Source organism: Brassica napus, chromosome C8, assembly GCF_020379485.1.
Source record: "Brassica napus cultivar Da-Ae chromosome C8, Da-Ae, whole genome shotgun sequence".
Classification (NCBI taxonomy): Eukaryota; Viridiplantae; Streptophyta; class Magnoliopsida; order Brassicales; family Brassicaceae; genus Brassica; species Brassica napus.
Genome location: NC_063451.1, coordinates 11,498,806 through 11,642,984, shown reverse-complemented (window position 1 = coordinate 11,642,984; position 144,179 = coordinate 11,498,806). Strand labels below are relative to the sequence as shown.

Sequence of the window (144,179 nt, the reverse complement as noted above, 5' to 3'; positions counted from 1 at the left end):
TAAAGACAAGTGTATCATGGCTCAAACACACGGTTAGGGGAATGAGGAAGCTGAGACTTAACCGGAACAAGGCGGAGGCAAGCTCAAAGGAGCTGGATGAGTGTTATGGTAGCTGGGCGAGGCGATGGTCGAGCTCAATCAGCTCGGGGAAGCTCGATGGTTGCTCAGTCAGTGCACATCAGCTGAATCAGCTGAAAGGACTAGCTCACTCAGATGGGGACAGCTAGCAACCAACTCAACTCAGCTGGGCTGAGTGTTCATGTGCCGAGGCGGTTAGGCGGTCTGAGCGGTTACCGGGGCGGTTATGGCGGCTTGGCTAGATGGTGAGGTCATAGTGTTGGACGATCAGCCTAAAGGCTTTGGCCTTGGAGCCAAGCTTGAAACCGACAGGAAAAGGAGCAGCTGGAGGCGGTTTTGGGGAGTTATAAGGGAAAGGGTGCAAGAGGAGGAATTTGCACCCATTCGGCCACAACTCACACCCTTTTGCCCCAAGGGCAGTTCCGATCCCTCTCTCTATATAAACAAGGCATTGGGGTCGATTTTGGACATACAATCCCTTAGGGAAACCTCTGGCAAAATCGTGAGAGACATCCCAAAGAAAGAGAGATAGACCGGCGGTTGAGGAAGAAACCGTGTGAGTGTGGAGGCTTGTTCTGTTCCGGCGAGGGCTGACCGTGAGAGACAAGGCTTGTAGAGATGGATACCAGACAGAAGGAGAATTAGAAGGACTTGGCGCAAGGAGACCGCACGCCTAAAGTCAGTGGTGTGAACCGCGGACCATCGGCCCTAGCCGATGGATGATCCGATCATGCCTTGGGGCCGAACGTGTACCGGTTGCGTCCTTTCTATCTCTTCCTCTCTATCTCTTCCTCTTCAAATCGCCTTCTCTCTTTATATTATGTTGGTTTATGTTTGATCTGATATGGAGAGACTGAACCAAGGCCTTTATGTTTGATCTGATATGGATAGACTGAACCAAGGCCTTGGCTGGTTCAGAATCGATGTCCTTGGCCTTTGGCCGGACTTAGGCAAGATCGGATACACCAAGGGATGATCGGATGATCTAGACCACCTTGTGTGTAATCCGCTTGTGGCCTTGCTTAGGCGCGTTTGATTCTCTTAAGAATCTAAGTGTGGCCGATTGTTGTATGTACTGATTGGATAGGTTTTGAGTAGAGAACTCTAGGAACCAAACCATGCATGAATAGATCTTTGTGTTAGGTTATCAGATTGTTATTGATTTGATGTGTATGGATTGGTTTCAGGATCTGATTTGGATCGTGGTAAAGCTAAGGAACCGCGAAGACTCAAGCCATGGAAAGATGTGTGATGTTTGGGTAGACTCTGTTAGGAATGAACTTATGATAGCCTATTGTGCAAACTAAAGGATATGAACCTATGTTTGAATCTCATTTGATATTAATACAATCGATTTGCCCCTTATGTCCATTATGTTGTGTTAACTTGTTTATGAACCTCATTTTTTATGAAATTGACTTAGTAAAGATCATACTTAAAACCGGAATCAAACAATATAAATGGTTAAGGCCGCGGATCTAGTTGGGCTTAGTAGCCGGGATCGGGTCTTACAGTTAGTCTAAAAAATGCTTTATTTTTAATAATATAGATTAACAATTATATACTCCTACGAAGAAACTGGTATTACAAATAAGTGTAGGATTTAATAATTAATGCATTTAACATATTATTAAAGTTTTAACTAAAGTGATTCATAACCAAATGGTAGATTATTTAGGTTACAGAATAAAATTTATTGTTTAGCACGAATATAGGAATTAAATATAACTCTAATTCTAAATAATATTATGTTTATATATATTTCTCATATTGTTCGAAATAGGGAAGTTATATATTTTTCGGTTAAATAGAAGGATAAAAATATATGCTACTCCTAAGTGAATGGTAGATGATTTAGGTTAATAGATGATAATATGCGCGCATGCGTGGGGTGATTTTTTTATACTAATGTTTGTTCATTAAATGGTTTTAACATTTTACAACACTACAATATTTATCAATTGTAAAAAGACGAATACAAATGTTGGTCTCTTAAATGTATCATCGTTGTTGAAGAGTTAACGTATTACAGCTCATTTTTTAAAGACTTCATAACAAAAAGAATTTAAGTTTTGCGGCTGACACAAATCACAAAAACCAGATAGGCAACATCGATTGTAAAACGATGAAAAGGGTTTAGGTTTTCGGCTCTCGATTTGTTTACTATTTACTCTTCATAAGTGATTTCATTTTCTACCTCTATAAAATTGTGTTTTCATTCTCGTTTATGTTTCCCTGGTATGAGTTTTGTTTCTTTTTTTAATTTCTTCTATGAATTCGGTGAAATACATAAGTGTCAATTTAAAAATATGGACATTTTTAAAAAATTAGTTCCACTCTAAGAATCAAATTTAGAAGAAAATCACCGGCAAAATCAATTCACAAGTTAGTGTTTAAATCTAATCTATTAAGTTGTTATAGAATAAGTGCAGACTCGAAATATAAATGTATGTCTAGCATATATTCTCCACTTTGGTCTAAAAATCATCTAATTCTAGAACAACAAAACAAATTACTTATTTTATTAAACTACACTTTTGAATTTTAGTTAATTAAGAGTATGCCGATAAAAATATATATAATACTTTGTCATTCAAGTATATGTAAATTATATATAAATTAAGAACTGTTTGATTTATTAAATGATAAACCAGAAAACCTATAATAAATCATTCTAATTTCTCATTCTTACAATTATAATAGCTATAGGGTATTAGGAAGAAACAAATATTAGACGAATGATCAAATATCTCATTCTTCGAACAAACTTAAAAGGAGGTGACTAGAATCTTTTCATGATATTTCATTAATAGATTTTTAGGAATAAAACTCAAAGCTAAAATATTTAATCTGAATAAAATAATATATATAAGGTGCTTCCAATATTAAAAATCACTTCGATTTGAAGAAGTGTATTTTTTGGGATTGTCAGGATTAAATAACAAATTAGAAACCACATATTTAAAAAAAAAAATTTGTATAAAGTATATACATTAGAGTAAGCACATAAATCAAAACAAATACATTTTTTATTTACAATCATGTTTTTGGTAAATAAATCAAAACAATCATTTTATTTAACTTATATGGTATATAATTAAACTTTAGTGATATTGACATATATATATATATATATAGTATATTTTAATATAAATATTTATTATTGACACTTCTTACTCACATGCTTTTACTAACATTTGTATATTTGATGTAACCAAAATTTAAACCCTTAATCCCCAAACTTTTAGTGTGAGACTTATCAATACAAATTTCAAAATTAAAATATTAAAATCTCAATAGTTTTTCAATGAAAATTTTGAAACTGAGATGCGAAGTCACAAGAAGATGGGCTATATGTGAAGTTAACATATTTATATATTTTATATAGTATATAATTTAATTTAAATGATATATATATATATATATAATATGAATATCTATTAATGAGACTTCAAATTCATACGATTTATGATCATTTGAATCTTGGTTGAACAAAAAAAAAGTTAAACCATTTATAACAAAGTGAGACTTTTACCATTTTTAGTAATTTATAGTCATTTTAAAAAATTCAAAGTATAACATATAAAAATCTAATTTTTTTAATTATATGCTTAATGTGATTGTTTAATTTATAATAAAAAATCAAACAAAAATAAGAGATGATACAAAAATTGTTATCAAATATGTATCATTCATAATAATTAATTGTCATATATATGTTAATCATATTAGGTAATTCCATAGCCTTTTATTTAAAGAAAGAATTGAGAATATTATTTTGTACACTACTAATCAATTTGATATTTAGTTTAATAAAAAGTATAATATATATTTATATGGACTAACTTATTTTTCTAATGATTCTAAGAATCATCCTAGTGATAACACGTGGCTACAAAAACATGTTGTAATACTCCAGAATTAATATATAGAGTATTGCTTAGCACGAATATAGGAAATAGTTTGAACTAATGGGAAGAGCACAATATTTAAAAAAGAAACTTTAGTTTTGATTACTATGTAAAATTCTCTGTTATTTTGTGTGTAAAAATATGATATTTTATTGTTTCTGATTTGAATTATCGTGTGGAGGGATGAAACAAATAATAGTTATGTTCGTACATGTTAAAACAGTTAGTGAAGAAGAAATAAATTAAGTTGTTGTGGTGTTGATTAAAGTTTATTATTTAGCAGGTTACGGAACCAGAAAAATGGCCAGCCTTAGCAAGTTACTTGGAAGGCATAAAGATCTAGAAGAGAAGTTTCAACAGCTCACAGCTCATTCATATACTACGGACACAGAATTCAAAAACGGATAGTCTCGCACGCAGTGCAAAGAAGCAACTGTCGTTTGTTGTCAATATGGATGCGAAGCTACCAGTTTGGTTTGCAGAGTCTATATGAGTATGTTTAAGGTGCTGGCAAAACCAAAACAGGTTAAAAAAATGTATATTATCGATGTGCATGAAGGTTGGGAGCAATCCAAAGTGACGGATGACTATTTAGCGTGAGATCATTGCAAACTGTTTTTATGTCATCAGTTTTGTGTATAATATTTATTGACTTTAATGTTTAATGTATTGATTTGAAAAAGCTTTTGATTTAGGACTGATTAAGGGAATAGTTTATTAAATTAGGAAATGATAATGAATATTTAAAATTAGGCTTATTTATTACTTCAGTAGCATTATTTTGTAAATAAGTTGTAAGTCTTAGAGTTAGTTCATATTTGTACTTCTGGTTTAATAGTATAGATGAGATGGTATTTCGGAAAAAAATAATGATTTTATCTTCTTGTTTAAACATTTTGTAACATTTCGGTTTATAATATATAATGAAATTTTTTATAGAATTGATTTGACTATATATATCATCAAAATGTCATTATCTTTTTGGTCACTTATCGAGAAAGAATTCTAAAGTTAAACGTGTTTAAAATGGAGTAGTGGAAGGATGAGTGACCTATCGGGAAGTAATTCGCAATACAGTGTGACTCAGGCTGATGCAACCCTAGGAAAGCTACTCTGTTTTTGGTTGGATCAATTTTGAAAAGGGCTCAGATTGGATAGATATTGATGATGATATGGATGTGGATAGAAGTCTAAGATGGATGATGAACTTCTGTGTGAGATTTGTGGACTGATCAAACACTTGCTTGATGCCTTAGTCCGTGCGGGCAACTCCACTAGTGAACAAGACATGTGCTTACGGAGAAATCACTATCCTAGGGAATACGATGATTAGAAACTGAACAAAGGATTCACAGTTTTAAGAAACAGTTTTTGAGAAAAAGGTGAATGAATTTATTCATGGAAACTTAGTTCTTTTTATAGTCATAGAAGTTGTAGAAACCGAAAATACTAAGCTAAAAACAACACATAGAAATCTGCAAGCAAAGACTTGACTGAATTAATTTTTTGACTGAAACTTGCACTTCCCCTTGGCCTCCCATAACCTTGAGTTATTCTGGAGCTCTCTTGGTCTTCTCTTGATGAAAAATAGACAAAGAAACCTTAAGTTTATGGCCTGACTAAATGTAGAAATCAGTGAAGAAAGAATGGGCTTCAATGGATACTTCTCACAGCCCAACTCCAAATTATCGAAGGCCCAATGTCGAAGGATGTGGCCTATGGATTAATTTCTTCAGTACTTTGGTCCATAGACATAACTTACTACTGATAAGAGATGGTTTTGGTTCATCAGAAATAAGATTGGTCGAATGAAGCTTTTCGGGTGGGCGAACCAGGTTATTCAGCTCGTCATGCTTCAAGTTATCTTCATAGTCACTTGATTTTTATATCCACAGGTTCTGCATCCACAGAGCTGCATCCACGGGTTCCATCCACAGGGTTGGATCGATGGGTCCATTCATACTGTTGCACCCATGGGGTTGCATCCAGTCACTAAGTTCTTCCTCTTCCAAGTTAGCTTCTGGTTCGATCATGCTTGCATCAGCCCCTCAAATCCAAGTCCTGTAGAATGAGTTAAGGGATCAAAAGTAAAGAACAATAAATTAAGACACAAGAGTTGTTTGGTAGTTAAGAATACTTATGTTTTGGTTTTTCATTGATTTAAATAGAAAAGAGATTGGAGTCTTGACTCCTACAAAACAGGAACGATGGAAAACATGGAGTTACAACTCCTAACAAACGGGAACGTGAAAACAAAATGGTGAACTGATTCTTAAATAATAGTTCCATTATTTGAATAAGTAAAGATAGAAATAAAAAAGCCATGTGACCTCTTTAATTTGAATACTTCTTGTTTGGCAACCTTTGGCGGCTTGACCTTCTTCCCGCAACTTCTCTGTCGTGTGTCTGCTTCGCCTTAGTGTTGTTATGGCTTTCTGATATCATATCAGTACTCCCGCGGTCCAAAAGAACCTTGTCCTCAAGGTTGCATCAAAGCGAGGAAAGCTTAGTGTAAGTTGCTGGTGGTATTTCCATTTTCCTTCGTCGATAGGTAGGTGGTTCCAACTAACCAAGAATTTTGTTACTGGTTCCTCATCGGTTTGTACATAGCGCATGGATAGTATTTCCTTAGGTTCCAATGATAACGTACCGTTTTTGCGTAACAGTGGTAACTCAACTGAGACGGGGTCTTCCAGGCCATTCTTGGCATTCCTAGTGCTCTTTTTTGCGGCCGTGTGGCTTATGCCGCTCATCTCTAAGCCGCCAGAGATGACATTGATTACCATATTTTGTCGAGGTGGCGAAGCAGCAACAGCTCTAGTGGGCTGATCAGTTGTCTCTTTATGAGGAGATATTTGGCTTTGTCAGAGAGGAACTCTGGGAGGTGTCCTTTCTTTAGCAGTTCGTTAACCTCCATTTTTAGTGTGATGTAGTATTTCGTTTTGTGACCGTGGTTATTATGGAAGTCGCACCACCGGTTCGGATTCTGGAAGGAATCTGTTGCTTTAATCTTCATAGGCTACTTGACATGGGGGACCATCTACCTCAAAACATTGACCAATTATGGTTTTGAAATGGAGGTGTGAGTATCTGGCCACATGGACACTGTCATCGCTTTGGCTTTCTCCAGGGGCCAGTTCTGATACCTGCCATGACTTCTGCTTCTTGCCTCCTTTTCGGGCTTCTGGTAGGATTTTTCATCTCGGTCGCTTATGTCGTATCTAGTCCCCTTCTGATCTTGCTTTTGTTGGACTTTGGATCAACTTGCAATGTCTTCTTCCCATTTTACCTGCACTCAGGCCCAGGAGAGTACATCTTCCATGGTTTTGCACTGGTAGTTGGTGAATTTTTTCTATATGTCACCATTAGGAAATATGCCTCTTTTGAAGGCGGAGATTGCGGTGGAGGCGTTACATCTGGGGATGGCTACTTTCTCTTGGCTAAAGCATGCTATATATCTACACAGGGGCTCAGCTCGATGCTGGAGGATCTCATAGAGGTTGTCGGCCGTCTTCTCAAGGCTTCTGCTGCTGGTGAATTTCTCTACGAATTTGTCGGTCAAGATCGCAAAGGAGCGTATTGAACCATTGGGTAGGTTGATGTACCATTGTAGGGCAGGTCTTGTCAAGGTTGATCTGAAGCCCTTACACATGGTAGCTGCCCTTACAGTAAGCATATGTTGCTTGTATTGAGAAACATGGTCACTGGGATCGTTGGTGCCATCGTACATCCTCATGTTGGGGAAGGAGAACTTTCTCGGCATCTCTATCAGTGCTATTTCATCCGCAAAGAGAGTGTCAGTGTAAGATTTGGGGTCGCTTCTTCGAATAGGAAGAGCTACCCCCGGGAGTCTTTACCATGACTGGATGGCAACAAATTTCTTAGAGAACACCTGCTCGAGATATGCAGTCACGGAAGACTTCTTTGTCGTTGCTCCTTCTTGTGTCTCTTAACTAGTTTCCATCCTGGAGCCGCTCTCTTCTGTGAGGTCGACTCGAGTTTCCTTCACAATGTCGGCTCTCATAGCGGCATCTCCATTAATTGGTAGAGGCTGCCAGGTATCATTGCCTTCAGTAGTTGGAGTCTCCAGAGTTTGCATCGGTCGAACCTGGGTTTGAAATCGGCTCTCTTGTTGCTCGTTGTGTTGAGAGCTTGATTTTCTTCTCGGAGAACTAAGGTCTCAGCCTCGAGAAGAGAGAGCTTCTCAGCGCTTTGCTCCAGCAGGTTGGAGTGCTCGCCTAACGTATTCGTCAAGACTTCAACTTCTGAGAGAAGATCGGGTTTTCTGCTGTTACGTTTTGAGCTTTATGCAGCTCGGTGACTTGACTTTGTAGACCATCGATTTGAGTCTGCAACTTGATTTCCCTCAGAGTAGCCGGAAATAGTTCGTCACCCCCCCCCCCCCCCCCCCCCCCCCTCTCCTTCTAGCGCCAAACTGTTAGGATATTTTTAGGTAGGATTTTTGAAGGTACTACGAAGCAGTAAACAAACAAGAAGATATATACTGAAAGAGAGATTTTATTAATCGTATGAGCATGAACTACAGTGTTTGGTGTATAAACCCCAGTTATAGCCGCCTAGCTCTAGTCTCTTAGTCTTTAAATGTCGATCCCTTGTTCTAGGGTTTGGGTTCCCCTTTTATAGCGTAGTCGTAGTCGGTCATTAGGTTAAACTCTTCGATATTCAGAAATATGGAAGAATCTCCTTTAAGAGAAATTTTCAATTTTACCCGGAGGTTGGGTTGGAAGCAGGGATTTGAGCCGGGATTTCTCCAGGCAGGAACCTGAAGGCCGGCGTCCTGCTCGGAAACTGGAGTAATCTCTTCTGGGGTTATTTTTTCTCAACAGTTCTGAGATTAGATCATAAAAGGATCTGTGGATTCCGAAAATTTCTTCGAGGCCAGCACGAGTTATTGCCCCGGTGGTCCACCCAAAGATGTCGATAACTAATTTTATTCAAGGTGTGCATAAAGTATGGAATGTTGAAATACTTGAAAGGCTTATCGTACCAGAGAACATACCTTTTATTCAATCTCCACATCGAGATACTTTTGTTGGAGTTATACAAAGAGTGGTTTGTGAACTGTTAAATTGGAAAATTGGGTAGATAGGAATATCCTAAACTAAGAGGTTGATGTTGTATACTCAGAGCCCAGTATCACTAAGTATCAAGCTTTTACTTGAAAAGTTAATGATCCACAGATGATGTAACCTCTTATATAGCAGATTGTAACAAGACACTAAATGAATGAAAGAATTGCATGCTACATGCAGTATAAATGCAGTTCAAAAATGTGCATATTGGCCTATATTTTTTATATTCATCTTATTTAATGTAGAACTAAAAAAATATAAAAAAAATCTGCATGCAGATTAATTCTAGTACACATATTTTGATATGCAGAAAAATAGGAAAGATGATAAAATCATGATGAGGGCCGATCTTTTTTTTTTTTTTTTTGACAGCAAACAATGCACAGATTCATATTGATTCTGTAAACCAACTTGGAAACTCTGCATCCATGTGTACGACGAAAGACGGTTGATGCCGGGCACCACGTGCTAAGCTGTCCGCCTTTTGGTTCGCCGTCCTTGGTACATGAACGATGTCTGAGTTGTGGAAGCTTCTTCTCAAAAGCTTGATGTCTTCTAAATAGGCTCCAAATGCAGGCCATTCCTCAGGTTCCGAAACCATCTTCACAAACTGAGAACAATCTGTTGCAAACGTAACCTGAAATTGTCTTAAATTTCTCATGCATTCCATTGCCCAAATCAATGCCTCCACCTCCGAGTGAAGAGGTGATAGACATGCACAAACATTTCGTGCCCCTAACAAACCATCAAAGCTTGGTAAAGTACTAAACCATCCTTGCCCTGAGAACACATCCTTATCTTTCCAAGAACCATCTATAAAACACCATCGTCCTGTATTCGTTTGGATGGAACTATTTTGTGTAACTGGTGCCACTCTCTGATTCCTTAAAACCTGAGCCTCAGCCCAAAGTTTTGATTCCAGTACAGCCAGGTTAAGTGTATCTCTCGGATTAACATCAATATTACTAAACACCTTCTTATTCCGACTTTTCCAAATATACCATAAGATCCATGCAAACTGATGGTCATCCATCTTTGGATTAACTCTCCAGAAAAGATGATCCATATTCGCAAAGAAAGAATCTAGAGGGAAATTATTCGGATTCGAGGGTATCTTAGATAAGGCCCACACCTGTCGTGCTGGAGGACAATAAAAAAACACATGGTTTATCGATTCCTCCTGATCACCACAACGTGAGCAAAATATATCTCCATGTATTCCTCTTGCATTTAGGTTCTTCATAACCGCTATACATCCTGAAAGTAGTTGCCATAAGAAATGCCTTATCTTCGGAGGACACTTCAATTTCCAGCAATAGGCTTTAAGAACATCAACTGTGGGTCCATAAAAATCTGGTGGTTTTTCCTTATTTGGATAGACTCTTTCCACTTGATACCCAGATTGGACCGTATATTTTCCATTGTTAGTAAAATGCCATCCAAGCCTATCATCCATCTGATTTTTACTCAAGGGTATACTTGTAATGATCTTAATATCCTCCGGGGAAACCAAAGTGCTTATAGCCTGTAAATTCCATGTACGAGATGCCGAATGTATTAAGGAATCCACGGTGAGATCCGGGTAACAGTGATTAGGGTTTTTATTTGCTGGTCTCGGGCGAGTGAATGGGAGCCAGGGGTCATTCCATACAGATATAGATGACCCTGTCCCCACCCGTTTAATTAGTCCTTTACAAACCAGAGATCTGGCAGAAGTAATACTCCTCCAGCCATATGACGGGGAGTACGAGCGGATCGGTTCCAGGGGTGAAGCATTCCTATAGTACCGTCCTTTAAAAACTCGAGAAAATAGAGTATTCGGTTTCTCAATCAAACTCCACAATTGCTTACCAAGCATCGCCGTATTAAAATCAGCGAGATCCTTAAAACCAAGGCCACCATTATCTTTAGGAACACATAATTTATCCCATGATTTCCAATGCATACCTTTCGTGCCTCCACCTGGGCTCCACCAGAACTGAGCTACGGCACTTGTGAGCTTCTTCACAGTGGCCTTTGGTAATCTATATACAGACATCACATGATTTGGTAGAGCCGTAACCACTGATTTTACAATCACCTCTTTTCCTCCTTTCGTGAAAAAATGAAAAGTCCATCCATTCACTCTATTGTTCAATCTCTCTTGTACAAACCCAAACACCTGTACCTTAGATCCTCCAAGACTCTCCGGTAACCCTAAATAAGATCTCATTCCACTTATATTCTGAATCCCCAAGATATCTCTCAATTCTTGTCGACAAGATTCTTCAGTCTTATGTCCGAATTGAATTGAAGATTTCTGGAAATTGATTTGTTGCCCTGAGACCGTCTCATATTCCTTAAGAATCCTAAGAAAAGTCTGACACTCTTTCTTTTTTGCCTTACAAAAGAAAAGACTATCATCTGCAAACAATAAATGAGAAACTGCTGGGCAAGCTCTCGCTACCTTTAGTCCCGTTAACTGTTTCAGACGTTCCGCCTTTTTTATGTTTGCAATTAGTGCCTCCGAGCACATAATAAAAAAGGTAAGGAGATAAAGGATCCCCTTGACGTAATCCCCGCTGGGGAATTATCAGTCCTCGTGGCTGTCCATAAATAAGAACCATGTATTGAACCGAAGATATACATTCTCTCATTAATTTAATCCAATGCGGATCAAAACCCATTTTGTAAAGAAGAGCCTCAATAAAATCCCATTCTATCCGATCATAAGCCTTGCTCATATCCGTTTTTATCGCCATAAACTTGTTCTGACAAGATTTATTTGTCCTTAGTCCATGAAACATTTCCTGGGCGATAAGAATATTATCTGAAATTAATCTTCCTGCCACAAAAGCCGATTGAGTTTCCGATATTAGCCGTGGGAGGCAAATTTTCAGCCGTTGACACAAAACTTTCGATATGATCTTGTAACCAACATTACATAAACTTATCGGTCTCAATTCCGTCTTTCTTGTAAGTCTTTCCGTCTTTGGAATCATACAAATATTGGTGATGTTCAAACGTGAATCCAGCTCGCCCGTAACCAGAAAATTATTAACCAACTCTACAACATCCTTCTTAATAATATGCCAGGAATGCTGGAAAAAAAGAGCAGTCATCCCATCCGGCCCTGGCGCTTTTTCAGGATGCATCATGAATAAAGCCTGTCGAACCTCTTCTTCCGTTGCTGTACGCATTAATATTTGATTCATTTGTGGAGAAATGGAGGGTACAATCTCATCCAAAAAACTATCAAATTCCATTGGATTAGTCGTAGCAAACAAATCCTCAAAATAATCAACCGCTACCTTTTCAACTCCACTTTCACCCGTAATCCAATTACCCAATTCATCATGTAAACCCACGATTTTATTACGGATCCGGCGTTGTTTTGTCAACGCCTGATAAAATTTAGTATTAAGGTCTCCTGATGAATACCACATATTCCTACTTTTCTGGTGCCAATATTCCTCTTCATCCCTATAAGCCTCTTGTAATTTCCGAGAAACCTCAAGAATCTCCTCTTGTGTTCTATCATTATCTGTCTGTACTTCTTCTAACACCTGCTGAAGATCTTTAATTTTATCCTTTCCATATGGTTGATTGTCCTTACGCCAGGAAGATATTTCATGGCGACAGTTACTAATTTTTGTAACAAAATCCTCAACCCGTCCTTCCTGATTCTCCAACCAACCTGACATTATTGATTCCATCAGATCCTCTTGACCAATCCACCTCTTATCGAACCTAAATTGTCCCCTTTTTCGTCTATTAATTTTATCATCCAAAAAGGCCACCACTGGGCGATGGTCTGACCCCACCAATCTCAAATATTCCGTATGAGACCATGGGAAGAGTGTGTGCCATTCCTCATTCGCTAAAGCACGATCCAGTCTACATCTAACTGTCATTGCCCCTTTTCCTTTACCTCTTCTCCCTGGCCAGGACATAGTATTACCACGAGCCGGAAATTCTAATAATCCACTGTTCCTTATCATATTATTAAAAGATATAAAAGATGTCAGACATCTCACAGCTCTGCCATCCTTCTCATGATTCCCGGTGATTTCATTTAAATCTCCTATAATAAACCAGGGTTCCGATCGTGATATTCCATATCGAGTCAACCTCTCCCAAACCTGATCCCGCAATTTTGGGACCGGATCACCGTAATCAAAAGTAAGAAAAACTTGTTTCCCCTTCACTACCGCCTCGATATCTATCATCCTATTACTAGAATATAGAATGTTGACCTGATGCTCAATATTATAAAAAAGAGCTAAAACTCCACTTCTCCCAGATGGATCCACAGTAACCAGACTATCATAGCCAAAATGAGATTGAACACCTTGTACAAATGCAGCATCCTGTTTTGTTTCAGATAAGAACAGAAATTCTGGTTTATGTTTATGCCATATTTCTCGAAGGTAACTGATGGTCCAATGACTTCCAAGTCCTCTACAGTTCCAGCTTAATATATTCATATATTAATAAAATTGGATTGCTCCTTGGAGCCTGAATAATTCGGCTTAAAGATGCCAACGAAATACCTACTATCAACATCCATCTTCCATTTTGTTAATCCAAAATTCAAAAAATTAACCAGCTGAATACACCAGAGTATTGAAATCTCCAAATAAAATAATACTCCCGATTCAATCACATCAGAGCAAATAACTTTGTTTCCCAATTCCTTATACCCTCTGTTTGGAATTTGAGCTAAAAAGGCTAATATATGTAGTAAACATATCCATATTTTCACTACCATCCACTTTATAATGTAGCCCAACCGTCGAAAGGTGTGAAACCTCTCGTAATCCAGAAACACCTGAAACTTCATTAACATTAAACAATTTTCGATACTACTCCCCACATTGTACCAGCCATTATGTTCCACAAGGCGCCATATCATGCCACACTCATCCCATCGCCATAATCGTAAAAGTCACCACCACAACTGTCCAATTCTCTCGTGATCCTTATAACACGATCGAACCATCCAAATACCCACTTTACTAACCAGAGTCCCGACCTCTCAAATACAATCCCATGTGAACCGTGGAGCGTGCCTGCAGTAAGGCCAAATACAAATATATATAATCATGATACAAAATGATGGTTCCCAGTCAAGCCATCTCACTCCAACACAAGGTGACCGTAAAATAAGATTTCTAACACCACACTGAAACCCAAATCTTCCACCATAAGATCCATATATTCCAAAAGAGACAAAGCTGATGATTAAAGATACATTGACACACACTGATACGTAGTACCACATATCCCACAACCAAATTAAAATCCATTGCTTAACCATAAACGGAAGCGTAACCAATAAACATAAAAAAGAAAAAACCATTGCAATCTCATAAGCCTTAACTAGAACGAATAAAAGAGAAATGCTCATAGAGCTTATTTTAAAAATCCAAATGCCAACACCAAGAGCCAAGCCCCGCTTGCTCGAATCCAACCAGACGTTGTGTATCATAAAATTATGGTTTAGGGAGTCCCGGCTTCGGGTTTGACGTGCCCTTAGCATCCATTTGCTTACTGTTTTCCCCCTGGCGCATTCCTGATTTGACTCCAGTACGTTTACGTGGGGAAGCCCGTACGCTAGCCATCCTCATCTTTGTACTAACCGCAGTCCCAGCCGCTGGCTTAAAAAGCCGTTTGCGTGTTCCATGTTGCTTTGCCATTTCTACATCAGTCATGCCTTTGCCATCCACCGCAGTAACCAGTGCCTCATCCTCGTGAATATCTTCATTACCAGCCCTGTCCAGCTCTCTCATTGCTTCCTCCACCTCTCCTTCTGAGCACTCCTGTAGCTCATCTACAGCATCCATATCAATCCCATTTGCAAGAAAAACTTCTCTTATCTCATCCATATCCATAACCTTATCTTCATTGAGCGTGGATGAATCTCCTACCAGACTTTGAATCACCTGTAACCCACTTTCTGCATCCATGGGATCTGAAATGACCTCTGTTCCAATCGCTTGAGTCTTGGCGAGCTCCTCCTGAAAAGTTTGTGAAGGTAATTGTTGGTTGGAAGCCTCAACAACCTTGATTTCACCCTCCTCTGGAGCCTCGACAGCCTTGTTCTCCGTAGCCTTTACATTTGAACCTCGCTGTAACTGTTGATCTCCTATCGGTCCTGAGACACCCCTAGAACTTCTCTCCTGGACAGCCATTCTTGAATCCTCTCGTCGTGGCATGCGCTGTCTAGAAGCCTCTCCATCCCCTCTGTAGCTTCCACGATTGTTGGCCGATCCCTTGTTCCCTTTCTCAGCCGCCCGCACCCACTTAAAGTCAGTCTCCTCACCCATTTTTCCTTTGCCCTTCCCATAATAGTCTCTACCATCTCTCTCCTTCTGCTGATAGCCCGTATTCCCATTAATGACAACCCCTTTGTAACTCCGAGCCCTATCTGCATGCTTCCCTCCTTCTTGCCACCCCCCATTACCATCTCTATTTTCCTTCTTCTTGTCTGGACTTGTCTTCATCGCCGGCTTGGCAAGAGGACATTTATCTTCTGTGTGACACAAACTGGCACAGATTGGACAATATCCAAATAGTTTCTCATATCTTAGTGAGATCGCCGCTTCCACTGCCTCATAATACTCTCCCCCTTTAAAGTCCACCGTAGTCTCAAAACAGAGCTGTTGGAAAGCATCTATCACCACATGGACACGTAAATGCTCAAGATCCACAGAAACCGTCCTGCCCAGAGCATCACCTATGCTTTCCAAAGTAGTCCGTGTCCTGAATTCCATTGGAACACCTAGAACTCGCACCCAGAACGGAATCTCCGCGGGAACAGCTGTGACTTCCTCGATTGCCATCTTGCAAGAGCCACCATCCAGTAATCGAAATGATAAGGCTGCAGCTTCAGGACCGCTTCAATCTCCTCCTCCGTCTGGAAATCAAACTGAAATTTGCCATGCCCCAAATCTGTCCCCACCACCCGATCCTCCAGTTTCCAAATTTTTGGAATGTTCTGTAACAACGCCTTCATTTCTTGCGCCGGTGGATTCATACATCTTCCGATTATGGTTTTTGAATAGGTCTTGACGAGAGCGTAGTTATCAAAGTGTGGCACCGAGATCTTCAATCTTTTTCTGGCACCCTCACCCTCCTTAATGTCCCCACCTGCTCCCAGAAGCTGACTCTGTGTCATGATCAAACAAACAACAGCAAGACGATGATTTTTACTAGAGAGAACTATCAGATAGCTTGAATATGTGATACAGCAAGTAAAGCACCATCCACGCTTTTTATACTTGTTACAGTTTCCAAATTCTCCCGACCCAGATTTTCCCCCATTAATGCCAAATATATTACAATTGAAACCATGATTGTGTCCTCCTTTCCAAGTTTTCTGTAGTATCTGTTCATCACAGACCCACGAGATCCACAAGCTCCATATCCCTATTGTATCCAATCCGAAATTGATTCTTCGAATCCCATGTTGAAAGAATAAATTCTTTCGTAATGAGTAGACTGAATTAATACCTGTAAAGTCAGACGATCTCATCTTAAAGAGGATCGAAATCGAAATCCATTTCTCCCCATCGAGATCCTTTGCTGCAAAATCTGTAGATCGTATCCCCACCAAGTAGATACGATCACAATCCCTTTTAATCACCCTGTATCCGGAGAATCATGTCTTTCCCTTTCTGATCAAATCCTTGTCAAGCCATGACTTCTCAGTTCTCCAGATCTTTGCTATCACACCAACCCGTTCGTTATCCTCTTCTTTCCATCGATTTCCCGGATCCCAATTTTGAAAAACCATCAAAACCCTAGAGATAGATCGCCGTCGCCGTCGCCGTCGCCATTCCTTTTTTGTTAGGATTTTTTACATCTTAGTTAGTTTTTGATTAGTCTTCGTGTTTTTTTCTTTCTCCGATGAGGGCCGATCATAATGCATGTAGATCAATTTTTTTATCTCAATTAATTTCTTATATGTATTTTTACTATGAGAATCAAATTCTTATAAAAATATTGTTTAATAATTTATTTCATTTTTGTTTATTTACGTGTTTTATAATATGATATAGAAATATTTATTATTTTACATATATTATATCTTTTATAAATACATTTTTAAGAAAATTATATTTTTTTTTTTTACATATTTAAAATTTTATAGAGCTTTTTGCAACAGTTGTTATGCATATTAATTTTTATATCATTATAAATATATTACTTCACTACATAACTATATATAATATTTACATAGACAGAGAACATAAATATTTTAATTCTTTTATTTTATTTTTGATAGGAATTAGCATAAATAAATAATTAATACTTATTTACAAAAATTAATTGTTATCTTATTGCACACATAATTTTTTATTTGTTCTTATAATATGTATTATCACATGTATGTATTTAATCTTTTGTTTAATGAACTAACTTTTTTATATTTTTTAGGTTATCTTATATATCTGCATTCATTCAAAAAAAATAGTTACAGTAAAGTATGTTTTGAATTAGTTATGTTTTAATGAATTATGAAAAATTTAAAGTTGAAGTTTATGATTAATAGTTAATATTCAATCAAAGTTTTTATTTGTTCCTAACACAAATATTATAACATATGTATATATTTCTATTTTCTTTTTGGGCAAATCTCCGAAATAGCACATTTCTAAGTTTATGTCACAAAATAGCCCTCAAAAACTAAAATGACCAAAATAGCATTTTATCTTTTAAAAAAATTTAAATTTTTTTTATTTTTCAAAATCTGAAATCTTATCCCAAAATCCCACTCCCCAACTCTAAACCCTAAAATCTAAACTCTAAACCTTAAACCCTAAATCCTAAACTCTAAACCCCACCCCTTAACTCTAAACCCCACCCCTTAACTCTAAACCCTAAACCCCACCCCTTAACTCTAAACCCTAAACCCCACCCATAAACCCTAAATCCTAAACCCTAAACCCTAAATCCTAAACCCCACCCCTTAACTCTAAACCCTAATGTCTAAATTAATTTACCATTGGGGTATAAGTATATATTTATCTCTTTTGATAAAACATTAAGTGCTATTTTGGTCATTTTTATTCTTAGAAGCTATATTTGTGACAAAAACTTTTTTAGTGTCATCCTAGTCATTTTCTCTTTCTTTTTAAAAGTATACTAATTTTTTATATATATTTAACATACTTAATTTTAAAAAATTTGATAGATCAAATAGGATGATTTTAAAATCACACTACAAGAAAACATATTTTTTTACTAGGGCAGTATTCGTTGTAAATTCGTCGTAAACGGGGTGTTACGACGAATTAACGTCGAAAGACGTTTCGTTGTTAAATGTCCGTCGTAACGGAAGTTTCGTCGTAAATGACTCGTTACGTTTACGACGAAATATATTCCTCGTAAAGCGCAGGGAAAGGATTCGTCGTAAACGCCACGTAAGACTTCGTCGTAAATCCCACGTAATTATTTCGATGTAAAGCACACGTAAATACTTTCGTTGTAAATCACTCGTAAACATTTCGATGTAAAATCCTCGTAAATATTTCGATGTTAATCACTCGTAAACATTCGATGTAAACTCCATGTAATGTTTACGAGGAGTTTACATCGTTTCTTATTATATTATTATTAATTAGTATATAATAGATTTTAATTTATTTTTAATATTCAGAATTTAAAATAATTTAAATTTTAAAACAAAATATGAAATTGGAAAACATATTTTAAAAAAGTCATACAATAATATTTAAATTCATAATACAAACAGAAAAAAAAACTACATATTGTCGAAGTAGTTGGTGGGGTTGCTCGGCTGTTGACGGGTTGGATCGGACTCTTGGGGATCTCGTGGTGGCATTCCAAGAGCGGCTCGTCTCTCACTCAACATTCTCTGCATAACCGGGTTTCCCACGGCCATCACGTCTAGCAAATCCTCAAGAGAGTCTAAACGAACCTGCTGGCTATCCATTTGAGCCTTCTGGCTATCCATTTGAGCCTTCATCTGAGCAGTCTCTTCATCCCGTCTCGAAGTGTATGACGAAGTTGCCCTTGCAACTTCGTTAACAGAGCCTATACCGACTATCCGTCCCTTCTTTTTAGGAGCCACCTATAAAATCAAAACATATATTAATATAGTTAATTATGTTAAAATATTTAAAATAATGTAAACTAAAATTTTAAGTTACCTCTTCGAAGATTCTGTCGACCTCTTGGGTGGACAATGTGACTGGTAATCCATCGGGAGACTCCTGGGTTAGTTGCGTCTCCCGTTCTTCAATCCGACCAGCCACTGTTCGGAAGAGTTTCTCAGATGCAGGATCCACAAAAACTCCGTCGGATGTGGCGTGAGTCATCTTGAATAGGTCAGACAGAGAAGGTAAGACTCCCGTCTTCTCGAACTACAAAAAAAAATTAAATTAAATATTATATTAATTGAATATTTTAAAATATATATTTAAAACAAAACTTACAGCTTCTAGACGGACTCCTGCATGAGGTTTTTGTCCGGTTCTGTGAAGCATGGGCAAATGACCATCTTTATCCTTCGTCCTTCGAGAAGCCGAGCACGAATTGGCCTTTCTGATCGAAGAGGGGTGCTCCCAATAGGCGATGAGGCCATCCCACACATCCGTCGTGAGCTCAGTGGGCTTTCCCTCATACCCGTAGATCTCCCACTTGTCCTTCCAATCAGAGACTGTGTTGCAGAGGCGTATCTTTGCCTTTGCAACGAATTCCGCCTTCACCCTCTCGGTGATTCCCAAAGACCAATGCCACTTTTGCTGAAACATAAAAATTTTGAAAAAATTACAATTAATAATAAATATTAAAAATATATATATATATATATATATATAAGTGAAAATTTAATTAAATTTAAAAATCTTACCGCAAAACATTTAAACCACGTGATCTTAACGTGATTTGGTGTCTTGCTCCAGTTCGGGTATGCCCCGTCGTAGTAACCCTTAATCGTCGCCGAAACGCTCCGGCTAACACGGTTGTTAGCCCCAAACCTGAAAAAAAAAACAATTTAACCGTTACAAAATAAAAATTAATTAAATTTTAAAGTAATAAAAATTAATAACTTACCAATAAGTTCCTCGGGGTCTATCGGGGTCTAGAACATCCAAACCCTCCCGTCCAGGCTGGGCAAGCAAATCCTCCACCGTATATCTCGCGAAGGGAGCATATGAAGGCACACGCAAATCCGGATGAACTGCACCTTCTGGGACAGGCTCAGGTGCAGCCGCTGGAGGAGGAGGTGGAGGCATCTGCGGTGGAAGAGGAGGACTCGAAAAAACTCTCTGAGAAGTCTGAGAGTCTGGAACTGCATCGGAAGACGATGGACCGGAAGAAGATGTACCGGAACCATCGCCAAACAACTGGGCATAAGTAGGTGCTGCTGGTTTCCTTCTAGGAGCCATCTAAAAAAAATTAAATAAATTTAATCAATTATGACGACATAATTAAAAAATTATTCCGTTACCTAACTAATCACCTAAACTATAGGATTCCGTCATCTAACTAATCACCTAAACTAATTATCTAAATAATCACCTAAACTAATTACCTAACTAATTAATAACCTAAACTAACTTTAAAAAAAAAAAAAAAAAGAGGGAAGAGAATGTACCTTAGGGAGAGGAGAGGAGTTTAGGAGGAATGGACGAGGCAGCCTCGTCTCGGCGTCCCAATATATAAAAAGTTTCGTCGTAAACGCGACGTAACATTACGACGAAGTTACCAGGCCCGCGTTTTTTCATTTACGACGAAGTTACCAGGCCCGCGTTTTTCGATTTACGACGAAATTACGTCGAAACGTCGGTTTACGACGAATTTACAAGGCCCACGTTTACGACGAAGTTACCAGGCCCGCGTTTTTCCATTTACGACGAAATTACGTGGAAACATCGGTTTACGACGATTTTACAACGCTTAACCCTAAACACCGAGAATGAAATCCCTAAACCCCAAAGTCACATATCATCTAACATCATATCTCTTCTTCTCTACTACTTTGTGCTCTTTCTCCAACTTAAACTCTAAAACCCTAAAACTCCAAATAATTTTTTTAAAATTAACACAAATACATATTATATAAAACAACATTTGTTACACATACATTAGGATGGTAAAAAAACAATATTTCTTTAAACATACGTTACAATAGAGAAATACAACATCAGAGACATATATTACATCACTCTAAATCGTTTTCGTTCTCATCAATATTACATCACTCTAAATCGTTTTCGTTCTCATCACTATCATTACAATCATCATCGTCGCTTCTCTCGAACTCGTCTTCACGTGCTTCATCTGTCGCATCTTCGGGAATATCTTCATATTGAAAGTTTTGCGGGTCGATCAAAAGGATTTCATCAGTTGGTTGTTCTGGTACCTCAACTTCATTGATAGCGTCTTCTTCTTGCAAGGGCGGTTCTTCTCCAGCGACAATGCGTCCACGAGGTGTAATTTTGATAGCAGCTAACCAGTTTATCCCGGAAGTTCGAAGCCGAGGATAAGGAAGGAAGCTTACTTGCTCGGCTTGTGAAGCTAAAATGAAAGGCTCAAATTTGTTGTATCTTCTCCCAAAATTGACATCCACAACACCAAATTTGTTATACCGAATCCCTCGGTTCACAACAGGATCGAACCATTCACATTTGAAGAGGACGCATTTTAGCTTCAATAACCCCGGAAATTCCACTTCAATAATCTCCTGCAAGATCCCGTAAAAGTCCGTTTCACCTTTCACACATATTCCGTAGTTACTCGTTGCCCGATGTCTCCCATACTCGTATGTGTGAAAGGTAAATCCTCGTGTGAAATACATAGGTGATGTGGTGACCTTTGCAACTGGACCTTGAACCAATTCGTGAAACCATACGGGATAATAAGGATCGTCATAATCAACCTGCCAAAAACAGTTATTCTTAATTAATATTGAAGTATCAAAACACTTACTTAATTAATCAATGTATGAGATATATTACGTACCTGTGATTTTAACCACTTGACAAAGTGCTTATCTTTACGTGTGTCCACATCAGTTGCAGATATTCCTGGTATTGCTTCTTCAACTTGAGATACAAACATGCTGCAAATTAAACAAATAATCAAGTCATACATAATTAACTGCAATTCATATAATTAACATTCACAAAAATATTTACCTTTCAAAGTAACGGGTCACTGCATCCTCGCAGTTGAGCAGAATATAAGTGTGGGCACTATGTTTATCCTCTTCACATGACCACCATACTTCTTTCGTTTTACCACCAAACCGTGCAATTTCGCAGAAAATGTCAGGAACACCATCAATTGGATATGATGTCGGTACTCCACCATCATCATATCTTCTAGGAACTCTTTTCCTCGTACGAACAGTTGGAGCAAAGTAGTATGATGTGAAGTTAGATGTTTCGGCTGTCAAACTTCCCGCAACTATTGAACCTTCCACCTTTGCAAGATTTCTTGCTTTCCCCTTCAAATGTTTCATCTGTCGCTCATACGGATACATCCATCCGTTGTGAACAGGTCCACGAAGCAATGCTTCATACGGTAGGTGGACAACTAGATGCTCCATGACGTCAAAAAATGAAGGAGGAAATATCTTCTCCAGGTTGCACAATATGATCGGAATGTTATGATGAAGTTGTTCGATGACTTCTTCCTTGAACGTACGTGTGCTGAGATCTCTGAAAAAAGCGCCGATGGCTGTATATTGCAAAAGTAATCAAATTAATAACATTTCATAACATATGTATATATATTAACGTTTTATAATTACCTGCAAGTGCTTCATGGACATTTGCTGGAAGGAGCTCGGCAAAAGCAAATGGAAGTAGTCGTTGCATAAACACATGACAATCATGACTCTTCATTCCGGAGAACTTTTGACCTCGTTCAACACATCTTGACAGATTTGAAACATAACCATCAGGAAACTTAACTTCTGATGCAACCCAGTCAAACAAGGTTGTTTTGGCTTCTGATGACAACCGGAAGATGGGAACAGGAACGTTTCCATTGCTCTTGATATGTAACTCACTTCTTGAGCAAATATCAGGTAAGTCCATCCTTGACTTTTTGTTATCTTTTGTCTTCCCAGGGACGTTAAGTAATGTATTCATGATGTTCTCAAAAAAGTTCTTCTCAATATGCATGACATCCAGATTGTGGCGTAAGAGAAGATCCTTCCAATAGGGTAGCTCCCAAAATATACTCTTCTTATGCCAATTGTGAGACACACCATATCCATCAGGCATATTTCCAGGAACATGCCAATTTCCTCCAACTTTAACTGTTTCCTGAGCTCCGTAATAATCAATGTCTGCTTCGATCTGCTGGCCGGTGAGATATGGAGGAGGACCGTCTCTGACAATTTTTTTGTGCCGAAACAATGTCTTATTTCTTCTGTACGGATGGGCAAGTGGAAGAAAGCGACGATGACAGTCAAACCAACAACTCTTCCTACCATTCTTCAGTTGAAAAGCATCCGTCGATCCAAGACAATATGGACAAGATAATCTTCCATGTGTTGTCCAGCCAGACAACATCCCATAAGCAGGGAAATCACTTATCGTCCACAGCAGAACTGCTCGCATCGTAAAATTGTTTTTCAAGGAACAATCGTACGTCCTCACCCCTTCTGACCACAATTGCTTTAGCTCTTCTATCAACGGTTGAAGAAAAACATCAAGAGACCGTTTTGGATGCTTCGGCCCAGGGATTAATATGGTCAAAAATAGAAATTCTTGTTCCATGCACATATCCGGCGGTAAATTGTACGGCGTAAGAATGACTGGCCACAAAGAATATTGTCTACCAGACATTCCAAATGGACTAAATCCATCGGTGCATAACCCAAGATAGACATTCCGAATATTTGTAGCAAAATCTGCGTGTACCTTGTTGAAATGTTTCCACGCTCTTGCGTCTGATGGATGTGCAACCTCACCATCTCTCTGGACATGTTCCGCATGCCACCTCATCGACGCAGCAGTCCTCTCAGATTGATATAATCTTTTCAATCTGTCTGTAATTGGTAGGTACCACATCCTTTGGTACGGTACCCTATTCCTCCCACGGCCTTGCGGTTTGAATCGTGGTTTTTTGCAGAATCGACACTCTTCTAACTTGTCATCTTCTTTCCAGTAGATCATGCAGTTGTCGATGCAAACATCAATCATCTCCGAAGGCAACCCAAGACTATAAACCAATTTCTGAATCTCATAATAAGATTCAGCAGACACGTTGTCTTCTGGCAAATACTCTTTAAACAACTCCGCCCATGCATCCATGCAATTCTCAGGTAAATTATGATCCGTTTTAATATTCATCATCCTAGCTGCTAGAGACAATTTAGAGAGACCTTCTCTACAACCAGTGTAGATTGGTTGATTTGCAGCATCTAGCATTTCATAAAACCTTTTTGCATCCAAATTAGGTTCTTCTACATTTCCAGTTCCATCAGCTATTGTTGTAGTTGTTTCTAAAAATGCATCACTAATCATATCTTGAACCCTATCATGATCTACCATCTGCTCATGATCTTGATGATAATTATATTCATTATGCAAATGATTCGGTTCTTCACTATGATGACCATCCTCAAAATTATTATTACTACTACTAGCTTCATTTCCCCCATAACCCTCTCCATGTTGATACCAAATGTAGTACTGTGGTGTAAATCCTCTGTTTACTAAATGCTTCCATACAGTTTCACTACGTGCAAATTTTGAATTCTTGCATTTCCGACAGGGGCAGAACATCTTACCGCTTTCCTGTGTGATCGGTGTACAGCCCGCCTGGTGCATGAATGTCTCTAGCCCGCTCAGAAATGCGTTCGTCACCCTCCCGTCGGAATCTTTGTGCAAATACATCCAACTCCGTAACTCGTAAATACTACCGCCACCGGCCATTTTTTCTTATATTTTTTTTTGAAATCTTTTTTTTCGGATATTTTTTTTCTCCCGTTTGTGTGTTGTGAGGAAGAGAGTTGTGGAAAATGACATATATATAGAGAAATTTTCGAGTTGGGTAGTTGAAATATAACAACGATTTTACAAGGAATATTTTACATGGATTTTACATGGTTTTAACATATTATTTACAACGACTTTACGACGAAATTAGGTAAGTTAAAGCACATTTAATACACGTTTTCACCTAAATATAACGGTAACATGCTTCGTTGTAATGTCGATGTAATGATTACGACATATTTCTCATTCCACGTACATTCGTCGTAAACTTACAAGGAGTTTACGACGAAATCAGTTCGTCGTAACTTTACATGGCGTTTACGACGAAAGTTAGATTCCTCGTAATTTCGTTGTAAAGCCCATGTAAATTTACGACGAATATTTTCGTCGTAAAGTTTCGTTGTTATAGGCACGTTTTCTTGTAATGTCAGTTTAATCAATTAGATATATATTTGTTATGCATAATCTACTTGATTTACATTTACTCTGCATAGTTTACTTGATATGTATTTGTATTGCTTGATTAGCATTTTCTTTTGATTTGCATTCTTTGATCTGCATCACCCATTTGAAGCCTAAATTGTAATAAATAATTTGGCATGCTGTCATATGTAGTATGATAATTATTGTCCTAGATGTAGAGATGCTGAAAAATCTGTAATTCATGCAATCTTTGAATTCACTCGGCCTTACAAACATGGGCATTGTCGTCTACACCTTCCATCCCAAATTCTTTTTTAAGTTTGAGTTGATATTGAAGAGCCAGAGTTGGATAAAGATCTTTATCCTCGGATAATATAATATCTTTGAAAATGTAGGAATGATAAATTATTCAAAGCAATTAACATGAATCTTTTAGAACTGGTTAATCATGCAGAAAAAAAAGTCAAGCTAGATTTGCAGCAAATACAACCTCCATTGTAAAAGTAGAGCCAACACATGTAATAGTTTTTTAAGTGGTATGCTTGGGAAACATTTATATGGTGGATGGTTCCTAAACTTCTACATCACATTTCAGTGGTTATGGATGAATTTGAAAAAATATATCACGACATATTTAGCTCATGGATACAAAATAAAAACAAAGAAAATGCCTCACATCCCTACATTCCAAGTTGAAAGCTCTTATTTGGTCGATAGATTGCATATTGCTCTACTTATCTGTGAGCATTCTGGATCGTATTGTAAGCATTTGATATCCATGATCGAAAAACCATAAAAAAGCTTTCATAGTTATAATTATATAGATAATAAATAATAAATTGTTCATAAAGTTGTTCATCAATAGCAAATATTTAGCAAATAATTTATCATTCTTTATAATAAACATAGGGACTATACGATGATGTATCCGTGTTAACAAAATGAAAATTGTTTTTTTTTTTGGTCAACAAATGAAAATTGTTTAAATTGATAAAAATCAGTATTAACGTTGGCAACAAGTTGTGCCAAAAAAAAAAAAACGTTGGCAACAAGTGAGGGGTGAGTTACGTGGCTACAAACCGTGATATCATTGGTTCAAAGCATAGCGATGACGTGTTTTCTTACATATAAAAATAATCTAATTTGCTACAGATCCGAAGGAAGAAATCGAAGGATGGCGAAGCTGGTGATCTTCACCGTAGTTGTTATCACCATTTTCTCCTTTGGAGTCTCCGTTGATGACAAATGTTCTGCTTGCAACGCCGTCGCGGTATGCTCGCTTGGAATCTCTCTCGATGTTTTATTTCCCTAGTCTCTGATCTACTTCCCTCGCACTAATATGGGTGTCGATGCTGTGCAGGAGGAATTGGAATCACAGCTTTTGAAGGTAATACAAAATTACAATAGTATTCGAAGCCTCCCTGTTTCTGTTTCAATGCTAGTTCAACCTTTTGATGTGTTGTTAAGTCTTAAACAGGAAAAACCACGAAACCATCTTGATTTGAGAAACCGACTTAATTCTAAAGGCCAGCGTGAGGGAAAAGTTATTGATTATAGGTACGTCAATCACGCATCCTTGTCCGCTTAGACTTTTTGTAATACTTTTGGAAACATGAGACAAGAGAACTTCTTGGGCATATTTGTAATTGTGATCCTTACTACAAGTGTGGACTGTATGCTTGATTGCTTTCAAGAATGTAACATGGATTAGTAGTTAGCAGCTACGATGAAAGGCAAATAATCTAACAATTTTTCTTAACCATTTGTTAATTTGTCCCTGTATATCTATTTTTTCAAATTCAAATAGAATGAGCGACCTGAGGGTGGTTGATTTGTTGGACGGGCTGTGTGATAGAATGCAGGACTATACTCTACAAAAGGTAAGCCAAGTTCGTGTATAATTCCCGTTTTGATCTACCAATTCGATTCTAACTCCAACATTTCCGCAGGTTGAATCTAAAAATAGAGAATGGGTCAAAGTGGAAAGTTTTGACAATCTAACAAGTAATGTCTATTTCCTTTTAAATTTTACAATCTGTTCATCACACATTTGGCTTCTCCAGCTGCATCAATAATGTTATTTTAATAAATTAAGCTTAGGTGCTTCTTCTTAACTGTTGATCGAGGAAGATTCTGGAATAAGTATTGTTGCTGTGAAGCCTTTATCTCTCTAGTTATATTAGGAGGTTTAGAGACTTGTTTGGGATTAATGTTCGGTGTTTGTGTGTTTTCCATAGATAAACAAGAAGCTAAAGCGCATGCAAATGACATTTCAACTTATTGCGGAAGGTAAGACAATCGAGAACATCCGCAGTATCTTGTTCCAGCTTAATATTTCTTTAACCTCTTGTAAAATCTATATGTAATTGATTAACACAGATTGCTGGAGGAAACGGAAGATGAGGTAAACTTTCTCCTGACTTTACTTTTAAGTGACGAGTAGAATTACACCAAATTTCGTTGATGTTGATGTGGGATGGCAGCTTGCTGAGGTAATAAAGAATGGAACATTAAAAGTAGGAGATGCTCGCAAGGTTCTGTGTCAAACTTTAAGTAACCACTGCAGCAAATCAAGGTTAGTAAAATAATTATTCATCTTCCACATTTCCATCTTGAAGGGGACTCAAGTATATGTTTTAGAATCAGTTTAATATATAAAAACCATTCATCACTGAGAATAAGAGAATATCACAATCTTATCTTCTCGAAATGTAACATGATTCCGTATTTTGCATTCTAAATTCAGTGAAACAGATTCAGAAGATGAGGAAGATGACGACGACGCAGATGAATTATAGCCCGTTCCAAGGAAAATCTCACCACTTATTTTACCAACAAGGTCCCAACTACAAAGACATTTTTTACGACTCATATGTGGATTAGACACCTTTTCAGCTCTTATGTTCCATCGATAATCCGTTCTAGAAAACTTATTGGTTTATATATTTTGATTGATTTATAAATCCATATAGTATTTATAAATCCAAGTAAAATATGCAAATCCGGAAGTTTTCCTTCGGGTTTGAGTCTTTGTATTTTTAACTAAAACATTCAAACAAATCCATTATAAAATCAAATATATTAGTAAATCCGTACGATTGAATAACAGTTGATTTGATACAGAATTTATGAATCATTAAACCAATAACACATGATTTTAATACAGATTTGAAAATCATAGAACCAATAACACTAGATTTAGTTCGGATTTTCAAATCCATTAAAATACAACAACCAATAACCCCTGAGACTGTGAGAGCGTTCTGTTTGAGAACATTTTTCTCAAAGACATTTATATTAGCTAACCAGAATTATGATACCAGTCTAAATTATCTTATATATTAAAACAAAAGTCACAACCTTATTCATGTGTGATTTTTTTTTAAATTGACTTAGTAGACCTATTCCTATAAATTCATATTAAATTTAATCTCTAATCTTATCATTTAAATTTTGGGCTTACAAAATTTGTTTATTGGGCTATCAATAATTAGATTTAAACAATAGATGATCTATTGAATTTATAGATAATATAAATTAAATAGATATAATTTAATGTTGTAATACTATACTTCAATATGTTAATTATTTAAATATTTGTCGATGTTAAATTTTAAAATTATAATTTTTTTTTTTTTGTAAATAACAAATCACCTAACAATGATTAATCTTTACTACCATAAACCAATGAAAACAAATTTTAAACTATATAGATTATTTTAAAAATTAAACAAAAACTAAATGTTTAATTATTTACTCGATAATATAAATTTATGAAGCGAAAAGTTTAATTTTTAAAAACTTTCTAAATTTGTGAAATGTTACAATATCTTTGGATATGACAATAAAATAATATTTTACTAATATTTATATATATAGTTATGATTTTAATAATGAAATAATAATCCAAAAATATATATATAGAAGAAGATACAAATACATGTGAAAGTTTGAAACAATCTATTCAATGAAAAAAATATACCGTAAACTCATTATGTTTTAAAAATTGATAAACACATATATATTATAATATATACCAATTTAGAATTGAAAATAATATGTTTATATAAAAATAAATGAAAACAAAAATCCGCGCAACCCGAGATCTACTATCACTGTGAAATTGTTCTTGCTAAGACTCAGGTTGTTCGTTCATTTACTCATGTGCCACGTTCTATCTACACGTTGTTTCTTTCAATTTTGGGTTGTTCTTTTTAACTTTTGCATCTAATAAATCTTTGTTTGTTTGGTTAGTTTTAAAGAGTTTACGTCTACATATTTTAACAGGAAAATGATCAATTTTTGTCTAGTTATGTGCTAATATTAATACATAATATACTTGTTTTAATTAAAAAAAATTAAATAAATTTACCACCTGATTTTGCAGTTTTGGTCAAAATATTAATTCTTATAAAAATGTAATTTGTTGTTAGGGCGAGAAAATAAGATTTCACAACTATAGCTAAAAAATGAATTTGCAGCTTCAACATAAAATTGCTTTAATTTTTTTTATAATATTGATGAAAATGTGTTTTCTACGGTTTTATAAGAAAAGTTGTATTTGTTAAATAAATGAAAATATGATTTTACTTTTTTTTGTCAACTAACTTTTTTTTTTTTTTTTTTTTTTTTTTTAGTTAACCGCGGATTTCCGGCACTCCACGTATTCTTGGGATTTAACCCTAGCCTGGGTGGCCAGCGGGACTCGAACTGCGGATACCGTATTGGGGGTTTTTCCTTCAAGTACCACTAGTCCAAGGCCGCTGATTAACTAACTAACTAACTTTTATGTTAAAAATCCACTAAACGAATGAGCTTATTTTAATTTAGACTAGCCCAATTATATCCACTAAATCCAATACATCTAAAACGAATTACGCACACTGAACGATTAACAATTATTTTTTGTCGAAATTGTTAAGGAATTGCGTGGATAAAACGAAATCCGTCGCAGTAACCTTGCAAAATTGCGAGGGAACTGCGATAACATTATTGAATCCGTCGCAATTCCCTAAAAAAATTGTGACGTATATCGTTTTAGACCTTGCAAATTTTTTTATAATTTGCTAGAGAATTGCGTGAAAATAAATTATTAATTAAAAATTAGATTAAATTTATTTTTTTAATAAAATAAAATATATTCATAATTTAAATCAAATTTGAAATTTATTACAAAAAATCAAAATAAAAAAGTAATTATAACAACCCGCCTCGTGGGAACTACTTGTCCCGTAGGCTCCAGGTTAGCGCTGCAGAACACTGACCCTAACATTTCACATGTGAATCTTCACTGACTCTCTCCCATTTAGGCTATTGGTGCGCTTGGCGTTCTTCGAACCCAAGACTTCACCATTTAACAACCTTCACACGAGATAAGTTATCACCAATTCACTAACGCACTAAAACCTACATGGAAGAGCCCGTAATACTCACATGTGAAGGGTTAATGATCGGTGCCCTGCAAAACTCTGAGCCTTGATCAATGGGACGGGTTGTCACAGTATGTTCAACAAAAAGAAACTAAACGTCTCATAATCATCCTTCGAATCGTCATCTTCGGCTTGAGTGTTCCTAGAAAACACGATAGTAGTTTGTAAATAGTTGAAACTAGATAAAAAAAATATATTAAAAAAAAAAGATAAACAAAAATTTTATTGTACTTCTCGAGCCAATTGTCATTGTTCTCGAGCCGTACATCCTGATTCTCAATATGACTTTTGTATCTGAATCAAGCGAGCTTGTTCTTTGACAATCGTCTTCAGATAGTCGTCGTTAGGACTGCTAGAAGAAGACGAAGACGGAGCAGATGCTAGAGATTTCCTCACAAACTCATTTACCAATAATATAACATTTAAAAAATACAAGCGCTTACTTCACGAATTTATGATTCATATCTTAAAAGGTCCAACAAATAAAGCCATCTTAAAAGCCAAATATAAGCTTCTTTCTCGATTTCGAATGGTCTTCTATCTCGACAAAAACATTCAAACAAGAGTATTTGCATCCTATAGCTAGGAATCAAAAAATAATTAAGTAAATGGCATAGCTACGAAAATAACACTGTACATATTTCATATTCTCCACTATGCCCCTACTATAATTCTGAGATGAGTCTGACACACTAAACTCTAAAGTCTATGATCTTGTAATTATTACGCTACTCTTCCCTATTAATAGTGGGAGGCTTAACAATATTCAAATTTGTAATTACATCATCTCTCTCAACTCACTGTCTCACTTACGTTCGCTTTCTTCTTCCCTCTTCCAAATTTCAGAATCGAAGGTTTTGAATAACAATATTGAATCTCCTTCTTATTGTCTCTCTCAGCTAATGAATCTTTACGGTTTATTTCCTCCGTTCCCATTCTCTCCGGGCTAAATGAGTCTTCTCCTCACTCTCACTCTCTGCTCATCTCTCTTCTCCTCCTCTTCGGCACCAACTCCATAACCGAGAGTGAGCTCCGATATGTAAACGCATAGGTGATGAGACCTCTAACCAATGCATCTCATGGTCTGCTACTAGCAGATTCTCTGATAGAATTTCAAAGTTGGCACAATTTTTAAGGAGGAATCTTTTCGTGTTTTGTCTCATGAAAGAGGATTTCACTCTTTTTGTTTCTTTTGTGTTAGAAACATCAAGCAATCTGTTTGTTTAACTGGATAGAAATCTTTGTTAATGAGCTTTGGTAACGATAATAACTGTAAAGATTTTGTTTTTTAACATTTTTAAGCGGAGTTCAATTAGATCCTTTGTTTGAAATATGTGTTAAGGAGCTTTGAACAGGATTGTGAATTGTTAAGATTGTCTCTTTTCAACATTCTATAAAAGGTTATGATCTTCTGTTTTGGGTATTTGCTACTCTGAAAGAAAAAAATATATTCATAAAATTTTCTCTTTTGCATGTATTAAGTAGACTGTGAGTTACTAAGAGATTTAGAAAAGGAAGTATAGTTGACGTGTTTAGCTTATGTGTGGTGCCTTATTCAAGAAGGTGGTAGCCCTCGTCTGCTAGCTTAATATGCGTTTTTTTTTTAAATGGTTCACTCTTGAGCTTTGATGTAATGGTGATTATTATTATTAAGTTATGTATAAGTTAACAAAATGTTGTATCTGGCTATTGTAAATTTAATTTGAAATAACTATAAAATATCCAGTTATAATATTTTATGCAGATGGATATAATCCTTTAAACCTGATAGTCAATTTAAAATGTTAAAAATTGTGTAAATATTAAACACATAGCATTAAAGATAATATTTTGTATTATCCATAAATTTTTTTTATTTCATAAATTGTCATATATCCGGATAAACATTTATATAACCGGTTCACTTGTTTTTTCAGTAGTCGGAAATAATTTTGTTAAATCAGATGAAGATTAATACATCCGGATATAATTATTTTATTTGGATTGACTTTGTAATATCCGGTTAATACACATTAATACATATTACCCACTCTTCATTTATAACCTAATTCGAATTCGTAATGTATTATCCGATTCTAACATGCAGTCATATTACGTGTACATACATTATTTTCTGGCTATTATCATAATCAGGATTATTTATATAATATCCAGTTATAATATGTATTTATTCAACCACTTCGTGGTGGCCTAGTGGTTTCCACTAGAGGAGGAGTTGCCCTGTTGGTCCAGGCCAGGGATCGATTCCCCTCTAGTGCGAAATTACTAGCTCCACATGTGGCCACGCGGATATGGACCCATGCTTACGGTCCATTTGAATACCCGGGAGAGGATCCATCCGTGGGTTGCACCTCCCACCCGGGGGTCAGGTCTGTATCTTTAATAGACCCGGATTTAACCCTTTATTTATCAAAAAAAAAATATGTATTTATTCATTACTCAATTGGCTAACACTTTTACCAAGCATCTTTGTAAGTTAATGAGGCCTTTTCATTTTGATCAAAAAAGATGAGGCCTTTTCGTTTGTTTCATTATTATACTATTTTGTTTACACGTGTCGATTTGTCTACTAATCTTAAAAATATATGGTTCTCAAACAGGCTAACTAACATCTTAACTGATATGTTTTTTAAAACCGGATTTTCGAGTATCCACATCGTTTTTAATAGCTGCTTGCCAAATCTTTTACCCCAAATTATTTTATTAATTGACATGTGCATTATTATGGGATTTCTTTGTTTATGGAATATATACAAGCTATATTATCTTTCATCTTTATCAGTCTCCACGTGCCAGTAATAAAACAAATATCTTACCAGTAATATATTAATTTTTTAGTAGATCCGACAAGTGCCTGACACACTATTCCCCCTATCCTGACAACCCTACACTTCTACAAAATCGGTTTATGAGAAGCCTATCTTCGAACAGCTACTCAACTTGGACAGAAAAGTAATATCACCTTGTTCCTATACCCGTTTAGCTAAATACGTAAAGATTGTGCATGATCACCTAATTACCACTCTTTTTATGGTTATTGAACTAAATGACTCTTATTTTAATATGCATAAATAAAGTTGACCATTATTGTATAAAATAAATTATTTTCACAAATCATAGAACCTCACTTGCAACACATCAATTTTTTTCTCTAATAGTTCTTCGTCAATCACCTTTTAGTAGACAAAAAAGATTAAACAGCCAAAAACATTCAAACAATCATTAGATCCAAACTTCCAAATGATAACTCAACAAAAAAATAACAATAACTTACAAAAATATTTTCAACTCAGATAACAAATAGGTCATATTCGGTGTGCACTGCACACAAAACACTAGTATGTTATATAAAATGTACTAAACAATTATAATTTATGTAACATAGCAATAGTCAATTATTTTATAGGCTCAATAAAGTCAATATACAAATTATGAAAAGAAATTACGAAAGTGTGCATTATTTTTATTAATTTGTGAACATGTACTTTCTCCATCGTAAAATGACAATTTTGGCCTCGGCAAAATCGGACAACCCTATTAGCTCATTCTTGCAACCGGCTATTGGACAAGTTCTAAGTTTTCTTTACGTGCGATTGATGATAAAAAGCAATTAGACAAATTAAAAAAAACACATATTTGCGGGGCTGCGTGTCATGTGTGTCAACCACATGTGAAACCGGTGTTATAAATAATAATTTACAAATAAATGGTTCAAAGATATTTTGTAGTGTTGGCGTATGTGGTAAGCATGAGCATTGTTACGAGTAAAAAGTTACATCAAAATAAAATGTGGCTATGTGTGTTGGCGAAATAGGTATTGGACAAATTTTCCTCAAAAGTTGTGGTACCACAGATACCGTAATACCAAATTTGCTATATATAGATGGTTCCTTCAGTATTATTTTACATATGTGCTCCTCCTCGTCATGTAAGTAAAGTCGCTGCAGTGGGGTTGAAGGTTTACTAATTGTAATCAAGCACATTTCTTTTAACATTTTTGCAGTGAATCTGTAACAATGTTTGGGAAGATACGTGAAAATGATTGTAATGAGTTCCCGTTAACCCATTGAAGAGACTAAGAATCGAGCACATTTAAAAGGAATCATTGCGATCTGATACCGGACGAGAGAAGAAACATCCACATCATAATCGGGCTACAAAACACTTGACTTAATTTTTTTAGAGAATGTGGTTCATGGAACTAAAATGACTTGTTCGAGTTTATTTGTTTGTTGGGTCGACTTTTTCATTTAATCATATATGCATAGTAGATTGAGCTGCTGAAGTTGTAAGAGATACTAGGGAATTCGATGGGAGTTGGAAATAATACATGTTAAATAAAATCATTATAGCCGATAAACATATATAATATCCTGATTTAGTAATGGAAGCACAGATCTTGTGTAGTTGAGTTCATATTGACAGAGTAAAATGATGGTTAAATGTCAAATTAACAAGCGGTTTAGAGGAAGAAGTTAAATCAAACCTGGTTAGTACCAAACATTAAGCTGGTTATCAAAAACTCCTAGTTGAAAAATTGGTCAAGTCTCAATAATGTAAATATTGCTGAGAAGATATTTCGAGAAGATTAGCGGGTGTAGTAAGTTTAGAAACTGTTTACAGTAAGAGATAATGTCGAAAATAGAAAATAAAATTTGTGTGTCAGATCAAGTGTCATGATGGTAGCCTACATCTTGCTAGCCTGAGAGCATTAAATGAGGTGATACTATCAGAATTCGTTTTTGACATACATGTGTATGTGTCGCCGGTTTCAAACGCTGAAATTCGCTATATATAGACACTTGGTTCATTCCTCCAGTACACAACACCTTCCTTTATTTACCGGTTCAAAGGTATAATAGACTACAAATTTTTTCGTTTAGTGGTAACTATCTGAAGTTGAAGAAGCAGATAGAGGTGAGATTTGGATTTATTTTAGGAAGATATTGTCATATTTTGGGGACCACTTTAATGTGAAATAAATCATGTCGCATTTATGGAGTACACTCGTTAACATTACGTTTAAATCGTTAACATTTCATATGATTGAATGACTACGGTTTTTTTTTTCAGATGAGCCAGCTTGTCCGTATTTGGAGTGGACAATGGGAGAAATCGGAGGAGGGTGTAGAAACCCGCTAAAAAAAAAGAATGGTCGAGTATCTTTGTGGTGGTCGAGTCGCGGGCGATAAGGATCGATCGAGAAGTTTTGAAGTACGAGGTGGGCGAAAAATGATTGTGAGTGAACTATGAGTCGAATAAGTTACTCAACCATAGTTAGAAGATGTCTTAGATTGATCAGACGGATGTTTTGAAAGCAGAACATTTTTGGAAGCACGACGGTTTAGAAGCTCGAGGTTTTGGAAGAATGACGTTTCTTCAGCACGAAGTTTTCCGCGAAACTTCGTATCAGTGGAATATTATTTCGAAGACATTGGAAGCAGGCGGGAAGCAAGCACGACAGGAAAACCCAAAATTGGACAAAAACCCTAATTTCGGTATTATGGAAGTTTTCGATGAAGCCGAAGGATCGGGAAATATTTACCGCCAAGGTCAGACTTTAGATTGGAGTTTATTGAAAATATTAAACTCATCTGAACGGGAGCAGAAAAATATTCGGGTTAATAGCGGATCAGAAATTTGCCGGAAGGACCGAAATCAGACCAATGGACCGAAATCAGACCAATAGACCGAGAAGCTCGAGGTGGCTCGTTAAATGGTTCAGAACCTGGTGTCAACCATCTAACAAGCTGAGTGTCTCCAGAAGCTCGAGGTGTCGCCGTGCATGGAAGATGTACATGCAGCCTGACATGTAGAAGCACGAGGTGGATCGACCAAGCACGAGGTGTCTCCGCGCATGCAACCGAAGCATGCCTTAGGCCTCGATCTAACGGAAATTGCTAACTCTAGGTACAGGTTGCAAAGCCTTGTGCCTTGACGCAGCGGGACGTGTTAGTGGACGAACTGGTCTAGGTCGTAGAGTAAATTTTATGACTCTGACCGAATCGTCCTTTGCCCGTCATGTAGCGCTTTCGGACCATGGTGTTGGGTTGGACGGTCAATCATGTTCTTGTTTGATTTTTGGCTGGCCGGTTGGCCTTTCATCTCAAACCCTTCGTGTGGGTTGTCCGTCGGTTATGTTCTTGTTTCATTGTTGGCCGGTGGGTCGACCTATGCCTAGGACGGTTCGGGGGTGTTACAGAGGTGGTATCAGAGCATGGTTTCGTCCATGCTTCCGGAACTCATGATTTAATCAGTTTTATCGAGTCAAAACGAGTCACAAAAGGCATTAGGAAAACCGGTCACGTCCAGCGATATGATTTGTTGTTTTAGGAATTAGGATTGAGATAGCGGAATCTAGAATTGCTAGGTTGCTTGGTTAGAATTGTTAGGTTGCTGGTTAGCATTGCTGGGTTGATTTGGTTAGCATTGCGATTAGGTTGTTGTTAGTAGTTGTTGGGTTAGTTGTCTACTAACTTGCGTGTGAGGTGTTCTTTTGAGTTGCAGCGAGTAAGTGTGTTCGTTTATCGGAACTTTAAGAGATGAAAACCTTAAAGTGGAGGGAGTTCGAGGCCAAACCCAAACCCAAACCCAAAGCAAAAGAGGAGAGACAGATTCAGACAACTGGGCTGTGGTATGGATTGGATAGATGGGAGGAAACAAGACTTCGTTGGGAAAGGACATCATCAGTATTTAGGGAAAAGAAGATTGAGAAGGATTTGAGGAATCTGGACAAGTTCGTATAATGGGGAATCAGAGTGTTATGGCAGAGCAACAGTAAGAGATGATCCAGCGATCATTCAACAGAAGACCATTGTGGAGGCCTTGAAGAGGACACTCAAGGAACCGTGGTGGATAGAGTAAAGAGGTTATGGAGATGAGTGGAGAATGTTGTGAAGATGAGCAATTACGCAACTAAGAATTTGAGGATGAATTCTATTAAGGTGGGGAGAATGTAGAAACCCGTTAAAAAAAAAAGAATGGTCGAGTATCTTTGTGGTGGTCGAGTCGCGGGCGATAAGGATCGATCGAGAAGTTTTGAAGTACGAGGTGGGCGAGAAGTGATCGTGAGTGAACTATGAGTCGAATAAGTTGCTCGACCATAGTTAGAAGATGTCTTAGATTGATCAGACAGATGTTTTGGAAGTAGAACATTTTTGGAAGCGCGACGGTTTAGAAGCTCGACGTTTTGGAAGAATGACGTTTCTTCAACACGAAGTTTTCCGCAAAACTTCGTATCAGCGGAATATTATTTCGAAGAATTTGGAAGCAGGACGGGAAGCAAGCACGACGGGATCGAAGCACGATAGGAAAACCCGAAATTGGACGAAAACCCTAATTTCGGTATTATGGAAGTTTTTGATGAAGCTGAAGGATCAGGAAATATTTACCACCAAGGTCAGACTTCAGATTGGAGTTTATTAAAAATATTAAACTCTTCTGAACGGGAGCAGAAAAATATTCGGGGTTAATCGCGGATCAGAAATTTGTCGGAAGGACCGAAATCAGGCCAATGGACCGAGAAGCTCGATGTGGCTCGTTGCATGGGTTCAGAACCTGGTGTCAACCATCTAACAAGCTGAGTGTCTCTAGAAGCTCGAGGTGTCGCCGTGGATGGAAGCTGTATATGCAGCCTGAGATGTAGAAGGACGAGGTGGATCGACCAAGCACGAGGTGTGTCCGCGCATGCAACCGAAGCATGTTGATCGACATGTGCGTGCTGCTGTGGTGCCTTGCATGAGTTCTAGTCATGCAGTCTGACATCTGGGAGGAGTGGTGGCGTCCTGCATGTGTCCTGGACATGCAGCCAGCCATGTGAAGCACGAGGTGCCGCCGCGCATGCGTCCGGAGCCATGCGAAGCGACACACGGGCTGCCACCAACCTGAAGCTGATTGGTTGCTGTCTTCTATAAATAGGCATGACCTCCCTTCAGTTTCAACACATACAGACCTGTCCAAAGCCATTTCAAAATGTGAGAGAAAAGTAGAAAAAGAAAGCAAGTGATTCCGAGCTATTTCGAGAGTTTTAAAGAGTTTTCGAGGTCAGTACTCTACTGATTTCTAGTCAGCGCCTAGGGAAGGTTCTGTCCAACTGAAGGTCAATCAAATGAAGATCAGTTTAGATGGAAAGCAAGTCAACGTGGATATATAGAGAGAGAGAGAGAAAGTGGTTGATGTAGAGTTTGATCGATTCTGAAGACCGAGAAGGCTAGTTCCGTCCAATCGACGATTCTCTACGATTGTGACGCGGAAGCTCTGTCCAGATTATTCTGTCCAAGGCCAGTCAGTTCCTTTGATGATCAAGTGGAGGTTCTGTTCAGAGTTAGTACAGTTCCATGGGTTCAGATCAGTCGAAGTAATACTCGATACTCCACTGGGAAGTCCGAAGAACTGTCCAGAAGCTTAAGGAGGTTCTGTCCGAGTCTAGATCAGTCTGTCGAGGCCTGCCAGTTTCTTCATGGTGAAGCCGAGGTTCTGTCCAAGTCAATATCAGTCCAGTCCAGTCCAGTCAAGTCGTCCATTGGGTTTTGGCTAAGTCTTCTCCGATCAACCAGCTGCTTATCGGCAAAGGACAGTGTGAGTTGTGATCAATTGTTTGCTGACTATTTTTCATGCAGGTTCTCGTTACTTGGAAGTTGGATCATGGCAGGATGCCGGCTCTAACTGAGTAACGGTTTGATTAGTTAATAGTTGAGTATTAGTTGCTTGAGTTGATAGCATGCTTAGTTATTGCTTGGGAATCGTAGTAGCATGCTAATGGTTAGGTTGATTGGTTAATTAGCGAATGCTGAATGCTTGCTTGTTGATTGAGGTTCGTCAGCTCTTGGTAAGGGAGTGACTAACTGGTTGAGTTGTTTAATGATGATATTGTTGTTAGTGTTGTAGAGTTAGAGTGTGATGCCATATAGCTTATGTGTAACCCACCATGCTAGGCATGTTTGAGGTGGATTAGTGTTTCCTCGACCTCGTACCCAGTGGGTTTAAGGAATCCTCTTATTCGCTGGATCAAGAACACTCAGAGAGACGGGGTCATGGCCCATGGCTGAGTGGTTACACGGACGGGGTAGTGACCGGCAGTGACCCGACTGTACTGGAGCTGTCTCGTGGTGACACGACCGTACTGTGGGCCGCGATCATCGTGTAACAACCGGCAGTGGCCCGACTGTACTGGGGCTGTCGCCCGGTGACCCGAACGTACTGTGGGCCGCGTTCGGTTGAAAGTTTCTTCTTCTGGCCTTTGTGGTAGGGAGATAGGATATTGCCGAGGATAGAGGAGGAACACTAAGTCACATGGGGCCCTTGATATAGTTTAGAGGGTTGTTGAACCCTAGATTGAGTTGAGTTTGAGTTTAACTGGTTAGCTAGTCATGAGCGGTTATGATTTCATATCGTTAATTATCTAGCTATTATTATCTGCTGCGTATTTCTGATATTGCTTATCTATTGATTTGGATTGATTGGTTGTTAGGTGAACCTCTCGCTTTAGATTGTTTGGGGTGGGATAGCGAGGGGTTGTATTTGTTAGTTGGGGATCATAATTCACTGAGTAACATTAGGTTACTCATCCAACACTGTTGTCCTTTTTGCAGGTAGCTTCGGTAAGGATGATCGGATAGCTTGGAGTTGGACGTTAGGACCGCTGGTGTAGATTTTCATGCCTTTTGTTAACGGTATTTTGGATTTGTGTTTAGTTGACTCGATTTGGCATTAGGCCGGGACCGGTCTCGAATTATATCAATGTATGGATATTTCTCGAATCAATAAAGTAATTGTTTTATATGCGCTTCATGGGTACTCTGATATTTGACTAGTCCGGTCCAACACAACGTTAGGTTGTGGTACGGGTTGAAAAACCTTAGGCCTCGATCTAACGGAAATCGCTAACTCTAGGTACATGTTGCAAAGCCTTGTGCCTTGACGCGGCAGGGCGTGTTAGTGGACGAACTGGTCTAGGTCGTAGAGTAAATTTTATGACTCTGACCGGATCGTCCCTAGCCCGTCATGTAGCGCTTCCGGACCATGGTGTTGGGTTGGACGGCCAGTCATGTTCTTGTTTGATTGTTGGCTGGCTGGTTGGCCTTTCATCTCCAACCCTTGGTGTGGATCGTCCGTCGGTCATGTTTTTGTTTGATTGTTGGCCGGTGGATCGACCTTTGCCTAGGACGGTTCAGGGGTGTTACAGAGGGTGTCTGGAGATTCGACGGAGATCTATCTGAAGTGGAGCAGTATAAAGTTGCCCGAACGGATCGTTGATGTGTCTAGTGCATGAAGGCGTATGATTGCACCTCAAACCCCAATAGTTTTGACATATCTACTGCCGCCAACTATGCTGCAACCGCATGGATCAACGTCGGCAAAAACTAACGACCTAACATCAGAGAACGTTGAAATGATGATGAGTATACAAGAGTGGACCAACGAGGTGCAACTATGTGTAACTTATGAAGCACTAAATATTGCAAAATATCGGTTTATGTGCAGAGCGCCCTTCACAATAGGTGATACAACGTATCTAGATGATGGAATTATTGAGGAACAGAACCTTGCGGCAATAAATGGTGAGAGTTCTAAACCTAGTGGAAAAATGGAAAAGATCGCGGTATAGAGATATAGATTTCAAAAGTGTAATGTACTTATATTCTTTTGTGAAGATTAGGTCGGAGATGCCGAGATAAACTGTAGTGGACATGTACTCCGTGAGATATTCAGCGAGGAGAAGACAAGAAGCAGCTTTGATCTTAACGTCAAGCCTGCAGCCGAAGTTGGTGGAAAAGATGTTCATATGAATGGTGGTGAAGCTGGAGTTGGGAACGAAACCAGAAATGAACCCCAATGTGACTTTTTTTTTTTGGTAACACAAACATTCATTCAAACTTTAAAGCCCTCTAAGGATGGAGTTCATTACATCAGTTTCAAACAACAAAGCTTGACTAGTTGTGACTTATAGACGGAATATTTCACACTCTCTGGCAGTGGCAAATATTATTGTAATAATCTAGCATTCCGTTTAGTATGCCAATTTATGTATATATAACCGGATATTTTTCAAAATAACGAGATCAAGTAAGATAATGCTTTATGTGATAGTTTTGGTATTACTAGTTGTCAATTCTCAGTATTTGTAGAGTTACCAACGACTTCCAACCGAAAATGTGGGTTTTACAACAAGAAACTTCAACTACCGATCATGAGATAATTTAAGAATCGCACTACTTTAATTCACACTGGAGAGATATGGAGGTGGATCCAGATGATTGGGAAAATATAATAAATCTGGATTACAAAGTTGTAGGTGGCGGCAGTGTGAATCAGGGGGCGTCTGATAACATAATCAATCTTTTAACTGATATCACTATGGAGGATCAAACTTCTACATTGCACAATACTTTCGTCGTTGATGTTGGTAAATCTTCAACCGGTTCAACTGCAGATGATGGTCATGAAAATATTCAGGGTCACACAAAAACTAACAAAAATAATGTTTCCAATGCCAATAATACTCAGCCCAATATGGTTGGAAACATACTGGGGGGGTACGAGTTGTTGTACACGCATTATTTTGAAATTTAAAATGAATGTGCAATAAATTGTTTAAAACAAGCTAAATATTTTAATCTGTTTTTTTTGAATAATTATACACCATGGAAAAGCTTCAAAGTTAGAAGTTTTCTTATTATAACGCAGAAACATCTCGACGAGCACCGATGGAGCATGCGTTAAGACGTCAGCCTGCGCATGAAGGAGTAGGACCTGGTACTGGACATGTCAACCATAAATCTGAGGTCCACCACACATCGTTCTAGACGACTCTTCAGAAATTCATGGATGCAATGCTGGGTCTCTAGATTCGCTATAAGTGATCATATTTATCTCATTCTATTAGGTTGTCCCGGTCTATCTATAGTTGTATTCTTAACCGTGAGGCTGATTTCATTGGTTCTGGTATATTAATTATGAGTTCCTGATTTAAATATTGTATAATATCTACTAACCTACTTTTTATTTACCAATACCTTATTAATAGGTTTGACTAAATCAATGATATAATTAAGAGAAATTAAGAATAATAACTCTAATCATATATGTAATTACTAGATTAACTCTTTATATTTTTGTAATTACTATAATAATACAGCTATCAAGCAAAAAGACATAAAAATCCTTTAGCCATTGAAAATCATTAATAGAATACATGTTTTCATAAAAATAAAATAAAAATCCTTTTGTTTGTGAAAAACAGTTTTCACCGTCCAAGACCACGAACCCTAAATCACCTTCATGCGACTTCTCCGTCATCTCTACCCCAAGGTGGTAAACTTCTTCTCCGTCAAAGTGAATATCAAACCTGACAATCATCATCAGAATTCTCTTGATTCCTTTCCAATATAACACTAACCATAAATCCTGAATCTCTACTAATCAAAGTTTTTATCCTTAGTTCACTACATCTATCGTTTGATTTCATGTTTGATTTCGAAAACCCTAATTACATAATCCATTATTCTGTCAAGAGGCTCGATTGCAACTTTCTCAGGTGTTCTTAGGTTTTCAATTGCACAGAGGCGGTATCTGCTATAACTAGATTTGAATTGACCTGCAAAGCCGGAAGACAAGGAAACAAATGTGATCATTTTATTTTTGAGACACTCTCTGGATCTTCTAGTTCACAACGTCAGCAGCATCTTGCTTTGGGATCTTGCTTTTTGCTTGAAGTTTCTTGTGTGTTCTTCTTTATGGAAATTTTATAATTCAGCTACTTTGGTCTCAGATTCCACTTTTTGGTGTTGAAGATGATAGAGTCAGTTTGCTTCCACCCAAGAAATTCAAGACAAAAAAGGAAGGATAGAAAATCAGATTTTGATTATGAGGCCAAGGTTAAAACATAGGGGATCAAATTCTCAATTTCTCTCGTGTGGGTGAAACAGACTCAAGACAGGACAAGAGAAAGACACTAAAACAAGCTCAAGACGGGACATGAGCAGGAGTGTGTTGAGATGGGGATTGAGTTTCTTCTCTATTGTAGTTGCACGGCTTGTAACACTCAAATCTTTAGCATCTTGAAATGAACAAAGGAAATCAGATACCTTATTGTTCCTAAAAGTTTATTGGCATTGTAAAAAGTTTAAATTGTAGATCTCATCAACGTCCTCTTTTGAGCACACAGTTGGTATAATAGATCACATGTGCATCTTTTTTTTGTTGACACCAACGGAAAAAACAAATGCAATGTTTTTGGCTAAGCTATGATGCATTGTGATTTCTATCATTGTGAGTGGAAGAGATAGTAGGAGAAAAAACCGGTTCATTCTTTGTAGTTTTTAACTTGTGATAAAAATGACTGATGTTAATCTCTCCCACTTCTAATAATAATTTCGTATTGTAAGGATGGATGAGTTAGAAATTAATGAAAATAATGTTTTTTCTTCTTGAACAGACTAGAAATTAATGAAAAAATAATGTTATTCTTTGTAGAAATTTATGGTCTAATAATCATTAAACCAAGGTTAGAACAGATAAATCTGGTGGCAACGTTAAATCGGCCAGATAAATCAGCCACCTCAAAAATATCTGTCGTGACTTAAAAATCTGCCACCAAATACATGGCAGATGTAAATATAACGACAATTTCAATTAACAGATTTATATCCGGATAGATTTTTTTTCCGTGAAATAAATCTGTAGTCGACGATTTTTTTCAAAATTTAAATGGCACTTTCGTAATATACGTATTTGGTCACAACTGTTAATAGGGGCATTTTCGTCCATAAAAATATTTTAGTAATTTTAAATTTTTATGCATTACTCTATTAATAACTGAACTAATTTGAATCATTTTAGTAAACTTCCCATTAATTAACCCAGTGCCTACCGAGCCTTTGTACAATTCTATATGCAGGGAAAACAGTCATAACCCTGATGTTATATACACTAGGGATTAACCCGGGCTACGCCCGGGATTTTTATTTTTTTCTAATTTAAGTTGTTAAATTATTTATATTTAGGTTATGATATATATTTATATAAATGTTAAGATGCATGTCATAATTAAAATTTATTTTTAAATTATAACACGTTAAATTAACATATTTTTTTACTATTTAAATATTTTTTTGTAATTTTGTTGGCTATCTAGTTATCATATTTAGCAAAATTATCTGTTGAGTGTTGGAATAAATATTTTAGATATTTAATTAAACTACATAGTATTTTCGGATCGACCACATGCTCAACAATTGATCGATCCGTAAAAAGATAGTTGATCTCCTTGGCCAGGTAAGTACAATTTTAGCAAAAATATCTTTGATTTTCAAATATTAAGTATAAAACTATTCTTTTGAATATTTTTTTTTTTGAATTGTATTTTTTGATTAAATTATTGTATTATAATGTTTATGTAAATATTTTTTGTGATGTTTGAATTTGTGTTGTTAGTATACTTAACCTAGATGATATTGATGTTTAACAAATTTTTTTTCTGGAAATAGAAAATAATGATATATCAAAACGTATCTAATACTTGTTAAATGATAGTATAATGTAAATTACATCCATTATTTGAAAATAACCATTTGTTGTTTTTATTTATTTTTAAATCAGAAATTATTTTTATTTAAAAAAATTATTCATATATAATATAATAGTTTAAGTTTGGAAGATTAATCTATATATATAAATTATGTATATTTAAAAAAAAAATTTAAGATATTATATATTGAGTAACTGAATAAAAGCTGAATTTCTTATCTTGAAAATGAAATATTTATATTTTTGTTTTCATATTATACTCACCAATCCAACTTTGATATTTATAACTCAGTATGTTTTTTAAAAAAACTTAGTATTTAGTAATAAACGAATTTAATAAATTAATTTTATCACCTATAATGTTCTGTAAACTATATTTGAAAATTCTCTAAAATTATATTTTAAGCATAATATTACTATTATTAAATTTAAGTTATTTTAAGCATAGTATATGCTAAACCAACTTAAATTATATTTACAATATGACCATCCTAAACCGGTTAATAAACCAAAAACAATATTAAACCAACATGAACCAATACCTGATTCGGCGAAGAAAGAAATGTTTCGGGATAAACTCTTGAATGGTTATTAACTGTAATGGTTTGATCATGAAAGAGTAATATGAATATTAACAATAAAATTATGGATTAGATTAATTTAAATTTGTAAGAATACCTTTGAGTCTATGAAAAGCAATTCAATTCCCATGAATAAGTTTGGCTTTTGGAAGTTGCGGGTTTCCCAACAATGAATCCACCTAACAAAAAGTTCGTTGTTATAAAAAATCTCCTTCAAGGTCATTAAAGGTTTTTGGGACGGCAAGAGTTGATGGTGGAACCATTTTTTTGCTCGAGTGCTTTGAAGTTTTCCTCAATAGTGTGAGGTTGATGTTGATGGAATAATGAATTTTATAGGGACTCTCTTGAAGTAAAACTATACTTTTTTTTTAATGGGGTATTTCCATTTTTATATAATTTACTACCATTTTAAGATAGATGTACATTTTAAGATAGATGTTTAAATCTTAATGTACTTTTTCTATTTTTTAAAATGTTTATTTTCATTTCTTATATTTTTTATTTACGTAATATCTATATTTATATTTTATATTTTAAAATAGATATTTAAATTTTAATGTAGTTTTCTATTTTTTTAAATTGTGTATTTACTTATATTATATATTTTACATTTTAAGATAGATGTTTAAACCTTAATGAAATTTTTCCATTTTTTAAAAAAATTGTGTATTTACTTATTATTATATATATAATTCGTATGTTATATATTTACATTATTTACTTATTATTTATTTTCCTGTATATGTATTTCCATTTCTTGTACTTTTTATTTACTTAATATCTCTATTTTACATTTTAAGATAGATGTTTAAATCTTAATGTACATTTTCCATTTTCTTTAAATTGTATATTTCCATTTGTTATACTTTCTATTTACGTAATATCTATATTTTAAATTTTAGGATATAGTTTTAAATCTTAATGTAATTTTTCATTTTTAAATTGTGTATTTACTTATATTATATATTTACTTATTATTTATTTTTCTTTATATTGTGTATTTCTATTTCTTATACTTTCTATTTACTAATAGTTTTATATTTTAAGATAGATGTTTAAATACTAATGTACTTTTTCCATTTTCTTAAATTGTGTATTTCTTTTTCTTATACTTTCTATTTGCGTAATATCTATATTTTACATTTTAAGATAGATGTTTAAATATTAATATACTTTTTCCTTTGTTTTTAAGTTGTGTATTTTTTTTTCTTATACTTTCTATTTACTTAATATCTATATTTTACATTTTAGGATAGATGTTTAATATTTAATGTACTCTTTCCATATTTTAAAAATTGTGCATTTACTTATTATTGTATATATAATTCATATATTTATATATTTATAATATTTACTTATTATTTATTTTTCTATATATTGAGTATTTCTCTTTCTTATACTTTATATTTAGTTAATATCTATATTTTATATTTTAAGATAGATGTTTAAATCTTAATGTTTTTTTCCATTTTTAATGTAAAACGGCAATGTTTAATAGAAGAACTTGGAAAAATAGTCAAATAGTTATATTTATGTTTTTTTTTTCTTTTTTTTTTTATAAAATGGTAATGTTACATTATGGAGATAAACCATTTTTTTTAAGTGAAAAATGGTAATCTTACATATGTTTAATGTACTTTTTCCATTTTTTTATGTTGTAAGTTTACATATTTTTGTTATTTTTAAATGTAAAATGGTAATCTTACATATGTTTAATGTAGTATTTCCATTTTTTATGTTGAGTGTTTACATATTATTTATTATTTTCGAAATTATATATAATGTTTTTTTTTACAAAATAGTAAAGTTACATTATGGAGATAAGCCGTCTTTTTTTAGTGAAAAATGATAATCTTTTTTTTTTGTTGAACTTTTAAATTGATTAACAACAAAAGAAAAAATTACAGGCAACTTTAGTTTTTGATTTCAAAAGAAACACAAATCAACATATGAAACAGGAAACAGAATATGGATAAAGAAAGCTGTAAATAATTGCAATTAAGATGTCCTTTCGAACCATCTCTGCATTGTTTCGGCATAGAAGGTAGGATTTCTTCGCTTGAGGGAAGATAACCTGTTTCTAATTGTTTTGTCGATGTAGTGAACCATCTGACCAGTGCTGGTAGGATTGTTGTTGTATCTCCTGATGTTCTTCTCACGCCATATGCTATGAATGGTTGCCTGTAGAGCAAGCTTCAACAAGCATTTGTCCGTCTCTTTCCTTCGGTTTGAGGTGATGGAGGTGATAGTTATTGTCCAGTCAGGATTTGCATTATTTTTAAAAAATAATATGTAAACATACAACATAAAAAATGGAAAAACTACATTAAACATATGTAAGATTACTATTTCTCACTAAAAAAAAGACCGCTTATCTCCATAATGTAACATTACTATTTTGTAAAACAAACATTATATATAATTTCGAAAATAAGAAAAATAAGAAAAGATAAACAATAAGTAAATACACAATATAAACCTTTTGAGGCTTCATAGAGCGTCCACGTCAGCAAAAAAAACTTCTATCCGAAGATGACACGTGGCATTATTACCAAAAAATAAAAAATAACTAATAAGTAAATATACATATAAATAAAAATAAATAATAAGTAAATACACATTATAAGAAATAGAAAATTTAAATTAAATATTTATGTGAAAAAGTATAATAAAATAAATAAATAAGTAAAACAGAAAAATATTTCGGTTATTAAAAAATAAAAATAAATAAATAAATAAATATACAATATAAAAAAATAATAATAAATAAATAAATATTAAGTAAATATAAATATTACATTAAACATCTATCATAATATTGTTATTTGATATAAAGAGAAGAAAATTAGAATAAGTAAATATGCAATTAAAAATTGAAAAAACTAAATTAAACATTTATAAAATAATAACTAAATACAAAACATAGGAAATATAAATATTATACTAAACATTATCTTACTATTAGAATAAGTAAATATAAAATATAAGAAAAATAAATAATAAGTAAATATAGTATATAAGAAATAAAAATATTACATTAAATATATATCATAATATTATCATTGATATAAAAACAAAAAAATATAATAAATAAATATAAAAATAAGAAAAGATAAACAGTAAGTAAATACACAATATAAAAAATGGAAAAACTAAATTAAACATATATCTGAAAAATGTATAGTTAAATAAATAAATAAAAGTAAATTTACATTATAAAAATATTACACTAAACATCAATTATAGTATTAGAATAAGTAGATATAAAATATAAGAAAATAAATTATAAGTAAATATACAGTATAAAAAATACAAAAAATACATTAAACCTCTATCTGAAAATATATAATAATGTAAATAATAAGTAAATATATAATATAAGAAATAGAAATATTACATTAAACATCTATCGTAATATTATAATTTGATATAAAACAAAACAGTTAGATAAATAAATATACAATATAAGAAATAAAAACACTACATTAAACGTCTATCTGAATATGTATAGTTTAACATTTTATTATTTTCAAATATTTTTGTAAGTAAATATACAATATAAGAAAAATAAGCATACAATATAAGATAATATTTTTTATCACAATAAACATCTATCATAATATTATCATTTGATATAAAAACAAGAAAATTAGAATAAGTAAATCTATAGTATAAGAAAAAAAAGGGTAAAATACAATTAAGAAATGAAAAGACTAAATTAAACATATCGCTGAAAAAATGTATAGTAAAATAAATAATAAGTAAATATACAATATAAGAAATACAAGTTTTATATTAAACATCTACCGTAATATTAGAATAAGTAAATATACAGTATAAGAAAAAATACACAATAAATAAATATACAATATCAGAACTGGAAAAACTAAATTAAACATCTATTTGAAAAATGTATAGTAAAATAAATAATTAGTAAATATAGACTATAAGACATAAAAATATGAATCATCTTTTTTGGAGAGTTAATCCAAAAATGAGGGATCACCAATTTGCGTGGATATTATGGTATATTTGGAAAGGTCGAAATAGTAATGTTTTTTTTTACAAAATAGTAATGTTCCATTATGGAGATAAGCTGTCTTTTTTTAGTGAAAATGGTAATCTTATATATGTTTAATGTAGTTTTTCCATTTTTTTATGTTGTATTTTTACATATTATTTTTAAAAATAAAAATGTAAAATAGTAATCTTACATATGTTTAATGTAGTATTTCCAATTTTTATGTTGTATGTTTACATATATTTATTATTTTCAAGATTATATATAATGTTTTTTGTTTTTTTTTTATAAAACGGTAATGTTACATAATTGAGATAAGCCGTCTTTTTTTTTAAAGTGAAAAATGGTAATTTTACATATGTTTAATGTAGTTTTCCATTTTTTATGTTGTATGTTTACATATTATTTATAATTTTCGAAACTTAGTAATATTAAAATGTAAAACTATATTTTATGCCACGTGTCATCTTTCGGGAGAAGTTTTTTTGCTGATGTGGACGCTCTATGGAGCCTCAAAAGGTCTCTTTTATTAGTAAGGACTAGGGATTAACCCGGGCTACGCCCGAAATTTTTATTTTTTTTTTAATTTAAGTTGTTAAATTATTTATATTTAGGTTATGATATATATTTATATAAATATTAAGATGCATGTCATAATTAAAATTTATTTTTAAATTTTAACACGTTAAATTAACATATTTTTTTACTATTTAAATATTTTTTTTGTAATTTTGTTGGCTATCTAGTTATCATATTTAGCAAAACTATCTGTTGAGTGTTGGAATAAATGTTTTAGATATTTAATTAAAATGCAGAGTTTTTTCGTATCGACCACATGCTCAATAATCGATCGATCCGTAAAAAGATGGTTGATCTACTTGACGAGGTAAGTACAATTTTTGCAAAAATATCTTTGATTTTCAAATATTAAGTATATAACTATTCTTTTGAATATTGATTTTTTGAATTGTATTTTTTGATTAAATTATTGTATTATAATGTTTATGTAAATATTTTTTGTGATGTTTGAATTTGTGTTGTTAATATACTTAACCTAGATGATATTGATGTTTAACAATTTATTTTTTTCTGGAAATATAAAATAATGATATATCAAAACGTATCTAATACTTGTTAAATGATAGTACACTGTAAATTATATCCATTATTTGAAAATAACCATTTGCTGTTTTTATTTTTTTTAAATCAGAAAATATTTTTATTTAAAAAAATTATTCATATATAATATAATAGTTTAAGTTTGGAAGATTAATCTATATATATAAATTATGTATATTTTTTAAAAAATAATTTAAGATATTATATATTGAGTAATTGAATAAAACCTGAATTTCTTATATTGAAAGTGAAATATTTATATTTTTTTTCTTCATGTTATACTCACCAATCCAGCATTGATATTTATAACTCAGAATGTTTTAAAAAAAAAACTTAGTTTTAAGTAATAAACGACTTTAATAAATTAAATCCATCACCTATAATGTTCTGTAAACTATATTTGAAAACTCTCTAAAATTATATTTTAAGCATAATATTACTATTATTTAATTTAAGTTATTTTAAGCATAATATATGCTAAACCAACTTAAACTATATTCACAATAGGATCATCTTAAACCGGTTAATAACCCAAAAACAATATTAAACCAACATGAACCAATACCTGCTGATTCGGCGAGGAAAGAAGTGTTTCAGGATAAACACTTGAATGGTTATTAACTGTAATGGTTTGATTATGAAAGAGTTATTATGAATATTAACAATAAAATTATGGATTAGATTAATTTAAATTTGTAAGAATACCTTTGAGTCTATGAAAAACAATTCAATTCTCATGAATAAGTTTGACTTTTGGAAGTTGCGGGTTTCCCAACAATGAATCCACCTAACAAAAAGTTCGTTGTTATAAAAAAATATCATTCAAGGTCATTAAAAGTTTTTGGGACGGCAAGAGTTGATGGTGGAACCATTTTTTTGCTCGAGTGCTTTGAAGTTTTCCTTGATAGTGTGAGGTTGATGTTGAAGGAATAATGAATTTTATAGGGACTTTCTTGATGTAAAACTATACATTTTTTAATATTAAGGAATAATGAATTTTCCTTGATAGTGTGAGGTTGATGTCGAAGGAATAATGAATTTTCGTTACATATTATTTTTTAAAAATAAAAATGTAAAATTGTAATCTTACATATGTTTAATGTAGTATTTCTATTTTTTTTGTATGTTTACATATATTTATTATTTTTGAAATTATATATAATGTTTTTTTTTTATAAAACGGTAATGTTACATTATGGAGATAAGCCGTCTTTTTTTTTTTAAGTGAAAAATGGTAATTTTACATATTTTTAATGTAGTTTTTCTATTTTTATGCTGTATGTTTACATATTATATATAATTTTCGAAAATTAGTAATATTAAAATGTAAAACTATATTTTATGCCACGTGTCATTTTTCGGGAGAAGTTTTTTTTGCTGATGTGGATGCTCTATCGAGCCTCAAAAGGTTCCTTTTATAAGCCGTCTTTTTTTTTAAAGTGAAAAATGGTAATTTTATATATGTTTAATGTAGTTTTTTCCTTTTTTTGTGTTGTATGTTTACATATTATTTATAATTTTCGAAAATTAGTAATATTAAAATGTAAAACTATATTTTATGCCACGTGTCATCTTTCGGGAGAAGTTTTTTTGCTGATGTGGACGCTCTATGGAGCGTCAAAGGTCCCTTTTATTTGTATAGACAATTTTTTATGTTGCATGTTTACATATTATTTATTATTTTCAAAATTTTATATAATGTTTTTTTTTACAAAATAGTAATGTTAAATTATGGAGATAAACCGTCTTTTTTAAGTGAAAAATGGTAATCTTACATATGTTTAATGTAATTTTTTCATTTTTTATGTTGTATGTTTACATATTATTTTTTTAAAATAAAAAAGTAAAATTGTTATCTTACATATGTTTAATGTAGTATTTCCATTTTTTTTGTTGTATGTTTACATATATTTATTATTTTCGAAATTATATATAATGTTTTTTGTTTTTTTTTTATAAAACGGTAATGTTACGTTATGGAGATAAGCCGTCTTTTTTTTTAAGTGAAATATGGTAATTTTACATATTTTTAATGTAGTTTTTCTATTTTTATGCTGTATGTTTACATATTATATATAATTTTCGAAAATTAGTAATATTAAAATGTAAAACTATATTTTATGCCACGTGTCATCTTTCGAGAGAAGTTCTTTTCGCTGATGTGGAAGCTCTATGGAGCCTCAAAAGGTTCATTTTATAAGCCGTCTTTTTTTTTAAAGTGAAAAAATGGTAATTTTATATATGTTTAATGTAGTTTTTCCATTTTTTGTGCTGTATGTTTACATATTAATTATAATTTTCGAAAATTAGTAATATTAAAATGTAAAACTATATTTTATACCACGTGTCATCTTTCGGGAGAAGTTTTTTTTGCTGATGTGGACGCTCTATGGAGCCTCAAAGGTCCCTTTTATTAGTATAGACCATTTTTTATGTTGTATGTTTACATATTATTTATTATTTTCGAAATTTTATATAATGTTTTTTTTACAAAATAGTAATAAGGTTCCTTTTATAAGCCGTCTTTTTTTTAAAGTGAAAAAAGGTAATTTTATATATGTTTAATGTAGTTTTTCCATTTTTTTTGTTGTATGTTTACATATTATTTATAATTTTCGAAAATTAGTAATATTAAAATGTAACACTATATTTTATGCCACGTGTCATCTTTCGGAAGAAATTTTTTTTGCTGATGTGGACGCTCTATGTAGCCTCAAAGGTCCCTTTTATTAGTATAGACCATTTTTTATGTTGTATGTTTACATATTATTTATTATTTTCCAAATTTTATATAATATTTTTTTTCAAAATAGTAATGTTACATTATGGAGATAAGCCATCTTTTACATATGTTTCATGTATTTTTTCCATTTTTTATGTTGTATGTTTACATATTATTTTTAAAAAATAAAAATGTAAAATAAAAATGTAAAATTGTAATTTTACATATGTTTAATGTAGTATTTCCATTTTTTTTTGTTGTATGTTTACATATATTTATTATTCTCGAAATTATATATAATGTTTTTTGTTTTTTTTATAAAACGGTAATGTTACATAAGCCGTCTTTTTTTTAAGTGAAAATGGTAATTTTACATATTTTTAATGTAGTTTTTCTATTTTTATGCTGTATGTTTACATATTATATATAATTTTCGAAAATTAGTAATATTAAAATGTAAAACTATATTTTATGCCACATGTCATCTTTCAGAAGAAGTTTTTTTAGCTGATGTGGACGCTCTTTGGAGCCTCAAAAGGTCCCTTTTATTAGTAAGGATGTTGTATGTTTACATATTATTTATTATTTTCCAAATTTTATATAATGTTTTTTTTACAAAATAGTAATGTTACATTATGGAGATAAGCCGTCTTTTACATATGTTTCATGTATTTTTTCCATTTTTTATGTTGTATGTTTACATATTATTTTTAAAAAATAAAAATGTAAAATTGTAATTTTACATATGTTTAATGTAGTATTTCCATTTTTTTTGTTGTATGTTTACATATATTTATTATTCTCGAAATTATATATAATGTTTTTTGTTTTTTTTTTATAAAACGGTAATGTTACATTATGGAGATAAGCCGTCTTTTTTTTAAGTGAAAAATGGTAATTTTACATATTTTTAATGTAGTTTTTCTATTTTTATGCTGTATGTTTACATATTATATATAATTTTCGAAAATTAGTAATATTAAAATGTAAAACTATATTTTATGCCACATGTCATCTTTCGGAAGAAGTTTTTTTCGCTGATGTGGACGCTCTATGGAGCCTCAAAAGGTCCCTTTTATTAGTTTTCCAAATTTTATATAATGTTTTTTTACAAAATAATAATGTTACATTATGGAGATAAGCCGTCTTTTACATATGTTTCATGTATTTTTCCATTTTTTATGTTGTATGTTTACATATTATTTTTAAAAAATAAAAATGTAAAATTGTAATTTTACATATGTTTAATGTAGTATTTCCATTTTTTTTTGTTGTATGTTTACATATATTTATTATTCTAGAAATTATATATAATGTTTTTTGTTTTTTTTTATAAAACGGTAATGTTACATTATGGAGATAAGCCGTCTTTTTTTTAAGTTGAAAATGGTAATTTTACATATTTTTAATGTAGTTTTTCTATTTTTATGCTGTATGTTTACATATTATATATAATTTTCGAAAATTAGTAATATTAAAATGTAAAACTATATTTTATGCCACATGTCATCTTTCGGAAGAAGTTTTTTTCGCTGATGTGGATGCTCTATGGAGCCTCAAAAAGTCCCTTTTATTAGTAAGGATTGTGATGGTCTTCAAAAGTAGAGACTATTTCAAGGAACCTATGGCAATTTATACTATACGAAATAAATTCAGATTTTGGAACAGTCGTTCGGCACCCGGAGGAATGGTCATCCGATGCTTTCGCAGAACCTGTAATTGGCAAGTGTATGCTGTCCTATTGAAAAATACATAGTTGTATGAGGTTAGGAAAGTCGACCTGCATCATTCATGTTCTGTTGACGAACGCTCATGATACCTATCACAAGCAACACATACAGTCATTGAAGGAGTGATGAAGGCAAGGTTTGCAGACAGGGGATTTAATGAAGGCCATGTAAGGAGATCATGACGTCCAAATTTCTTACTGGAAATCATGGTGGTCTTGGGAAATAGCTTTGGACTACGCGAAGGGTTCATGTGGAGCATCTTACAACCTCTTACCATCTTACTTGGACAAGCTGGTTCATGCAAATCCCGGAAGTATTACTGATGTGCGTACGAAATATATTGAAAGGATATGCCATAGGTTCAAGTACATGTTCTAGCTTTGACTGCAAGCATCGATGGGTACAAATTCATGAGAAAGGTTGTTATAGTCGATGGTACACATTTGAGAGGGAAGTATGGAGGCTGCTTGTTGACCTCATCAGCTCAAGATGGAAATTATCAAGTATTCCCTTTGGCCGTTGTGGTGGTTGATGGAAAAAAATAATAAGTCTTGGGAATTTTTTTCCAGAAACTTACACAATTCATACCGAATAGCAACAACGTGGTATTTGTATCTGACAGACGAACGTCTATATACTATGGAATCGCAAAGGTGAGAACTTCAGTATATAAGATATATATACAACTGACTAAAATGTAATGTATGTTGAAAGTGGTTGAACTTTAGTAAATGAGTAATAACAAGTAACCGGATTTTCCAAAAAATAAGTTTGCAAACTTAGAGATTACTGACAAGCCTAATGGATTTTAGTTGGTATTTAAGTTCTAGGTGTTTACAACCAGCTTTTTATGCCATAACTCTGGATATGGCATTTAACAATATATATTGTCATGCAGGTTTATCCCTTGGGGCGGCACTACCCCTGCATACTATACTTGGAGCATAATATAAGAACCTACTTCAAAGACAAGCATATTTGGGCTACCTAGTTGGCAAGGCGGCGAGAGTGTATCCCTTGGGGCGGCACTACCCCTGCATACTATACTTGGAGCATAATATAAGAACCTACTTCAAAGACAAGCATATTTGGGCTACCTAGTTGGCAAGGCGGCGAGAGTGTATCGGCTTTCCTAGTTTTACACAACATTCAATGAAATTAAAAGAGTGAATGGATCATGTGCAGACTATCTCATCGGAATCAGATTTGAACACTAGGCGAGGTCGCATTTTCAGGGAAATCATTACAACATTATGATGAGTAATGTTTCTGAAACATGGAACTCGGTGTTGCGTGAGGCCAGATAATATCCAATACTCTCTCTCTCTCTCTCTCTCCCTCCCTCCCTCTCTCTCTCCCTCCCTCCCTCCCTCCCTCCCTCTCTCCCTCTCTCTCTCCCCCTCCCTCCCTCTCTCCCTCCCTCTCTCTCTCTCTCTCAGTACATACGAGCTAATTTTATGAACTGGTTTTCCGCAAGAAGACATATTGAAATACATGGGACCAACATTCTTACACCTCGGGTCCAGGAGATTGTCACATCAAATTTTGAAAGAACTAGAGTGTTTGGAGTGAGCGTAATCAAAGATGGCAGTATGAGGTCAGAGACAAAGAGGGCAACAATTTCCATGTTAATCTCATCGAGAAAACCGATACCTCCTACGAGTTTCAAGCGCTAATGATTCCTTGCACACACGCCATTGCCGCTGCCACAAGGTACAAGGTCTGAGTTGATTCATTGGTTTCTGAATGTTATAGTTTGAGAACCTACAAGAAAACATACACCAAGATAATATTGTCCTTTGTACAACATGAGAGTGTTGAGATCCTATCGAGTGACGGGTCTGACATCCCGCAAGACGTAAATCCACATGCACGCAGGAGGCCGCCGGGTAGACCTCGTAAGAACCGTATATTATCAAGAGGAGAATTCCAGGTTTAATTTATAGATTAGATAATTTATATTGTTTTACTGTTCAGATATTATCGTTTGATATGCAGAAAGCGCACATTTTGTAGTCTATGCAAGTGTTTGGGACATAACAAAGCCACTTGCAAAAGGGCAATATGAAGGTGATAGTATGTTTTATGGAAAGAGAAAACCTCAGATGATGAAGGTGTATGTAAATTTGGAGTGTATATTCCTAGGAGTGTAATAGAGAGAGCATGTATACTATAACCATGTAGTGGGGGTTTTGTCAGACTATCTTAATTCCCAAGGGTGTAAGAAAAATAATAGCTACTTTCCTATAATTAAATGTGAGATGGTGTGAATAAAAGTACATATGTGCCTTTATCCCGTGAAGATTAGAATAATGTACCAGAAACGATTTATGTATACATAACCGGATGTCGGTCCATCTCTGGACTGAAGGAACCATTAAGACAATCGCTGATGACATTGGGATCTTTGAGAAGGCGGAAATCACCTCCCTTTCAGCACGTATGAGAGTCCAAATCAATGGAAGACTGCCATTAATAAAGAAAACGACTCTGGAATACTCTAACGGCGATGAAGTTGTGGCCACACTCGTCTACGAGCGCCTAGAAAAACATTGCGCAATGTGCCTGAAACTTGATCACGAACTGAGAGATTGTCTGGAAGCAAAAGCACAGAAAAAAGCACTTGCTGCGGAGGCAGTGTCCAAAGATAACCCTCCCCATCACCAGAACTCTGGACAGCTCAGTACAAGACGACCAGAGATATTCCAATTCTCTTCCTCTGAACCAAAGGGGGGCCATCCAAGAGGAGACTACAATCGAGACCGACACTACTACCAGGGACAGAGCGGATACAGACAAACCTCTTATCATAGTAGGAAAGAAACAAACGAGTCTGATCGATACTCTCAGCAAAGCAGGAACAGAAGAGAATACCACTCGAGGGACCAACGCTCCAATCAAATGGTCTTTAGAGAAGTTAGAAGGAAGCCTCTTACAGCTGATTCACACAGACGGGATTCCGCTGGACAACAGCCAAGAGAGACTGTTGAGCAGGAAACTGTAGTCGCATCACATCCGATAAACGACACTCTTGCAAGGGGGATTCCCCTTCAAAGTGCTCGCTCCCCTCGCGACACACACCCCCCCCCAACAGCACGATGAGGACATACCCCAAGAAGCTCTTAAAAATGCTATGGGAGGAATAAGGGAATACATGATCCAGTACGCTAACTGCCCAGATCGTACAGAAAGTGCCGCTAGAAAAGAGAGGCTAAGACAAGCAGAGGAACAAGGGGAAATCGAAGAAACCGCACTCCAAATGGTACGCGCTTCCCTGGCCACGCATACAGATGAGCCCCCATCTGAGAAGAGCCCTACCTCGGCTGATCGCGTCCCAGCAAAGCACAGACTAGGCCCCACTCCATCTGCTAAACTTCGTCTGGGACCTGCTCCTGGTCCTTCACCTGAGCCTGCGATAAAAAAAGAGACTAGGGAGACCTCCAGGCACAAGGAAGGTCGCGGGGAGTCCTACTCCTTTAATTGGTACAAGCCTACGCAAGCGTAAGGTACAAGTAACTAAACCACCACTCTGCCGGCGAAAAATTCAGACAAGCAAAGAAAGAGAGTCACCAAGAAGAAGAAGATCTCAAAACAAAACCGATGCTGGTGCACCTAGAGCAAACACGAGGGAAAACTCAAGCACAAGCAACTCCGAGAACCAACCGCTGTGCAAACTCATACCGGCTACATCAAAGAGAAGGAAGACGGATTTTCAGAATCCGTCACTTCCCGGTCCTTAAAAATTATGAGCTGGAACTGTCAAGGGTTGGGGAATCCCTTGACAGGCCAGAGAATCCGGGAAATCAGTAAAACCATTTCACCGGACATCTTCTTCTTGATGGAGTCAAAAAACCCCACAGAGGTCGTCTTAGACAAATTCAAGCACTCAGGCTACGAATTCCACTATATTATACCACCAGCCGGACATGGAGCTGGAGGATTGGGTTTATTTTGGAAGGAAAAGATAACCCTTGATGTGTTAGATGCAACACCCAATCTTGTAGACACTTGCATTAGTTATGAAGGAAAAGTTTTCTTTGCCTCTTTCATTTATGGAGATTCGGACTCGCAGAAACGTCGCTTGTTATGGAACCATCTCACGACACTTGCTGAATCACGTGATGCCCCATGGCTTATCACTGGCGACTTCAATGACTTACTCTGCAGTGAAGACAAAGAAGGTGGCCCGACCAGAGCTGAAGGATCTTTTAGCGACATGCGTACTTTCTATGCCGAGAACGACCTCTATGATCTACAATACTCGGGTGACCCCCTGTCATGGCGCGGACAGAGAGGAATCCACTATGTACGCTGCAGGCTAGACAGAGCCGCTGCAAACTCCAAATGGGCGGAAATATATCCAACAGCAAGAAGCATGTATATGGCGTACGAAGGCTCTGACCATAGACCACTACTGTCTGTATTTGAACCGGGAAAGAAAAAGGGGAAGGGGCTTTTTAGATACGATAGGCGTTTAAAAGATAACCCTGAAGCCACCCAAGTTATAGTAGATGCGTGGAAAGAAGAAGCCAACAAACCAATCATCCATCGCATAGCTCGGGTTCGAAGTGCAATCTCCATATGGCACAAGAATAGGCATCTCAATAGCAGGGAAAAAATAGTAGAAAAGAAGATGGAGTTAGAAGAGGCCCTTTCAAGCACAGCTAATGATCTAGTACTGATACGAAAAATCTCTGAGGAGTTGAAGAAAGCTTACGCGGATGAGGAAGCGTATTGGAAACAACGGAGCCGTCTACTCTGGCTCAGACTTGGGGATCGCAACTCTGGGTATTTTCACGCAGCCACAAAAAATAGAAAGCGTGCAAACTCCTTCTCCGTAATCGAAGACGCCGAGGGGAATATGGTCTATAAGGAGGGGCAGATCTCCACAGTGATAATAAACTACTTCAAGGACCTGTTCACCAGCGCTGGTAGAGACGACTTGGATATAGTAGAAAGGGCCCTGACACCCAAGATTACAGCGGAGGACAATGAGCTACTTGTCTCCATCCCCAGCGCAACAGAGATCAAAGACGCAATCTTCTCAGTTCACGCCGACAAAGCGCCCGGTCCGGACGGGTTCTCTGCGAGCTTTTTCCATTCGAACTGGGATGCTATTGGAGTAGACATAGTGCTGGAGGTGCAGCAATTCTTCGAAACTGGCTTTCTACCCGAGAAGATCAACGAAACCTTTGTCCGACTAATCCCGAAGATCCAGAATCCGAAAGCCGTCTCGGACTACAGGCCCATAGCCTTGTGCAACGTTTACTACAAGATCTTCTCCAAGATCTTGACAAAGCGTATGCAACCACTGCTAGCTCAGGTCATCTCGGAAAACCAGTCCGCATTCGTCCCTGGGAGAGCGATTTCGGATAACGTCCTTATTACACATGAAGTCCTCCACTACTTAAAGACGTCCAAAGCAAAACAGAGAGTCTCAATGGCGGTAAAAACTGACATGAGCAAAGCATATGACAGACTCGAATGGGGCTTCATACGGAGAGTATTATTGCGGCTGGGATTCCACGCAAAATGGGTCGACCTGATCATGGCTTGCATCACATCTGTTACCTACGCCTTCCTCATCAACGGCTCGCCTAGAGGAAGAGTTAAACCGAGCAGGGGAATCCGACAAGGAGACCCACTATCACCATACATATTCATCTTGTGTAGTGAGGTGCTCTCGGGGCTGTGTAACAATGCGCAAGCGGACGGCAGCATAGAGGGGATCAGAGTAGCCAGGGGCTGCCCTCAGGTTAACCACCTCCTCTTTGCCGATGACACTATGTTCTTCATTAAAGTGGACAAGGACAGCAGCTCGGCTCTGGTCTCTATTCTGAAACAATACGAGTTAGCGTCGGGTCAGACAATCAACCCAAACAAGTCGACTGTCACCTTCTCTTCCAAAGCGCCGGGACCTTTAAAGACAGCCATCAAAGACGTGCTGCAGATTCAGAAAGAGGGAGGTATTGGCAAATACCTTGGCTTGCCCGAACACTTCGGTAGACGGAAAAAAGATCTCTTCAATGCGATTGTGGAGAGAATAAAACAGAAAGCGAAGAGCTGGTCAAATAGATTCCTCTCTACAGCCGGGAAACTCACCATGCTGAAAAGCGTCCTAACGCCAATCCCCTCCCACTCGATGACTTGCTTCAAGCTCCCTGTCTCTCTTTGCAAAAGAATACAATCCGCATTTACGCGCTTCTGGTGGGACAGCAATGACGGGACACGGAAAATGGCTTGGGTCGCATGGTCAACAATGACAAAACATGCCTCGGAAGGAGGATTAGGTTTCCGTGACATACAATGCTACAACGACGCCTTTCTGGCTAAGTTAAGCTGGCGAGTCTTAAACCACCCGGAAAGCCTGATGTGCAAAGTACTTCTTGGCAAGTATTGCGCCAACGAGAGTTTCTTGGAAGTTGAGACAAGGTCCAACGCATCCCATGGGTGGCGTGGAATTATGATAGGTCGTGACCTCCTCGCAGCAAACACTGGCTGGACAGTGGGTACGGGTGAGGATATAGAAGTATGGAACGACCCCTGGTTGGATAATGCAAACCAACTGCGTCCGATTGGACCGGCACCCGAACTCCTAGTTCATCTAAAGGTTGCGGACCTGATTGACCCTATCCAACATGACTGGGACAGAGCAAAGATCCAAGCCACCATCCCTCAGTACGAAGATACTATCCTCAGAATAAAACTGAGCAAAACAGGGGCGGCTGATAAACTTAGCTGGCTCAAAACCGCAACGGGCGACTACACTACCAAGTCTGGCTACTGGACAGCGTATGAAAGGATGCGACAACACGAAGAACAGCACCACCAGGCGGAGTTTGACTGGAATAAAGGGATTTGGGGACTGGAAATTGCCCCTAAGATCAAACTGTTTCTGTGGAAGGTTTTCCAAGGAGCATTACCAGTGGGAGAAAGATTAATCTCGAGGAATATAGCCGGTGATCCAAAATGCGGGCGATGCGGTCTCACTGAATCTATCCATCATCTACTCTTTCAATGTGAGTTCACTCAAAGGGTATGGGCACTAGCTCCCATCACCCCAAACGTTGAAGGTAGCGGATTGATAGACTTTCCTGTGGATTGGCCGAACTTGCTAAGGCTGAACTGCCTTCCTCCAATTGGCCTCACGTCTGCTCTACTTACCCCTTGGCTTCTCTGGTCTTTGTGGATTGCACGCAACAACCTCCTTTTCAACAAGAAAACGGCCTCACCAGAAGATGTCATCACCCGGGCTGTAGCGGCTGCGAGAGAATGGCTAAATGCACAGGAACCAACTGTCAACAACCCCCGAAGAAACTCTAGAGTGGAGACAACAGTAGAGAATTGCCACTGCTTACAAACAGACGCAGCATGGGGAGCAGACACAGGACTTGCAGGCCTTGGATGGACCGTCCAAAAGAACTCAGAGCGTTCAGAATTTGGTGCACACTGCTACTACGTGGCGTCTCCTCTGGTAGCGGAGGCACTAGCGATGCGCGAAGCAGTCCAGAAATGTCGAGAGTTGGGGATCCAACGCCTCCGATGTGAAACAGACTCAGGTTTGCTTGTCAAAGCAATTACCTCAAGGAAACCAAGTCCAGAACTTTATGGCATTATTTCTGACATTGTTGCCTTAATCTCAGAGTTTGAATTGATTCAGTTCAGGTGGATCCCACGGGAGAAAAACAAAGCTGCCGATGCTTTGGCTAAGAAAGCTTTGCGCCTTGAAACTATTGTATTGAACTCAACCCTTAGGGGTCTTTAAAGTTTGAATGAATGAATGAATGTGTTACAAAAAAAAAAAAAGTATACATAACCGGATGTATGATATGATAACTGGTCGAAGGTTCGTTGATGATTAACTCTAATAATCGGATATATGATCTGATAAATGGACATCGTATTAATTTCAGTTTTATCAAAGTAATTTGAACATCCTAACGTTCTTCACATGTTTATGACCCCGCAAAAAAAATATTTACATCTTAGGCTTAACCGGTGATTGAATTGAAGTTTGCTTCCCAATTAAAAAGACCATAACTACCAAGAATAAAGAATAATTTAAACAAATTTTAAAGGTTTTACAAATGATGATTTTATGTGTATCTAATCGTATATGCACTTTGAACAACTAATAGATTTACTTTTATATCCGGTTATATAAATTTGAAAAAGGATTTTGTGTTTGAACGAATCTGTTAGAGGCAGAAATTGGATTGATTAATGGGGGTGAAGATAATAATAGAGGAATATGTGGGGTATAGTCTTGTTGAATCAAAACACAAGGGTTATAACACAAATATTTTATACAATCCAAAATTATGGCTTGTTCATATTCATAATAAATTTATGAATTTGGTGATTATAGACAATTGATTGGAGGTTGATACGAAATATGATTATAAATTTGAGGACCTTTTATTATGAAAGAAGACAAAACAATGTGAAACTTCTAGATCTTAACAAAACAATTTATGTTTAATTAACTTGATATTTGATTTTGAAACTGTATTTGGTATTAGAAATGACAAAGTTTGTACAATATTTAACAAAAATTATGTTAAACGGTTCATATTGAACTATGTGGTTACCGCAAATTACTATCTATAATAATAAAGTAAGGATATCTGCCTTTTCCTGCTGCCACGTCACCATGGAGGGAGGGGGAAATCGTGCCACCTGTCAACTTTTATTAACTTTCACGAGATGTTCACAGTTCTGATTATCGGGCTAGCTACTTGAACTAATTATTGGAATGGGCTGTTACAATTTTTGGACGGGAGACCCATATTTTATCAGGCTTCGTTAGTTAACCCTGCTGAAGATGCAGAGACGGAATCAGCTTGACAGTTCAGAACTCACCTCCTCTGATCTTCGTATGTATAACGGCTTACGTTATCGTCTTCCGCATACATTAATTCAAGCATTTACGAGTTCTCCATCACTACTTCCACTCTCTCGCATTAAAGCGGAATTAGCATCCTCCAACGTAGCTCCGCATATAAATGGGTTTGTTGCCTGCGTTGAACAACCACACCACTGCGAAATCTCGAAGATCACTCTCTGTCAAGCATCAACTCTATTTATAGCTGATTCGTTCACTCTTCGTCCCGGCCCCATACTATGAGAGATGTCAATCCAAGTCCCACATTGGAAGTTTAGACAAGAAGTGTCTAATATATAAAGAGATGTCTAACTCTAATTAGTACGAGGCCTTTTGGGAAGAAAACTAAAAGTAAATTCATGCGGGCTTGCCTCTAAGGCCCAAAGTGGACAATATCGTACTAATCAGATAATATAGAGTTGGACATGGGCTTAATAAATCCCAACAATTGGTATCAGAGCCAGTTTGACGAAGATCTGCAAGACGACCAAAATACCCTTCGAGTAGGAATGAGACCCTTCAAGGTGGAAAGGGAAGTTCGGCAGAGATTAGTCAGAAGATCCTGAAATTGTGGGAAGAGCATCCTCAAAGCAACTCAAAGTAACCTTGCGACTAAGGGTGTCGAATGTCGAAGATGCGACAAGGCACCGCGATGATTCGCTAGAGGAAAGGACACAAGGTGTGTAGTCCTTGGCTTGAGGGGGAGAATGAGAGATGTCAATCCAAGTCCCACATTGGAAGTTTAGACAAGAAGTGTCTAATATATAAAGAGATGTCTAACTCTAATTAGTACGAGGCCTTTTGGGAAGGAAACCAAAAGTAAATCCATGCGGGTTTGCCTCTAAGGCCCAAAGTGGACAATATCGTACTAATCAGATAATATAGAGTTGGACATGGGCTTAATAAATCCCAACATACTATTGGATCGACTTCTATAGACTCCCTATGATGTTATTTATTGCAATTAATCATACGTTTGGTTGTCGATATCGTTTTGGTTGATGAGATTCAGATTTGTGTTTAAATTTTGAAACCAGCATTGAAGAATGCGGCAGGATCTAAATCGAGTGGGAGCTCTTTGGGCGATGATGACGTCTGTGATTGGGGGTTTGTGGTGAGGAAGAAGAGAAGAGTGGATGAGGTATATCCGAGTGGAGGTGAAGGGTCGTCGTGTAGGGAGCTGGCGAGAGTGATTTTGAAGTTGGGAGAGGTGTACGAGAGGATCGAAGGTGCGAAGCAGAGGATGATGGTTGAGTTGGAGAAACATAGGATGGAAGTTGCTAAGGAGATTGAGTTGCAACGAATGAACATGTTGATGGATATGCAGATGGAGCTTGAAAGATCCAAGCTTGCCAAACGTAGAACTGCTGCTTCAGGTAAAAAACTTAAACTGGATTGGTCTCTGTTTCTACTAAGCAATTGTGAGTATATGGTAAAACTTACATTTATTAATGTATTTTTAAAGATTGAAACTTTGAGCTTCTGAGGTTTCAGATTGTTGATTTGGAACCATATCTATGAGCATCTACTCAATTGAGTTACTGAAAACTTGAATAGTGCATTGTTGTTGTTGTTGTACGGTTAAGAAGTTGTAGGATTAAAATTGTGGAGGAGCTATACTGTGGGAGAGCAAGGGAGCAATGGTTGGATATGAGAGCTCATTTGGGATTGGAGAAACTATTATTATTCTTACTCACTAGGTTTCATGTTAGAGCAATGCTTATTTTTTCTTCTTCTTATTTTGTTTCCTTCTCTTCTTTAGCTACATTAGTAGCAAAGCAAATTGGTGAAAGAAACTCTGGTAGTATCCCACAGACATATCAACGTGTACTTGACATTGTCAAGTGTTAATATATTATGGTTTTTGTATCAATACCTGCGGAGTGCTCTTTGCTCTTTTTGAGTAATCATGTCTCTTAGTTGCCTACAGATTTCAGAGCCATTCATGTTCTTCCATAATTAACATTTGGAACAGATCAAAACACACCAAGCTATTAATAGAGCACAAGTAGTGTATTATTATTGAATTGGAAGGAGTTATAATCTCAGGAGCTCTAATGAGACCTTATCTCAGGAGCCCATACACATGAGATTTCTCTCAGTTCATCAACCGGTCTTAGGTACTTATCAGTAGTCACCCGAATAAGTATCAAGCTAATTGTCTCATTACTTATTGGTATTATACGGTTTCTTTGAACACTCAGACTCCCATTTTCTTAAATAAAAATCATGATGATAAATTAGCGATTATAGTGACTAAATGCGAGGTAGAAAAATGGTTTTCAGAAAATTACTACATTTTCATGTGAAGCCTAACATACCAAAATTGATGAAAGTTAGGACAAAGACATACAAAATCATATATATATATATATAAAGATAAATAGAGAATTAATATCAATATATCGACCTTCATAATAATTAAAAGAAAATTAATTTCAAATTTAATGTATATTTTTATTTATAAAATATTGGTATTAACTATAAATAATTTTATACATTTAGAGTATTTCCACCCCTACCTATTTCTTATTATAAATTAGCAAAATAACAAATAAAATTTAAAATTAGATAAAAATACATAATAAAGGCCAATACCATAATATAACCTAAAATGTATAAATTTCAAGAATAAAAAATGCAATATTAATTAATTACAGTAGTTAAAATGAGATAATTTGAGAACAAATGGTTGTAGAAAGTTTAAAACAAACCAAATCAATATAGAAATAATTGTAACACATCAAAACTAAAAATGAAATTTTAAAAACACAATATCAACAAAACGAAATACAATGGGAATAAGAAAATTACCAAAAACATCACATTCATAATACCACTTTTCATATTTACACTAATTATTTTTACTTTCATTTTTAAAAAGGGAAAAAGACATTTATAACCTTAGAGTTAACTAATCTAGACTTAGAGTTTATAGTTGACGGATGGGGTAGAGTTTTTGGAGTGTGAAATTTAAGATTCTAATAAATATATAAATAAACACTTAAATAATATAAAAAACTTTTAGAAAATAGTTTCAAAAATCATTTCAGTTTTCAAAAATTCAAAAAAAAAAGTCGAATTTGAAAAGTATAATTCGAAAACATAAATTTATTTATTTTTTTTTTTTTTATTTTTTATTATATATAGAGAAAATAAGGGTATAATAGTCTTTTGACTCTTAATAAAAAACATATTTTTTAAGATGTATCTTTAGTAGTGGTAAACATGAATAATGATACCAAAAAAATGGTAAACATGACAATTTCCCATGTGAATAACACAAATATCAAAGTCATACAACATAATCACAAAACAAACACATCCTCTTTGACATATTTCAAAACAAAGTAATACACTACTATCCTTAATCAATTATCATATGGATAAAAAACAATTTTAAATTCATTAAAAAATAAAACATACGAATATACCACTAGTTGAATATATTTTCTAAAGTTAACGTACAAGAAAAGATTTTGGATGGGAGGGTTTTAAGATAATGATCTATTTAATTTTTTAAAAAATGAAGAAAGTTGTTTTGACATGTCAGAATGTGCGTAATGATGATGTTCTAGCCCTAGGTAAGCTGAGAGCATTTAATGAGAGGATAGATTATGTATGACCGGTTGCCAGTGAGAGTATTTTACGATATATAGATAATTCTTCTTTTTTTCATCTACAACACTAATCTTACCTATATATATTGGATAAAAGATAAACAATGAGAACCTACCTGAAGTATCGAAAAAGACAAGTATTGGTTGAATTTTAGACGGGTTTCTATTTTCTTTTTTTTTTGGGACCACATTCTTGATAAAGAAAGCCTTTCTCTTTTATGAGCTTCATATGTTTCGAGGTTTCCATTACAAGAGCTGATATTTGTTGGAATAATATTGTTGAATTTTTTTTTTTTGTATTTTTCAATCTGCAGATGGGTCGTTTAGTTCTTGTATTCAAGGGCCAATGGTGCAAATCACTGCAGGGGTGTGGAGATTCAACGAATATCATATTGTATTGTCTCATTACATCGTTGTCCGGGCCAATAAACAAATTGACTCTCGGAAGGGTTATCTAAGGGGTGTCTTTAATCTTAGCACACAAACTCCGCTGCTTGTCACGTTTCAGCTACCGCCTTCGATGCTTGAGCCAGATGGTGATACATGACCACGGTGATACATGCCCACCACAACATTCTGACAAATGTTCACGTCAAGATGATGATGAGTGTTCACGAGTGGAACATTAAGGCAAAACTATGCGTAGTGTTTGGACCTAAGGATGTCGCTAAGTACCAATTCATATGCAGGGGTCCATTTACCATTGGGGACAGAACTTTTTTTGCAGACGGTGTCACTGAGGAACAACACATGGCTGCGATTAATGGTAGTGACAACATAATATTTATTTAAAGAATTACAACACCGTAACTGGATTCATAATAGATGAAAGTTGCAGTGATTAATAACCAAAAAAATTGCAGACATAATTAGGGATGACGAAATAAGGTGTAGTCAACGAGTCTTTAGCGAAATTTTCAACAAGGAGAAAATGATGGCTTGTTTATCAAATTTCTTTGGAGATTGAGAAAGCCAGAAACTGTCTAGACCTAAATGTAAGCGCTGATGCTGATATTGGAGATCACTTTGTCCCTACGATTGACAAGCAGGAGGTGATGAGCCACTCGATACTTGAGGGAAATCCAATAAATGGGATAGCTGGTTTTGGTGTTGTTGAAAAAACGGATAATTTTATATTGTAACTTGTTATTTTAACAACATCTCATGTTCATATATTATAACAGTCTAAAAAGGTTAGTATGAACTAAGATGCAGACACATAATGGACACCAAATTATAATATGGACGCATCATTTTTGGTTCCTAACAATTTCTCCTAGATCAGTCTTGAAGAACGATCACCCTTCATCTCTATACGGCGGTGTGAGGGTTGGATTTGTTCTGAATGAGGAACCTTAACACTAGGAAATCAGGCCAGGATATTGGGAAAGCTAGATTGCTTCAAGGTACGCAATTGAACTTGAGAGGAGTTATGGTGTTCCCGGCTCCGAATATGTTTGTTACCCCCGCCCACACCACACCGATCTCAATATTACCAATCCCACTCCTCCACCTAGGCCTCAAATTGAGGTTCATGTAGAAGTGTTTTCCATCGGTTCCTCAACTGAAGTGAAGACCGTGGGAGAAATGGGTGGTGAGATGAACATCGCTACCATCGGCTGTAGTGGGCCAGGCGGTGACGTTATCTGTGAGAAAGGTTTGTGTCAAGTTGATCATATGTTTGTTAAACTAAGGCAAGACAATATCATGCTTTGAAATATGATTGTCAAGGGTGTTGGATAAAATAAATGGAATCTTTCATTTAATATGACTAATAAATCCGGATTTATAAATTTATATCCAGATATAATGTGCCATCTGAACTGTGTCTTCTTTTTATTTGAATGCAAGGTGAATCGTTGAGGAGGGGAATTAATGGGTCGCCTGCGAAGTTGGAAGGAGAGATGATAGCTGGAGGTGTACCGCAAATAGCGCAGAGGATTTATGATTCTAACAACGATGGAAATACCGGTGGAGTAGGAGGAACCCGTTAAGATCCAATTGAATTTTTTTTGTTAAAATTAAGTTAATCTTTTCTGTATTTTGGATTAAAACTTGACGGAAAATGTGGGTTTTTGTGGCCTCTTGTGCCAATTTTGGATGTAAGATGAAACTTCAAGGTCATATAAGTTATGAAGTACGCATCTAATGTGATATATTTTGGTGATATTCAAAACTATTGAGGTAGGAAGTCAAAGTATGTACTGAAAATAAAAAGTTTCTTCTACTGAATTTAATGTCCGAAAACATTTCAACAAAAACGAATTTAACAACAAAATTGTGAAACGTGTATAATGATGGAAACAAAAACCTTTTGGCAGTGCTATAACAGGATCTAGTATATAAAAACATGATGTTTTCTTGTTGGTTGTGGGTGTCAAATGACTTCAAAAAAGATATTAACTTAACAAAAAAAAAATACGATTTCAATCTATTAAGACATCATTAGGTGAGTAAAATGAGTTTAAGATGATAGACTTAGAATATTCGCAGCAGACCATTTATGTTTTTATAACTGGATCTATGATTAAGGAAAGGAAAATTAAGTCCGTCAATGAGTAGTCAAAAATGGTGTTACATGGAAGTCTTATTTAATTACACCATAAGTTAAATGTTATTCTTAATTTGGAGGTCAAGGTTAAACAAGCATATATTCAGAAAAACTGTATGTAGCAATCCGATAAAAAAACATTTAGACTTCAAATGAAAAAGGTGATGATTAAGATAAATATAATTCAACAGAATATGAAATCCGGAAACAGAAGAAAGCAACAAGAATCATTGTTATGCAATCATAAAAGAAAGATTTAAACAAAAGAAGAAAATATGTCCTACAGTTTCATGAGAAACTTATAGATCATAATAGCGGCCCTTTGTGCTTCATCCGCGATGATTGACAAAGTGATACACCTACACATTTAAGGACCAAAGAGAGCATGTGTTTGGATCAACAAAGATGTTGTGATTCCAGCATTGGCTGGGTTGGTGTTTTGTGCCACACCTTTGATTTTTTCAACAGCCAGTGGCTTATCAACAACCACATCCGAAGCACCACATTGCTTCATAAGGAATATAAACTTTTCTGAAATAGATAGGAGTTCTTTACCTAGCGCAGTGTTTGTTTGAAGTCCTGAGTTGCAATCAAAAACATAAATTTTTGAAGTTGTGAAATCCACACATAAGCCAATCCAATGCTTTTTGTCGAGGTTGAATGGAAGATAGAGACGCGTTGCAGTGGTGACAAAGCTGTAACTTTTTCTAAGAAAATTCACCTGCCCCTTCGGCTTGACCTTTTTGAACTTTGGATAGTTCCAAGGCAACATCGCCGCAAACTGACTATCAAGAAATCTTGATGTGTTGTCACCTTTGGCAGTAACTTGATTATCGAACATTGATCTAACTAGCCTTGTAAAGATATCTAAGACCTGCGTAATGTAAAGATGGGGTGGTTGCATAATAGACAAATACTTACTATTTAATAAACATCGACGCATACCTTTTAAGATAGCAACCAGTTTCTATCCTTAATGTCAATAATGTTCTTGCCAGTGGCTGACAGACCATCAACGTTGATCACACTGAAATCAAGGATTGGGTACGAAGCCCAATTTTTTTATATGTGTATCAAACATAAAATCCTAGCTTCGATGAGTGATATCCGAATATGTTGACGAATAGAACTGTTATCAAGGTTTCTTGAGTATTGTGGTGAGGCGCACGTACTTCTCACGAATAACCGACGCCTCATAGTCACTATTCCCACACATTTGCCCCTCCCGGGCATAGTTAAGAATGGTAGTACCACATTGTTAGTTAGTAATCAATGTCGAAGGGACAATACTCAAGCGCTTGCTTTTGCGACAAATAATAGTATCATCATTTGGGTCCACGACCAGTTCATTGTCATTGTCTACCATCTCATTTTCATGGTCATTGTCTGCCATCTCATCATCTACGCCCCCTGTTGGGTCCTCCTGAGTCTGGCCCAAAGAAAAGGAAGGGATCTGCATTATGAATTAAAGGTTGCCAGTATTATGAATCCAGGGTGCATGCCGTTGAATATGCACGATGATTAAAAATGTAGAAAATAGAAAGAAAAAAATGTAACCATAGAATTTGTTCCGTGCGCTTGTGGGTCTGGCTGTGGGCCGACCCAGAAGTAAGTTTCTGGTTGTTTTCTTTTAGACGGGCAGACGAGGGCATGTGGGATTGTCGATGTTGTGAGCGGGCGTTAGAAACCTGAAATTAAATCTAGGTATAGGAGAATATGTTGTCAACAGGACGTGACGACAAAAACACAATAACGTGAAGTATCTCTTGGGATCCGGATTTAAAAAATGAAAATGTTCAACCACAATAACCCAGTTGTCTCCATTATTGTATCGATATAATTACAAATGGTAAGAGTGAGAAAGTACGAAACGTAGATAAGAAAAGCTAATATAATAGGTTTTGGATTCAATCATATGCGCATACACAAAAAGTCTAAGATGATACAGTGAATGTGTAATCTCGTTGTTTGGTAAAATTGAAAAAAAAAGGTCAGGCACACTTACATGACAACGTTGAGCAGAACCAGGTGGGGTTGAATATTGACTAAGATTTTCCATGACATTTTTGATAATCTGATCATTTTCGTCAGCACCACCTCTGTCTGCATGTTCTGAGATACCGGCCATGCCACCGTTTCCACGTGGTGGGGTAGGGTAGAATGTTGTGCCTGAGCGGCAGGCTGAGCATTCGGGGGCAACAGAAGAAAGGATTCGGCTTTGAAAGCCGTAAACATTGCCTCCACGGCTGCAACAACAGAAGCTTTGTACGCGAGAGCAGAATATTTAACGGAAGCGAGCGCCGCTGCAACATTCCCATCAACCCTATGAAGCTTAGGTTTCAGAACGGAAATAAAAATTGAGCTAACTCTGGCTTCATCAAAGACAACAGTTAGTGTATGCTTGTTAATTGGTTGCTTCTTTTTAGTGGCAGCTTTGGATTACTCACGCATTTTCTCTACATCGGATTTGGTTTCTCCACCTTTGAACATATCCTTTGAGAAGACATAATTTGCATAGATAAGCCTGAGAATTTTTTCTACTTTGATGTCAGTGTAACTTCATCTGCCAATACAAATAGGGACTCTTCGAAGAGTCGTTTTGGATCTTGTGGAATAATGCTTCTGACCAGAACCTAGATAATAAAAGACATGGATCAGCAAAATGAAAACTCAGAAACGATGCAAAGAAAGAAGGTGTTTAACCATTACCAGTTGTATATTAACAAATGAAGAGTTGGAACAAAATAACTAATTGCATACCTCTGCTTTTCTGTCCACTTCAAGAGCATGGGCAAGATTCAAAGTCTTCTTCTTTGTTTTGCTTACCAGACAATCAATCTCATTTTGGTCGCTGTCAGATTCAGATGAGGAACATGCTTCTTGAACGACTTTAGTCAAAAAGGGACATCTTCAACAATTACAAGCTGTAGATCTAGTGTGAACCCTTTCAGTGCTATTGTATTTTAGGATAGAGAAATTTCATCCCTTTTTTGATGCTAGTCATCAGCATGTTGAATGCTAGTCGACCCCATGGGAAGGCAAAAAATTCGTCGATGTCTCCCAGCAGCTCAGCATGTTCCTTATGCATCTTCATCTTGAGATTTGTGGACAGCAAAACGGATGAAACAATTGCAAGACATGCGAGTTTCATCCGGATATCTCGATTTCTAACCGTTTTTTCCTAACCATCTTCACATCTCTTAATACTCGCTTCTCTTCAACACTACCAAAGAGCTCCGACCAATAGGGTTTCTCGTTAATGTTTTTCTACACCTTCGGTTTTTTGGGAAGTCGCCGCAAGCAAGTCTCGTCACTATGGAAAACTTTCGCAATGAAAACCGAATATGCTTTCCAGCTAATCGAAACCAAGCTTCTTGTTTTTTTGGCCTTTAGTTGCCTGGAAAGAAGGACTCTACCAAATCTTCTAGAAAAGACAGGTTTTTCAGCTATAACGACTATCTTACCAAATGAGGACTCTAGGAGATATTGGATCTCGTCTTCGTCAGGATGGTGTTGATCGCTCGCAAGGACTGATAGGTGAGAACCCTAACGCCGCACGGTTCCTCGCTGTCAGCGAACATCACCTTAGGCAAAGAGACATTTGTTTCATCTGCTAGATCTTTTGATAATTTTACGAGTTTGGAAGCAACCATTTCGATACCTAGATTAGAACTATCTTGTGAATGAATAAAAGAATGGATAATGGTTAAAGAGATGCAAAACGAAAATAAAATAAATGATTTTTCTGGTTTTTGCACTAAAGAGAAAGTGGTTTTGAAAACAGTTCTGAAACGCTTCCATCATTATTATGGATGCGTGTTTGAACGACTAACTAAGGGGTTATGTCAGACGTGTGGATGTCCCTATATTTTTGAATATATAGGCGACTAGGCTTAGTTTGGGTATCCCTTATATATTAATTGAAAAACATTTAAAAAGTTATAACATGTAGTTTGTACTAATTAAAAAAGTGACCTGCTGAGTTGTCACGTAATTATAATGCTAATTTTGCTTACATGGCGGCTTTAGAATCAATTGAGAATTTTGCTAGCTAAAATTAAATTGTAGGGAATGTTATATTATATAGTATGTCCATTATGGATCATTCATTTATCAAATTGAAATTATTATATATTTTTTCCTTAAATTAAACCTACGGAATTACCTAATGTGATTAAGATATATATGACAATTAATGATTTTAAATAACAAAGATTTGCTAACAATCTGTATACTTTCTATCATTTTTGTTTAATTATTTATTATTAAAATAAATTACACAATTACATTAATCATATAATAAAAATTTAGATTTTTTTTGTATATGATGTATTTTAATTAAAATTGTGATTTTAACCAAAACATTTCATCCCCTAATCAGTATTATAAACCCTGAAATATTTTGTAACACCCTTATTTTCTGAAATAACTTAAATAAATAAAAAGTCTGAAACCTCCATTTATTACTTCTCAAAAGTCCACTCCAAAGTCGTAAATCCAATAAATAGCCATAAATCCAAATAACATAATAAATCCCGAAAATATCAATAAAAGCATAAAATCCGCAAGTCTGAAAAAGACAAGAATAAAACTCCCAAAGCACCATCCCGATAGCAATCACTCTTGCTCGTCAGTCTCATCTGAAAGGGGAAGGAATATGAGGGGTGAGTAACAGGGGAGTTACTCCGTGAGGTATGAGATGCTAAACAAGCAAACCACTTACTTGAGTAAATAGAACTCCTACTATGGAAGTTTAGCTCTAACATGAACAAACAAGACGCCTAAAACATCACACAAACACAACACAAACAATGCGATGATAGCATATAGCTAGTTCATACACCCCGCATCTCCTCGTACTGATATATATATACATACGCTGCGTCGCTAGTACAGTCTGTCTCTGTACCCCCGCCCTCCAAAGCTGCGTCGAATGCAAACGTCTCTGCACCCACGCCCACGGGTTCTAAATAAAACCTGAGAAACACAAAATAGACCTTGATGGCTCTACCACAGCAACTCCGAAAGTCTCTGAAAATAAATGAATACGATGATTCTGCCAGAACTGAACCCTAGAGAAAACAGATGCATAACTCAAGAACTAGCCGTTAACTTTTCAATCCCTCCAGTCATAATGTATCCCTAGATGTCCTCTATCCGTAGCCAACGGGCTTACTCCGATCGGACACCATTTGATTAATCAAAATAGCTTCGTCTCCAGACGGGTCGCAAACGTAGACTGCACCAACACCTCTCACGAAAACAAGCTTAACTCTCAGAAAATAACTCGGAATGACAATCTGTTTGTTGGAGATGATAACTGAAAGAGTTAACTACTTACTGTAAAATTTCCAGACTGAAATCTTTTGTTAAGATTGACCATTTCGCCTTTACTCTGACACTGGTCGGAACTGTTTCAGCATTCCAACAGTTTAAGCTTATTCTTGTCCAAGAAGCATATCAATAACTTTTGCTGTACAACTCCGATCTTGATTCCGTTTGTTTCTACAGACTCCTGGAAACGAGATCTATCCAAAGAGCCATGACTCGTTGCCTAGAACCCCCTGGATCATACTAGAAACCTCTCGCAAAACCACTCCTCAGCCATGGGTCTGATGTATCCATCTCTTCTCCTCAGCTTAAGACATGATGAAATCTCTGCTGCACAAAAGTATCTCTGGTGCTATAGGTCACACGTCTGGTGTATTTAGGTTCACAGGGGCACAACTCAGTGGTGGTTGGTGATGATGAGATGGTGGCTCCGGTTCGTACGTCTTCTCTCCTTCTCGTCTTTGCTCATGTGGACAACGCTTGAGGTAGGATGGTTGCTGCGTCTCGTATCGGGTTCTCTGATAGACTTACACACACAAGGAGTAGAAGTGACACATGTACTGGGCGAGAGAAATGGGAAGGAGATGAGAAATCATGAAGCATGGAGGTATGCGGCTAGGTTAGAGTCGAGAAGGAGATAACAAGTTTTATATATATGTAATCACGATTTAACTAAACCAAAAGGGAATAAATTGAGTTTGGTCCAATTAATTAAAGAGAGAAAGAAAACAAGATCCGGTAGAGAAAACCGGGTCGTTACAATTCTTTCCCACTTAACTAGAATTCGCCCTCGAATTCAAATCTTGAGGCGGCTGTCAAATACCATCCTGAAAAAGCTCTGGATAATCAATCATCATCAGAGTTTCAGTCTTTTAGGTCTCCTCCTGGATCTTGTTTTTCTTACTCAACCACATTTGAACAACATGGTCATCATCTCCTGAACCTCTTTTACTTGCCGATTTATAATATCTATTGGCTGACAAGGTGCATACAATTTTTTTTTTTTTTTGCCATGAGCACTTAGCGGCTGCTGCAAAATGAGCTTTGGCCCTCTCCCGACCTTCCTCAAACTTGACACATGGACCACGTCATGGAAGTCTGATACACTGCTGATAATATAACTGCAATCAACTGCTCCAATTCGCTCCACCGGAGGATACAGTCCAATGTACCTCGGTTTTAGTTGCTTCAGCTTATGAGTCTTAAGTCCTCCCTGAAATGTCATTGTTTTCAGGTACACTAGATCACTCATATGTAACTCCAAATCCTTACGGCGCTTCGCTGCATAAATCCTTTGCCGTCATGGGCGTCCCAAAGCCAATCCTTGAACATGTCCATTTTCTATACCATCTCTTGAACCATTAATAGTTCCAACTCATGTCACTCCCTCACTTTGGTCCAACAAAGTGGTATACGACAAGGCCTACCATAAATAGCCTCATACGGTGCCATCTCAATGCTCGAACGATAGTTGTCGATGTAGGCAAACTCTGCTAGATGTAATGCTTTCCGATCTTCCATCCCACTGTAAGACGCAATCCCTGAGCATGTCCTCTAAGTCTGAATAGTCCTCTTTGACTAACCATATGTATGCTGATAATAAGTTGTATTCCTGTGGATCTTTGTCCCAAGTTCCTTCTGAATGACTCCAAAAATGTAGACGTGAACTTCGAATCCCAATCCGATACAATGTTGACATCCATGAAACCTCCCAAACTCAATAATGTAGGTGTGCTCCAACTGATTAGCTCTGAATGTCTTCTTAATTACTTAGGAAATGGGCTGACTTGGTAAGTCTATCCATGACTACCCATGTGGCATCCTTTCCACATATGGTGATTTAAAATCCAATAACAATGTCAATAATCACCATGCCTCATTTCCACTCCGGCAAAAGCAAGCTCAAAAATAACATTATAGATAACTGATCCTCTGTCATAGCCATCTGACATATCTGACACTGTGACGCAATGAAGCTACAACTCTCTTCATACTAGACCAATTACAATTAACACTTCATATCTTTGTACGCCTTGGTGTTTCAGATGGGTAGAGAAACACGAGTGATGTATTTGCTGCAAGATCCCTTTTCTTAACAGCTTATCGTCCAACACACAACTCGGTTTCGGTACAGGTACATCCCGCTCAACACTTATGATAACAATACTCCCAATCTCGATCGTCTTACAAAGCCATAACGCTAACATGCGCTTGGGGTATCCTCCATAGCAAAACTGCCTGCTCCAAAGTCCCAAGGTCATCTGTCTCTCCATCGACAGTAATGGCACACAATCTGAGACTAGCAAATATCCCAGTAAACTCATGAACCTCTTTGGTTCCTGATACGTTGCTCATGTACCTACTCAAGGCATTTGTCACCTGGTTGTCTTTACCAGATGGTATGCAATATCCAAACTGTAGCCTGCTACCAACTCAATCCAACTGCACTGTCCAAGTACAAGTTTTAATGAATGAAGATAGATTTCAGCCTCTCCAATGATCCCAGAGAATCTGAACTTCCTTCCTGTACAATTACAATCTCCAAAACTATAACGCAAATACCACTGCAGCCACTACGAATCATGAATAGGGTAGTGGGTCTCGTGAGGTCTCAACTGATGCAATGTATATAGGATGACCTGATCCTCATGCATCAATACACAATCCGCAAACGCTCATCATGCTCCCTCTACTCCAAGAATAACTCAATGGGATCGTCGATGAGTACAATCACGCACTTGTCCAAGTGTTCACGAAAGACATCATTCATAAGCTTCTCAAATGCTATCGGTGCATTCGTCGATCCAAAATGATATCACCAAAACTCATAATATCCATAACATATACGGAAACCCACATTCCGTACATACTCCTCAACTATAGCAATCTGATGATGTCCTGATGCCAAGACAACCTTCGAGAACCGTGAACCTCCATGCAGCTAATTCAACAACTCATCAATATGATGGTTACCATGTTCAAGTCTATGTAGTCGATACAAAGCCTGAAAACTCCCATCATTTTTTTCTTTACAAACAACACTGGTGCTCCCCACAGCGAATTACTCGGCCTAAATAAATCTCTTGTCTGATTAATCTTCCATATGTTCTTTCAGCTCAGCCATCTCTGCTAACGCTAATCAGTATGGAACTCGTGAAACCAGTGCTGTCCCTGACTCCAACTCGATCATAAGAACATCTCCTCTGGCTGGTGACAGCCCTTCCAAGGCCTCAAATACATCTCCATACTCTTAGATAACTAGAAGATCCTGCAACTCATGTTGACCATCGAAATGATCACCAAAATCCATTTACTCCCCATATCCAATAACTCATATGCATGTAGCATGTATGCAAATAAAATCTGCTCTGCTCCAGAAATGTGAACTCTTGCCCTCAGGCAATCCAACAGTACTTGATGTCGTGATAACAAGTCCATCCAAGAATGATATCGCAAAACAAAACTCCATCTCTAACGAGTCTCTGAACCAATCGGCCCTCCAAGCATAACTGGTACACATCAATCAATATAAATAGCTCCCAACGTTTCTATGTCAGCTGTCCGAACTGACACATCTCTGAAATGATCAACATTGCCAAAAACTGGAAAACATATCAAACGTAACTCCAATATCACACAACGCAAGCTGTCGCACCCCAATCCAAAAGTGATCCCCACGAGTTTACAAAATAACCATGCCTCCAAGGCAGTAAATATACTCATACACACGAATAACACATGCCAACTCATGGCTCACATCTCATACCACATAATCTCCAATAACAAAAACTCGTGGAGCGATGGTTTGAAGTTTGTGTGGTGGCAACAACGTCACACATCCACATGCGGACAATCTCTGAACACGGCTGACGAAACTGATACACACCTGAGCAATCTATCAAACTGTGACATCATCCATCTCTCGAACATCTGGCTGAAACCTTGTTAGCTAGAGAGCGGATGACGATGATAAACTCATCGTCAATAAAAAGACAATTGGGTCAGAAGTTACTGAGCGGAAAGGTGCTGTATTTTTCTTTCTTTAAAACTCTCAAATCCCCAAATTCAAAAATCTTTTAAAATCGATTAAACCGGATTAAAACCGAGTCAAAACCGAGCCAAAACCACGTCCTAACAAATCGCCATCCCGGGTCAGAGTCGGGACGGAACCCCGCTCTGATACCAAATTGTAACACCCGTATTTTCCGAAATAACTTAAATAAATAAAAAGTCTGAAATCTCCATTTATTACTTCTCAAAAGTCCACTCCAAAGTCGTAAATTCAATAAATAGCCATAAATCCAAATAACATAATAAATCCCGAAAATATCAATAAAAGCATAAAATCCGCAAGTCTGAAAAAGACAAGAATAAAACTCCCAAAGCACCATCCCGATAGCAATCACTCTTGCTCGTCAGTCTCATCTGAAAGGGGAAGGAATATGAGGGGTGAGTAACAGGGGAGTTACTCCGTGAGGTATGGGATGCTAAACAAGCAAACCATTGACTTGAGTAAATAGAACTCTCACTATGGAAGTTTAGCTCTAACATGAACAAACAAGACGCCTAAAGCATCACACAAACACAACACAAACAATGCGATGATAGCATATAGCTAGTCCATACACCCCGCATCTCCTCATACGGATATATATATACATACGCTGCGTCGGTAGTACAGTCTGTCTCTGTACCCCCGCCCTCCAAAGCTGCGTCGAATGCAATCGTCTCTGCACCCAGACCCCACACAATCTGCGTCGCTAGCCCAGACGTCTCTAAGCCCCCGCCCACCAAAGCTGCGTCGCTAGTCCAGACATCTCTGGACCCCCGCCCACTCACATAGTCCCTACTCATAACTATGTATACACACATAGATATATCGCATCTTTTAACATCACACAATCAAATCAACAGTTGAATCCTCTAGACCCCTAGTTCCAGTTTACAATGAATGAACTAACTAACAATCAAGACTCAAACAGACTCAATTCAAACAGACAGATCATGATTCGAAATCTAAACTACGATAGAGAGAATTTTACACTGGTAAGAGATTTACGGAATAGACCCTCACCTTTGCCACGGGTTCTAATGAAAACCTGAGAAACACAGAATAGACCTTGATGGCTCTATCACAGCAACTCCGAAAGTCTCTGAAAATAAATGAATACGATGATTCTGCCAGAACTGAACCCTAGAGAAAACAGATGCATAACTCAAGAACTGACCGTTAACTTTTCAATCCCTCCGGTCATAATGTACCCATAGATGTCACATATCCGTAGCCGAAGGGTTTACTCCGATCGGACACCATTTGATTAATCAAAATAGCTTCGTCTCCAGATGGGTCAAACGTAGACTGCACCAACACCTCTCACGAAAACAAGCTTAACTCGCAGAAAATAACTCGGAATGACAATCCGTTTGTTGGAGATGATAACTGAAAGAGTTAAATACTTACTGTAAAATTTCCAGACTGAAAGCTTTTGTTAAGGTTGACCGTTTCGCCTTTACTCTAACACTGGTTGGAACTGTTTCAGCATTCCAACAGCTTAAGCTTATTCTTGTCCAAGAAGCATGTCAATAACTTTTACTGTACAACTCCGATCTTGATTCCGTTTGTTTCTACAGACTCCTGGAAACGAGATCTATCCAAAGAGCCATGACTCGTTTCCTAGAACCCCCTGGATCATACTAGAAACCTCTCGCAAAACCACTCCTCAGCCATGGGTCTGATGTATCCATCTCTTCTCCTCAGCTTAAGACATGATGAAATCTCTGCTGCACAAAAGTATCTCTGGTGCTATAGGTCACACGTCTGGTGTATTTAGGTTCACAGGGGCACAACTCAGTGGTGGTTGGTGATGATGAGATGGTGGCTCCGGTTCGTACGTCTTCTCTCCTTCTCGTCTTTGCTCATGTGGACAACGCTTGAGGTAGGATGGTTGCTGCGACTCGTATCGGGTTCTCTGATAGACTTACGCACACAAGGAGAAGAAGTGACACATGTACTGGGCGAGAGAGATGGGAAGGAGATGAGAAATCATGAAGCATGGAGGTATGCGGCTAGGTTAGAATCGAGAAGGAGATAACACGTTTTATATATATGTAATCACGGTTTAACTAAACCAAAAGGGAATAAATTGAGTTTGGTCCAATTAATTATAGAGAGAAAGAAAACAAGATCCGGTTGAGAAAACCGGGTCGTTACATATTTATCTCCCACAGGACAAGTTGATTCAGTGTTATTGATGACGTTATTTACTCCATCAACCAACTCCAATCAAAGATTCTTCATTCAATTAATCTTCTACACGAAGCAGTGGAAATCCAGCTATAAAAAGGTGAGCCTTCATCGTTGAACATCATCTTCCTAAAAACTTTTTCAGAAGAAAACTTGAGTTAAATTTTTTTTTTCTTTATTAATTAATTTAGAAAGCTTGAGTTTAGATGATTTTTATTTCGTTTATTGATTTAGCAAGCTTGAGTTTAGATCATGTTAGATGATTTTGGTTTTGTTTAATGATTTTGTTTTCGTTTGTTGGTACGACGTGGTAGGGAGCAGAGTTAGATGATATTCAGCAGATGACGAACACTCATGATTATTTCATTAAGTTTGTTGGAAGCATGGCATCAACTTTTTGGACACAAAGATTTCAACTGATACTCTCAAGTGGTGTGCATAACCATTCATGAAGGCATCAACTTTAGAGGAGACATGAATGTATAGTTACCAACTATTAGTTGGGGATCCCAGCTTTGTTCAATCCCAATTCCTAAGGTACTGGTTCGCATTGTAAATTAATTGCTACAGTTTTATATTTTCTAGAAAATTTTCTACGGCTACAGTCTCTAAGCGCTCAAAATCCTTGGCATCATTAACTGGCGATATTCCTCTAGCTTATGATGATCAATTCGAGAAACCTGTGTGGCCTTGGAAAGGTAACTAATGAGATCCCATCTCTCTATTTTCATTACAAAGTATCATGTTAGCATATTACTAATAGAAGTTGTATCTGTGTTTGGGGTTAAGGTATTTTGGTTAATATACCAACAAAGAAGAGACATGATGGTTTGTGTTGTACTGGGGAGAGCGGACCACAGCTTAAGGATGAATTGATCAGAAGAGGATTCAACCCTATTAGAGTTCGTACCGTGTGGGACTGTTTCGGTCATTCAGGAACCGGGATAGTTGAGTTTAACAGAGACTGGAATGGACTTAACGATGCTTTGCTGTTCAAGAAGGCTTATCAAGAAGATGGTCATGGTAAAAAAGATTGGCTGAGTGGTGGTGGTGCTGCTTACTCTATCTTTTACGCATGGCTTGCCAATACTGATGATTATTATAGGGCTGCTAATTATATAGGAGAGTACTTGGGGAAGATGGGTGACCTCAAAAGTATTTCTAGGTTTGCAGAAGAAGAGGCTAGGAAAGATCATAAGCTTGTGGTGCGTCTGAACGTAATCTCTGAGAACATACAGAGTCGGTTGAGGATGCTAGAGGAAAAATTCTCAAAGACTTCGATTAAACTTAAATGTGAGACTGAAGAAAAAGATAAGATTCTCCACGGTTACAATCAAGGTGGGCTTAACCCTATAGCTATGTAGTAGATATGTGTATTGCTTTTGCTTATATTCATGTACATTTTCTATTTTTGCATCTGAAGATCTCACGGGAAGACAACAAAGATCGACTGCTCATTTCAATAGAATCTTTGCTGATCTTGGAAAATTTTCTTCTTTTCTCTTACGAAATTTAACTTGAGAGAAATTATATAAAATATACTGAAAATCATAATAAATTATTAATATATAATCAAAACAGAATTTTTAAGCATAATAAAAATGAAAACAAAAACATACAAAAAAAATGAAAATTTAGTTAAATTAGGTTGAATTTAAATAAATTTGTCATCATCTAAATTTATTGAAAATACATACTATAATCCAAAAATATATAAAATTTATGAATAAAAAGAGCAAATTAATAAGAACAAAAAAAGAGAAATCAATTTACGTTATCATTTTTCGCGTTTCATCAGGCCAATACAAATAAAAATTACTAACTCACCGAATTTTATTTCATCTTATGTTCACCAAGTTAAATTTAGAGAATTAATAAAATAATAATGAAAAACTATAATGGAAAATAATACAAAATGAAAAAGTGAAAAAATAAGTTTGAAAAAAATTATATAATATAATTAAACAATACAGTTTGAGTTACTATACATAATGCTCTAAAGTATAGCTCAGTATTTTTGAACTACTGAGTTACAATGCATCATAAAACTTAGGATTGATGAAAGACATAAAAACTCTATTATGAAATTCCTCTATTTTAGAGGAAAAAATAGGAAAATACATTGGAGATGGTCTAAGATAAAATAGGAAAACTCTATAATAGATATGGATTTGTCTCCAATGTATTCCTCTATTACTTCCTCTAAAAATAATATTCTTGATATATTCTTTTCTAATTTTACAAATAGTACCTTTTCTTTGTGAAAGTTGAAAACTAACCCAATTTAGTATAACATTCATAAAATTATGATATTATTTACACTGAATATTTTTATAGAAACTATTATGTAAATAAAAAATATGATTATATATTTATATAAATAGTACATTTTCACTAAAAATATTTATTTTGGTTATAATTGTTAAAGTAAAAGGTTAAAGGATCATTTTGTAAATAAAAAAGTATGCCTCTATAATGGAGGAATGTTATTTCTTCTTCTAAATATAGAGCTGAAAATAGCAATCTCTATTTTAAAGAGAAAATAGAGTAGGGTTTGAGTGATTTTACTTCTAAATGCTATTATAGAGACAAATATAGAGGTGGGTTGGAGATGCTCTAAGGCATGACCGACGTAAATGATCGACGTTGAGATTTCAGCTTTTCTGATTCTTACTATTCAAATGTTTCAATAAAAATTTGAATATTCCCTTTGCTTTATAATATAATGGTTTAAAAGTATTTTTTTGTTTCACTATATAAATTGTTTTAATATTTCAATGTAACTTTATACTTATTGGATATTGTGTGGCCAATTAAATTATGTAAATTACTATGTAATTGATTAAATTTATATATTAAATGACAGTTTTATAAAGTAATAACTAGTAAATATTACAAATTTTAACTAAAACTGGAGGATATAAGCCTCAGATAGAGTGTCCACGTAAGCAAAAATAATCGGCCAATGAGAAACTATATTTTTACCATGTCACCTCCTCTATTTGTTTTTACAAAATGATCCTTTAACTTTTTACTTAAAAAATTATAACCGAAAATATTTTTTTAGTGAAATATATTATTTATAAAAATATAATTATATTTTTTTATTTACATAGTAGTTTGTAAAGAAATATTTAGTGTAAATAATATCATAATTTTATAAAATACTAAAATAAATTGGGCTGATTTTCAACTTTCACAAATAAAGAATATTATTTGTAAACTTAGAAAAGAGTATATCAAGAATATTATTTTTTAAGAGATAAAATAGAAAAATATATCAGAGACAAATTCATCTCTAATATGAAATTTCTCTATTTTAGAGAAAAAATAGAAGAATACATTGGAGATGGTCTAAGGCATGGCCGACGTAAATGATCGACGTTGAGATTTCAGCTTTTCTGATTCTTACTATTCTAATGTTTCAATATAATTTGAATATTTCATTTGTTTTATAATATAATGGTTTAAAGTATTTTTTGTTTCACTATATAAATTGTTTTTATATTTTGTAACTTTATATTTATTGGATATTGTGTGGCCAATTAAATTATGTATATTACTGTGTAATTGATTAAATTTTTATATTAAATGACAGTTTTTTAAAGTAATAACTTTTATATATTACAGATTTTAATTAAACTGATTACATTTTGAAACAGATAAAGTAATCTATAAACTAACTCTATATAGATATGAGAACAAAATTGTAAAGTGGTCTTACCTTGAATTTCTCTCATTCTGTGCATTACTAATTGGAAGGAGATAATCAACATCTAATATTATGTTACTCTCACTATATTAGAAATTGTTGAACGGTAAACTAATTAAGGATGATGTAAGGAAGACATAAAGATGTATTTCCAGTTATCACAAATATAGAATCAATTGACAACAACTTAATTAGGACAACAGAAAAAAGTTTTCATACCTTCTAATATTATAATATCTCACCATATTAGTAGCTAAATCAGTTTTCTCTAGCACAAATACTCACTCATTTCTTGGAATTTAAGTTTTTCTATCTAATGATATTAGTAGTTTGATCCATAAAAAAAAGGAAACGGTCGAACTGTACATTGTAATTAGAGAAAGAAAACAAACAAAAATCAACTGAAGACTTTTAAGGTATATGAAACAAAAATTGGAAATATCAATTCTCTGCAATTAAAGAATATGTCAATAAAATTGTAAAATACAAAATAAAACAAAAAAATATACACAGAAAGAAAAATTTAGTAAAATAAAATCATAATATAATTTCCATAATTGATAGTGCTCATTTACATTAAAAAGTTTAAATTTACAACATACACAGTTTTATTTACATCTTTAAACCTATTATCTAATTAAAATGATTCTAAAAAAAGTGTTAGCATGAAGAGTTAGAAAATATACGATAAAATATAAATCATAACGTTAAAAATACATTATCACTGATCACTAAAAAATCACGTTAGTAGTAATAAAAATGAAATGACAACACATTTATTAAAACCATATAACGGCACGCAACAAGGTGTTATTAACTATACAAACTACAAATTAAATATGTTCAACGCAAACACACATAAAAATGAGACATCATATTTGGATATATTTAAATAAATAATTTTAAATATATTATATTCTTGATAATTTTCAAATTACTTAAAAAGAAACTAAATTATTAAAAAATTAATATACAAATAAAATTAAAGCAATATTTTGTAACGTCAAAATAATAAATGAATAAAATATATATTCTGTTAATAAAATAGATTTTAGATTTTAAATTTTAAAGACTTCTAATTCATGTAATATTACAAAATTCAAAAAAAAATTATTACTATTAATATTTACCATTAGATATATTAAAATAATATTCTAGATCGATATTTAATTGTCTGTTTTCAACTATTACACGTAAAAAAATATTATTAAGTACACTTTTATCTTTTGAAAAGGGAGTTTGATATTTTAAGTAGGTTATTGGAATACTTTTTCTTTTTGTGAATTTATTCGAGATGAGATTCCGATCTTTTAAACTAAGATAATTTATGTTCTATACATAATTATATTTTTTTACATAACTCTAAAATTTCGGACTTGATTCTTCATATTTTATTAGTTAATTGTGTTACATATAATAGAAATACTTAATTCAAACTAAAAATATATAAAAAAAATAAAAATTAGTAATATATAATTTAATATACAAAAATTCACTTACAAATAAAAATGATAAATGTAATAAATTTAAATATCTAGTTTTATACTAAAGACAATCATGTTCGGCAATTTTCTGTTATTTTATAACCGTTAGTTTATTTGTTTATTTTTTTTTGTCAAACTTATAAGAAATCAGTAGAGAAAAGAAGACACAAGTTTGAAAATTCCCATAAAGCCATTGAAAGGTAGGTTTATTTATTGGCTAAAGAAATGAAAAAGGGAAGCAAAGAGACACGTGAATGTCTGTATATTTTCTCACTTCTTTGAAGAATATGAGGTTGGGAGTAATCTGAATTCATCAGCGGATCTGATTCCGTCACTTTGTTGTTGCCTCTTTCTTCTCCTTCTTCAATTCTTCGTCTTCTCTCTCTCTCTGCTCGATATTCATATTTGGTTTATTAGTTGGCTTTCATAAGCAACAAAAAAAAAAAAAATCAAAGGTATAACTCACTAGTTCATCCGTTTGATTCACTAAATTGTGGGTTTTGTTTGATCACACACATCGTCTGATTGATGCGTATTTTTTAATTTCCAGAAAGTCAACAACTTTCTTTGTTTTCTCTTCAGTCTTTGTAGCAGAGATGAAGCTACTCTGGTCTTTTTTGTTCTTGTCTTGTCTCTGTCTTGGATTTTTGGGACACGGGTATTCTGAGAAACCAGAAGTTGTCAAAATCGGTTCAATATTCAGTTTCAACTCAGTGATTGGCAAAGTTGCCAAGATTGCGATTGAGGAGGCAGTGAAAGATGTGAATTCAAACCCGGACATCCTCGTAGGGACACGTCTTCAAGTTTCAATGCAGAACTCAAACTGCAGCGGTTTTATGGGCATGGTTGAAGGTAAGGTATATTTTTCCTGAGGGAAAGAATGTTTTATTTTTGTTTTGTAATAATATGAATTTTGTTTGTCATAGCATTGAGGTTTATGGAGAAAGACATAGTTGGAATCATAGGACCACAATGTTCTGTAGTTGCTCATATGATATCTCACATGGCGAACGAGCTACGGGTGCCTCTTCTCTCATTTGCTGTTACAGATCCTGTAATGTCGCCTCTCCAGTTCCCTTATTTCATTAGGACGAGCCAGAGCGACTTATACCAAATGGAGGCTATTGCTTCGATTGTAGACTTGTACGGTTGGAAAGAAGTGATTGCTGTGTTTGTGGATGATGACTACGGAAGGAATGGTGTTGCTGCACTTAACGATAAGCTTGCGAGTCGGAGGTTGAGAATCACTTACAAGGCGGGTTTACATCCTGACAATGCGGTGAATAAGAATGAGATCATGAACATGCTCATCAAGATCATGTTGCTTCAGCCAAGAATCATTGTGATTCATGTCTACTCGGAGTTGGGTTTTGCGGTTTTCAAGGAAGCTAAGTATCTTGGAATGATGGGTAATGGGTACGTTTGGATCGCTACGGATTGGCTGTCTACTACTCTTGACTCTTCCTCTCCGCTTCCCTCTGAGAGACTTGAGAGTATTCAAGGTGCTCTTGTTCTGCGTCCGCACACACCTGATTCAAAACTAAAACGGGAGTTTTTCGCGAGGTGGCGTAAGAATCCTGATGCTCCTCTGGCTCTTCACACGTACGGTCTCTACGCTTATGATTCGGTTATGCTCTTAGCTCGTGCTTTGGATAAGTACTTCAAACACGGTGGGAAAATATCCTTTTCTAATGACTCAATGCTTGATGCTCTGGGGAAAAGCGGGAGTCTCAACTTAGAAGCGATGACCGTCTTTGATGGTGGAGAGGCTCTGCTTAAGGATATCCTTGGAACACATATGGTTGGTTTGACAGGGCAGCTTCAGTTTACTACAGATAGGTCTCGGATCCGACCGGCTTATGATATCATCAATGTGGCCGGAACCGGTGTTCGCCAAATAGGCTACTGGTCGAATCATTCTGGTTTATCAGTTTTGCCACCTGAGTCACTCACGAAACCAAATATGTCAGCAAGTCAGAAGCTAAGACATGTGATCTGGCCGGGAGAAGCGTTTCAAAAGCCACGGGGGTGGGCTTTTTCGAACAATGGGAAAGAGCTTAAGATCGGTGTGCCTCGCCGCGTAAGTTACAAGGAGTTTGTCTCGCAGATTCGTGGAACGGAGTATATGTTCAAAGGGTTCTGCATTGATGTCTTCACAGCTGCAGTGAATCTCTTACCATACGCAGTCCCTGTCAAGTTTATCCCTTATGGAAACGGAAAGGAGAATCCGAGCTACACTCATATGGTTGAGATGATAACAAGTGGTGTGAGTGGCCTTATTTCAAATAAATCCTTTTTTTTTCCTATCTAAAAAAAGTTGTTTTTTTTTTACTGTTTTTCTTACTGTGGAATTAATTACTCTGCAGAATTTTGATGGGGTAGTGGGTGATATTGCCATCGTAACAAACCGGACAAAGATTGTAGACTTTACACAACCGTATGCAGCATCTGGACTAGTAGTTGTTGCTCCTTTTAAGAAACTCAACTCAGGAGCTTGGGCTTTCCTCCGACCTTTCAATCGACTTATGTGGGCAGTCACGGCTTGTTGCTTTCTCTTTGTCGGCATTGTTGTTTGGATCTTGGAGCATCGGATTAACGATGAATTCAGAGGCCCGCCTAAGAGGCAATGCGTCACAATTCTCTGGTCAGTTTGAGTAACAGTGAAAGAGCATGTCTGCTTGTGAATCCAATCCACTAACTGTTTGTTTGATATCTGCAGGTTTAGCTTCTCGACCATGTTTTTCGCGCATAGTACGTGAAACAAAGAAAAGGATTTCTTACTATCTCACTGATATGATTAGCTGGCTTTGACTGACACAAAGCCTTTCCCTTTGGTTTAAATGCAGGAGAGAATACAGTGAGTACACTTGGGCGGTTGGTTCTGATCATATGGCTGTTTGTTGTACTAATAATCAACTCAAGCTACACCGCTAGTCTCACATCAATCCTGACGGTTCAGCAGCTCTCGTCACCAATCAAGGGAATTGACAGCCTTAGAGAAATGGATGATCGGATTGGGTACCAGGTGGGTTCGTTTGCAGAGCGTTATCTGAGGGATGAGCTTAACATATCAGAGTCAAGGCTCGTCCCGCTTGGTTCACCTGAAGCTTATGCCAAAGCTTTAAAAGATGGACCAAGAAAAGGAGGTGTTGCGGCAATTGTGGACGAGCGTCCTTATGTTGAACTCTTCCTCTCCAGCAATTGCGCTTATAGGATCGTTGGTCAGGAGTTCACCAAAAGTGGCTGGGGATTTGTAAGTCCTCCAAAAAACGCATTTTGGTGTTTGCTGAGTATTATTTTTACCATTCAGTCAAATTACAAATGTTTCTTTTACTTAGGCATTTCCTAGAGACTCTCCTCTAGCAATAGATCTGTCAACAGCGATCTTGGAGTTGGCAGAGAACGGGGATCTGCAGAGGATCCATGATAAGTGGCTGATGAAGAACGCATGCACCCTAGAGAACGCAGAACTTGAATCAGACAGGCTTCATCTGAAAAGCTTCTGGGGACTGTTTCTCATATGTGGAGTTGCATGTGTCCTCTCTCTCTTCCTCTACTTTGTTCAGATCATCCGTCAGCTCTACAATGGAAAGCCAAGCGAGGAAGAAGAAGATGCCATTGGGAGAGAGAATCATGACTCCTCGTCCTTGCGGTCTACTCGTCTGCAGAGATTCTTGTCGCTCATGGATGAGAAAGAAGACGTGTCCAAGGCGGGAAGCAAGAAGAGAAAGATCGATGGATCAGTGAATGATAATTCAGTATCGAGACATTCACGGCGACTTGACAGCTTCAATTCGGTTAATCCATTAGATTGAAAGTTTAGTTACAGAAGATTCTTTAAGGCATCAAAACCGTTTATAGTATCAAAAGTGTATCCAACTTGTGCATTCCCTGATTCTGTAATCTTTTAATCTTATTAGGAGTTCTTCAAAACAAGTGTATGTGACATGTTTATGGAAGCATTAAAGGCAATATTAATTTTTTTTAGAGTAGCTGTACCAAGTTCAATACGGTAAAAATAAATGAGTAGCTACATCGTCTGACAAACTCTCAACAACCACACACAAGCTTATGGCTAACGATCTGAAACGTACCGTGAAAATTAAATGATGAGGGACCAGTCGTTGTCTCTTTCAGAGTATGAGAGCTCAGGCACAAGGCCACGACATTCTCAAACCTCATCCAATCCCTTCAGACAATACCAATAATGAAAACCTATCACTAATCCCCACCACAAACACACACACACAAAAAAAAAAGATTATTGATTTCATTTCCCCAATTAAACCCTCGTCCTGCTGCTTATCCTTCTTCGTCCAGAGACGGAAAAAAAAACACAAATTAATGGCGGCTGAATATTCCGGTAGCCGAAGTTCCAACACACAGCTTCTCGCTGAACTCGAAGCCCTAAGTGAAAATCTTTACCAGAAACCTCAGGCTCCAGTTGGTCGCAGAACTAACTCTCTCGCTCTCCCTCGCAGCTCCGTTCCGTCCCTCGTGACCTCTGCCGAGGATGTGACGGTACCGAAACCACGGTCTCGGCGTTTGTCTCTGTCTCCATGGCGGTCGAGACCCAAGCTTGAGGCAGAGGAGGAAGAGAATATGACTCAGAAGATAAGCATCAAGACACCAGAAGAGTCTTCATTGGTGGGATCCAAAGCCAAGGAAGAGAGAAAAGGGATATGGAACTGGAAACCCATTCGCGGGCTGGCCCGAATCGGAATGCAGAAGCTGAGCTGTTTGTTGTCGGTCGAGGTCGTGGCGGCCCAGAATCTACCGGCGTCGATGAACGGTCTACGACTCGGGGTTTGCGTGAGGAAGAAGGAAACCAAAGATGGCGCTGTCCAGACGATGCCGTGTCGGGTTTCTCAAGGATCTGCCGATTTCGAGGAGACGCTGTTCATCAAGTGCCACGTGTACTACTCGCCGGCTAATGGGAAAGGTGCTCCGGCGAAGTTTGAGGCTCGGCCGTTTTTGGTTTATCTATTCGCGGTGGATGCTAAGGAGCTTGAGTTTGGAAGGAACATGGTGGATTTGAGCGATTTAATCCAGGAATCTGTGGAGAAGATGAGTTATGAAGGAGCTAGGGTTAGGCAATGGGATATGAGCTGGGGGCTTTCAGGTAAAGCCAAAGGGGGTGAACTGGTTCTCAAATTAGGGTTTCAGATCATGGAAAAAGATGGTGGAGCTGGCATTTACGGTAAACAAGGTGAATTAGGGATTAAACCGAGCAGCAAACCGAAGCATTTCTCCGGTTCCTTTGGGCGAAAGCAATCAAAAACTTCGTTCAGTGTCCCGAGCCCAAAGATGACTAGCCAGAGCCAGACATGGACGCCAGCAAGTGGCGTGGAGGCTGCGTCTGATCTTCAAAGAATTGAGCATCTGAATCTGGATGAACCGGAGGAGAAACCAGCTCCGAAAACAGAGGAACCAGAACAGAGAGTTGAAGAAGATGATCAAGAGCCTGATTTTGAGGTTGTTGACAAAGGAGAAGACCAAGAACCTGAATTTGAAGTTGTGGACAAAGGAGTCGAGTTTGATGACGACATGGAAACTGAGAAATCAGATGGAACCATAGGTGAGAGATCCTTTGAGATGAAGGAGCAACATGTTAATGTTGATGATCCACGGCACATGATAAGACTAACGGAGTTAGATTCTATTGCAAAGCAGATCAAAGCGCTTGAATCTATGATGAAAGATGATAGTAACGGTGCTGAAGGTGAGGAGTCACCAAGGCTCGATGAAGAGGAGCAGACTGTGACAAAGGAGTTCCTTCAGTTACTTGAGGATGAAGAATCCGAGAATCTCAAATTCTACCAGCACAAAATGGAGATCTCCGAGCTGCGATCTGGCGAATCAGCAGGCGAAGAATCTGACAATTACCTCTCAGATCTTGGGAAAGGCATCGGTTGTGTTGTTCAGACAAGGGACGGCGGATACTTAGTTTCTATGAACCCTTTTGATACGGTGGTCATGAGGAAGGACACTCCTAAGCTCGTAATGCAAATCTCGAAACAGATCGTGGTACTACCTGAAGCCGGATCAGCGACTGGATTCGAATTGTTTCATAGAATGGCGGGTTCGGGTAAGGAACTTGACTCAAAGATATGTTTGCTTATGGCGATGGACGAGCTTATGGGGAAAACAGGGGAACAAGTGGCTTTCGAAGGTATAGCGTCAGCGATCATACAAGGGAGGAACAAAGAGCGAGCGAACACAAGCGCAGCGCGAACTGTTGCGGCTGTTAAAACGATGGCTAACGCTATGAACAGCGGAAGAAGAGAGAGGATAATGACAGGAATCTGGAACGTGGAGGAGAATCCATTGGCTTCAGCTGAGGAGGTTTTAGCTGTTTCTTTACAGAAACTTGAAGAGATGGTGATCGAAGGACTAAAGATTCAAGCTGATATGGTGGAGGATGATGCTCCTTTTGAGGTTTCCGCTGCCAAAGGCCAGCCAAATCCACTTGAGTCGACCATCCCGCTCGACGAGTGGCTCAAGGAGAATCGCAAGCAGAAAACGTTGACCGTTTTTGCGACAGTGCAGCTCCGGGACCCAACAAGGAGATATGAGGCAGTGGGAGGGACAGTTGTCGTGGCGGTGCAGGCTGAAGATCAGGAGGATGGACTAAAAGTGGGAAGCTTGCACGTTGGGGGAGTGAAGAGCAATGGGGCGGAGAAGCGAAGGTTGACTGCGGCGCAGTGGCTTGTGGAGTATGGTATGGGTAAGAAAGGTAAGAAGAAGAGTAATGTTAAGAGGAAGGAGAAAGAAGAAGAAGATGAAGAATTGTTGTGGAGCTTGTCGTCTAGAGTTATGGCGGATATGTGGCTAAAATCTATAAGGAACCCTGATGTGAAGTTGCACAGTTGAGGTTGAGAATTTCACATTACAGAATAAGATGCATATGTACAAAAGGTTATTTTCGCTTTGTTATTTATAGCTATTTGAGCAGAACTTGTCTACTCTCTAAATTTGATCGTTCTTTGTCAATTGGTAAAGACTACGGGTGGGCACTTCGGTTATTTTCTCGGTTCCGGTTCGGTTCGGTTTGGTTAGTTCAGTTCTAGTATTTTTCCAACTGAAATAAACCATATTTAGTTTGGTTTGGTTTGGTTCGGTTTGTGTTCGGTTTGGTTTATATTCGGTTCGATTTGTATTCGGGTTTCGATTGTATTCGGTTCGGTTGGAATTGTTTTTTGGATCAATTTATTTAGGTTCTTCTAGTTTAATTTTTTAAGAGAAATTATGTTTTAAAACATAAATTATGTAAACAAAAACTATGTGAACTAAATTCAATATAAAACTGAAACAAAAACCATTAAAATGTCAGAAAAGTATATAAGAATTAAAACAGATGAGAGTGAAGTAAAATAAATAAAAAACCAACATCATTATTAATGTCTCTTATATTATTATTAAAAAGCTTGCAATGAATCATCTTCATGTGACGCTGTGGAGAAAAACTTTTGTTTTTAATAAAATTTGTTTTAGGTTTTAGGTTTAGATTTAACATCCACGTTTACATATAAGAATATAATACAAACTTTTCTATTTTTTAAATCAAATATTTTAATGATTATATATTCGGTTATAAGAATATATGTTAATGAATGAAAAATGGAAAATATGTGGTTTGGTACTAGAATTTTAGTATATTGGTATTACTAATATTTTTAATTTAAATAATTACAAAAAATAAATCGGTTTCTCGGTTCGGTTCGGTTTAAAACCAAACCATTCGGATTGAAGAAATCTTCAACTGAATGGTTTGAAATAGAGTTTGATTCGGTTTGAATCGGTTTCGCTTCGGTTGGTTTGGTATGACTCTGTTCGGTTCGGTTTTTTTGCCCACCCTTAGTAAAGACAAACACTGCCTTCACTACATTTCCTTGAAAATTCGTCAAATTCAAATTGTTCCAACCGAGATTGCTCCTGTGTTTGAACTTGGACATGTCCCTGACTGCCAAACGATCAAAAACGAACATATTGGAAAGTATTACAATCAGCAAATTGCTGTGAGAGTTAATGTTCTAAAAGTAAAAATGCATCATCACCTGAATGTGTGAGAGCATACATAGACCACAGCCTCTCTCTCCCTCTTATTATTTCCTTCTTGCTTTTTCTCTCGCTATGTTTTCATTTGCTTTTTCTAGTCTCTAAATGTGTGAGAGCATATAAGGCTACCACAACAATCAGTTTCACATATCTAAAGCAAGTAGGTTTTAACTCAGCCCTACGGGTGAGTGAATAAACAATACTCCTTCCGTTTCGTTATATAAGTAGTTTTACTTAAAAACGCGGATATTAAGAAACTTCAATTTTTTCTAAACCAACAGTAAAAACGTTTTTTTATTTATTGCACATTCATTTTGTCTGCAACATTTAATTAGAGAGAGATTATTGTTAGTAATAAAACTAATAAAAATTAATACTAATAATATAGTGTCTTCGATTTCTTTGTCGGGATGAAGCTCTCCAATATCATAATGCATCTTGTTCAAGTCAAATGGCCGAGTGAACATCTGGAGGTTTGATTGTGTTTTCTTAATTTTTTTAACATTTTCTGTTTTGTTTTCTTTTTGATTTTTTTCTTCATTTTGATCCATATTTTTATGAAGAAAAAATAGATCGAAGAAAGCAAATCAAAAAGAAAAACCAATGGAGTAAGATAACACTTAAGGTGGTATTTATAGTGAATTTAGAAATAGATTTTTTGGTAACTAGTAGTAAATGCTAGTTAATGTTAGTTAATGTTAGTTGACTGACATTGTAAATTGTGTTAAAAAAATTGAAAACTAACGACAACGCCTTTAAGTTTTTAAGTGGAATATTGTATATTTATTGTTTTGGGTTGTGAGAACAACTTACATTGTGAAACAAACATTTTTTGTTAAAACTACTTACATAACGAAATGGAGGGAGTATTTTTTAATATAAATTATATTTTAGTTTTCACTAAACATTAGAAAAAATATTTTACTCAAATTAAGACAGATATTATTTTCTCAGATAATTATTTTCTTTTTTATTTTCAAATTATATTGTAAATTTTAATAAGCATTTAAAATCTTTAGTCTGATTTTAGTTGAAAGCAACCATAACATTCACTATTTCAGTTAGTTTTTCAGAAATTACTAAATAATTTAACCATGATATTTTTGAAAATCGTAGAGAGTTTCAATTTTACCCTGAGTTAGCTATTATTTTTCAAACTTACTCTTAAAAGATAGTTATTTTCAAAATTACTTTAAATTTGTGATACAAATAATAAATTAAATCTCTTAAATCATTTATAAATGTTTAATAATAATTTATAAAATATTTATAGAAGCTTATAAACCCAGTCACACCCCCTAAATAACAAACCATAAACACTAATCACTAGATCTTGAAATGTTAGGAGGGTTAATTTAGTTTTTTTCTTTCACAAACTTAAGTTATTTATGAAAATAGTTATTTTAATGGTAAAATTGAAAATTATATTAAATTTGTGGTTAAATTGAAATTTTCCTAGTTATTTTCAAAAATTTCAGTGTACTTTATTTTCCTTTTTGTTATGGTTTCTGAAAAATAAAAGACTAATATTTTTTTTGGCAACAAACGGCTATTCTATTACTCAAACTTGAGGTGGTCTGGGTAACCAGACCGGGATAGAACAACTAATAAAGCAAAGAGGTCTATGAAAAGAACGAGCATTCCTAGCTAGAGAATCAGCAATTTCATTATGCGTCTTTGGCAAGTAACTGATCTTGAAGTCCGAAAAACACATCTGGAGAATTTGAATAACCTCCAGTTCAGTTGAGAAGTTTGGCCATGCTTGGGGATCCTTTATCTTTGCAATCATGTCCTTGCAATCTTTCTCAAATCTTTGACAGGTCGAATGCTGAAGCATGCTCAGGATGCTCTCCATTACCCATTTTAGCGCTTCCAATTCCGAGTGTAATGATGTCTCACACCTCCTTAGGTTCCGTGTCCCCATAAGTTGGATATTTCCCATGCTATCCTTCCAAACCCCTCCAATTCCGCTGAATTGATCTGTGGAGGTTCATGAACCATCCACCATGCAAATATTATCCAAGCTTAAGGCTTGTATTTCTTCATCAATTGGTACCTGTGGAGGAATATGTATAGAATCATGTGCATTGTACCAGGCCGGACACTCACTCTCAGCATATCTGACTAATTCCAATGGGTTCCTATCTATACCTCTGAATAGCTTATCATTCCTTGCCTTCCAAATATACCAGATTATCCAGGGATAAGGGTCTCTATCATCTTCTAGCTTCCTAATCGTATTCTTTCTTCAGAAAAGATAGTCCATATTGGCGTACAGACTTGATATAGGGAAGGTTCGAGAACTTGACGGCGTTGATGATAATGTCCATGTTTGTAGTGCCGGTGGGCATTCAAATATCGCATGAGTAACATTTTCTTCTGGCTCTCCACATCTTGGACAGTAGTTGTCACATCTCATATTACGACGTACTAGATTCCTCGTTACCGCTACTTGCCATGAGATTAATTGCCATAGAAGATGATGAATCTTTTGTGGTGCATTCACTTTCCAAGCAAAGGCTTGAAGTTCGGTTATGCTGGGCTGTAGGACTTCTTTTTCCTCGTCAGCTGTCATTATATTTGTATTAACCCAATATCCAGACTTGACAGTGTATTGACCATTTTTTGTGTAGCTCCAGCACAAGGTATCACGTCGATGAGTAGGGCTTATGGCCAAACTCTGAATCATCGGTATATCCTCTTGGTCAACATACTGCGCCAGCAGTCGAGCATCCCACTCCTTTGATTCAAAATCAATCAGACTAGTTACAATCATCTTTGGATTTACTACTGGGACCATGGGACGGGCCGGCATTGCTGGCGTTGAGGGAATCCATGGATCCTACCACTCATTAATTTCATGTCCTGAATGCACTTTCCTCCTGATACCCAAAAGTGAGAGCTTCCTTGCTGCTATAATACTCGTCCACACATAAGATGGGTTATCCACCACGCCAATTCGCAAGGGCGAACTGAGACGGTAAAATTTCCCTCAAAGAACTCTCGCCACTAATGAATCTGGATATTGAACAAGACGCCAGAGCTGCTTCGCTATAAGGGCTAAGTTAAATTCATGGATCATACGGAAACCAATCCTACCCTCCACTCTTGGTGCACACATATTTTCCCATTTAGCCTAGTGAATTCCTCGTTTTGGTGGGCTTGAGCTCCACCAGAATTGTGCGATGGCACTCGCAAGGTTCTCACAAATCTCCAAAGGAAGCAAAAAGCTCGACATGACATATGTAGGAAGAGCTAGCAGAATAGATTTAATTAAGACTTCCTTTCCTCCTTTCGATAGCCATCTACCTGTCCAACCATTCACTATGTGTAGTAGTTTTTCCTTTAAGAAAGCGAAGAGCTTACACTTGGATCCACTGATATCCTCTGGGATTCCTAAGTATGTGTCCATTCCTCCTTCGTTCTGGATACCAAGTGTATCTTTAATTAACTGTCTATCAGTCGCTGGAATCCTCTTACCAAAGAGTAATGAAGATTTATCAAAGTTAATACAGTGACCTGATGCTTTCCCATATTTCCTTACTACTTTCATAACTTCTTCACATTCACGGGGCTCCGCCTTACAGAAGAAAATGCTATCATCAGCAAAGAGAAGGTGTGATACCGAGGGGCTAGCGCGTGCGACTCGCATCCCCGTTATCTTCCCTTGGTTCTCTGCATGATTGAGAAGGCTAACGAGCGCTTCCGTGAATAGAATAAATATGAAAGGAGACAAAGGATCTCCTTGATGTAAACCTCTTCCTGGGACAATATTTCCCCTTGGTTCTCCATCTCATAATCCAGTCAATCCAAATCTCCGAAAAACCCATCTTCCGCATGACCGCCTCAATGAATGACCATTCCATCCTGTCATAAGATGTACTCATATCCGTTTTTATGGTCATTCTCTTAACTCTTCCACCTGGTTTAGTTCTCAGTACATGGAACATCTCCTGAGCTATCATGATATTATCTATTATCTGTCTACCAGCAACAAAGGCTGATTGGGTTTCAGATATTCGTTGTGGAAGAACCTTCTTCAAATAAAAGACTAGTATAAGCTGAAAATTATACAATGTGAAGAATTGTAATGTATGTTGGTCAACAAATTGGAGTAGAGATTCAATTTGCCATATTTAAAATGAATTAATATAAAAGATAATTATTATTCTATTTATCTCCAGAAGTTGTAAAATTAAACATGTTTACACTATTTAATCTTCTCATATTCTTTTTTCAATATATAATGGTTTTATGTGACATTTTGTGTTGTGACTCAAGTAATCCTTTTTCTCTCCAGTTCTTTCATCTACTACTTTTTTCATTTTTTCGGGGGGGGGGGGGGGGGGGGGGGGGGGATTTTAATTTTACCGCAAGTTTGATATCACTTTTTAAACTTACTCTTAAATGATAACCATTTCATAAATAGCTTAAATTTGTGATGAAAAATATTAGATTAATCCTCTTAAGTTATTTATAAATAATCAAAAATAATTTATAGAACATTTATAGAAGTTTATAAACTCAACCCCACCTCCAAAATATTAAACCCTAAACAAATAATCATTAAATCATAAACTCAAATATGAAAATATTTTTAATTGAATATATTATTAAAAATAGTAACTAACTTATAGTATTTCAAACAATTTTTTTTCTTTTTTCAAAACTTGGATTCTTGTGTTACTTACGCGAGCAATGCTTCTGTCCATGTCACTCCTCCAGCAGTTTTGATTATTCAGTACAATTACCTTGAGTGAATCCTCGTAGTCTTAGGTCACAGATTTTGGTCGTTTCAGTTGCAGCTCAAGTGAGGCTTTCATTCTCAGCAATGCAAGCACCAATTTTACTATGGCATCGTCTTTGACCATATGCCTCAGTCTTTAAATATTGAACTAGATTCTGACCCGCCCTTAAAAAGTCGGGTATATTTATTGTTTTACATTTTTTTTTAAATTTAATATAAGTTATATATATTATTATTATTAGGCTTGTATAAAAACGGTCAAAAAGCAGGAAGCAGTTTTAATATAATCAATGTTGATATTAGAAGTAATATGTGGTTAAATTGCCCATTACCGAAAAAATAGGAAAATACGGTTTTTCTCTTTACCAGAGATAGGAAGTTATTTTTTTAAACTTTAAAATCAGAATGTTACGTGCAGTTATATAAAATAAGAAGTTATATTTTAATTTTGAAAGATAAAAAAATGAAAATAAGTAGTTGGACATAACCTTGCATCAATTGGTCATGTTGGTGTTTTAATAGAATAGATTTGAATCAAGTCACAACACTGTTATTAAAAATGAAATTTTATATACTTTCTAACTTTTTTTTAATCTTTAATCTTTATTTTTGATATTCTCATTTACAATAGTACAGATTAATGCATCTGTTTAATGGTTTAGGGGAATTTTAATATTGTTGTGTCCAACACTATGATTCAAAAACATTATTTTCATATTTTTCATTTCCAGTAAAAACATTTTTCGATCTTGTATCAATATCAAAAATTCTTTCTAATTTGATATAGCATCATTGTTTTTCTTTTCATTTTTAATTTTTAGTGATTTGGGATATTACGATTTTTTCTTACTTTTAGTTAACTTTAATATTTTTTTATTTTTTTTGTTAAACTTCATACACTTTTTGATTTTTAAACTTTTCATTATTTTCTGGGAAACAGAAATGAAAAATAACGTTTGTTTGCCTGTTGTTGCTTAATGTGGTTTTAGTTTGTCTCCTCTTATGGTTTCCTCAAATTTCCTTACTCTTCTTGTGAGGTCTCAACCTTGGACATTCAATAGTTTCTACATGGTCGAGAGATTTGTTAAATAAAAATTCATTTTAGTTACCGAATGAAGTTATTTAAGTTGATAATTAATGTTGCAGACAAAAAAGATTTTCTTATTTTATGATGCATGCTGCTCAAGAGGGGTACTTAGGAAAATGGGTTGTTTTGATTCACAGATTGGAGTAACATTAGATTTCTGGTGGAGGTGAGCCAGTTAATAACGTCCCGCGAGGGGTAATTCCACCAAAGACAGAATTGTTAATAGGATACTGTGATCGTCCATATAGAACAGTAGATGGTTATAGGGAATCAAGTCATGGTTCGTTGCCAAGAGCTGCAGTGGTCATGTTCAAAAAAGAGATGTGTAAGAATCTCTACTCAAGATAGTGGTCACTATTTACATTAGACTTGTTTTAATGTGAATACATTGATTTGAGAAGAACTTGGACCAGTGCTGTACATAGAGTATTCACTCATTCAAATGTATGTTCTCTCCTCACTCCATTTTAGATTCTCCATAGCTATGTCGAACTAATGAACACGAAATGTCAAAATACAAGGGGTCCACACCCCCTTTAAAAAACAAAAAGAGAACATCGCAAAGCACACTAAAATACAATGGCCAAAATACCAAACTGCCACTCATGTCATGGGCTATTACCATGAGTCCTTTTCCCCGAACCACAAAGAGTAGTTGTTGTTTGAGGTGGGCTTCACACCCCTATCAATGTCCTGTCCGGTTTCAGGAAAAGTCCACTTAATTTGCTGACTTTCAGACCGAAGAATCCAAGTTCGCTAATGGACAAATCAAGTTAGCAAAAGCGACGCAACGAGCTTGTACCCACACCCAAGACAGACATGTTGACTGGTCAATAAGTACGAACAATGTAGTCTAATTTGCATTCAATGCTTTGGGATGAAGCGAGCTAGACCTGCATCACAGGAATAAGTGACTTCACCTGACACAAACCGAATAGAGCTCATCAACAAGGACAATGAGGTCTTTTTATTTTATTTGATCTGCCATTCAGCTATAAAAAAGAGCCTTGTCAACCGAGAAAAGGACTGAATTTTTTTCCTGAATTTTAGAGAGAGATTATAGAGAAAGAACTTAGCAACCTTAATCTTACTTGTATAGCGAGCTCGATTCGAATATCTCTACTTGTTTAGTATTTGTAAGCTCTTTCGATTAACTTCTTATATAGACAAAATTTCCGACTTTCTTTGTCCCTTAATCATTTATAAATCGCCACCTCGAACTCACTACTTAACAATTGTTTTGGCTCTAATCTTTTATTTTAGTTTTTTGTTCCCATATTGTAGGGTGGATCTCGAAAGATATGAAAGATCTCACTCTAAACCGTACATACGACTTTCATCAGATTTTTGAAGGTGCAAAATGATAAGCTTTTTAGAGGAAATGATAGAGATTCGCAGGGACTGGTTTAATATGCTGAGTGAGAATGGTGTGCTTGGCATGAAGCAAACAAACCTTCTTGTTCATCTGATGTGTAGCTGGGATGACATCGTATACAAGTTTTAAGCTTGTATAATATTGGTATGGTAGACGGTTCTTAGCGTTATGATGCTACCGGATATGGATTGATAGGAAATATGCCACCGAACAAACACAATTTTTAGAAACTAAGAAATAGTGGAGACGAATACCACCTCTATATGCAGAAGTTGAAATCCTTAAATGGACAATGAAGAATATGTTACAATACTCCATATGTTAGAAATTTGTGATAGATTGCCGAGAGCGGATATCAATTGCTTAGAGTCTATAAGGATGATTAAACTTCTCAATGGAACTAAAAGAAAGATTAAACAAATGAAGATTTTTACACTTTTCTATCTTTTATATTCTTATTTAAGCAAGTAATTGAACATCAGATTTTTTTAGTAAAAATGGCAAGATTTTTTCATAGAGAATATTGTTTTATTGACTGTCCTGTAGATGCAAAGATCAGATGGACTTTCTGATACAGACGTAAGTACAACAGCGAATGGAGCAGAGTCTGCAACAGATAAGTGTACGTGCGGATGAACAAGTCAAGATGAAGATTGCGACTTGAAGAATGGATTGAGGATCAAGGCTAAGTTGATACGAAGATATCTTGGGGAGCAAGCTTGAAGAGATTCACCTTGGAGAAGGGAGATCTCACGATGGAAATTTTCTAAAAGACTTTGGAGAGGTTTTAGGGAACTTTCCTTATTTGGGTAGATAGGGAATATTGGGTAGATAGGCGTGGATAGCCGACTTGGCTGTATTGTATATATAGTCATACTCGACCTGTGGATTAGGGTTGTTGAGAGAATTGCATTCTTAGCATAAGAGTGGAGTTCGCTAAGCTTGTAAGCGAGTGAATAACACTAAGGGCTAAGGGGTAGAGGTTCTAGAGATCTTGTATTCGATCTTAGGACGTGTGAGGCTAGGGGAGCAAGTCAAGAAGGGTCTTGATCTTGTTCGAGTTCTGTTTAAAGAGATACTTGTAAGTTCGCTTTAAAAGAATACTAGTAATAACACTTTGTAGAGATATTCTCTGGTGTACTCTGTGCTTTACTCTGTGAGTTAGTTCTTGCATTTACAAGAGGTATCAGAGCAGTCACCCGTTCAATTATACAACAGGTGAGATCCTGCGGAAGAAATGGAGAACTATCATGAGCTGGTGTCAAGCACAAAGGTGATATTGGATGGATCCAACTACGGACTTTGGAAGTCACGAATGAGGTCTATCATTCTAGGGATTGATGCCATGGCGTGGAAATCTGTGACAACTGGATGGTCAGAACCAAAGGCTAAGGACGAGAATGGTGTTGAATCCAACAAAGAAGAGGAACTTTGGACCGAGACAGAACTCAAGATGGCGAAGTTCAACTCCAGAGCACTTTCAGCTATACACGCCAGTGTTACAAAGAAACACTTTGAGCTGATTCAAGGATGTGAGACCGCCAAGGAAGCATTGGAAATACTGCAAACTCACTTCGAAGGAACGTCAAAAGTGAAGAGCTCACGACTGGATTATCTAGCATCCAAGTTTGAGAATCTCAAAATGGGAGAAAGTGAATCAGTTGAAGAATTCAGTTCACATCTCAGTGACATAGCTCAGGAATCCTTGGTATTGGGAAATAAATACAAGGATAAGAAGCTGGTCAAGAAGTTTCTAAGGTGTCTACCATCTAAGTATACCACATACAAGGCAGCTATGTCAGTCTCACTGAACACATATGAGATAAGCTTTGATGAAGTAGTAGGGATGCTGAGAGCACATGAAATGGAGATTGGCAGAGGAAAGAAAGGAAAGGGAGTTGCACTGGTATCACAAGATTCAGATGACAAAGAAAATGACGATGATCCAGTAAGTATGCTTGTTAGCGATTTGACAGAGTCCTTCGTAGAGTCGAATCAGGTCAGAGAAGAGGAAGTACATCACAACGTGCTGCAGAAGGTGAGAAACGAACATCTGAGTCAGAAAAGAACGATCATAAAGCGGAAGTTCAGTGTCATGAGTGCAAGGGGTATGGACATTACAAAACTGATTGTCCAACTGTTCGAAGGAGAGAAATCAAGTTCTACAAGTACAAAGGAATTGGACAAACTCAACTGGAACGCGTCAACGATCAGAAGAGGAGACGTGAGAAATCTATGATCGGAATTGATGAGATAGATTCAGAAGAAGACAGTGATGAAGAGGAGCTGGCTAACTTCGTAGCATTCATTGGCATCACAGAGTTTGTGGAAGGAGAAACTGATACTGATGATGATCAGTCAAGTGCAGATGGTGATGATGGAATTATCTATCAAGAACTGTGTCAGACGGTAGTTCAGATTGGTAAGGAGAATCTATGTCTCAAAAAGGAGAAAAGCTGGCTGGAAGACACGGTGATAAACCTCAAGAAAAAACTTGATGATAAAAGAAAGAAGGAGGCAAATACCTCAGATCTGAAAAAGGAGAATGTACGACTTGCTGTTCATATTGAATTACTAGAGAAACAAGTGAAAAACGAGAAGGCTCGATCATCGGACTTAAATGCCAAGCTGGAACATCATTACAAGACTGTCAGAATGCTCACTGGGTCAAAGAACTTGATAAAATCTTGAGTCTGGGAAGACAAGATCAGACTTCTCGAGGTCTAGGATACACTGGGTATGGAAAGAGTGATACAGAACCCATCAAATTTGTGCCAAGCTTAAACTCCACAGGGAGAACAACAACTGAAAGTACTACCTCAAAGACTGGTGCTGAGAAAGTTAAGAATCTCCAGAAGGTGGGACGATCAGAGATTCAGCAGGAGAAAGGATGTTACTACTGTGGAAAACCGGGTCACATCAAGAAGAAATGCTATCACTTTCGGGAAAAAGTAAATCAGTTGCTGAGACAAGGAAAGTACTGGTGGAATGGCTCTCGAAATCAAGTCTGGATCAGGAAATCTGACTTAGGACGTGCAACAGTGAAACCAACTCAACGATCTATTCACGGAGGACCGAGATGCAGCATGGCACTTGTATCAGAAGCAATAACATTGATATCCAAAGATGAAAATCCATGGTGCTTCGACACTGGTTGCTCCCGTCATATGACAGGAACACGCAAAAATCTCAGAGAGATAAAGCCATTGAAAGGGGGTAGAGTCACATTTGGAGATGGAAGCCAAGGAGCGATCAAAGGCAAGGGAAAGACTGTTGAAACCAAACCACCTCTGAAGGATGTGTTCATAGTCAAGGGATTAAAATCAAACATAATCAGCATCAGTCAATTGTGTGATGAAGGGTTGGTAGTTCACTTCACAAGGAGAGAGTGCAAAGCTGTGAATGAGGAAAACATAGTCATACTCCATGGAATTGCTATGTATGGCAGAGTGTACAACAGTGCTTTGTTGCACATGATGAAACGAGTTTGTGGCATCAAAGACTTGGTCACATGAACATGAGGCATATGACCAACATCATCAGAAAAGGTGCAGTCAGAGGCATTCCTCAGCTGGAGGAAACAGAGAAGACTGTATGCGGACCGTGCAATCAAGGAAAGCAGGTCAAAGTTCAACACAAGATGATTCAAGATATTCAGTCAAACGATATGCTTGAAATGGTACACATGGATCTCATGGGTCCTATGCAGACAGAGAGCATAGCAGGGAAGAGGTATGTTCTAGTACTGGTTGATGACTACTCAAGGTTTACATGGGTCAGATTCATTCGTGAAAAGTCTGATACACTGGAAAGCTTCAAGATCTGGGCTCTTCAAGTTACAAATGGGAAGAGACGACTGAAGCAAATTCGCAGTGATCATGAGGGAGAATTCCAGAATGAAGCCATGAGTAATTTCTGTGGACAGAACGGAATAGTTCAACAATTTGTTGCACCTAGAACTCCTCAACAAAATGGAGTAGTAGAAAGGAAGAATCGCACGCTTCAGGAAATGGCGCGAGCTATGATGCATGGTAACAATGTGAAGCAGAGGTTCTGGGCAGAGGCTATTAGCACCGCATGCCACATCATAAATCGTGTCTATGTCAAAAGAGGAACTATCAAGACTCCGTATGAACTATGGAAAGGCAAAACACCAAACCTCAGTTACTTTCATGTTTTTGGGTGTAAGTGCTACATCCTGAACGACAAAGAGCATCTTGGCAAGTTTGATGCAAGAAGCGACGAAGGCATGTTCCTAGGATACTCAGCAAATAGCACAACCTTCAGAGTCTACAACTTGAGGACCCTGATGATCATGGAGTCAGTAAATGTTGTGTTCGATGATGTCACAACAGTGGAATGGGAAAACGATGAGGAACAGAAGAAAGCTACGCCATCGGATGCATCAAAGGACCCATCAACTTAATCTACGAATGACACAACAACTTCCTCAGAATTGACTCAGGAGACAATCACTCCAAACATTCACAAAAATCACTCATCTAGCGATGTCATTGGGAACGTGAATGAAGGGAGAAGAACAAGAGGTGTGAAGATCAACTTCAGAGAAATGGTGCAGTTAGCATGCTTTGTCTCAAACATTGAACCAAAAGATCACACCGAAGCACTTTCGGATGAGTTCTGGATTCAAGCCGTGCAGGAGGAAATAGAACAGTTCATCAGAAATGATGTATGGGAGTTGGTGGAGAAGCCATCTGATGGTCACATAGTTGGGACTAAGTGGATCTTCAAGAACAAGATTGATGAGAATGGAGTTGTGGTCAGAAACAAAGCAAGATTAGTGGCTCAGGGGTATTCGCAAATCGAGGGAGTTGATTTTGAAGAAACTTTTGCTCCAGTGGCTAGATTGGAGTCTACCAGACTGTTCATTGGAATGACATGCATCATGAACTTCACAGTGTACCAAATGGATGTTAAGAGTGCATTTCTGAATGTGATATTGTCTGAAGAAGTATATGTGCATCAGCCAAAGGGTTTTAAAGACGCAACTAATCCTGAGTATGTGTACAAACTCAACAAAGCTCTATACGGGTTGAAGCAAGCACCTCGAGCATGGTATGAAAGGTTGACCAACTTTCTGGTTGACAAAGGTTACATCAGAGGAAGTGTTGATAAAACACTATTTGTGCTGAAGAACAAAACAAGAATGTTGGTGGTTCAGATCTATGTTGATGACATCATTTTTGGAGGAACATCTAAACAACTTGTAGATGGTTTCACTCGAGACATGACCAAAGAGTTTGAGATGAGCATGGTGGGAGAGTTGAAATATTTCCTCGGGCTACAAATACAGCAGACAGAGGAAGGTGTGTTCATCTCGCAAAGTACATATGCAAAGGCACTACTGAAGAGATTTCAACTAGATCATTGCAAGGAGGCAAAAAACTCCAATGAGCTCGACAAACAAGAGTTACAAAGATGAGGAGGGTGAACCAGTAGACACGAAGCTGTACAGAGGAATGATCGGGAGCTTACTATACCTCACGGCTAGTCGACCAGATCTAAGTCTGAGTGTGGGGATATGTGCTAGGTATGAGGCAAAACCAAAGAAGTCTCATCTGGAGGCAACTAAGAGAATCATTTGATATGTCAAAGGTACGACTAACCTTGGGATCTACTACTCAAAGGGATCGAATGGAAATCTTGCTGGATACTGCGATGCAGATTGGGCAGGAAGTGTAGACGACCGGAAGAGTACCAGTGGAGGATGTTTATTTCTCGGAAACAACATGATTGCATGGTTAAGCAAGAAGCAGAACTCTGTATCATTGTCTACCGCAGAAGAGAATACATTGCGATGGGGAGTTGCTGCACATAGCTGATGTGGATGAAGCAAATGTCTGCTGACTATGGCATGGATATTGGATCATTTCTGGTCTACAGTGACAACAAGAGTGCAATCGATATATCAAAGAATTCGGTGCAACACTCAAGGACCAAGCACATTGACATTCGACATCACTTCATCAGGGAACTAGTCGATGAACAACAGGTAGTGATTGAACACGTTGTCAAAGAATTACAACGAGCTGATCTTTTCACTAAACCTTTAGATCTTAACCGTTTTGTTACTCTTCGAAACTCCATTGGGGTTTGTGAAATGTAACAAGTTTGTGTAAGTGTACAGGGGATGACGGAAGAGCTGATACAGAGGCACCAAAAGTTCAGATTTTGTCTTACATCAGAAGCAAGTAGTGGAAAAGAGCTGCCAAATATGCCGTCATGATCTCAAAAAGTATAGGTTTCGCATCGAGAGAGCAATCAAGTAACAAGGGGAAGAAGATGTCATGTGTCTCCCATCATCAAAAAGAGAGCACGAGAAAACTCTTGGAAAAGAAAAGAGAAAAGAAAAAGAATAAAAAAAAGGGCAAGAAAAAGAAAAGAAGTAACAACCCCCCAGCTCTCTCATGACGAATAAAGTTTGAAAACTGAGTCAGGACATGATAAAGGTATATTTGTGCGAAAGCTAGACATGAAATAAGCCTGATGATCAGATGAGGATCTAGTAGAGCAGAAGGGTGCATCTATAGCAGAAGCTATGTCATCCTCTGGATCACTCGACGAACAGTTGCCAACGGGAAAGGTAAACCAAAAATGCTTGTTGAACTCAAAGTTAAAAAAAATAATATGTGTGACAGGTGTTCCCTCATTTCTTGCGTGTTTAATGTACTAAATGTTCTTTTGTCTAAGTGGTTGTGTCAGCTAAAGTCATTGAGTTAATATCACTAGTCTATGTCATCAAGTGTCACAGTGGAACAGTGAAGATTCGATCCGATCAAGTCATAAGTGGGCAATACGTGTCGACATCAGAGAAAAGGGAAGAGAGATCGTGTGAGCCTAAATGGAAGATTTCGCATTTTTGGAATTTGAAAAACTTCCATTTTGGAGAAAATGGGAGATATGGCGAATATCTAGTAGATCATGGGGGTAATGCACCAAAAAGGAAATGATTACCCCTTGATAAACCCTAGACGCCAACTTAGTTCTCTCATAACTCTCTTTGCTCTCAAAACTCAAAGTCTCAAAAAGAAAGAAAACTCTCTCTCTCAAAAACATGTCGATGAACAAGAACACTTCTGCCGCCGGTAAAACCTCAAACCCACCACCGTTGAGTCTCGTGGATTATTCCGATGATGAAGAACAGACGACTCCGTAGGGAAGTCAAACATCTCAGTCCAGATCGGATGTGTTCGGCACTGCAACTGAGCACCTCAATACTGAATCAGACGCTGAATCAGATCCAGCAGAGCCTCACATTGAGGATGAACATATGATAGAGAAACCAGACCATGCAGAGCCAATCATCGAACCAACTCAGGTCAAGATGACTGCTGTGAACGAATCCGAAGGAAGAGATGACTCAGAGAAGACCGAGTCAGAAGGCGTGGAAGAAGTTGATGTTGAGGATGTGGAGCTGTTGATCAACATCAAAAAGCAGGCAAAAGCAAGAAAAGGAAGTCTCCAGCATCGATTCAAAGAAACAATCCTGTGAGGAAGACAGCAAGAAAGTCTACCCCATCTGTCGTGGAGACTCAGACATCTACACCACCAACTATGGCAGAAGGATCTTCAACAAGGGTAACAAGGAAATTAGTGAATGCAGAGCTTGTGGCTGAACATAGGTATGAAAGTTTCTCCTCTAGGGAAATCATACCAGAGAGATCTGTTGATTTGAACGCTGAAGACACCTGGGGATTTCTTGATATCATCAAGAAAGGTCACTTAGAGAGAACTGTCACAGCTCTGGTTGGGTACATTCCAGAAATTGTGAAGGAGTTCTACGCTGCACTGCCTAGAGAAATTACCAGAGCATCCAAGGATAGGGTAGAAGTGACTGTTCGAGGCCACATGTTTGATTTCTCTCCAACCAAGATCAATGAGTATTTGAATCTCATGCCCCTATCGGAGGAAGAAGTGAAAGCTGATGAGATGGCTGATGCACTCACGATTGATGAGCTGGCAGAATTCTTGACAGAAGTCACATTGAGTCTCAGGAATCTTACAACGCGATATCTGTCTCCGTGCAAGGCTGCACTTGTGATCCTCTCAGCATACAACTGGGTGCCAACCTCTCACAAGAATGTTGTATCAGCTGATCGTGCTCGACTCATCTACAAGATGTTTCACGGAATAAGAATTGATGTTGGAGAGATGTTTTACGTCCATATTTTGAACCTAGCAGTGCTTCAAAAAGAGGGAGGAAAGAAAGATACGCGCTGGCTAATTCTTCCTCGCACAATCTTTGGGGTCCTTCAAACTCAATTCGAGCTGGAGAGAAAGCCAAGGGAGAAACTTTCTCCTATAATCCCATACAAGAAGGATTCTCGTCTGGGTGAGATCTATCTCAAGAACCAAGAGGAAGAACGAGAAGCTGCAAAGAAGGCTCAGAGACAGGCTAAGAAGAAAGGGAAATCTGCATCAACATCAACTGCATCACCTTCTTCTGAGAGGACTGCTCCTTCTGGGTATGTGCCACCGAGAAAGTCTCCGCGGGCTGCTGGGAAGTTTCAAATCATTCACCTCGGATCCATTGCAGCCCCAGGACAACCGATAGATGCTGAAGAGGCAAAGCTGGTTCTCGATACGACCTCCGAAGCAATTCAACAGCTTGCAACTGTGATGCAGACTCTGACGAGCGTCGTGGGACAAATTGCAAGCATGATGTTCCCAAGTAAGTCCTCAATCTGATTATTTATTTACTCTGATCTTTATGAATTTTAACTATGTATGCTCTCAAGCAGGGGGAGAAGAAGAGGCAGACGATCCGCAGCAGCAGGATGATCAGGGGAACTAGATTATGGGGGAGAAAATTTTTATTTTTCTCGGTTTTTTAATTATGGGGGAGTGAGAGATAAAACAATGTTGCTGGTTTTTGTGTTTTGGTTTTATGTTTATCTCTAACTCTTGAACTCGCATGTTTTGAACCTTCATTTAAACTTTAATGCACGTATTATTCAGGATATATATGTTCAAATGTGTGTGGCTGTTTGAGCGGATCTGTGCAGGTACTTGAGAGACATCCAAAGCTAAAAGGGGGAGATTGTAGATGCAAAGATCAGATGGACGTTCTGATACAGACGCAAGTACATCAGCGAATGGAGCAGAGTCTGCAACAAAGAGGTGTACGTGCGGATGAACAAGTCAAGATGAAGATTGCGACTTGAGGAATGGATTGAGGATCAAGGCTAAGTTGATATGAAGATATCTTAGGGAGCAAGCTTGAAGAGATTCTCCTTGGAGAAGAGAGATCTCACGATGGAAGTTTTCTAAAAGACTTTGGAGAGGTTTTAGGGAACTTGCCTTATTTGGGTAGATAGGGAATATTGGGTAGATAGGCGTGGATAGCCGATTTGGCTGTATTGTATATATAGTCATACTCGACCTATGGATTAGGGTTGTCGAGAGAATTGTATTCTTAGCATAAGAGTGGAGTTCGCTAAGCTTGTAAGCGAGTGAATAACACTAAGGGCTAAGGGGTAGAGGTTCTAGAAATCTTGTATTCGATCTTAGGACGTGTGAGGCTAGGGGAGCACGTCAAGAAGGGTCTTGATCTTGTTCGAGTTCTGTTTAAAGAGATACTTGTAAGTTCGCTTTAAAAGAATACTAGTAATAACACATATCTTTGTAAAGATATTATCTCGTGTACTATGTGAGTTAGTTCTTGCATTTACATGTCCTGCTTTGATTTAATTAATCAAACTGTCGTAAATTTGAATAATTAAATAATTGTGTTGTGTTTGAAGTTAAAAAGCAAAAAAAAATTGAAAAAAAAAAAAATTTTTGAACAACAAGAAAAAAAAGGTGATTACGGCTACAGTTCTAGGCGTGAGACTTTTATCTGAGATCCGGATTCGATCTGTGATCCGATCCGGATCCGATCCGAAAAATCCAGATAGGCCGAATCCGGATCCGGATAGTAAAATGTTGGATCCGTCAAAGTCGAATCCGGATCCGGATATCTTGATTTTTTAGTTCGGATATCCGGATCCGTAAATTTTATTAATAACTATTTCAAAAATAGTAATATCTATATATAAAAACCAATTTTATTTAATATATTTTTATTTTATAATAGTATATATAAATTTTATGTAAATTTTGTAATATTATACATTGCAATAATTAAAAACATTATATATATTTTATTTTTAAATTATTGTTAATATTTTATATATATTAATATTATTTTTTATTTATTTTAAGGATCCAAATCCGGATCCGGATATCCGCCGGATATTATAATTTTTAGAAGGATATCTGACACCCGGATATCCGCGAACCCCGGATCCGGATAAGGATAATAAAATTATGGATCCGCCGGATAAGGATCCGGATCTGGATATCTTAAAATTGCCCGGATACCCGATCCGTCCCAGGAGTGTACAACTTCACCAAATCAACTAATTAAGGTTTGATAAAAAAAATGAGAAAAAGACAAAAATAGCACTAAATCAAGTTTTTGTTCCCAAACTAGTACTCAAGGTCAAAAGTCACAAAAATAGCACTTAATGTTTTATCAAAAGTCACAAACTTAGGGTTTAGAGTTAAAGGGTGGAGTTTAGGATTTAGGGATTAGGGTTTAGGGTTTAGAATTTAGGGTTTAGGGTTTAGAGTTTAGGGTTTAGGGTTTAGAGTTTAGGATTTAGGGTTTAGAGTTTAGGGTTTAGGGTTTAGGATTTAGGGTTTAGTGTTTAGGGTTTGGGGTTTAGGGTTTAGGGTTTAGAGTTTAAGGTTTTAGGGTTTAGAGTTGAAAAATGAGGTTTTGGGGATAAGATTTCAAATTTTGAAAAATAAAAAAATTAAAATTTTCAAAGGATAAACTTAGAAAAGTGCTATTTTGGTCATTTTAGTTTTTGAGTGCTATTTTTGTGATATAAACTTAGAAAGGTGCTTTTTTGGAGATTTGTCCTAAAAGAAAAATGTTTGTATTATTTGTCATTTATTCTTTGTATTTGGGTAAATAATATTATTAATTGATTATTACCCCTGAATGAGAACATAGATATCATCGAAGGTCCTCCAGGCTCACAAATAGCTCCGAGAGGATCCAAAGTTTTTTCTTCTCACTTGTTCCATCGATGGCGGCTCTTTCGACATCTCTCTCTCTTTCCAGGAATACTCAGCAACTCCATCCTTCATCTGGTACGCATCCGAATTTGAGATTCTATCGTTATTTGAAGCGTTATGATTTAGTGCTGTGTCGAGGTCACACGAATCTCAGGAGCCCGATTGCTTTTTCTACTGTGATTTCTATCTTTTCCCCAAATCAAATTAACTCTCATTTTAGAGTTGGCAGTGACGAGCGTATAAATTATTTTTGTAACGTGATTATATCTTCCCATTTCGTATTGTAAAAGTGAGCATATCTCTCGATTCAGTAATCCTTGGTCCTTCTCCTTCAATTTCATGCTAGGCTTTTCTCTGAAGCCAATTGCTCGTCGTGCCAACGTTTCTTTCGGGCTGAATCCCTCTAAAAAGATCCAGCTTTCTGCTCCTAGAGGCAAAAGGATCCTAACCATCCAATCAGCATACAGGTTAGCATTTACCCTTTTTGGGATCTGATGAATCAAAACCAATCTTTTGTCATTGTTTTTACATGTCCATAGTTAGTCCAGTCATAGGCCGCGGTTCTTCTGAGCATAGTAATTGATAGTCATCGTTTGTGCAATGTCTATCTTGCAGAGATGATGACAGTTCAGGCAGCACTGGCCTGTTTGTGGGGGGGTTCATTTTGGGCGGGCTCATAGTCGGTGCTCTTGGATGTGTGTATGCACCACAGGTTTATATATTCTCTTTCACATGGTTTGTTTAGTTGAGATCCCTCTTACAGCTATCTCAATGTGTGATGATGTGCAAACTTATTACTTCAGATCAGCAAGGCTATAGCTGGAGCAGACCGAAAGGATCTCATGAGGAAATTGCCTAAGTTCATATATGATGAGGAAAAAGCTTTGGAGGTGACTTGAAAACATATCATTTTTTCTCTTTGTTGATTTTCTTTTTTTATAGCATAATTAACGACACTGTGTATTTGCCTTAATGCAGAAAACTCGCAAGGTATTGGCTGACAAAATTGCTCAGCTCAACTCTGCTATCGACGATGTGTCCTCTCAGCTAAAATCAGAAGACACCCCTAATGGTGCAGCTCTAAGCACCGATGAAGTTGAGGCTACAGCCTGAATAATCTCATCTGTTTTTTAGGATACTGAAACAAAATTGTGGGTCATTATTACTTGTTGTTTGCTGTTTCTGTGTAATTTTGTCCAAACTTTTCCTCCATCTTCAAACCACTACCATCGTCTTGTCTGTTTTTTTTTCATTATGCTATGTTAAACGATATATCATCATCATCATCATTTCAGATTCCTTACGCGAAATGCGACTTGGAAATAGTCTTTTTTTTTTTTTAATAAGTGAGAGATACCTGGACTATTAATCAATGGCTCACACAATCTTATCCCCAATTGTATCTTACCTACGTAGTAACCACATATTCATCTGTTTCATTATCAACCACAGGATGCTTTTTATCAAAATCAAAGATGTGAGGATGCATGTATATATGCCACTGCTCAAAATTTTGATCAGCATCCTTAGCCTTTTTCTCTTCTTGCAACTATGGCCACACATTCAGCTCTTGCCGTCTCCAGAATCCCCGTCAAACCGAGGCTGCAGTCTAAGAGTGCCATCCACTCTATCCCAGCTCAATGTTCCTCCAAGGTAATCTTCCTTCTACCTAGCACAACCCTCTGTGTGTGTGTTTTACGGTTTGTTTATCTCTTTTCTCTTGTTGCTAAACCATACAGAGGCTAGAAGTGGCTGCATTCTCCGGCCTGCGAGTCAGCAGTAACGGTGGGGAAGCATCTTTCTTTGATGCCATAGCTGCTCAAATCACCCCCAAGGTGACTGATTGGTTCAGTAACTTTATTGTTATGTATGTGCATATATATGATGATGATGAGTTTGTGCAATATTATTAGGCTGTGGGGACACCCTCTCCTGTTAGAGGAGAGACAGTGGCAAAACTGAAGGTGGCCATCAATGGGTTTGGAAGGATTGGTAGGAACTTCCTCAGGTGTTGGCACGGTCGCAAGGACTCTCCTCTCGAAGTTGTTGTGCTTAACGACAGTGGTGGTGTCAAGAACGTAAGTTGCTTACAATAATTTAGCATTTTTGATCTCTCTTTTTGACCTTGGTGAAATCTTGTATAGGCATCCCACTTGCTCAAGTATGACTCCATGCTTGGAACCTTCAAGGCCGATGTGAAAATAGTCGACAATGAAACTATCAGCGTTGATGGCAAGCTCATCAAAGTCGTCTCAAACAGAGATCCTCTTAAGCTTCCATGGGCTGAGCTCGGCATTGACATTGTCATCGAGGTGAATGTTCTATCTTAAAGCTGCAAATGATATGATTCGCATGCAAATTAATCGAAAGAGATTTATTTATATATCAGGGAACAGGAGTGTTTGTTGATGGGCCAGGAGCAGGGAAGCACATCCAAGCTGGAGCCTCGAAAGTGATCATCACAGCACCAGCTAAAGGCGCTGATATCCCAACCTATGTTGTGGGAGTCAATGAGCAAGACTATTCTCATGACGTTGCTAACATCATTAGGTAAAGTTTAAACAAAATCAAATTAGTTGTTGAGTACTCATGTTTCCTTCTCGGTTGTCTTGGCAGTAATGCATCTTGCACCACCAACTGTTTGGCTCCCTTTGCGAAAGTTTTGGATGAAGAGTTTGGTACACTACTTTTCTCTACTATCATTACATTGTTGACAATGGTTTCTTAGCTTACTCAATTACAGGAATCGTCAAGGGGACTATGACAACGACACACTCTTACACCGGGGACCAAGTAAATACCATTTGAACATACTTATCACGATTACATCATTGTTTGTGTATTAAAGTTGAACCGTAGATGATAGATGTTTCATGGTTGATTCAGTTTTGGTCTCGGATATTTGGTAGTTTGGGTTCCTGCTTGTAGTACAAGAATACTTTCATCCAAACAATGGTAACATATGTTTGCAATGTTTCAGAGGCTCCTAGATGCATCACACAGGGACCTAAGGCGTGCAAGAGCCGCAGCACTGAACATTGTACCGACTAGCACAGGTGCAGCAAAGGCGGTGTCGTTGGTGCTCCCCCAGCTGAAGGGTAAACTCAACGGCATTGCACTCCGTGTGCCGACCCCAAACGTCTCTGTGGTTGACCTTGTTATAAACGTTGAGAAGAAAGGTTTGACTGCTGAAGACGTTAACGAGGCCTTCAGAAAAGCGGCCGCTGGACCGCTCAAGGGCGTTTTAGAGGTTTGCGACACGCCACTTGTCTCTTGTGACTTCAGGTGCTCTGATGTCTCAACCACCATTGACTCTTCCCTCACAATGGTCATGGGTGATGATATGGTCAAGGTGGTCGCCTGGTACGACAACGAGTGGGGTTACAGGTACAAAGATAATACATTCATAAGATTAAATCAAATATATGGTTTACATTATTATTATTTTTCTTTGGCCTTTATTTCAATGATTTCTTCAGAAAGGAACCAACGAGTTTTAATTTTTCAAACAATTTTTTTTTTTTTTGAGAAATGTGACTTTTTTAATAAGTACATGCACGATAACGTAATTTCGGCACTTTTTAGAATTTTGGTTTTCTTTTAAATAACTGCAAGTTGATTTAATGCGTTAACTTACAGAAAGCATGATCTTCAAATTTTAAAGAAATTTTTATTTTTCCGATACTACAGCATTTTACATATTATTATTGCCGGATTTCATTTAAGTTGCACGATAGACAGAATGTATTTCGACTTCACCACTACATCAGTTTGCAAATATGTCTCCTAAGTTCTTTTTACCTGATTAACATTTTTATATAAAAATTCTCTTTCTACATGTAATTAGAGTTTGAAACATTTAATGACTAAATTGTCATATATATAATTTAATGATATAGCCAAAGAGTAGTGGATTTGGCTCACCTAGTGGCTGCCAAGTGGCCGGGAGAGGTAGCTGCTGGAAGCGGAGACCCTTTGGAAGATTTCTGTAAGACAAACCCAGCCGATGAAGAATGCAAAGTCTATGAAGCTTGATTCCAATCTTTTTCTCTAAACTGTTTCCGAGCAATTTGGTTTATCTTCCAGTGACAATTTATCGAAATCATATAAACCGTACCTCTTAAACTCTATCATATATTTCGTCTTCTTTCTTTTTACTATTATATCAAAAGGCAATGTATGTAATACCCATTCCTTTTCATTGCCTCATGTGCGATCTCGAGGATACAATAATTTCAATGATATGTGCGAACAAAATGTACTTTTGAATTAGGGACTAATTATTATGAGATTTTGAAAATTAGGAGATCGAGTTGAAAGAAAAACTACTGAATATGGTAGAATAGTTGCCTTATGGCTTTTGAATAGTGATAGAACTGTATTATCTACGGAGAACTGGATATTATAAAGAATAAGATCTACGGAGAACTGGATATTATAAAGAATAAAATTGATAAAATTAACCAAAGATTAAGAAAAGGACGATACAACTGCAGAAGCGAGATATTATCTCTTTCGTTAACTCAAAATACGTCTCGTAGTGCGACGGTTCGATAACGTAATGAGTCTCAGGATCCAACTGCAAAAAATCTTATGATTTGCGTCACTCTATCAGAAGTCTGGCGAAACTAGTTTTGTGTATATTCTCAGACTCAAAAAAAAAAAAAAAGACACAAAAATGAAGAATCAAATATTCAAGTGGGAGAAGAGATTTTGTTGTTCATGTGATTCGCCTGAATCTCTGTATTTGAAGGAGGCAATGAGCACTTGACTTTTATAGCCAATGCTAACATAACTCATACATACGTTTTTTTAATTTTGTAGTCATGAGCCACAAAGGAGAATAATGACAATAAAGTGAATTCATTCTCACTTATACGTTTGAGTTTTATTTGTTGTTACAAATATCAACTCTTTATTTTGTAATTAGTGGCAATTAAAAGAGACATTATGTTGTTGACTTTTCAACAAAGCCAAAATGTAATTAGACCAAATATATTATTTTTAGGTTACTAAATCATTTGCCATATTTTATGTCCATAGTTCACAACTTGGACTCAACATCTCTTTTATCTAGTATACAAAATATACTCAAAGCTTTTAAACTTTTTTTATAATTCTCCATAATATAATAAGTGAACATTCACTTAAATTCCAATGTGGGACAAATTACATTTGTTTCATTTTATGCTTTATAAGCAACTCACTTGGACCTCCATTTCTCATTCAAACATAACTCTGATTTTGACAAACAAAGTGTTCACGGTGACTATTACATCGTGCCCAAATTCTGGTCTTTTCGACAGACCTCTCCGTCGAAAAACCCATCGGAAAAATGGTCCACATCACTTTGTCAAAAACGAGTTCCAACAATCCCCCACATGAATAGAAATGACTCTAGACACATGACTCAAGAAAAAAGGACTTTTGAGAGTATGAGCGAAAAATCCACTGCATGATGAGTTGGTAGCAAATTTTTAGCCTTGAACCAGTCATTGTTAATAGCTATCAGATTTACTCGAACAGGAGGTGGTCATGATGTCTTGAACCCTCCGGACTTTGGTGTAAACCGAGACAATAGCTATAACACAGCTTCATTCTCTCACAAAACTAATTTCTATTGTGTTCATTTTGGCCGTGAACATTCCTGGTAATCATGAGTGAACTTGGAGAATATAGCATTTCCTTTGTTCTCCTAGAAACGGCCCCATTTCACACTCACAAGGTGATTTACCATTAGTTTTGTTTAGAGGAATATCATGTACTACTCCATTCATATCTCAAAACAATGGACACAAATCATTAAAAGGAAATGCTTATCTTCTATTTCTTACATGCAGCACTGTTTAATCATCTTAGGAACTGGGTATAGACCGAAGTCTTACAGTGCTTTGGGCAGATTTAGTTTGACTTAGTTGTCTCCTTGAACCTATTTGTTGGGATCTCCAGTCAATTAGGTAGAGTTACCGCCAAACCTCATCTTAATTCACAGGCTACCCATCCCTTTTGATGATATAACAATATGATCTCATGACACACCTTTAATATAAGGATCCTAGGTTGTCATCATAGTGAACATAATCTCTTGAGATTAGTCGAGATCAATTGTCTTATGATTTTTGTCATTTTTTTTTGAAGATACAATTAACCATTATACACTAAACTCTGTGTATAACACTAGTTTTCTAAAAAAAATATATTGTGATAACTATCACTAAAGTTCATTTGGCCTATTGCCAACGACTTTATATGGTAAGCAAAGCTTCCCCCACATTTCTTGAGATACCTCAAAAACATGCATAATTACATTTAACATATCTTAAGAGTTTAGAAAGTTAATCTACAACTCCTTTAGATTTAAATGAATAAAAAAACAATTTCGAAAATTATTACAATTTTCTTTAAAATGTGTTTCATTCCTAGAAATTCACATTTTTCATACAATTATTTTCATAATTCTCTCAAGTTGATTAATAAATCCAACTTGTATGTTTTGGATTTTTCCAAAAAACATATTTTACTTTCTTTTGTTAGCAAATATACATATCATTACAAGATATTATTTGTGTCATCAAAACCACCATTTTATATGGTTATTCTCAACCATATTGACTTTAGAAACTACAATATACATGTCAGTTTCAGTCACATTAGTCTGAGAATTCTCATTGTTTTTGCATAGTCAATCTTTATACAACTTGCATATAAGCATTGAAGAAATATAAATGTTTTGATCAATATCAACAAACATTTTATTTCCTATGGAAAATAATTTATACGTGGCAGACCTCTCCCAAATTTAATTTGGAGTGTCCACTCACAAACTCCATTTCCATCAATACCATTTGATCTCTTAAAGATCAAGATATTGTTTATAACATTGGTATATTTCACCATGCTTCAAATTTGGATCATTTTTTTTTCCTCTTTCATGGTCTAACATGAACTTAATAATTAATTTAAGTTACTCCAGAAAAAAAAACCTGAAACAATAAATCAAAGACGTTATGCATTCTTGAATAATTAAAGCAAACCATCATCTTTAACCAAGTCAAGGCATTAACACATTTTTAACAAATGACGTTCACTTTCAACAACTTTATGAGCTGGTAAAAAATACTTTTACAAAGCACCTGCATATGACAATTACTATATGTGTTGAGAAGCAATCATTTATTTCTTAAAACGAGACAAAACAAAAAAACAATGGACTTTGATTATTTTTACGAGACCGAAGTTGCAGCAATGTATTGACTAATAGCGAATCAAATAACAGTCAAAATTATGCTATCAAAGACGAGCCAATAGAATCAATTAACTAATATCGTCTAAAACGAATAAATCTAACAACTGATAAACCTGCCAGCAACAAGCAGAGACCACGAGATTGCAGAAAAAAATATTTCAAAAAAAAAATTATCAATTCCTGCAAAAAAAAAACGTAAGCTGAGATAGAAAATTTCACGCTGACTCTGAGAACAATCGGAGCCGATTCGAACCAGCACCTTTTCCTAAATATCAATCAACTTGTTCTTAAAAAAAACTTTTACAATAATAAGTCCGGTTAGTGCAAAGCAATAAACGGATATTTTGAGTTAAGACTGATAAAACTGTATTTATAATCTACGGAGAACTGAATATTGTAAAGAATAAAATTGATAAAATTATACCAAAGATCAAGAAAAAGATGATACAACTGCAGAGGCGAGATATCATATCTTTCCTTAACTCAAAATACGTCCCTTAGTGCGACGGTTCGATAACGTAATGAGTCCCAGGATACAACTGCAAAAAATCTTATGATTTGCGTCGCTCTATCAGAAGCCCGGCGAAACTAGTTTTGTGTATATTCTCAAACTCAAAAAAGGAAAAAAGAGAAGACACAAAAATGGAGAATCAAATATTCAAGTGGGAGAAGAGATTTTGTTGTTCATGTGATTAGTCTGAATCTCTATATTTGAAGGAGGCAATGAGCACGTGACTTTTATAGCCAATGCTAACGTAACTCATACATACGTTTTTTTTCTTTTGTAGTCATGAGCCATAAAGGAGAATAATGACAATAAAGAGAATGTTATAAAAAGAACTGGAATTTTATTGTATAGCGGGAATTTAAATAAGGACAAAATTTATATCCGTAGAATTTTTTAACACTGATAGAAAGAGTTTATTATAGAGAGAAGAGAAGGTTGAGGGATGTTTTATAATCGATCGTTTATATAGAAGTTAAAAAGTAGGATTTACTGTGCAAATAGTGCAGCGGGCCCCACATCTTTTATATTTTCAACATAATCGGCTCCTCCTTTTTTGACTTTCGTAACACTCCCCCTTGGGGGCCGGTGTCACTATCCGCTCTCGCTTAACGTCTTTGTTGCCTCGTTAAAAACCTTTCTCGTAAAACCCAATGGGAAAAACCATAGTAAGGTAAAAAGAGTACAACCACGTAAGCTCCCCCTCGAATAAGCAGTCATAGATCCTTCTGATGACGCATTCCAATGTTATGGATGTGTTTTCTGAATACCGAGGTAGGTAGTGATTTTGCGAAGAGGTCGACTGCATTGTCGCATGATCGAACATATCTTACTTCGATCTCTTTATTCTTCTCGAGCTCTTGAGTGTATGAGAAGAACTTTGGAGGTATATGTTTGGTTCTATCGCTTTTGATATATCCTTCTTTCGTTTGAGCAACACAGGCCGCGTTATCTTCATATAAAATAGTTGGCTCTGTATTTTCGTTAATCCCACTGCTTGAACAGATGTGTCGGCTTATTGATCTTAGCCATACACATTCTCTACTTGCTTCATGGAGTGCAATGATCTCAGCGTGATTTGAAGAAGTAGCAACAAGTGTCTGCTTCTGAGAACGCCGAGATATGACGGTGCCTCCGATTGTAAAAACATATCCTGTCTGGGATCGAGCTTTGTGTGGATCTGACAAATAACCTGCATCTGCAAAACCAATCATTTGACATTTTGAACTTTTAGGATAAAACAAGCCTAGATCTGTTGTTCCTTGAAGCTAACGAAAGACGTGTTTAATTCCATTCCAATGTCTTCGCGTAGGAGACGAACTGAATCTCGCTAAAAGATTAATGACAAAAGATATGTCAGGTCGAGTACAATTTGCAAGATATATAAGAGCTCCAGTTGCACTTAAATATGGAGTTTCAGGACCAAGTATTTCTTCATTTTCCTCAGATGGTCGAAACGGATCATTTTCAATATTAAGTGATCTAACGACCATCGGGGTGCTAAGAGGAGTTGCTTTATCCATGTTAAAGCGTTTCAATACTCGTTTGGTATATGTAGACTGGTGTACAAATATACCCTTTTGAGAATGCTCAATTTGTAATCCTAGACAATATTTTGCATGCCCGAGATCTTTCATCTCAAATTCTCCTTTCAGATAGTTTGATGCCTTTTGGATTTCGTTTTGAGTTCCAATAATATTAAGATCATCAACGTACACCGCGATTATCACAAATCCGGATGTTGTTTTCTTTATGAAAACACAAGGGCATATAGGATCATTCGTGTATCCTTCTTTTGTTAAGTGTTCGCTGAGACGATTATACCACATTCGTGCAGATTGTTTTAACCCATATAATGATCTTTGTAATTTTTTTGCACATAACTCTTTAGGTTTGGAATTTAACGTTTCTGGCATTTTAAATCCATCTGGGATTCTCATATAGATATCAATATCTAATGATCCATATAAATATGCCGTAACGACATCCATGAGACGCATTTCTAAATTTTCATTGGCCGCTAGGCTCATCAGGAATCTAAATGTGATTGCGTCCATAACAGGAGAATAAGTTTCCTCATAATCAATTTCTGGCCTTTGAGAGAAACCTTGGGCTACGAGACGAGCTTTGTATCTTGTAATCTCGTTTTTCTCATTTCTTTTTCGGACAAACACCCATTTGTACCCAATAGGTTTTACATCTTTGGGTGTAAGCACAATAGGTCCGAATACATTTCGTTTGTTAAGCGAATCTAATTCGACTTGAATTGATTCTTTCCATTTTATCCAGTCATGTCTCTTTTGACATTCATATACAGACTTTGGTTCTGGATCTTCGTTTTCTTCATTTATTTCCTTTGCTAAATGGTATGAAAAAACGTCATCAATATCATCCATCTCATTTCGTTTCCATATCTTTCCATTATGGATGTAATTGATAGAAATCTCGTGATTTCCTTCAGATTTATGATGCTCTATATTGTCGTTAGATTCACAATTTTCTTCGTCCAAAATATTTTCTTTTATTTTGGGAGTATCATGCTTTTCACATTCCTTACGTTTTCTAGGAAGTTTATCCTTTGAACCAATAGGTCTACCGCGCTTTAAACGTGTTCCTGATTCACGTGTATCAACTGCCGTTCCACCGTTTTGTGGTATTTTAATACGAGCAGGAGTATTTGCAGCAAGTATATGTGATTTAGTTACCATTTTGGTATCAGCAAATGCATCAGGTAGCTGATTTGCTATATTTTGTAAATGCATGATACGTCGAACTTCTAGTTCTGACTGTTTCGTAGGAGGATCAAGGTGTAATAACGATGGTACACTCCATTTGATTTCTTTTCCTATTTGCTTATTGTCTCCCCCTAGAGTTGGGAATTCTTTCTCATTGAAATGACAATCGGCAAATCGTGCCGTAAACACATCACCAGTTTGTGGTTCTAGGTATCTTATTATTGATGGAGAATCATAGCCAATATATATTCCCAACCGTCTTTGCGGTCCCATTTTGTACGTTGCGGTGGTGCTATTGGAATATAAACCACACAACCAAAGATTTTTAGATGAGAGATATTTGGTTCTTTTCCAAATGCTAACTGTAAAGGAGAATATCTATGGTATGCACTTGGTCTTATCCGAATTAGTGCTTTTGCATGCAAAATAGCATGTCCCCATACAGAGGTTGGGAGTTTTGATCTCATGATCAATGGCCTTGCAATTAGTTGCAGCCGTTTAATTAATGATTCTGCCAAACCATTTTGTGTATGAACATGAGAAACATAATGTTCTACTTCAATCCCTGATACCATACAATAATCATTAAAAGCTTGGGGTGTGAATTCACTAGCGTTATCTAATCTAACTCTTTTAATTGGATAATCTGAGAACTGTGCTCTTAATTTGATTATCTGAGTTAGAAATCTCGCAAATGCCATATTTCGAGATGATAACATACAAACATGTGACCATCTACTCGATGCATCGATTAATACCATAAAGTAGTAGAATGGTCCACACGATGGATGTATTGGTCCACAAATATCACCTTGGATTCTTTCCAAAAAATTTGGTGATTCTTTGTCAATTTTGGTTGGTGATGGTCTTATGATTAATTTCCCAAGAGCACACGCATCACATGTTATTTTATTACTTTGGTATATATCTTGGGTTTTTATTGAATGACCATGTGAGCTTTCAATGATTTTTCGCATCATTGTAGTGCCTGGGTGACCAAGACGATCATGCCATAATGTAACATCTTCTGGATTTCTTTTGATCACAAGATGTGATTCTATAGCATCAATATAAGTGTGATGCAATCCAGAAGGAAGTTTTGGAAAATTTTCCAGTACAAGGCCTTTGCCTGATTTTTCAGAAGTTATATACAAATACTTCTTTCCATTCTCAGTTGCAGACTGAGTGTTATACCCTTGACGGTATATATCTTTGAAACTCAACAAATTTCTCTTAGAATTTGGAGAATATAAGGCATTATCTATGGAAAACTTTGTTCCATTAGGCAACATAAAGTCTGCCTTGCCAATTCCTTCGATCAGGTCTATAAGACCTGATATTGTGTTTACAGTCATTTTTACTGACTTTAAAGTAGAGAAATATCTCTTATTTTTCAGTATAGTGTGCGTTGTGCCACTATCTGGTATGCAAACTTCTCTACCAATTTGTTTAGTTGTTGTTCCTTTTGCTTTCTTATCCATTTCAATTTGGAGAACGATCGTGTTGATAACGAGTTATAAAAAGAACTGGAATTTTATTGTATCGCAGGAATTTAAATAAGGACAAAATTTATACCCGTAAAATTTTTTAACACTGATAGAAAGAGTTTATTATAGAGAGAAGAGAAGGTTGAGGGATGTTTTATAAACGATCTAATCGATCGTTTATATAGAAGTTAAAAAGTAAGATTTACTGTGCAAATAGTGCAGCGGGCCCCACATCTTTTATATTTTCAACATAATCGGCTCTTCCTTTTTTGACTTTCGTAACAGAGAATTTATTCTCACTTATACGTTTGAGTTTTATTTGTTGTTACAGATATCAACTCTTTATTTTGTCATTAGTGGCAATTAAAAGAGAAATTATGTTGTTGTCTTTTCAACAAAGCCAAAATGTAATTAGACCAAAAATATTATTTTTAGGTTACTAAATCATTTGCCATATTTTATGTCCATAGTTCACAACTTGGACTCAACATCTCTTTTATCTAGTATACAAAAGGATTTTTAACGTTAAAATCCCTCAATTATGTTTGTTTTGGGTAAAAACCCCCAAACTAAGTATTTAACGTAAAAACCCCCAAACTAAATTTATTTAATGAAGTAAACCCTAAGATTTCATAATTACCAATACTACCGGTAAATCTTTAGTTTAGGGGTTTTTACATTAAATAAACATAGTTGAGGGGTTTTACCATTAAAAATAAGAAAATCAAAATTTTATAATATTATCTAAAATTTAGTACTTAAATTTTAAAAATTAGCATTTTTAACTCTCTTTTTTTGTAAATATATGAGTTTGATGTGTTTTTAACATCAACATTATATATGTATAAATTAAAAATATAAAAACCGAGAAAATATAACAAAAATTATATAAAGAATTTAGATGCAGTTTGACTTTCTTTCCTAACTTCCGGATTAGACATATTCCAAGAGCACAAAATACTATGGCGGACAAGCTTGCAAGTGGTGCGAGGAGTTCTCCTTCAGCTATGTTATATGTAGATTCAATACTTTCGGTTTGGCTTTCTGAATCGCGCGATCCAGTTACTTAGTTCTCGCTTATGTTGTCAAAAAAAGTTACTAATTTTTAAATAATATTATAAAATTTTGATTTTGTTTTGTTTTTTTAAATTTTGATGGTAAAACCCCTCAACTATGTTTACTTAATGTAGAAACCTCTAAATTAAAGATTTACCGGTAGTAATGGTAATTATGACCTGCTAGGGTTTAATTCATTAAATAACGTTAGTTTGAGGGTTTTTTCAATAAATACTTAGTTTGAGGTTTTTTACCCAAAACAAACTTAGTTGAGGGGTTTTAACGTTAAAAATCCTATACAAAATATACTCAAAGCTTTTAAACTTTTTTTATAATTCTCCATTATATAATAAGTGAACATTCACTTAAATTCCAATGTGGTACAAATTACATTTGTTTCATTTTATGCTTTATAAGCAACTCACTTGGACCCCCATTTCTCATTCAAACATAACTCTGATTTTGATAAACAAATAAACTAATTCATAGTGTTCACGGTGACGATTACATCGTGCCCAAATTCCGGTCTTTTCGACAGACGTCTCCGTCGAAAAATCCATCGGAAAAATGGTCCACACCACTCTGTCAAAAACGAGTTCCAACAAATAGTTGGTAGAATAGTTGGCTTTTGAATTAGGGGTAATGTTTACCTTGTCAACTAATGGCTCCTAAAAGATTTTTGATCTTTGTCGGCTTTGTGTGCTTTATGCTTTAAGTTAATAAAAATCCAATAGATGTCAAAAAATGGTAGAATTGTTGGCTAGTGGTAAAACATTGACCTTGGTTTTATTATGTTTCTACTTCAATTTTGAAAAAATGTTTTACGCCATAGGATTATTAAGAAAGGTTGGTCTTGAACCACAGTGGTGGGATTGTGACTCGAGGCAAAATCCATATTGGCAAATATTTTTTTTTAAACGCTGATTTATTATGATCTTACAGTTATGATTTATTATTGGCAAATATTTATGCATGTTTTTTTGATATGCAATTTGTATTATTAAATATGTAAAAGTTATCATCAAGTATATTTAGATAAACAAAATTTATTGGCAGATCAAGAAATTTAGAAACCAATTATAACTCTAAGATTTTCTAAAATCTATAATAATATTCAGTTTAAAATATATCTTTTGAAATCTACTATTATATAAAATATTTTAAACAGATAGATTTTGAATGGTCTTTTAATTAATGTGCATTTTAACATTTATGATTTATAATTCTACATTCTCAGAAATAATCCAAAAACTCACAAAATTTCATATATTTTGTATGGAGGCATTTGTTTTTATGTGAATTTGTGCCGTACAATTTATCTCTCATGCTTCTTCGCTTATACTTCAGGTCATGTCCGGAAGGGAAATTGTAACATCCCGATTTATGGTATATGGAAAGACTTAAGAGAATTGATTTGACTACATATGTCACCAAAAGTTGACTTACTTTTTTCATCACACATCCGTTTAGAACTCCAGGATTAAACGTGCTTGGGCTGGAGTAGTGAAATGATGGGTGACCTAACGGGAAGTGATTTGCGATACCGTGCGAGTGAGGCCAAAACACGGGGAAAAGTCGGGTGGTGATTGCAGGGTCAATAAACAAGACTTTCGGGCCATGAAAAATTAACGCACCGCTCGTTGGACGGGATACCAACTTGTAAGACCCGATCCTGGATTCCTCAATCCAACCAGACCGCGGCCGTACCTAACTACTTGTTTGATTGATTCCGGTTTTAAGTCCAATATTTTTCTAAGTATTTTTCATTGATTTGAGGTTCATCTATCTCATACAATCGATTGCTAATAACATAAAGAGAAATAGTCATTTTTATAAACAAAAATCATTCATATCATTCAGTTTGCACAATAGACTATCATAAGTTCATTCCTACACGGATCTACCCATACACCACACATCCTTCCACGCTTTGAGTCATCACGGTTCCTTAGCTTTACCATGATCCAAGTCAGATCCTAAAACCACACAATCACACCAATCAATACATATCTGATATCCTAACAAACAATTCTAATCATGCATGGTTCGGTTCCTTAGAATTTCTACTCAAATCCTATCAAGTATGTATATGTATATATCAATCGGTCATACTTAGATTCATATCTAATACAACTGTTCCCAATGATTCCCACAAGCGGATTACATCTATGTCTATCTAGCCCATCGATCAGACCCATAGAGAACCCGATCATGGTTAAGTCTGGCCAAAGGACAAGGACAACTTTCCTGAACCGGCCAAGGCCTTGGTTCAGTGTTACCATGTCTGAGCATTCAGACTTCATCGTAATATAGAGGGGAGGAAGTGATTCAGTATATAAAAGAGAGATGGATGTAACCGTTACTAGACCGGCCATAAGCACGTTTGGATCGTTCGCCGGCTAAGGCCGATGGTTCACGGTTCACACCACTAACCTTAGGCTTTCGGTCCTCTGGGTTCATGTCCTTCTCCTTCTCCTTCTCCTTCTGTCTGGTATCCATCTTAACACGTCTTGCTTTCCACGGTCAGGCCCTTGCCGGAATAGATAAAACACCGCCACACACGGTTTTGTCTCCAACCGCCGGTCTCTCTCTCTTGCTTTTTCTCTCACGATTTTGTCAGAGTTTTCCCTAAGGAAATTGATGGCCAAAACCGACCCGAAGGCCTTGTATTTATAGGAAATGGAATCGGCAACTGACTTGGGCGAACGGTTGCAATGGGTTGGCCGAATGGGTGCCACTTGTGCCTCTTGCACCCTTTCGCCTATAACCACCCATAACCGTCCCAACTGTTCCCTTTTCCAAGCGGATATGAGCCTGCCCCCTTTGTCAAAACCTCTAGACTGACCACTGAGTCCCATGGCCCCATCGTCGGACCAAGCCGTCCCAACCGGACCGATAACCCCTCGGACTGTCCAACCGTCCGAACACATGAACACTCAGTCCAGCTGAGTTGAGCTGATTGCTAGCTGCTCCAGCTGAGTGAGCTAGTCCATCCAGCTGATCGAGCTGACTTACACTTGGTGAGCTACCACCGAGCTGACTGTGCTTCGCCATTGCATCGTCCAGCTACTGTAACACTCTTGTCTTTAGGTCATGTGACATGACTGATGCGTCTCCTCGCACCATGGTCCGTCCGGACGATCCTATCTAGGATCGGGGACATGACAGGGCCCACAGGTCGATAGAGCGGACGTGAATGGCATATTAACCGTGGACGGTCGGGGCGTTATAGAAAGCTTAAAAATATGTTTGTTCAACTTCAGAATAACTGCAACAATCTTGACCTTCTTGTGGGATAAATATACTGTTCATGTATGTCAGTGTGCCTTCTTACAAACCTATGACTTTATTGTTTTACTAAGCTGTCTAAATATTCTTTTTCTTGACAGATCTTCCCCTCCTGTTAAATATCTCTTATGCTTCAGGAAGATTCCGTTTATTGGAGAGATTACTTATCCGGTATTTGCCAAAAATCACATAATAGGTTTCATAAGAACCATGTAATGTACTTGATATGGACGGATGTCACCGAATTGGTCACACTAAAGCGGGTTATTAATCACCTTCTACCTCATGTTTAGGAATTGCATATAAACCGAGAACCGAAAACCAAACCGGAACCGAACCAAAAAACAAATATATGTTCACAAATATCCGAGCAGTTCCACTATTTATGAGACTGAAAAACCAAAACTGAATTAGAACTGAATCGAAAACTTAATGGGTACCTGAATATCTAAAATTACAGTTCATACTCCTAAAATTATTAATTAAATTTAATTTTAAAATTATTGAACATTCTTCTTATAAATCAAACTACCCAAATGACTGAACTACCCATATTATTCAAAATTATCCAAAATCTTAGAATCAAATCGAATATTAGCTAGTTCCTAACATTGTTATCTGAACTGAGAACTAAAATAACCAAATCGAAAGCAAACAAAATTTCATAAATAACTGAAACGGATCCTCTATTTCTAAAACTGAAAGGCTGAAAAGACCGCACCAAAACCAAACGAGAACCGAATGCTCATGCCTACAAACATTTTAACACATGTTCCTTATAATTTCACTTAGAAAACATCGATAGCTCTCTTCGCCATGCTTGACCCTTGGAGCTAGACTTTTCTGATAGCGCCATTGCACACAACACTATTTAGAACTACGGACAATTACAGTTTGTACACATCAACATGTGAACAATTAGGACTGTAGACTTATGAGCAGTTGCGGAAATGAATGCTAAGTTATGAGAAAAATAATAAAGTTAGTTACCTCAGGATTCACTAGAACAATTCCAATGAAGCAAACAACCTTAGATTTTCCCGTAGCTATTAGTATCGTTCACTTGTCTAATGCAATAAAATCTGAAGATCACAAACTTAAGTTTATGTATCAGTGTGATAGTAGACTACAAAAGCATGTGCCACTCTTGCTACAGTCTAATCAAGTTATTTTAAAAGAACACTTATGTGGAAATATCAAGAGGATACAATACTAATCCAAATTAACACTGAGGCCCAAAGAAAAGAGACGACAAAGAGCATAAAACATCAATTGTTTCTCTCTCTCTCCTCCCATCTCTCTTATTTATCACCCTTTCTCTACCTCCTCATCCTTCTATAGACCTCCCCTTTCTTTTCTCCCGAGCTCCTTCGCTCGTTCATGAGTTGTTTTTCATCGAGTGGTTCATGCTATTGTATTTTGGAATCATGATATTAACAAACTGCCAAAAGTTTAGTCGAAAAAGGTTAATCATAAACACCAAATGAGTTCTTTTTATAACAAAATCATTTCATAAATCAAAGACAAAACCGCAACTTGGACAAAAAAAGACAGGATTTATGAAAATTCGTAAAACGGTCCATAGCAGCCTACAATGTAAAGAAGGCCTATATTAAAGACGGTCTCGCAAAGAAAGAAAATATAAAAAAGCAAAAAAAAAGTAGAGAAACATTGCGAAATAAATATTCAAAAGAAAAGGAAGATTTAGGAGGATAATCTCAAAAGAAAATAAAAAATAAAAGCAAATCTTAGATATATGAAAGAATCATAAAAAAATGAGAAGAAGATAAACACAAATGTATAGGAAATTCAGAAATTGGCAGCCTAAAAGAGTAATCTAAGGAGAAGGTCGAGGTCAGAGCAAAGCAGATAGACACGCTAATATTGAAACTCTTAACCTTTATTTCCATCTACATATTTACGAGTTGGAACTCACATATGAACTTTATATGCATTATTAAGGGAAAAAGGGCATTTTTCGGCCCCTGCTATTCGTATCGTGCATTTTTATATACAAACAAAAAATAAGTGTTAAATACGATCTAAACTACAAATAATAATTTGAATTATAGACTTAAACTTTGAATCGCGTGCATAAACTTACTTTGACTAGCATCGCGTTAGTCAACCGTTATGTTAGACAAAACGACTCGTTTTGTAATGTATAAATATTTTTAAAAGTTACATTTACTGAGAATCGAACCTTGGACCCGTGGACATAATGCAGTCTTACTTACAACTGTGCTAGACACTTCTATTGTCTACTTTTTAGATTTAGAACATCTATATTTTGATATATTCTAAGGAAAAAATTATTTTTGTTGACAAATTTTATTAATTACAAATTATAATTGCATCAGTAGTTATCTAATTTATTTTTTTTTTAATTTTATTTACAAATTTTATTTATAACTATTTTAAAATGACATTTCTCAAATAGTTATATAATTTAAAATATTTTAATTTTAAAAATTTATATATAATTTTGTTTACAAAATCAAAACCTAACTTCTAATATAAACAATGTAGACAAATTTAAATTTCAAAAGTTAGGTTATGATTTTTAAGAAAAAATTATGATCACTATTATATATAGATTTTTAAAATTTAAATATTTTAAATTAGATAACTATTTGAGAAATGTCATTTTAAAATTAGATTGAATAATTTATGAAATATCATTATTAGTTTTATTACATATGTAAAAGTGTAAAAAACTTAAAATAAATTATTGATGCAATTATAATTTGTACTTAATAAAATTTGTAAACAAAAATAATTTTCCCCTTAGAATATATAAATCCAAATACACATGTTTTAAATCTAATAAAGAGATAATAGAAATGTTATAGCACCGTGATAAGACTGTAGTATAATTTTTTACTTTAAATTGTATTTAACACTTATCTTTGGTTCGAGTATAAAGAGGCACAGAAGCACAATAATTTTTTAGTTTAAGTTGTATTTAGGCACTTATCTTTGGGTTGACTATAAAGAGGCATAAAGGCACAACACGAATAGCTGAGCTCGAAAAAGGAGGGCAAACTTTTAGTGAAGAATAGAAAGGGTATTGAGATCCTCCCAAATAGTTTGGCAGGATCTGGGACCTTATTTTGCGAGATAAACTGGCATCAAAGAATAAAGAACAAGTGACCTCATGGACTCATTTGATCCATTGCATAATATGCAAACTCCATAAGAGCAGTCTGTCTTGTAACGAAAACTTAGGGTTTTTTAAACTGAGAAATATTATTAGGTGTAAATATCATGAGTTGAATAGAAACCATCCAAAAACCATGAGAAATGACTGTTAACTGACAGACAGCGAAAATACAAAACGAGAGAGGACTACTAAGACACTCATCTACGACTCGAAATGAAGAAAAAAAAACAACATTTAAAAGCTTAAGAGAATAAGAGGCGCCAGGTGTCACGCCACAAGTATACATACTTGGTGTTTCATCCGAGGCCTTGAACCCTTACATCTCCGACTCTTACAGGCATAATTATTAGAGAGTTTGCTACTCTCTCGCCCGCTTAGAACCAGCTTTTCTGGTCCGTCGGCTTCCGCTGGAAGGAAGCAAGTCTTTGGTTGGGGGTGAGGGAGGAATGGGCAAATGATGTCTCCCAGATACCAAAGCAGGGAACCCAACAGCAGGGATTCCAACAAGAGCACAGCAGACTCCTGCCTTGTCATCATGGAAGCATTTCCACCACCCTTTTGCAAACATAGACGAAGAGAATGGTTTTCCGCAACAAAGCAATCAAGCATCCGTCCCAGTCTCATGCATTCTCGTTCGAGATACTTACTTTTCTTCTCAAGATCGGTCACATATTCCTTCTTCCTCTCTCTCGACCTCACAGCCGCATCTCTGTTTCTTACCCTCCTGAACAATCATCATGCCACTCATTATCAAAAACATTTCAAAACTATCTCAAGATATTACAAGTAAAAGAGCAAACAACGAGATACAATAGGTTAACGGCAACCAAAAGACAAACTTCAAATCCATATGAACAATCAATCACATTACTCCTGCTATAGCATAAACACTTTGAACAATCTAAAACACTTCAAGATATTGTTGTTTCAAAGGCAAAACAAAATCAATACAAACCATAGATCCCACCATCTTATTTTCGGAATTAACTTGAAAATATAATCAAACAGTAAAATTGATATACGAATAAAAGTTGTTGAATCAGATATACCTTCTTCGTTTCTTGGCCATCGCATCATCGTCTCCTGATATCTCGCTTTCAACCTTAGCTTCATCCAGATTCTCACTTCCATTCCACTTCTTCTCAACTGCTTTCTCCTTCCCGGCATCATCGGATTCTTCTGGTCCCTTTCCGTTGACAAATCCTTCGGTTGGTACATCATCAACTTTACCAGTCACCAAATCAGCGGAATCGCTAGTGGGATCATCTACGAATATATCCGCTAGAAACTCCGAAACCGATTGCTGGTCCAACTCCAGAAAATTCTGATTGTCCTCATCGTTCATCAGTTGGCTCTCAATGTCTCCGATCCACGAGTTTGCAGAATCCGGTGAAGACCGAATAAAATCACCCGCAATAGGAGTTTCAGTGAAAAGTGAAAGATCGAAATCTAAGAACAGATCATCTTCTCCTAGAAAATCAACGCAACCTAATTCCTCCGCCATGGCCCAGTCACAACAAGTACAAAAAAAAAAAAGAAAAACAAATTGGAGAAGAAAGAGAAGTTTCTACTAATTAATATATAGGGGAATGGCGTCTTGAGTCGTAAGTCCATTCCTTTCTGGCCAAGGAAACCCGTAGTCAGTAAGACACGTGTACTGGTGGAACGCGTTGTTCTGAGTTTAAGCCAATACAGTGAGAGGTTGTACTGTGTTACAATGTTCCTGCGAGCACACAATTTAACTCCTTATATGCCGTCACCCAACCAATGAGAATGCTTCGAGAGGGAACAAATGTAATTACACCCAAACACGTGTACGGTGTAATTTTATTTCTGATGGAGTGTGTAAGGGCATCCGCAATGGAAATTCTTAACTACGAGTCCTTTGAAAAAAAAAAAAATTAAATAATTAGTGGATTCCACCAAAAGCTAAGGATTCAATCCTTAAAATTCCTAAATAAGGACTCTTTCTTAGTGAATCCTTGCACTATTTACGGGTCCTCACGACTACTTGGCGATCCGTGAATGGTCATCTTTTTTGTTTAAAAAAAAAAAAAAAAAAAATCTAAAATATCCAAGATTAATCCGAAATGCCCTTGTCGCTAAGAATTCCAATGAGTCTCACCGTTGCGGATGCTCTAACTCACAAATATTAAAAGTAACTTTTTATGAACAGCTACAGTATTGCCTTCAAATTTAACAAAAACATCTTACAACCAAATAGAAGAAAAGAAGAATTTTTCAATTTATTATGGCCAAAAGAAAATCTCTGATCAATCACAGATCACAACAATTATCCAGCTGAGTTCGTTGGCTAGTTTTGATCGCCCCGAATTCTATTTCTCATGCGATTTTAGACATTATGTTAGAGCTATAATTGACCACATCCGCAGTATGTCTCACCCGCGTACCGGCAGTCCGTGTGGCTACACGGGCAGGAGGATTAGCCTGACCCACAGACGAGTTCACCAACGGGGTAAAGGTCTGAGTCAAGGCAATCAGCTGATCTCCCATGGTCTTCATGGCATCCAGAACATTCTTTAGGGAAGGTTCAACCACAATAGCCTCGGGTCCGGTTCCGCCACCAACCGTGCGGCCAACCTGATCATCATGATCATCAGCATGAGATGACTCCGCATCTTCCTCACGATCCCGCATGTCCTGATCCTCAGGAATCTCCACACGTGGTTCATCAGGTAGGATTGGTCCCTGTGGCAGTCCGGTTTCATTGTTCACCAGTCCATCCGTGGTTGGCAACAATGGTGTTGGATTGACTATGTCAGTCACAACTGCTCCGGATCCTCCCGCAGCCTCCTTTCGTCTCCTTGATCTCTTCTTCGTACCCTTAGGATAGACAACACAAACAAGAGGTTAATTCATAACAGAAACTACAAACCTCTACACAATCCAAAGGTTACACAAAAACAACCAAATCAACAAGGTTAATCCCATAGCCTCACCGCGAGTACCAACAGCCGGATGTGTGTGTGCACCATAACCCAACAAATCCTAGAATCAACCTGGCTCTGATACCAACTTGTAAGACCCGATCCTGGATACCTTAATCCAACCGAACCGTGGTCTTACTACAGACTATAAGCCAGTTTGTGTTGCTTAAGTCCGGATTCTAGATCATATTTTTCTAAGTGTTTAACATTGATTCGAGGTCATATAATTAAACAACTAAAACACAGCGGATTAAAGGCAAATGATTTCATATATATATAACTAAGTCAGATGTGATTCATACATAGTATTCATTCGTTCATCATTCAATGCACACTAGGCTAGAACATAATACTTAAGGTTGCACAATAGGCTACATATATCCAATGCTACAAACGACTTGTCTACCACACACACATCCCATCCACGGCTGAGATCCTCACGGTTCCTTGGCTTTCCCACGATTACCTGTGGTATCTGGATCCATCACAAAACACACACAAACAGTTGATTAGATTTATCATCAACAATAGCAATCAATTGCATGGATGGACCCGATCCTAAACTATCAAACCACATCAGGCCAGAAAATGACAATCTTAAATATACATGGAAAAACTAATTAAAATTCATGTAAACTCATGATAATTCAAGACTTAGAGAATGGCCAAGTCGAATTCCACAGAACCGGTCTCGATCCCACTGATCTCGACACTGATTCACCAAACCGGCCTTAACTGATCACCACTAAATCAATTCGATTAATTCCATTTAAACCCATGATAATTCATTATAAATACCCCCTAAGAAGAATCAATCATCAGATCCCCTCAAGCCCTTGAGGAACTATGAGATCCGATCATACCTTCCAAACCAAGGCCATGGAGGATTTCTCCTAACCGGCCAAGGCCAAGGTTCGGCCTTGTTGAGTCTGAACCCACAGACTCGATCAGATTATAGATGAAGTAAGAATAACAAGTAGACAAAACAGAAAGGATGCTTCCAACACAATCGCCCCACACATCAGGCCGGCTTAGCCGCGATGGTGGACAATGAACCATGGAAAGCATCACTGACCTTAGGCGTACGTTCCCCTGGAGGGTTCTCCTTCTCCTGATCCTTCTCTTGTTCCTTCCGTCAAGTATCCATCCTTGGTCTCCAGTCAGTCTTGATCGGACAGTGCCTTGGTCGGAAATCTCCACCACGGTCCGATGCTCTCTTTCTTTCTTTATCTCTCTGTCTCGATTTTGGCAGAGTTTTCCCTCTGTCTTCAGATGCTATTTTCGATGGAAGAGGCTCTCTATTTATAGAGAAACTCGATTCCCAACTTCCCATGGCGAACCGGGACGAATGAGAGAGAGAAAGGGCACAACCGCTCCAACTGGCACCTTTTCGTGAATCAGGGGTGAACTGCCCCTTTGGGACACGTCCTAGACACGGAGGAAACATTCCCTTACTCCGTAGGATGTCCTGGTCTGATCGTCCCAATCGTGGTCCAATCGATCCACTTGGCACATACCCGGACCGGGGTTCCGATCCGGTAACCGTCCGGACTGTCCGCACTGGTTTGGACCCGAACACTCCGGTGAGCTGAGATGAGCTTCCCCTTAGCTGTCTCAGCTGACCTAGCTAGTCCTTCAGCTCCAGTGAGCTGAACAACTTCAGGTGAGCTGGTCACACTCTTTACCCAGCTGGATGAGTTTGACCCGGACCACGCCCAGCTGTCCGTCTACTCGTCCAGCTCTCCTTTACTTCCTTCCTTCTTCTGATGATCAAGTATCCATGTCCTGAATCACTTAACCATCAGTTTGGACCATGATACACCTGGTTTCAGGTCAGATGACCTGACTTGGTGCGTCTCCATGTACCATGGTCCGTCCTGCAATCCTATCTAGGATCAGGGACATGATATAACACGCAGTGCTAAAAAGCAATCGTCTTTCGTCGTTCACATGGATGCATATCACCCGGTTAACTCTCCAAAAGAGATGGTCCATATTAGCAAAAAAAGAGCTTATAGGAAAGAGATTCGGATTCGATGGTATCTTTGATAGCGCCCACACTTGTCGTGCTGGGGGACATTCAAAGAAAACATGATTAATTGATTCTTCCTGGTTTCCACACCGTACACAACAAGTGTCTCCTTGTATGCCTCTTGCCTTTAAATTTTTCATCACCGCTATACAACCTGAAAGTAATTGCCACAAGAAATGCCTTATCTTTGGAGGACACCTTATTTTCCAGCAATAGGCTTTAAGTATATCCACTGTTGGTCCATAAAATTCCGGTGGTTTTTCCTTGTCTGGATAGACTCGTTCCACTTGATACCCAGATTGTACAGTATATTTCCCGTTGCTAGTGAAGTGCCAACCATTTCTATCTTCCATCTGATTCCTACTTAAAGGAATACTTTCAATAATTTTGACATCATCAGGGTCCACCAAAGTCCTAATTACCGATGATTTCCATGTTCGGGATCTCCAATTAATGAGAGAATCCACTGTAAGATCCGGGTAACAGTGAAGAGGGTTTTTGATTGCTGGTCTCGGGCGGGTGGCTGGGATCCAGGGGGCATTCCACACAGAAATAGTTGACCCTGTTCCCACCCTTTTAATTAGTCCTTTACAAACCAGAGATCTAGCAGAGATAATACTCCTCCAGCCATATGACGGGGAGTATGATCGGATCGGTTCCAGGGGTGAAGCATTCCTGAAGTACCGTCCTTTGAAAACTCGAGAAAAAAAAGTATTCGGCTTCTCGATCAGCCGCCACAATTGTTTTCCAAGCATCGTCGTATTAAAGTCAGTAAGGTCTTTAAACCCTAATCCGCCATTATCTTTAGGAACACATAATTTGTCCCATGATTTCCAATGCATGCCTCTTGTACTTCCATCTGGGCTCCACCAAAACTGAGCTACTGCGCTCGTCAGCTTCTTAACCGTAGCTTTTGGTAACTGATAAACAGACATCACATGGTTTGGTAAAGCTGTAACCACCGATTTTATAATCACCTCTTTTCCCCCTTTAGTAAAAAATCTAAAAGTCCATCCATTAACTCTCTTATTTAGCCTCTCTTGCACAAAACCAAACACTTGTACCTTACATCCTCCAAGACTTTCCGGCAATCCCAAATAAGATCCCATTCCTCCTAAGTTCTGAATTCCCAAGACATCCCTCAATTCTTGACGACTAGATTCTTCAATTTTGTGACCAAATTGAATTGAGGATTTCTGAAAATTAATTTGCTGTCCTGAGACAATTTCATATTCCTTTAGAATCCTGAGAATGGTTTGACACTCTTCTTTCTTTGCCCGACAAAAGAAGAGACTATCATCCGCAAACAACAGATGAGATATTGTCGGACAAGCTCTTGCTAACTTCATACCCGTTAATTGTTTCAGCCTCTATGCCTTCTTTATATTCACTATTAAGGCCTCGGTACACATAATAAATAGATAAGGAGATAAAGGATCCCCTTGACGTAACCCACGCTGAGGAATTATTAAGCCTCTTGGCTGACCATTAAGAAGTACCCTATATTGAACCGAAGATATACACTCCCGCATCAATCTGATCCAACGAGGGTCAAAACCCATTTTGTGGAGAAGAGCCTCAATAAAATTCCATTCTATCCGGTCATATGCTTTACTCATATCCGTTTTAATCGCCATAAACTTATTTTGACAAGATTTGTTAGCTCTCAGTCCATGGAACATTTCCTGCGCAATAAGAATGTTATCCGAAATTAACCTTCCTGCCACAAAAGCCGATTGTGTTTCCGATATTAGTCGTGGGAGGCAAATTTTCAGTCTTTGACACAAGACTTTTGAAATAATCTTGTAACCAACATTACACAGACTTATCGGCCTTAAATCTGTCATCCTAGTGGGTCTTTCCATCTTCGGAATCATACAAATATTGGTTATATTTAACCGTGGATCCAGATCACCTGAGACCAGAAAATTATTCACCATTTCGACCACATCATTCTTAATAATATGCCAGGAGTGCTGGAAGAAAAGAGCTGTCATTTCATCAGGACCTGGTGCTTTCTCATGATGCATCATAAAATAGAGCTTGTCGAACCTCTTCCTCAGTTGCTATTCAAAACAAGTTTATAATAAGTTTATAAGTTTCCATCTTCGGAATCATATCAAAACAAGTTTATAATACAAATATACTCTGTTTACCTTTTCTAATACTTTTTTTCTGGTTAAAATCACTTAAATATTGTTTTAAAAAGAATGAAAAAACTGTGCATCAAAATTCTTTTTTTTTTGATAACCAAAAGGGTTAAACCCGGGTCTATTAAAGACACATACCTAACCTCCGGGTGGGAGGTGCAGTCCACGACAGGCCCTCTCCCAGGTTTTCATACGGACGTATCCGCAGCCGTGGTGAGCAAAACAATATGACGTAGTTTCTGCAGCAGGAGGATCGAACCCGAAATGTGTTTGCATCCAAGGCCCGTCCATGTTTACCACTTTCATGGTACCACTTTTCATCTTTACCACCACTAAAATGATATTTTCAAAAGGGCAATTCTCTCAGATAGATCTTTTTAAGTTTTTGTCACAAAAATAGACCCCAAAAACTAAAAAACCAAAATAGCATTTTTTATTTTGAATTTTTTTTTTTTTTAATTTTTAAAATTTGAAATCCTATCCCCAAAACCCCACTCCTCAACTATAAACCCTAAACCCTAAATTCTAAACCCAAAATCCTAAACCCTAAACCTTAAACCCTAAACCCCAAACCCCACCCCTTAACTCTAAACCCTAATGTCTAGATTAATTACCCTAGGGGTATAAGTGTATATTTTACTTCTTTTGATAAAACATTTAAGTCTATTTTGGTCATTTTTATTTTTAAGGCCTATATTTGTGACAAAAATATTTTTATGCCTATCCTAGGGAATTTCTCTTTTCAAAAACACTTTCTTCATTAAGTGGCAAAAGACTATTATACTCTTGTTATCTATATATAATAAATTATTATTTAAATAAATAAAAAATAAAAAAATAATTTTTTTTCTATGTTTTCGAATTATAATTTTTCAAATCCAAACTTTTTTATAAATTTTTTTTTGAACTTTTTTTGATTTTTTTTCAAAATTTCTTTATGAATCGAGAAATTTCCTTTTTAGGAAATCAATTATATAAAAAATGCATTACGTTTTGTTTTTTAACCATTTCCTTTTTAGATTTTTTTTATTTTGAAACCAATTTAAAAGAAAAAAAAATAATTTAAAATTGAATTCATAAAATTGTCTCAAAACATCTATTATGTTGTTTGAGGTTATGTTTTAAAGGGAAATTATAAATTTTTCTAATATGAATATTATTTTTAACGAAATTTTCCTTTTATGTAATAAAAAGTATATAATATGATCACGTTTTTCTATTTTTGTTTTCTATTTTTTATATGTGTGATTTGAAAATAAATATGAAAACGCAAACTAAAAAATAAAAATAACAAAGATTATTAAAAGGTAAATTTTTTTAAAATAATAGCACTAATTATAATTTTATAATTCATTACGTATATCATTGTAATTAGCCATTGTAAGAATTAACGTAGAATAGATAAGTAGGAAACTGACTTCTCAAATAATATTATGATAGAGAATGATCAAAAGTTGTGAAAATTAATTGACAAATGACATTCGTTAAGGAAGGTTTTATGGAAATTAAAAAGTATAGAAATAGAGTTTTGACCAAATTTAAAGAGAAATTAAATAAGTTAGCTGGAAGATCTGATTTGGTCGAAGAAAATTCTTTAATCTCTTAGTTGATCAGACTTCAGTCTTTCAATCAATCAAGCTTCCTTATCCGCGTGGTCTTTCGATCTATCAGAATTCCAATTGGACTAGTGGCTGGTCGGTCAGTCCATATTCTTCATTGTTTTATGAAGTCGAAACACAAATCCAAATGACTTTATCTTGAGCTTGGTCCTCTCACATTACATCTTCAAGTCCATCATCTGAATAAGTCTCAGGCAGTGTTCTTGAAACCGGACCAGAAGCTGAACAGGAAATATTTTGGGTCACGGTTCAATATGGTTCGACTGGGTCAAACCTGGTTCAATAATATGGTTTAATATTTTTTTAGTATGTAAATATAAAAGTAATATTAGTAAACATGATGCATAGTTAAAATATAAATCAATTTTAAACATAAAATATTATAAATATAAATTAGTTTCTTGTTTATATGGATGATTTATAAATTTTAGATAGTTTTAGTGGTTTTTATTGGTTTAATAACTTTGAAATATAATCCAGTTATGTGGCTGGTTCATGGTCGAACCAATTACTAGACCAACTCGGCTATATAACCGGTTCACGGTCGAACCCGGTCCAACCATCGGGTCGGTCCGGTTTTAAAAACACTGGTCTCAGGCCATGACTGTTTCATTAGTTTTTAGTTTTAGTTTTTAGTTTTTAGATTTTAGATTTTAGCTTTTAGATTTTAGATTTTAGTTTTTGGTTTTAGCTTTTGGTTTATAGATTTTGATTTTGGTTTCTAGTTTTGTTGTATTTTTTAGTTTTTCAAAAAATAATTAAACATTATCTTTGTTAAAATAGCAATAACATATTTAGAATTTACCATTAAAATTTATAAAAATATTCTAATTAATATTTAATATAAAATAAAGTAACATATTTTTAACTATTTTTTAATTAAAAAATTATATTATAGTAAAGTATAAATCATAAAATATATATCAGTTACACAAAATTAAATATTTAAAAATTGGAAACTATTTAGAAAAATTTCTTATATAATTTGTTTTTTAGTTTTTAAAGTTATAGAAATATTATTTTCTGCATGTGTTGTTAGTTATTAAATCTTCTTTGGATGAAAAATGGTTTTAAAAAACTAATAATTAATAAAATATTTGAAAATTATATTTTTACAATTGTTTTTTTTCAAAATTTATAGTAATATAATAAATAAGAAATCAAAATAAGTAGAATTTTATTAAAACATTATGTCTGTTAAAAAGATATTAAAATATATTAACTTATTTTTCAATTAGTGATTTTTTTTAAGAAATAAATTTTACTAAAGTTGTAAAATATTAATATATATAAATAATAAAAGAAAAGTACATAAGTAAGGAGTTTAACAAACATATGTATTTAACTAGTGTTGATATATTATATTTATACATTTAAAAAATGTAGTCGTGCATATCTTTAAAAACCAACAAAACATGAATTTTGGTTTTTCATTGAAAACTTGGTTAAACATCTAAAATCTAGTTTCCCTATTTTATAGGAAAACTCTTTTGTTCAAATCTTGATTGGCAACAAAGTCAGTTTTAGTTTTTCTAAATTGTAAGGAATCACTTTGGGAAAATTTCATGTTTACCACTTTCATGGTACCACTTTTTATCTTTACCACAACTAAAAGGACATTTTCAAAAATACATTTTTCATTAAGTGGCAAAAGACTCTTATATCATTGTTTTCAATATATATAATAAATCATTATTTAAATAAAAAAAAATTAGTTTTCAACTTATACTTTTTCAAATTCGAATTTTTTTTATAACTTTGTTTTTGATTTTTTTTTTTGATTTTCTTCAAAATTTCTTTTTGAAAATCAAAAAATTATCTTTGAAACTATTTTAAAATATTTTTTTATATTTTTAGTATTTATTTATGTATTTATTAGAATCCTAAATTTCACATTCCAAAAGCTCCACCCATTCCCTCAACTCTAAACCCTAAGTCTAGATTAGTTAATCATAAGGGTATAAGTGTCTTTTACTCTTCATTAAAAATGAGCGTAAAATTGATTAGTATAGACATGAAAAGTGGTATTACGAATATGGTATTCGTGGCAATTTCCCAATCACTTTTTAAAAAATCTTGACTGGACAAAAAAATAGTTTTTGAAAAACAAAAACCAAAAACCAAAAACCGATCTAAAATTTGCAAACAATCAACCTCTTAGTAGCTATTCG

The 144,179-nt window shown here is 36.3% G+C and overlaps 10 protein-coding genes and 2 long non-coding RNA genes across 17 annotated transcripts in view; 9 read left to right on the top strand and 3 right to left on the bottom strand.

Moving 5' to 3' along the window:
* Positions 1-14,556: 14,556 nt before the first annotated feature.
* Positions 14,557-15,837, bottom strand: LOC106369875. Its single transcript, XM_013809974.1, has one exon. It carries the CDS (start codon positions 15,835-15,837, stop codon positions 14,557-14,559), a length of 1,281 nt encoding a protein of 426 aa, XP_013665428.1.
* Positions 15,838-26,595: 10,758 nt separating this feature from the next.
* LOC106402663 (protein canopy homolog 3) lies at positions 26,596-28,452 on the top strand. Its single transcript, XM_013843442.3, has 9 exons — positions 26,596-26,740; positions 26,831-26,857; positions 26,948-27,027; positions 27,278-27,350; positions 27,420-27,474; positions 27,708-27,759; positions 27,850-27,874; positions 27,954-28,045; positions 28,217-28,452. The coding sequence occupies exons 1-9, from the start codon at positions 26,645-26,647 to the stop codon at positions 28,266-28,268; spliced, it is 552 nt and encodes a 183-aa protein (XP_013698896.1). The 5' UTR covers positions 26,596-26,644; the 3' UTR covers positions 28,269-28,452.
* A 14,484-nt stretch (positions 28,453-42,936) lies between these two features.
* On the top strand, positions 42,937-44,059 carry LOC125591455. The gene is made up of 2 exons (XR_007327479.1): positions 42,937-43,208; positions 43,669-44,059. It is a non-coding gene; the product is annotated as an uncharacterized LOC125591455 (long non-coding RNA).
* Positions 44,060-59,343: 15,284 nt separating this feature from the next.
* LOC125591856 lies at positions 59,344-68,649 on the top strand. Its single transcript, XM_048766733.1, has 4 exons — positions 59,344-63,157; positions 63,242-63,355; positions 65,520-65,858; positions 68,417-68,649. Exons 1-4 carry the CDS (start codon positions 59,344-59,346, stop codon positions 68,647-68,649), a joined length of 4,500 nt encoding a protein of 1,499 aa, XP_048622690.1.
* Positions 68,650-70,800: 2,151 nt separating this feature from the next.
* LOC106406229 lies at positions 70,801-82,223 on the bottom strand. Of its 5 annotated transcripts, none has more exons than XR_007327477.1 (8): positions 81,446-82,221; positions 81,213-81,343; positions 81,059-81,137; positions 73,414-80,409; positions 72,211-73,286; positions 71,599-72,106; positions 71,209-71,527; positions 70,801-71,012 (listed from the first exon to the last, which is right to left on the bottom strand). It is a non-coding gene; the product is annotated as an uncharacterized LOC106406229 (long non-coding RNA). The 5 variants fall into 5 exon arrangements; XR_007327478.1 differs by having other exon boundaries at positions 70,801-71,527; positions 72,211-72,353; positions 72,659-73,286; positions 81,446-82,219; XR_001281517.3 differs by having other exon boundaries at positions 70,801-71,527; positions 81,213-81,371; positions 81,446-82,223.
* Positions 82,224-87,562: 5,339 nt separating this feature from the next.
* On the top strand, positions 87,563-94,449 carry LOC106405581 (glutamate receptor 3.3-like). 2 transcript variants are annotated; one of them, XM_013846111.3, is made up of 7 exons: positions 87,563-87,879; positions 88,007-88,276; positions 88,351-89,690; positions 89,791-90,068; positions 90,144-90,175; positions 90,271-90,677; positions 90,763-94,449. In XM_013846111.3, exons 2-7 carry the CDS (start codon positions 88,021-88,023, stop codon positions 91,237-91,239), a joined length of 2,790 nt encoding a protein of 929 aa, XP_013701565.2. In that variant the 5' UTR covers positions 87,563-87,879; positions 88,007-88,020; the 3' UTR covers positions 91,240-94,449. The 2 variants fall into 2 exon arrangements, with proteins under 2 accessions (XP_013701565.2, XP_022564028.2); XM_022708307.2 differs by having other exon boundaries at positions 87,975-88,276.
* Positions 91,769-94,449, top strand: LOC125591454 (protein PLASTID MOVEMENT IMPAIRED 1-like). The gene has a single exon (XM_048765723.1). The coding sequence runs from the start codon at positions 91,769-91,771 to the stop codon at positions 94,295-94,297; it is 2,529 nt and encodes an 842-aa protein (XP_048621680.1). The 3' UTR covers positions 94,298-94,449.
* A 9,479-nt stretch (positions 94,450-103,928) lies between these two features.
* Positions 103,929-106,206, top strand: LOC106404430. Its single transcript, XM_048766732.1, has 3 exons — positions 103,929-104,729; positions 104,783-105,340; positions 105,403-106,206. The coding sequence occupies exons 1-3, from the start codon at positions 103,929-103,931 to the stop codon at positions 106,204-106,206; spliced, it is 2,163 nt and encodes a 720-aa protein (XP_048622689.1).
* A 7,401-nt stretch (positions 106,207-113,607) lies between these two features.
* LOC106405504 lies at positions 113,608-115,089 on the top strand. Its single transcript, XM_013846025.3, has 5 exons — positions 113,608-113,854; positions 114,126-114,246; positions 114,395-114,491; positions 114,583-114,669; positions 114,758-115,089. The coding sequence occupies exons 1-5, from the start codon at positions 113,791-113,793 to the stop codon at positions 114,890-114,892; spliced, it is 504 nt and encodes a 167-aa protein (XP_013701479.1). The 5' UTR covers positions 113,608-113,790; the 3' UTR covers positions 114,893-115,089.
* A 23-nt stretch (positions 115,090-115,112) lies between these two features.
* LOC106405503 (glyceraldehyde-3-phosphate dehydrogenase GAPB, chloroplastic) lies at positions 115,113-118,036 on the top strand. Its single transcript, XM_048765722.1, has 9 exons — positions 115,113-115,432; positions 115,519-115,614; positions 115,693-115,857; positions 115,924-116,091; positions 116,169-116,329; positions 116,396-116,457; positions 116,523-116,572; positions 116,760-117,166; positions 117,679-118,036. The coding sequence occupies exons 1-9, from the start codon at positions 115,331-115,333 to the stop codon at positions 117,812-117,814; spliced, it is 1,347 nt and encodes a 448-aa protein (XP_048621679.1). The 5' UTR covers positions 115,113-115,330; the 3' UTR covers positions 117,815-118,036.
* A 15,204-nt stretch (positions 118,037-133,240) lies between these two features.
* LOC106406670 (bZIP transcription factor 60) lies at positions 133,241-134,941 on the bottom strand. Its single transcript, XM_013847372.3, has 2 exons — positions 134,309-134,941; positions 133,241-133,983 (listed from the first exon to the last, which is right to left on the bottom strand). Exons 1-2 carry the CDS (start codon positions 134,761-134,763, stop codon positions 133,527-133,529), a joined length of 912 nt encoding a protein of 303 aa, XP_013702826.1. The 5' UTR covers positions 134,764-134,941; the 3' UTR covers positions 133,241-133,526.
* Positions 134,942-143,843: 8,902 nt separating this feature from the next.
* The window catches only part of LOC106405548, a 3,968-nt gene continuing 3,632 nt past the window's right edge, over positions 143,844-144,179 (top strand). Inside the window, exon 1 of the mRNA XM_013846067.3 lies at positions 143,844-144,179. This exon is cut by the window's right edge and continues 2,608 nt beyond it. The gene's annotated coding sequence lies outside the window, so the exon portion shown is untranslated.

Coding starts and splice junctions, on each gene's coding strand:
- LOC106369875 (XM_013809974.1), bottom strand. CDS start 15,837: ATGGAATTCAGGACACGGACTACTTTGGAAAGCATAGGTGATGCTCTG.
- LOC106402663 (XM_013843442.3), top strand. CDS start 26,645: ATGGCGAAGCTGGTGATCTTCACCGTAGTTGTTATCACCATTTTCTCC. Junction 26,858..26,947: donor TGGAATCACAGCTTTTGAAG/GTAATACAAAAT, acceptor AGTCTTAAACAG/GAAAAACCACGAAACCATCT. Junction 27,875..27,953: donor TGGAGGAAACGGAAGATGAG/GTAAACTTTCTC, acceptor GTGGGATGGCAG/CTTGCTGAGGTAATAAAGAA.
- LOC125591856 (XM_048766733.1), top strand. CDS start 59,344: ATGAGCTGGAACTGTCAAGGGTTGGGGAATCCCTTGACAGGCCAGAGA. Junction 63,356..65,519: donor ATTGAACTCAACCCTTAGGG/GTCTTTAAAGTT, acceptor TTTTGAAACCAG/CATTGAAGAATGCGGCAGGA. Junction 65,859..68,416: donor ACGTAGAACTGCTGCTTCAG/GTAAAAAACTTA, acceptor TTCAATCTGCAG/ATGGGTCGTTTAGTTCTTGT.
- LOC106405581 (XM_013846111.3), top strand. CDS start 88,021: ATGAAGCTACTCTGGTCTTTTTTGTTCTTGTCTTGTCTCTGTCTTGGA. Junction 88,277..88,350: donor TTTTATGGGCATGGTTGAAG/GTAAGGTATATT, acceptor TGTTTGTCATAG/CATTGAGGTTTATGGAGAAA. Junction 90,176..90,270: donor GACCATGTTTTTCGCGCATA/GTACGTGAAACA, acceptor GTTTAAATGCAG/GAGAGAATACAGTGAGTACA.
- LOC125591454 (XM_048765723.1), top strand. CDS start 91,769: ATGGCGGCTGAATATTCCGGTAGCCGAAGTTCCAACACACAGCTTCTC.
- LOC106404430 (XM_048766732.1), top strand. CDS start 103,929: ATGGAGAACTATCATGAGCTGGTGTCAAGCACAAAGGTGATATTGGAT. Junction 104,730..104,782: donor ATCACAACGTGCTGCAGAAG/GTGAGAAACGAA, acceptor GCGGAAGTTCAG/TGTCATGAGTGCAAGGGGTA. Junction 105,341..105,402: donor TGGAACATCATTACAAGACT/GTCAGAATGCTC, acceptor AGACAAGATCAG/ACTTCTCGAGGTCTAGGATA.
- LOC106405504 (XM_013846025.3), top strand. CDS start 113,791: ATGGCGGCTCTTTCGACATCTCTCTCTCTTTCCAGGAATACTCAGCAA. Junction 114,247..114,394: donor ACCATCCAATCAGCATACAG/GTTAGCATTTAC, acceptor TCTATCTTGCAG/AGATGATGACAGTTCAGGCA. Junction 114,670..114,757: donor ATGAGGAAAAAGCTTTGGAG/GTGACTTGAAAA, acceptor GCCTTAATGCAG/AAAACTCGCAAGGTATTGGC.
- LOC106405503 (XM_048765722.1), top strand. CDS start 115,331: ATGGCCACACATTCAGCTCTTGCCGTCTCCAGAATCCCCGTCAAACCG. Junction 116,092..116,168: donor GCATTGACATTGTCATCGAG/GTGAATGTTCTA, acceptor TTTATATATCAG/GGAACAGGAGTGTTTGTTGA. Junction 116,573..116,759: donor ACTCTTACACCGGGGACCAA/GTAAATACCATT, acceptor GCAATGTTTCAG/AGGCTCCTAGATGCATCACA.
- LOC106406670 (XM_013847372.3), bottom strand. CDS start 134,763: ATGGCGGAGGAATTAGGTTGCGTTGATTTTCTAGGAGAAGATGATCTG. Junction 133,984..134,308: donor ATGGCCAAGAAACGAAGAAG/GTATATCTGATT, acceptor ATGATTGTTCAG/GAGGGTAAGAAACAGAGATG.